The 142,685-nt window shown below is 42.0% G+C and overlaps 3 protein-coding genes and 2 long non-coding RNA genes across 7 annotated transcripts in view; 1 reads left to right on the top strand and 4 right to left on the bottom strand.

Moving 5' to 3' along the window:
* Nucleotides 1–1,147, bottom strand: part of LOC144457738 (uncharacterized) — a 1,958-nt gene extending 811 nt beyond the window's left edge. The window contains exon 1 of the long non-coding RNA XR_013487197.1: nt 862–1,147. This is a non-coding gene — a long non-coding RNA (uncharacterized LOC144457738). The remainder of the gene's footprint in view (nt 1–861) is intronic.
* Nucleotides 373–11,956, top strand: UBALD2 (UBA like domain containing 2). Its single transcript, XM_021002537.2, has 3 exons — nt 373–492; nt 1,552–1,614; nt 10,550–11,956. The coding sequence occupies exons 1-3, from the start codon at nt 373–375 to the stop codon at nt 10,865–10,867; spliced, it is 501 nt and encodes a 166-aa protein (XP_020858196.1). The 3' UTR covers nt 10,868–11,956.
* A 15,924-nt stretch (nt 11,957–27,880) lies between these two features.
* On the bottom strand, nt 27,881–58,216 carry QRICH2 (glutamine rich 2). Its single transcript, XM_078155744.1, has 18 exons — nt 57,255–58,216; nt 50,697–51,465; nt 50,218–50,582; nt 48,981–49,066; nt 48,543–48,640; nt 47,779–47,893; nt 46,459–46,713; nt 43,860–43,982; nt 43,441–43,515; nt 43,020–43,184; nt 42,309–42,430; nt 40,430–40,495; nt 39,597–39,698; nt 33,631–33,831; nt 32,610–32,760; nt 31,824–31,908; nt 30,021–30,122; nt 27,881–28,048 (listed from the first exon to the last, which is right to left on the bottom strand). The coding sequence occupies exons 1-18, from the start codon at nt 57,814–57,816 to the stop codon at nt 27,942–27,944; spliced, it is 3,549 nt and encodes a 1,182-aa protein (XP_078011870.1). The 5' UTR covers nt 57,817–58,216; the 3' UTR covers nt 27,881–27,941.
* LOC110219278 (uncharacterized) lies at nt 51,495–55,873 on the bottom strand. Its single transcript, XR_013487198.1, has 4 exons — nt 55,807–55,873; nt 52,830–52,919; nt 52,338–52,439; nt 51,495–51,959 (listed from the first exon to the last, which is right to left on the bottom strand). It is a non-coding gene; the product is annotated as an uncharacterized LOC110219278 (long non-coding RNA).
* An 898-nt stretch (nt 58,217–59,114) lies between the features above and the next one.
* Nucleotides 59,115–96,504, bottom strand: PRPSAP1 (phosphoribosyl pyrophosphate synthetase associated protein 1). Of its 3 annotated transcripts, XM_021002490.2 has the most exons (11): nt 95,688–95,779; nt 94,979–95,081; nt 83,994–84,046; nt 80,057–80,123; nt 72,517–72,689; nt 71,107–71,222; nt 70,553–70,608; nt 69,802–69,947; nt 63,728–63,798; nt 62,549–62,695; nt 59,115–61,598 (listed from the first exon to the last, which is right to left on the bottom strand). In XM_021002490.2, the coding sequence occupies exons 5-11, from the start codon at nt 72,668–72,670 to the stop codon at nt 61,440–61,442; spliced, it is 849 nt and encodes a 282-aa protein (XP_020858149.1). In that variant the 5' UTR covers nt 72,671–72,689; nt 80,057–80,123; nt 83,994–84,046; nt 94,979–95,081; nt 95,688–95,779; the 3' UTR covers nt 59,115–61,439. The 3 variants fall into 3 exon arrangements, with proteins under 3 accessions (XP_020858149.1, XP_020858148.1, XP_078012054.1); XM_021002489.2 differs by lacking the exon at nt 94,979–95,081 and having other exon boundaries at nt 95,688–96,504; XM_078155928.1 differs by lacking the exons at nt 80,057–80,123; nt 83,994–84,046; nt 94,979–95,081; nt 95,688–95,779 and adding an exon at nt 74,569–75,564.
* Nucleotides 96,505–142,685: the final 46,181 nt, after the last annotated feature.

A 142,685-nucleotide genomic window follows, 5' to 3' on the forward strand; every position in this document is an offset into this window, starting at 1 on the left:
CCAATCAGCGGCCGGGGAACGCGGGACCTCGAACGTTGGGACACTCCCAGGCCCCGCCCCGCGCTGTTGTTTGTGGTGTTCTCCCCGGGAGGAGGGAGAGCGGGCGAACCACAACATTCGTCCGGTCGGGGCCGATTGAAGCAGGCTGCTTGGGCCGAAGGGAGGGGAGGGAGCGCAGGCGGCGATTGCTGGGGGTTGGGAAGGAAGAGAAGGGCAGGCGGAGGAGGCAGGCGGGCGCAGGCCGGAGAAAAAGGCGAGAGAGAAGGAGGAAGCCAGCATCGGCGGACGCCTCCCCGCTCCCCCCAGCCCCCCGGACATCGGACTCTCTTCTTTCCCGCTGGGCGGCTGGTGCCGGCTTCGCTTCTTCTCGCCATGTCGGTGAATATGGAGGAGCTCAGGCACCAGGTCATGATCAACCAGTTCGTGCTGGCCGCGGGCTGCGCGGCCGACCAGGCGAAGCAGATGCTGCAGGCGGCCCACTGGCAGTTCGAGGTGCGTTCGTGCTTTTGCGGCCGCCGGGAGGACGGTCGGACGGACGGACAGACGGACACGGACAGGCGCCCGGGGCTTGGCTCAAGCTTCCCGTTATACCCCGGGCGGACACCCTCCTCCCATGCACGCCGCCGCCCCCCCTGCGCTTCCCCTCTTCTATTTCTATCCCTGCCGGACCCAATCCAAGAAGAGAGAGAGTGCGTGTGTGTGCGCGCGTATGTGTGTGTCTTTAAATAAACCACGGGGCCAGACCAGGCCACGAGTGGGAAGCAGCGAGTTCAGCTCCCACACACGCACATAACATACACACCTCTGATCCCCCCTCGCCTCTGCCCCAAGTTTATTTGGGGAAGGGGGAAAGGTACTGACCCGTGAGTTCTCAGACCCCCAGGAAAGAAGGGCGCGTGAATTTCTTCCCCCCTTCTCCTTTTCAGCTTCGAGGTGACTGGGGGGGGGGTTATTGATGTCAGGGCCTGAGGAAGGAGAGCCCGTGGCCACCCGAGGATCGCGGTGTCGCGTGGAGCTCCCGAGAGCTTAAGGCGCAGGGAGCTGGGCCTCGCTTTTCCTGCAGGGGGGTGGGCGGCGGCAGCAAAGGGACGTGGTTCCTCTCCTGGTGGTAGGGGGAGTGGTTCGAGGGAAAGCGGTTGTAAGGGAGATGCTTGGGGGATGGGGGGGTGCGGAAGTGTCTAGATTGTCCCCCACCTCGCTCCCCCCGTGGCCCCACTGCTTATTTCTCCACGTGGGAACCAGCGGCGACTTTTTAACTCGAGTGACACCGGCCTCGGTGCAGGATGGGTAGGGTGATTTGGCGATTGGAAGAAAAAGGGGGAGCAGCCCTAGCTTGGCCTTGCAAGGACGGGTTGTGTTTGGGGGGGGTACGGCATTGGAGGCAGTGCTAAGCTGATAACCGGCTCTTGGGTTTAGGCTGGGGCAGCAGTGCAGAGGCAGTGGTGGGAATCCTGGCCGGACGGGAGCTTGTGTTGGGGTTCTGCCCCCCCCACCCCTCCTCTCTCTTCCCACCCCGGATTTGGCTAACTGCCACTCTGTGTTTGCCCACAGACCGCCCTGAGCACGTTTTTCCAAGAAACAAACATTCCCAACAGCCACCCTCATCACCAGATGGTAAGTTATTGTGGGGGGTGGGAAGGTTGGTGGGGGGGGAGTCAGAGAGACCTAATCTTACACCTCCCCTCCACCCATCCCCAAAGATTTTAGACTTATGCAAGCAAGCCAGTGCGGAAGTGGGGCCCCTAGTGTGGCGGGAAGAGCCAGGGCCTCCCCACCCCCCGCAGACGGCCGCTTGGTGGGGGCTGCAGTCAGGTCCAGGTGCTAGTAGTGCCAGCAGGGCTGGAGGTGGGGGGCTTGCTGTCAGCCATCGAGGCCAGTGACAGCCATGTTGCCTTGGAGCGAGCGCCTCGCCTGCAAATGTAAACAAAGCCAAAATGTCTTCCAGGAAAGAGCTGCTCAGACAGGCCCAGAGCAAACTTTGTGACCCAGGACCCTGAGCTGCTTGACCATGACCTAGGGCATGACTTCTCCCTCCCCCCTCCCCTTGGCTGAGCTTCCAGTGAGGGAGGGGAGGTGGGAGATAGGGTGCAAGAGATTTTTAAGCCTTGCAAGTTAGAGAGACGGAGGTTTGAAGGTTTCTGAAAGTGGAAGAGACCTGAATCTCCCAAGTCTCTCGTTGGGGCTGCTCTGGGGGGCCATGAACGGGGGGGGGGGGGGAAAGAGGGGGGAGGGATGGGATAATCCACTCTTCTGACCCTTCAGCCAGAGGAAATGGGCATAGAAGGAAAGGGAAACATTTGTCTCTAGGCATGAATGGGAGAATTGAGTGACAACTTCAGTGTGTGAGCCCCTCTCACCTTGCCCTGTTAGGGTTGGGGACAGAGCAGGTTGGACCCTGATTTTGGGTAAGATGAGGCACAGAATCCCACTTAATCTTTCTGCAGCAGTGGGTGTGTTAGTATTTATAATGGACCTAGAATAACACATCCCCCTAAATCTTCCCTCTAGAGCCCCTGCCCCATTCTAGAATCTTCTGTTCTCTTGGTTAAGGGGTACCTCTATCCCATCCAGACAGAAAAATCTCTTGGAAGCCTAGTTTGACTGCCTTTTTTTGTTGGTAACTCTCTCTTTTTACATCAGATTCATTTCATTACTTGCTCTCTCTGCTCAGCTCTCCCCTTCCCAGTAAGCCTTCTCCTAAAACAAAGACTTTTAAGAGAAAAAATAATTTAGCATAACCAACCACATGTTGTCCTTGTCTGACAGCATATGCTGCATTCCACACCCATAGTCCACCCCTTGTGTGGTGAAAGGAAGGGGATTCGGTTTTTTTTTGTCGTTGTGGTTGTTCATTCTTACTCTGGAGCCCTGGTTGGTCGATAAGTGTCCCAGCACCAACTGCCTATTCTTTCCCTGTTTTTCTAGCTAGTTACCTATTAGCCAAGGGGGTATGTGTGTGTGTGTGTGTGTGTGTGTGTGTGTGTGTGTATATATGTATGTGAGTGTGAGAGAGTATGTGTGTGTATGTGTATGTATGTGAGAGAGAGAGTTGAAGTGGGGGTGGGTTGTTGGGAGAATGCCCTAGTGACCCCACCTTGTCAAATATTATTCTCCTGGATATCTACTCTGACTGCCTCCTGGAGTAAGTTTTTGACAAGTGTTTGTGTCCTTGGCCTTCCCTTCCCCCTACATTATCTACAGATGTTTGCTGGAAGAAATACTTTGTATGCAGTCTTCCTAATCTACTTTGCGCTCCCATTCCATCTAGTCATAAAGGAGAAAGAGGGGAATTTCTTTTAAATTGTACTTTACAAAATGGAAGTCCTCTCTTAGAATTGCCAAGACTTAATAATAATAACAATAATAATAATAATAAGGAATAAAATGGACAAGCTGCTGACAGCAACACCTGCCCCAGGTTTACAGACCAGGTGTTAAGTGTCTAAATTCGCAAGAGCAGTCTGTCTGCCTGTCTGCTTTCCTCCAAAGGAGAAACCTTCAGATAGGCCCCAGAAGGTGGGGAGATTAGGGCACTAAGGAGAAGTGGATAATGTTCCAGCCTTCCCAGGGTCTTAATTTTGTGCCCTGTGAACTTAAAAATACTTCTGAAAGTTTCCCGTAAAAGAGAAATGGATTCTTAAGCTGGGATCCATGAACATATTTTTAGAAATATTTTGACAACTTTTAGTGTAATTGGTTTCTTTTGTGATCTGATTAATGTTATTTATCCATTTAAAAACATTTTGAGAAAAGAGATCCTTAGGCATCACCAGACTTGTCAAAGGAGGCTGTGACAAAAATAAAAACGTTAAAAACAAAACCAACCCGTGCTTTAAAATGAGGCTTGTGTTTGAATGTTGGTATCTGGGAGATGGATGTTATCTCCTGCCTCCTTCCTCACCAGTTCCCTCCCTAGCCTGGGGACCTGCTGATGACCCATTTCTCAGAAACTCAACTTTGGTGTTTACTGTTGTGTGCTGTAATCTTTGGTGGAGTCCTCAGGAAAAGATAGCTTTGCATTCTTTCCCCTCCCCCACCCCCCAAGCAAGAGCTGGGCCAGAATGGGTTGGAGACCGCCTTCCTCTTTGATTCAGTGTGTCCATTCTGAGACTCCTTACATGGCTGTGTTAGTGTAGCTAGTGTGCTGGAATCAAATAAGGGAGGTGTGTCTTAAGAAAGGAACTGTAAATTGACCTGTTCCTGTTTTTGTCTTGCCCTTCTCTCTTAAACAGTGTCTAAGACAGCTAGGTGGTAATAACGGGTGTGGAGCTGACCTCAGAGTGAGAAAAGACTTGAATTCAAATCTCACCTCTGACATAGACTGACTGTGAGACCCTAGACTGACTGAGACCCTGTGTTAACCTCTTTTAGCCTCAGTTTCCTTAATAAAGAGACTAATAATACTTCTTAGGATTTTTGCTAGGGTCACATGAGATAAATATGCAAAGCACCTTGCAAATCTTAAAGTGGTATATAAATGCTAGCAAGTATTATTCTCCCAGGTGTAAGCCACCTGCTGCCAAAGCAGCCCCAGCTACTTTTTTTTTCCCTACTGTGCCCTGATGTTGGGAAGGACTAGAGTGTCCTAGTTGGGAAGGGAGGAGGGCAGGTCTATGTGAACTAGACTCTTTTATGTTAAGCTACTAGTAGCCTGCTTCCGTATCCCCCAAGGCAAGGTAGGACAGGCTAAGAGCTTGACCGTTGCTAAGTGTATATACCCTTTGGCATCATAAATACCATTTGCCAAGTTTTCCATAAGACACAAATTACTGAAATATATACATCATAACACCAGTCAGCTGATTTCAGTTTAGTGAACTAAGTGTAGTTGTACTAGCACCAAGGGATACAAAGTTTAGATGAAATGAGTCTTAGTATGTGCCAGGCACCGAGAATGAGAAGTGGTCCCTTTCCTCCTGGGCAGTTCCTTGTACTTATTCTGGGGGTTACCCTATCTAATCCATATTTAAATACCTTCTATATGCATGGCATACCTTCTATATGCATGGCATTGTTCTAACCCCCCCCACCCCCTTCAATCAGCTTACATTCTGTTGAGGGGTGAGGGGAAGGATAGATATTTACACAAGTATATTCAATATACTTTAAGGAAGGAGAGCAATGATATCTGGGAAGTGGGGGGGTCAACAGGTTTCCCATAGAAGGTGGCATGAACTTAGTTTTGAAAGGAGGCAGAGGATCTGGCAGAGATGAGGTGGCAGGGTGGTCCCAACAAAGGGACAGCCCATACAGAATCCACATAGACAAGCGTTTTTGTAGGAACATTGAACAAGCTAATATAAAACAGGATGAAGCACATTCCTCGTCCTTAAGGAGTTTAAAATGTTAAGGAAATAAAAACCAAATGGGAGAAGTAAGCTGGGAGTCCAAGAGATGAGACAGTACAGGAACAATGCGTTGACAATGGGGAAAGTGCTAGATTTGGAGTCAGAAGACTTGAGTTCAAAGTCTAGTACTGCTATTTAATACCCATTTGGCCTTGGGCTTCAGGTCCTGATTGGTAAAAATGACTTTGTTATTCAGTCGGTTTGTGACCCTATCTGGGGTTTTCTTAGAAGAGACATTGGAGTGGTTTGCCATTTCCTTCTGCAGCTCATTTTACAGATGAGGAAACTGAGGCCAGATTTGAAATCAGGTCTTTATAAAATAACTTACTTTTATTAACAGTACACAAAATCTTTTTGCTCATGCTAAAAATTATTAATGTGATAGAAGATACTTTTTAAAAATTTGGGTCTAATGTCTTATGATATAAGCAGTTTAAAGGTCTTGATTGAAATTTACTTTCTTCTGATGTTAAAGATTTTAACAGTTATCATGTCTGGAAATGATAGAAAGATGAATATGTCCAAATGGAAGAAGTACTTTAGTTGGCTGAGACTGCTGAATCATGATACACTCATTTTTTGGTCCTATCCACCAGTCATGACGAAAGTTTTTGTAGAAATTCGACTAGTAAATTTCCGTCATCTCTGATGCCAGTCATTTGTTCTTATATGCTAATCACAAGGTTTTAACATTAATAATAATAAAATTTGACATTTTGAACAAATGGGTTCAAAACCCACCGACACTGTTGTTTGGGAGAATTTTTTTAAAGCATTTTAGAAGAATTTCTCTTTCCAAGTTTTCGGTGAGGTGTATTAAGGGGTGTTTTTTTTTTAATAGATGATCCTTTTTTTAAGTGTCTGGCTAGCAGTGATGGCTTCATACTATCATTAGCTAATATCTCAAAGCAAGATATTTCTTTAAGATGAGGTTCTTTGTTAATGATGGTGGATATAAATCTGTATTTCAGACAATCTTGAAAGTACAAATTTTTTGGCCAGCTTGTCAGGTCTGATTAGCACCCTGTTTTTACCTTGTAGCATAGATGATGAAAGAGTGCCTAGTGGGAGTAGAACAGTCATTTCTGTCATTTTGTAATTCCCTTGTGCTGGAACTCTTAGTATTGCCCTTCATTCTGAGGTTTCTGCAAGGGACTCTCTCTACACCAGTTGTCCATTTGGGGCTGGTTAGTTTAATTCAGCCTAGTTTGAGGCGATCTGTAAAAATCTAATTAAGCAAGCATGTAGAATGACGGCCAGTTCCTCCATTTTAGGGAACTTGGGCTTTCTGCTCAGGACATTTCACCCTCTGCCTGTTAGTGAATGAAGACACCAGAGTCTATCTGTGTAGTCAGTATTATAACAAAGCTTACTTTTGTTTTTAAATGGGAAAAAAAAGAACATATGTACAACTCTTGATATCTTCCCTCTTGCCAGGGGATTGTCCTTTGCACCTCCAGACTATTTGGGAAACTACTGGCCCTAGGGATAAAATGAAAACTCCTCAGCCTTCCTATGGTGACCCGCCCTTCCAGTCTTGTTTCCCTTCACCCCCTTTCACCTATTTAAGGCACAATGGACTGCCAGCTGTTTCCCAGTTGAGTCCTGCTGCCCTTTGCTTTCTTTGTGTAAAACATACCCCCTTCACATGTCTCTGCCTGTGAAGAATCTTCAATCAAGGCCCATCTCAAATACCCCTTCCTCTGGGCAGTCTTCCTGGATCATTCTATCTGAAAAATGTCTGTGCTTTGGGAAATTTTCTTTGGTGTTTTATCTGGAGAACCAGTCCTTTGCCTTATCACAGTTTATGTTGCATTATGTTTATTTGTGTGCATTATATCCCCTGGCCCCATATTAGATTACAGGCCCTTTGAGGATAAAGATTGTTTTTCATTGTTATATTTTATATATATGTGCATGTGTGTGTGTATATATCTTGGTCACTTGATAATTGAGTGAATGGTATAAACCACAGGTTCTTAAAGTGGGGCCCAGTGACCCCTAGGGGTCCCAAGACCCTTAAGGTAAAACATTTTTCATAATAGTAACACATTTGTTTTCTAATAAGGCAAATATTGATGAATCTAGTCCACATAAACAAAAACTCTTTGGTGGTGGTGGTGGTGGCAGGGGGGGAGTCCTCCATAATTAAGAGTCTTGAGAACCATTAGTCTAGACAAATGCTGCAAGACTTCAGAGGAGAGGAAATTTGCTGGGTTGCAATAGTCGGGGGAGGATTCATGATTTGAAACACTGAAGGGATAGCTTGGGGTTGGATTGTCAAAGAAGAAAAGTGAAGAGGGCATGTGAGCAAGGAGGTGGAATTCAGCAAAGGAGAAAATGGGTTGAGGGATATTGAGGTATTGTGGTACAGCAGTACTTGAGTCAAAATGAGACTCTGGGCAGTTCTGGAAACTCTTGAGCCTCAGTTTTCTCACCTGTGAAATGGGCAACATAATACCCCTCCTTTTGTGAGCATCAGGTGAAAATAATTCCTGTAAAGTACAGACCTTAAAGGACTGTATTAAATGTCATCTCTTATTAATATGTTAGAGGGAATAGTGAGTAGACAAATTAAGATAATTGTAGATTGATATAAACTGTGTAAATATAGAGCCCTTCTGTTATTTCTCCTATTTCTCAGACTGTCAGAGCTTGAAGAGATCATCTCACCTAGTTCAACTCCCTCTTATTGCAGATGAGGAAACTGAATCCCCAAGTGGGGAAATAAGGGCATACACATTTACATAGCACCTACTGTGTGTCAGGCACCGTGCTAAGCACTTTAGAATTATTACCTCATTTGATCCTCACTACAACCCTAGGAGGCAGATACGTATCCCCAGTTTTATAGTTGAAGAAACTGAAGCAAACAAAGACCAAGTGACTTGCCCAGGGTCACACAGCTAGTAAAAGTCAGAGGCCACACTTGAACTCGGGTCTTCCAGACTCCAGGCCCTGAGCTCTGCACTGTGGTGCCACCCTTTAGTGGCTGAATAGGCTGCCCATTGATGGAATGATGGAATGCAGGGACCACTGTGCCTCAGCAGATAGCTGGTTTGTAGAAATGGCTTTTTTAACCAGATTACTTCTGAAGGAGCTAGGCTGGGACTACTTGCTTGAACTGGAGGGTTTGGTTTGATTCTTTGGCCCTGTCCTTCCTCCTAGTCCTCATTTCTTGCTGTGGGTAAAATGGGTCCTTGAAAATTGATGAGTTAGGGGTGGGGTGAGGAGAGTACTGAGGTGGGGAGGCCAATGATGTACCTTCAGCTGGGTAGAGGATGTGAGTGGGGGCAGTTCATAATTCCGGGAATGCTGATGTGAGAGTGTTCTTCAGATCATAGATTTAGAGATAGGAAGTACCTCTGAGGCCTTTGAATCCCACCCCTCCTTATTTATACAATTGAGGAAACAGGCCCAGGGAAGTTTAGTGCCTCGCTGCCCATCACACAGGTGGTAAGCCGCAGAGTCAGCATTTGAACCCAGATCTTTTGCCTCCCGATTCAGTTTTTTTTCTGCTGTCCTTGGGAAGGGGAGAGGAAGATTGTTGTTAGGCTAGGCCTCATTCCCACTAGAGGTTAGCTAGGGAATGATGAAAAGCTAAATCAGGAGTCATAGATTCCTAGAACCTTGTCTTCTTCCCCTCCCCCACCTTCCAGGGGTGAGTTCTAGGGAGGGACCACTTGCTGCAGCTAAAATTAGGAGACATTCAGAGAATGATATATGGCTTCAGGAGGAAAGAGAGAAGCGGCTAAGGTGCCCAAATTTCATTTGCCTGGCCTGGTTCTTGGTTTTGCTCCTACATTCCCATTGTGGAACCTCTTTATTTAGAATAGTGTCTGGCATACATAGAAATAGCCCTTGGGCAAGGAGCCATCCGTAGTGGGCTAAGCTTGACTGTTCTGCCTGGGTCTCAGAGTCATAGATCTGGAGCCTGAAGGGGACCTTTGGGGGAAGGGGTCATCTAATCTAACCTACTAATTAAACGACTAGCCCAATTTGGATTCAGTCAAAGGGCCTCACCTAAGTACCCAGAGGCTGCAGGTTCCCCACCCCTGAACTAGCCCAAGGTCACAAGTAGTAGTAAGTTAAGTGGCTGAATTTGAGCTTGGAGTCTAAATCCAGCATTCTCTCTACTAAACCCACCCCACTGAATCCAGGTTAGTAGAGATGGGTCTTCTGACCGAGTCCCCTCCTTGCAAGCTACTCTACATCCAAGTAGTTATATGACCCAGGGGAAAGTCACTTAACACAACACAGATCCTCAGTTTCCCTTTTCTATAAAATAGGGATTATAATTTCAATACCACATAGGGTCATTATGAGGATCTAGTAAGATTATATTTGTGAAAGCCAGCATTCTTACTGCTTGACCCTAGCCTAACCATCCCCCCTTTTCTCCTCTCCTCCTGAGGGCCAAGCTAGAGAAGGCCACCTAATTCCTTGAGAACTAAACTGAGGTTAGATGTTAGCACTGAGACATCTTTGATTGAAGAGCCTCTGGCCTACAGAGATGAGCTTATTAGCCTGTCCAGAGACTCCGGTAGCTAGCAAATAGAGCCTGTGCTCAAGACTGGTCTGAGAGTCTCCGTGTGGTTTTCCTTTTGTGCATCTGACAGTGGGTTTTTCTGGATTTTGCCTCAATCAGTCCCTTCCTTCTGAGATCCTTCCCAAGCCAAGGGGAGGAATTCTGTAAAGGAGAAGATGGGTTGAGGAACTTTGAGTTGATGTGGTACCACCGAGTCAGATGGGCAGTACCTGAATCACCTTGATCCTCCATTTTCTCACCTGTGAAATGGTCCTTATAAAGACCCATAGGGGTCTCCTGTTGTGAACATTGGGTGAAGAGAATTCCCTCCCAAGCAGTGCCCATGCTCTTCTGGAGTTCTGGTGAAATCAACTTGGATTTTGTCCTCATTTCTTCGGATTGTTTCAAGCCTGAGGGGATGGGGTGGGTGCTTATGTCCAGTTGCTGCTGCTTCAGGGCTGGAGAAGTTGGAAGAACCCTGGAGACAGGGAGTGATCCAAGGTTGGGAAAATGATCTGGGAAAGCTGACTCTTCAAAGCAGAGTGCTGCAGACTTTAGCAAGAAGGGAGGAGGTGGTTTGCAGAGCACGTGGGGGTATTCTGGGAGCTAATGTGGGTCCTGATTCTAGATCGGAGCTTGCTTGAACATCGCCCTGTGTTTCATCTCTTTACAGATGTGCACACCTAGCAACACGCCTGCTACGCCGCCCAATTTCCCGGACGCATTGGCCATGTTCTCCAAGCTACGGGCCTCGGAGACCCTGCAGAGCAGTAACAGTCCCATGACAGCCATGGCTTGCTCCCCCCCTGCAAACTTCAGCCCCTTTTGGGCCTCTTCTCCACCCAGCCACCAGGCAGCCTGGATCCCACCCTCTTCCCCCACAGCTCACAGCCTACACCACCTCCACCATCCTCAGCCCACGTGGCCCCCCGGGGCACAACAAGGGGGTTCCCAGCAGAAAGCTGTGGCTGCAATGGATGGGCAGAGATAAGACTTTGTGCTGCTGGGGCCCGGGCTGGGGGTGCAGGGGCTAGAAGTGCTTGGGGTAGGGGTGGGTGCAGAGGAGGACAGGTTAGGGAAGGGTGGGGTGGGATGGGGTGGGGTATTTCCTGAAGATTGCACTGGAAAATTTTATAATTTTTTTTTTTAAACTTCCTGAGCCACCCAAGGCCTTCAGGGAGGATTTCTCTTCAGGAAAGTCAGTAACTGGTCTTTTCTCTTTTTAATATATAACTATAATATATAAAAATATACAGATATATCTAATGTATGGGAGAATGGGGCCAGCCTTGGAGAGAGAAGGGGGAAGGAAGATGGAGAAAATTTCTTTCAGCCACCTCTCCCCCTACTTATGCCAGAGTGCAGTGCTTGGCTAATAACAGATAGATCTCTGGGTAATAAGTTCTAGTGACCTGAGAGGGGGTGGGTTGCCAATGTCTAGAGCAGCTGTGGTAATGGAGGATAGGATGAGGGGGGTGTACCTCCACGCTCTGCAGTGCTGAGGCTGTGAACCTGGATTGTGGCAGTGGCCAGAGAAGAAGCCAGGCTCTCTCCTTGGGACTCCCCAGGAATAGTGGCAACAGGAAAATGGATTTGAAGGGCGATAAGGACTTTGTGCCACCCCCCAATCTGGACTCTGCCTCTGAAATGCTGATCACAGCTCCCACTGTTCCTCTGACCTCAAACTGGATGGTATCTTCTCCCCCACCCCAAATCACTGCTGCTTAGACCCTGGAGGCAGTAACTGCTTTTTTTGCCGACTCTCCCAGGGTCTCCACCCTGATGGGGTAGAGAGGGGTGGGGTGGCCCACCTCCAGATAAGATTTATCTCTTCCCCATTCCAGGGCTGGGGCCCTGCACTGTTGTACCGAGGGATGGGGGTGGGTGGGGAGGACCTTAAGCCTCTCCCACCAGAGCCACAAATGGTGGGAATGGCATGCTTGGTTGAGCTGGACTGGACGAGTTTGCAACCAAGGACTTTTGGTTTAGTTCCCAAATCAGAATCTTGCTCATGCCAGGTTGAGTTTTTTTTTTAATTAATTTAAAATTTTTTTTAAAAAATGAATTTTCTAACCTCCTGTGTCTGTGGTATTGTTCTTTCCTGTTTGGAAACAAACCTGCCCTATTCTCCCATGTCCTCAGACACTAGGGTGGGGCTGGAAGGGGACTGAGTTGAATGAGGAAGAAGGGGAGTTGAGGTAAGAAAGGTGAGGGGCTTTGAATCATGGATTTGTAGAGCTGAGAAGGAAGCCTCTTGCTTGGGGGTCATAGTTAATCATCTAAGTGATTTGTTATCCCCCTTTCCTCTTAATTCAGTGACCTATTAGTCATTTTTTTTCCTGTTAGGTAGTAACTGAAGGGGGTGTGAGGGAATTGAGATTGAGGCCTGAGCTGTTTATCCTTCTCTTTCCTGCTGGTCCCATATTGCTCTTTGCCCCTTCAGATTACAGTCTTTTGGCTCAAGGGGGAGGCGGGAGCAAACTCCTGGTCAAATTGAGTGCTGGGGTGAGGAAATAGCCTTGAAAAAGTCACCTGATCTTAACACAAAGCCTAGCTCCTTAGTTACAGGTTTCCCTCCCTGGACCTTTCCAAGATCCCACCCCACCACATTCCCTGTCACTTAGCTTCAGTGTCAGTCAAACTCTGAACCAGCACCTTTCTTCTAGGGTCTAGCCAGGTTTTTCTGGTAGTCCTTGTCAGCAAAGTCAAGGCTTATTTTTCGTTCTCCCTAACCCAGCATCCCAGGAACAGTGAGCGTATGTGAGACCTGGGCTAAGACACTGGGTCTCTAAGAAGGGAGTGGGGGGGCGCTGTGTTGTATGTATCAGTGAGCAGAGGCAGAGCTACTGTTTATTAACAGTGAATTCTCTGAGTAAACGCCTGTTGACCTTAGGGGAGCTGAGCCCATCCTAACCTGTGTTTCCTAGAGAGGAGAGTAGTCCTGCCTAGTTTGTAAAGTGGATGAGGAGGAGCTTTAAATCATTCAGTCAGTGAACATTTATTAAGCACCTCCTGTGTGCCTGGGATAGAAGGGCTAGAAGCAAAGTAAATCCTGGATAATTCAAGGGTGGGGGTGGGAGGGGAAATCGAGAAAGGCTTTCTTGAGGAAGGAGATGGTTCCTGAGCTGAGCTTTGCAGAACTCTGTTCATCTTCATGGAGATGAGGAGGTAATATGTTCAGGTGTTGGGGACCAGAGATAAAATATGTGTGAGGACTTGCAAGAAGGCCTGGCCTGAATGGACCAGGATTTTGTACTGAACCAATTCAATTGCGTTAATAAAGTTTGTAGTAAGGAACCCCAGAAGGGAAATACATACACACACGTTTTGTTTAGTCATTTTCAGTCACGTCTGACTTCATCACTCTATTTGGGAGTTTCTTGGCAGAGATACTGGAGTGGTTTGTCATTTCTTTCTCCAGCTTATCTTACAAATGAGGAAACTGAGGCAAACAGGGTTAAGTGATTTGCCTGGGGTCGCACAGGTAGTAAGTATTTGAGGACGGATTTAAACTCGGGCACATGACTCTCCAACTCCAGACCCCGCACTTTATCCACTGTGCCACTTAGCTGCTATATACATACTAAACTGAGGGTCTTGAGAGCTGAGGAAGAGCTGGTGTAGATTAGTATATTATGTCTTCTACTCCATAACTCCTGTTCATCTCTCTTCTTTTGGAGTCTCTGGTATAATTTTGTGCCCCTCTCTCCTGTTCAAACCCAGTTCTGCTGAAGCACTATGCTAAATGTTGACAGGAATTTGAAATGAGCAAAACTTAATCCCTGGATCTTCAGAAGCTTCAGTTTGGTAGTGGAGATTTTGAAAGTCCACAGATAGCTAAAATAGGCAGAACGATAATAGCATTTGTGTAATGTTTTAAAGTTTGCAGAGTGCTTTGCAAAACATTTAATCCTCAAAACACAACCCTGAGGAGGCAGGTGCTGTTATTAGCCCCATTTTACAGATTAGGAAACTGAGGCAGACAAGCGACTGACTTGCTCAGGGTCATAGTTGCCTAGCAACTTGGGATTTGAGCTCAAAGTCCTCCTAACTCCAGGTCTAGCTAACACTACCCACTTTCGCCATCTAAGCTGCCTCTAAAATTAAATCATCCCCGGAATCAAAATTCTGGGCAAAAATGCTGCTGGAAAATGGCAGAGGGGCCTCAGTTAAGATCGGTGTGAAAAAGCTAAGCCAAGTTGGTGAGGTCTTCCTGGTTTCTTATTCTCAGCTTGGAGGTCATTCAAGTATTTTCCCCTGCCACAGGTTTTCTCCCCTGCGAGTATCCTCAGAGGTATTTACATGAGGGGTAACCCCATTCAAACTGGAGTAGAAAATGTGACTCCTCCTACACACGTTTCACAAGTCACACTCCCCTTTCAATTTTGTTTCCTGATGTCCCTGGATAGCCAGATATCTCATGAGGAGGCACTCAGTGGAACAACATTACCTCTGGAGTCAGAAAACCTGGGTTCAAATTCCAACTCTGACGTGTACAGCCTGTCTGACCTGAGTTAAATCACTTAATCTCTGACCTCATCTATAAAATGAAGAGATTGGGCCCTTTTGGATCTAAGAAATCAAACCCTGCTCCTCCTCCCACACATCTCTACTTTCCTTTCCCCCAGGTTGAAGGGAGAGTCCCTTTTGTGTGAGAAAGATTATATGTCCCTGAAGTGAAGACTAACCAGGTCAGATACATGAGTGGGATGGCTGAACCTCCTCCAGAGGACAATACCTGTTGGGGTAACTTGAAGCTTTGGTGTTTTTCTGGGTGCTGAAGATAGAAAGTAGCTGCCTGAATCCCTAGATTCTAGTGACTGGAAATCCACTTAACCTTGGGAGTGGCTATAACTGTGTATGTTCTCAAGAAAAAAAAAACCTGCTTAGCTTTGTTCAATCCTATTGAAACTTTGTGATCCCATTTAGGGTTTTCTTGGCAAAGATGCTGGAGTGATTTGCCGTTTCCTTCTCCAGCTCCATTTTATAGATGAGGCAGACAGGGTAAAGTGACTTGCCCAAGGTCAGTCAGCTAGTAAGTGGCTGAGGTCAGATTTGAACTCAGGAAGATGAGTCCTTCCTGACTTAGAGTCAGGAAAGACACTATCCACTTGGAATACCTAGTTGCATCCCTGTTTTCCCTTTGGAACTTCAATTTGGATTTCAGAAGAAGGAGAGCCTGACCTGGTTTGATCCTTTGACATATGGGCAGAAGGTGAGGGAAATGAGAGTGGAAGAAGGTGTGCTTGCTTTGACCCCTGGTCCTGTCATTGAGAACAGACCACAGCTGGCTGAGCAAGAGGGTGACCCTTGTAAGTGAACTCGGGACCTGGCCCATAAGACCTTGTCAGGTCCATCAGAGAGGAAGGGAAAGGACTCCCTCCACACCCTGGGACAACACACTTCTAGAAGACCCGCCATGATAAACATAACTAGACACTTCTATGTTGGCACCTATTGTGTTTCTGTTGTTCGGTTGTTTTAGTCAGGCCGACTCTTTGTTTCTTGGCAGAGCTACTGGAGTGGTTTTATCATTTCCATTTCAAGCTCATTTTACAGATAAAGGAAACTGAAGCAATTAGGGTTATGTGACTTCCCCAGGGTCACACAGCTAAGTAAGGGTCTTAGCCAGGTTTGAACTGGGGGCGATGAATCTTCTTGACTTAAGGCTCGGCACTCTATCCGCTGTGCCACCTGACTGCCCACCATGGTGGGCATAGTGTATCGCACCCCCATCCTTCCTAACCCCCACACTGGGTGGTAGAAGGGAGAAAAGGCTTCTAGTAACCACTGCCTTTTTCCTTTTAAGAACTCCACTATTGTGCCCAGGCCTCTTGCCCCACCAAGTATGGGGTAAGGTAGGCCCACCAGAACGTGTGGGACTGAGTTTAGAGTGGGTGGGGGACTCCCTGTCTTGGGTTCCAGGCACCTGTCTCAGAAAAGAGAATGGTGAGAATTAGATCAGAAAAACCCAGAGTTTTGATTTCCTTCACTGCTTCTTGACTGATGTGTTTCTTCCTCAAATAAAGGTCACCAAGGTTGTAGGGTCCATAAGCAGCTCCCGGGGGGGGGGGGGGAAATCACATGGCCCTCATTCACCTTCTCCTTTTCAGCCTTGAGAATCTCCATAGCAGGTCTCACTTTCCTCCCGGGTCCCTGTGGTTCACCAGGTCAACGATGCAAGGGCTTTCACCCTTGACTCCTGTTCAGTTCTCAATCCAACCTTATTACCCCACTGTGAACTCTTCTTGCTCCTAATTTGCTAAGCAGTATTGGAGAAATTAACCGTGTTAATTGCATCCATTATGAATTTTTGTTATCGATTCTCACTTGCTGCAACACATTCTCTCACCTATTCAGAGATTATTCCAAACTTTCCTCCTCAAATCCACAAGGCTGTTCTCACACACTGTGCAAATGATCATGATGATAGTGGACACATATAGCACTTTAAAGTTTGCAAAGTACTTTACACACATTAGCTCATTTTGCAAAGATCCTGGGAGGTAGGTGCTGTTATTTTTGTTGTTGTTTGTCCTTTGGTTGTTGGAGAGGACCAATGACATAATGGGGTGATGTCTTGACTTGCCAGAGAATTGGAGTTAAGTGAGGCAGCGTTGCACAAAGTTTGTATATAAGGAAATAGGTTAAGTGACTTGTCGAGGGTCACACAGCTAGTGTCTGAAGCAGAATTTGAACCCAGGTCTTCCTAACCCAAGTCTGCTGGGTCTGCTGCATCACCTTGCTACCTCAGAAGTCCATACCTTCAGCTCTTCTGAAAAAACCCAAGCCTGTACGTTCCCAGCTGATACTACCTTACTCCTTACTTCAAAATCCTTCATTTGTATCTTTGCTCTTCTTTGATCAAGTGATGGCCCTTCTTGCAAAGGTCAGTCTCTCTGTTTATTCTCCCAGCCCCGTTCTCTCCCCTTTCCTCTGAGATCTAGCCCTGTGATCATTCCTTTTCTCCTCTTCAATCTTTGTAGGCTGGTTGCTTCCCTGAGGCCTATAAATGCAGGAAGTTGGAACTATGGAAGGATCATTGCCAGATATAGCATCTGAGGGTATGGGTTTTGAATTCTGACTCTGCTAACCCACCTGTGAGATCTTAGTCAAGTTACTTATCTTTCTTTCTTTCTTTCTTTTTGCTTTTAGGCAATTGGGGTTAAGTGACTTGCCCAGGGTCACACAGCTAGTACGTGTCAAGTGTTTGGTCTGAGGTCGATTTTGAACTCAGGTCCTCCTGACTTCAGGGCTGGTGCTAAGTTACTTATCTTTCCTGGGCCTCAATTTTCTCATCTGCCAAAAGAGGAGGTTTGAATGAGTTGCCCTCTAAGGTTCCTTCCAGCCCTAAATCAATAATTATATGTTCAGGTCTACCCCCATCCTTTAAAACAAACAAACAAACAGACGAACAAAAAACACCCAACCCTCAATCCTGACATCCACTCAAGCTACTGTTCTATATCTTTCCCTTTCACTCTCTGATTCCTAGAAATCAATTGATCAGTAAGCATTTATTAATTTTTGGTGTGTTCTGGGCCCTAGGCTAGGTCATAGGAATGCAAAGACTAAAACAATAGAACTGTCTCTACTCAGTTTATCTTCCCTGAGTGAGACTATGCAAGTGTATAAATATATGCAGAATAAAAGCAAAATAAATTGTGGTTAAATGTAAGGTAGGGGCAGTTAGGTGGTGCAATGGATAGAGCACCAGGCCTGGAATCAGGAAGACCTGAATTCAAATCCAGCCACAGACACTAGCTGTGTGACTCTGGGCAAGTCACTTAACTTGTTTGCCTCAGTTTCCTTGTCTGTAAAATGACCTGGAGAAAGAAATGACAAACCACTCTGGGATCTTTGTCAAGAAAACCTCCAATGGGGTCACAAAGAGTTAGATATGACTGAAATGACTGACAATAACAACAAATGTAAGGTGGGGAGGATGCAGTTATTGGAAGGATGATTAAGGAAGGGTTCCTGGAAAAGGTGGTGTTTGAGCTGCATCTTAAAGGAAGGGAAGGATTTTATGAATCAGAGGTTAAAGGGGAGTGCTTGGGAGACAGCTAGTAAAAAGGCACCAACAGAGTTTGGAATGCCATATTTGAGAAATAGGAAAAGGTCATTTTGTCTGGATCATGCCTGGGGTGTTAGGAGGGGAGTAACATAGAAGGAGTTTGGAAAGAGGTTGGAGTCATGTTGTGAAAAATTTTTTTTTTAATTTTATTAATTTATTTTGATTTATCAACAGTCACTTCCATATGCTTTTGAGTTGAAAATTTTTCTCCCCTTTCCTCCCTCCCACCCTCCCCAAGACAGCACACAATCTGATATAGGCTATACATTAACATTCCTATTAAACATATTTTTGCATTAGTGAAGTTGTAAGTAAAAATTAAAACCAATAGGAGGAACCATCAGAAAGATGAAACAAAACTAAGCAGAAGGTAAAAATAAGCGATAGCAATTCGACTTCCATAGTTCTTTCTTTGGATGTGGACAGCATTTTCCATCCCGAGGCCTCTGGAGATGTCTTATATCCTTGTAATGCTGAGAAGGGTTCAGTTTAACAATATTAGTCATTGCATAATGTGGCTGTTATTGTGTACAAAGTCCTCTTGGTTCTGCTCACTTCACTCAGCATCAGACCAGGTTTTTCTGAAGTCAGCCTGTTCATCATTTCTTATAGCACAATAGTATTCCATTACATTCATATACCACAACTTGCTCAGCCATTCCCCAATTGATAGGCATCCTGTCAATTTCCAATTCTTTGCCACCACAAAAAGAGCTGCTATGAATATTTTATACATGTGGGTCCTTTTCTCATTTGTTTGATCTCTTTGGGATATAGCCCTAGAAGTGCTATTGCCGGGTCAAAGGGTATGCACATTTTTGTAGCTCTTTGGGCATAGTTCCAAATTGCTCTCCAAAATGGTTGGATCATTTCACAGCTCTACCAACAATGTATTAGTGTTCCAATTTTCCCACATCTTCTCCCATGTTGTGAAAATCTTTGAAAGCTAAAAAGAGGAATAGATATTTAATCCTGGAGGTGATAGAATTGGAATTTCTTGAATGTGTTGTGGAAAGGGAGGGGGGTGTCATAAGGTCAGACTCCTGCTTTAGGAGAATCGATTTGGCATCTGCATGAAGGCTAGATTGGAGTGGGGAAAGAATTGAGGCATTGGAGACCATCTGGGAGGCTATTGAAGTAGTCCAGGTGAGAGGTGTTGGGGACCTAGATTAAGGTGGTGGCTGTGTGAGTAGTGAGGAGATAGGTGCCAGAGATGGAAATAACAAGATTTGGCAACTGATTAGCTATGGGGGATGATTGGGTGAAAAGGTGAGAATTGCCCTACAGTTATGAACCTGGGAGACTGAAAGGATGATGGTACCCTTGACAGAAATAGCAAAGTTCAATAGAGGGACAGGTATGAGGGGAAAGATAATGAATCCTGTTTTAGACATGTTGAGATTGAGATGTCTATGGTATATCTAGTTTGAAAAATCTAAAATGACATGAGGTAATATAATGGGAAGCTAGCTAATTTAGGTGATGGCCATGATGCAGTGGACAGTGTACCAGGCCTGGAGTCAGGAAGACTCATCTTCCTGAGTTCAAATCTGGCCTCAGATTCCAGTTGTGTGACCCTGGGCAAGTCACTTAATCCTGTTTGTCTCAGTTTCCTCATCTGTAAAATGAGCTGGAGAAGGAAATGGTAAACCACTCACTCCAGTATCTTTGCCAAGAAAACCTCAAATGGGGTCATGAAGAGTCAGACATGACTGAAAACAACTAAACAACATTAAATGTAAGATTGGGAGCTCAGGAGAGAAACTGGCATTGGATGTATAGATTCGAGTGTTATCTGCAGAGAGATAATAATTAAACCTACATGAGTTGATGGGGTCATCAAATGAAATAAAACTAGAGTATTCAGGAAGAGAGGGTCAGGAAAAGACAGAGGTCAGGAAGAATGAGACTGAGAAAAGTTCATTTGATTTAGCAGTTAAGGGATTGTTAGTAGCTTTGGAGAGAGCTGTTTCAGAGGAGGGAAGAGGTGAGAAGCCAGAATACAAAGGGCTGAGAAGTGAATGAGGAGAGGGAGTAGGGGCAATGAAAGTAGTTATCCCTTCCACATCATTGGGGTTAGGAGTGCAGGGCCTCTGAGATCTAGAACATCCTCATAAAAATTTTTGGCCTTCCCTTCACACCAGAGAAGTCTGAATTTTTTCTCTTTCTTTTATGGGGTATTTACAATCCAGTAAAATTTGTGTTAAGTCATATGTGTTGTCTGCAGCTTCCACAAAACTCTCAAAAAGTTCCCATTTAATTTCTTATGTTTATCCACGATATATGGAAATCATGATGGGGAAAGTTGAGATGTGGAAGGGATAACTGTAAACAGCTTCTTTCTAGGAGTTTGGCTGAAAAAGAGACCAGAGACATGGGAAGAGAGCTTCCTCTAATGGGTCCAGTGAAGGTTTTTTTAAAGATGGGAAAGATTTGTTCCGTTCTTCGAGGCAGCTAACTGGCCCAGGGGATAAAGCAGCACTAAGCCTGAAGTCAGGAAGACCTGAGTTCAAATCCCTGAGTTGTAACACTTGGCTTGTGATCTTGAACAAGTCCCTTAACCTCATTTCCTTAACTGAAATGGGGGTGATAATAGTAAGTACCTACTAGAGTTGTTGTGATAATCAAATGAGATAATATTTGTAAAGAAAGCACTTAGCACCACCTGAGTTCAAATCCCTGAGTTGTAACACTTGGCTTGTGATCTTGAACAAGTCCCTTAACCTCATTTCCTTAACTGAAATGGGGGTGATAATAGTAAGTACCTACTAGAGTTGTTGTGATAATCAAATGAGATAATATTTGTAAAGAAAGCACTTAGCACCAGTGGCTGGTGCATAGCAGGTACTTAATAAATGCTTGTTTCCTGCCCTTGTAGGCAACAAGGAAGGAACTTGTAGACAGAATGAAGATTAGACAGGAAAAAGAATGATTAAGGATGCAGTTTCCCAGAGAGGATGAGGTCAAGGGCTAGGCAGAGAGGCGTTAGCTCTGGCAAGAAGAAGGGCCCCCTCATTGTCAGAGACTGAGGAAAAAAGAGGAGAGAGTGAGGATGATGTCATAGGGTTCGGGGGACATGCTGACTGGACAGTGGCCTCAGTTTTCTCAGTAAAGTATGAGGTAAGGTCCTCAGCTGAGGAGGCTGTGAGGAGGGGAAAGTGTGGGAGGCTCGAGGGACAGACAGAATCCTCTAGGCTTACTGGCTCCCCTTCATCAACCACTCACTTCTCCATCTCTTGCAATCTGGCTTCTGATCCAGCCCTCCACTGAGACTGCTCTCTCCAAGGCAACCAATGATCCCGCTAAATCCAATGACCTTTTCTCAGCGCTTGTCTTCCTTAGACTCTCTGCAGTTTTCAGTGCTGTTATTTACCTTCTCCTGGAAGATCTCTACCACCCTCCCTCCCTTGGCTTCCATGGCATTGCTCTCTCCTGGTCCTCCTCCCCATCTGTCCTCTGCTCTGTCTCATTCTCTTTATTAATCATCATCCATCCATCTGCCCTCCCTCACCCCAATCCCCTTAGTGTGGGTATTATAGGATCTCCTTTTCTCTACTTTTGCTTCCCCCATAGTAATCTCCTAAACTCCCATGGATTCAGTGATCAGTTCTGTGCAGATGACTCTCCCATCTATATGTCCCACCTTTGTTGTTCAGTTGTGTCCAACTCTTTGTGATTCAATCTGGGGTTTTCTTGGCAAAGATATTTAAAAGGAAAGGCAAGTTGTACATAAGATTTTCAGTTTCACGTGCAATCCTCTTTTTTTTTTCTCAACTCTACTTTATTGGAGCAGCTAGGTGGTACAGTGAATAGAGCCCTGGCCTTGGAGTCAGAAGGACCTGAATTCAAATCTGGCCTCAGACACTTAACACTTACTAGCTGTGTGACCCTGGGCAAGTCACTTAACCCCAATTGCCTCACCAGAAAGCAAAAAAAAAAAAAGGAATTGATCAATTCTACTTTATTATGGAAATTTGAGTTTTATTTCTTAACTTGAGGAAAAAAATAAACACTGAGGCCAAACTGAGGTTGCTCAAGGTAGCTAATAAATGTCTGAGACTGGATTTGAATTCATGAAGATGAGTCTTCCTGATTCCAAACATCTGCTGTGCCACCTAGCAGCCATCTTACCCTTAGCTTTCTCCTGTACTCTAGTCCTGCATTGTTCATTGCTGGTTGAACTGATCATTATTTCACTTTCTTCCTTTTGTACAGCATTAAGTGACTTGCCCAGGGTCACACAGCTAGTAAGTGTCTGAGGCTGAATTTGAACTCAGGTCCTCCTGACTCCAGGGCCAGCACTCCATCCATTGAGCCACCTAGCTGCCCTTGATTGTTACTTCTTATTTAAATTGTTTCTTTCTGGCTTCTTGCAGCACCTTCTCTTTCATCTGGTAATTTTGGAGTTTTGCTACTATATTCCTTGGCGTTGTCAATTTGGGATCTCTTTGAGGTGGTGACCGGTGTATTCTTTCTATGGTTATTTTACCTTCTGGTTCTAGGACTTCAGGGCAGTTTTCCTTTATGATTTCCTGAAATATACTATCCAGGCTCTTTTTTTCATCATGATTTTCAGGTAGTCCAATAATTTTTAAATTGTCTCTCCTAAATCGATTTTCCAGGTTGGTTGTTTTACCGATGAGGTATTTTAAGTTTTCATCTATTTTTTCATTTTTTATGTTTCTGTTTGACTGATTCTTGCTCTCTCATAGAGTCATTAGTTTCCATTTGTCCAATTCTAGTTTTTAACAGATTGTTTTCTTCTGTTAGTTTTTGTACTTCCTTCTCCAATTGGCCAATTGTATTTTTGAGGGATTTGTTTTCTTCAGTGTACTTTTTTTTTTTCAATTGGCCAATTGTATTTTTTAGGGACTCTTCTACCTCTCTCATTAGACTTTTAAAAGCCTTCTTGAGCTCTTCTAAGAAGGCTTTTTGGGCTTCATTACAGTTCATATTCCCTTTTGATGTTGCAGATGTGGGTTTGTTGCCAATGTTGTCCTGTTCAGAATTTCTGTCTTGATCTTTACTCTTCTCATACTATGAATCCATGGTACGTTTCTTTTTACTCATGGTGTTTCTTTATTCCCTGGCCTTTAAAGAGATTGAGCTCTCCTGCTGGGGAACAGAGGGCACTGACCCAAGCTTCTTGTGTTGGGAGCCTGGGTCTTGGTCACTGGCTTTGTGTGCTGGGGCCTCTTATGTTGGCAATTGGAGGCTGTATATAGTTCTGGCAGCTTACCTTGTGTTGGGCTGGAATCAGCAAGGCTGGAACTTTCAGGCAATTCTAGGTTGCCTGCTTTTCCTTTCCTTTAGCTTTCTTCAGCTCCTTTTAGATGGGTGCTGCCGGGTGTTTATCTGCCTGGGGCCCCTTGTAATGCTGCCTCCCTAGTTTCTGCTAATGCACTGGGAGATTCCTTTGCTGTAGAGTGCAGAGGTGCCTGGTGGTTTTCTGAGCTGGTTTCCACTGGTTCCCCTGCCCTCACTGAGGCACTCGGAGGTCCAGGTGTTGCTGTTTGCCTGCTCTACCACCTGGGCTTCAGGATCTCTTCCTGGGGTTCTGACAGCTGTCCTGGTGTTGGGTTGGAATCAGCAAGGCTGGGGCTTTAGGAAAGACTCTAGGTTGTTTTCTTCGGCTCCTTTCAGATGAATGCCACAGGGTGCTCATCCGCCTGGGGCCCTTTGTAGTGCTGCTTCCCTTGTTTTTGCTGAGGCACAGGGAGCCCCCTTTGCTGGGCTGCTGCACTGCTGCTCCCCGTCTTTCTTCTAGTTCAGCTGTTCCGGGGTTGGTTTTTTTTTCCTGGGGTGATATTTTCTGGGTTTTCAGAGGTTGGTAGTGGTAGACGGTGAGAACGACTACTTTTTTTACTCCGCCATCTTGGCTCCTGGAAGCGGAGCCCCTTTGATTGTTACTTCTTGTCAGCAATTCAAACTCAAAATGTTTCAAAAGGAATAATCAACCCACCTTCCTGCCCATTCTCCAAACTTCCCTATTTCTGTGAAGGCTCCACCATCCTTGCATTCACCCAGGTTCATAATCCCTGAGTCATCCTGTTCTTCATTCTCCCTCCCTTCCTCCACCCTCAATCAGCTGTCAAGTCTTTTTTTTTTTTTAGTGAGGCAGTTGGGGTTAAGTGACTTGCCCAGAGTCACACAGCTAGGAAGTATTATGTGTCTAAGGTCGGATTTGAACTCAGGTCCTCCTGAATCCAGGTCCGGTGCTCTATCGACTGTGCCACCTAGCTGCCCCTAACTGTCAAGCCTTGATGATGACACTTCCACATCTCTCCCATCTGTGCCATTGTCTCCACTTAACTGTGTTATTCTCTTAATTCAGATGCTCATGTCTCACCTGAAGCATTGCAGAAGTGTCCTAGTGGATCTCTCTGTATCCAATGTTTCCCCTTTCTAATCTAGCCTCCAAACAGCTGCCTAAGGAGCAGGTCTGACATGGCATTCTTCTGCTCAGAAGCCTTCAGTGGCTCCCAGTGTCTCTAGGATAAACGACAAACCCCTCAGCTGGGAATTTAAGGCCCTTAACTACCTGGCTTCTAACTGTCTTTCACAAACTCTGTGTTAACCAGACTGAACTACCAGCAGTTTCCTGGAGTGTACACCCTGTCTCCTACCACGCGTCTGTCTAGCATGTCTTTGTGGCTGGAATTCACATCTGCTTCTCCAGTCCTTGTCTTCTCTTAATGCTTAGTTCAGGGACCACTTCAGCTGAAAAGAAAAGCAATAGCTAGCATTAACATAGCTCTTTAAAGTTGGTTAAATGCTTACACGGGCTGCTTCATTACTTCAGAACAGTCCTGCGAGGTATTCTCACTTTACAGATGTGGAAACTGAGGCAGACAGAGGTTAAGTGACTTACCCAAGGTCACAAAGCTAGTAAAGCGTCTGAGTCTAGATTTGAATTCAGATCTTCCTGACTCCAAGTCCAGTACTCTTTCCACTCTACCACTCAGCTGCTCCTAGATCCCCATTTCTTATATGCATGAATAAATTAATTAATGGATGAAAAAGCATTTATTAAGCATTTATAGCAGGGGCACAGTGAATGGAGTGAATGGGCCTGAAGTCAAGAAGACCCGAGTTAAAATCTTGCCTCAGACACTTACTAGATATGTGACCCTGAGTAAGTTTGCCTCAGTTTCCTTATCTGTAAAAATGAGCTGGAGAAGGAAATGGCAACCCACTCCAGTATCTTTGCCAAGAAAATTCCAAGTGGAGTCACAAAGAGTCAGACACAACTGAAAGAACCAAACGACAACACAGCACCTGCTATGTTCTAAGCACTGGGATACAAATACAAAAGTGATCCTGTCTGCCTTCAGAGAGCTTACTTTCTACTAGGGGGAGACACCGTATAGAGGAATGGTGGCCAAGGAAGGGTGTTTCATTTCGGGGGTCCCAGAGATGGTGAGAGGAGCCGTGGTGAAGTTCACTGCCATATTGACATGACCTTCATAGAGACAAAGGCAGTAGTGTTGATTTGATTACGCCTCAGTACAACAGCTGGATAGGGTGGGCTGTGCTCTAGTCATGCTGGGGCAGGAAATAATTGGGGGTGAAATGGGGTCTATGGAGCCTTCCCTGATGTACCCAGCCATTAGTGCCCTTTCCTTCCTCAAATGACCCTGTGTTACCCATGGATGTGTTTTCTCCACACAGTAAATTCCTTGAGGGTATTTTGTTTTATTCTTGTACATCCCCAGCACCTAGCAAGGTACCTTGCACGGATAGTGGTTTGTCATACCTTGGGCCCTCAGCCCCCTGGCATGGAAACAACTTTTCTGGGAATCTTCTCTCCATTCAGTCTAATAGAACTCATGTTGACCCTTCGTCACGGCCCCCTAACCCAGGCAGTTCCTCAGCCCTGGTACAGAAGGTCTGCTAGGCAGCAGGCCCTGAGGGCTAGAGATGGCTCAAGGTAGCCGAGGAATGTGAACGTCAGACAGACTCCATGTACCTCTCCTTGCCACCGTCCCAGTGGAGGTGCTTTGGGGAGCAGGAGAGGGCAAAGGGAAGGTGTCTGAAGAGGAATGCTCACATCCCTAGTGTTCCCTTCTGACCCAGCACTGGGCTTTTGGGGTCAAGAAAATAAACAGTGAAGAGGGCAAGGGACTTCACGTTGGTGCCATTCCAGAGGAACTGAGACAAGTGGTTCTAAATGCCAATCCTCGCAAATCTCTGAATTTCCTCATTCTGAACATAGCTCTGCTCTGCTCAGGGGGAAAGCTAGCTTCATGCCTCAGGGAGAGGAGAATGGGCAGGTGAACACAGTAAGGGCAGGCTAAAAACGTAGGCCTAGGGCACCTCTGCTGGGGCTGTCAGGGAGGTAGACCTGGTACCCTTCTAGGTACCCTATCAGAGTAGGCTATACCTACGAGCAGAGTACTCGGGGGGGCAGAGAGTGAGAGTAACCTCCCGGGTGCTTTTGGAATTTAGAGATGGACATATGCCTTGAGTGGCACTAAGCTGATGGTCAGTAAAGCACCCGTAGCTGCCCTCCTTCCCCTGTCACTCAGGGCAGCACCCTCCCCACAGGCAGCACAAGACTGGGCCCACCCTGGTCCATCCCACTCAACCTGAGGAAGCCAGGAGCCACATTGGAAATGGAGGATTAGAACCAGAGCGGATAGCCCAGGGATGACAGATGGTTTCTGGGGTCCTTTCCAGCTCTGGAACTATGACTAGGACCCATAGATTCCCAGATAAGGAACCTTGAGCACATGGGAAGAATTTCTACACCACAGATCAGGCAATTTCCAGTAACAGCAGGTCAGTAGGCAATATGATTTAGGTCAACACAACATGGAAATGTGCAAAGTGGGTTGGGCACATGCCTTATCACTACCGTTTAGAGGAGCCTCACCCTGCATTTGGCTAGGGGTGTATCTTAGGGCTGGCTAGTCTATCTCAAAGAGAGACTATCAGTTGAGAACTTTAAGACTAGAGTAGCAGCAAGGAAGTGCCACTTTTTTGTATTTTTGGCAATGTAATGTGAGGTTTAATCCATGGTTGTTTCAACCCTCTTCCTCCATCATCACTTCTATTTAAAATACACTTTTAACCTTGCCTCCTTTGCATGTTTAGAAATAGGGGCAACTAGGTGGTGCAGTGGATAGAGCACCCAGCCCTGGAGTCAGGAGAACTTGAATTCAAATCCAGCTTCAGACACTTATAAGCTTTGTGACCCTGGGCAAGTCACCTAACCACATTGCCTCAAAAAAAAAGAAAATCTCTTAATGGTCCTTCTTTTGTTATTGTGGGGTTTTTTCTTTCTATTTTTCCCTCCTTTTTTCAGTTGTAATTTATTTTGCTACTTGTGTTTCCTTTGGTTGCTGCATTTGTTTGCTTTTTTTTTGTATTTCTGTTTTTGATGTGCTTGAAAAGCAAATAATCTACTCATTTCTGTGTTTTGTTTTGTTTTTTGCTTTTTGGTGAGGCAGTCGGGGTTAAGTGACTTGCCCAGGGTCACACAGCTAGTAAGTGTCAAGTGTCTGAGGCTGAATTTCAATGAACTCAGGCCCTCCTGACTTCAAGGCCAGAGCTCTATCCACTGCGCCACCTCGGGGCCCATCTGTGTTTTCTTTTGTAAGAATGCTTGAAACATTTCTTTTAATGAATGTCTATTTTTTTTTTATTGCTGATTGGACTCAGGTTTGCAGACTTGGTTTTTTTGGGTTGCCTCAAACTCCTGTGCTCATCAGAATACATTATTCCATTGTATTCTGTGGTTTCTGGCAGTTGCAGAATCGTTTTATGTTATTTGAATTAAGGAAGTGCCATCTTGACCTTTACCATGTATTCATCCCCCACCCTCTGTGGCTGAACATAAACACTCACCATCTTCTTTGCAAACATTTATTGGCAAGTTCTATGCATGAAGGTATGTTTCCTGAGGCCCAGGGTATCCTTGCCTGGTCTTCACCCAGAGTGGAGTAGAGGAGATCAGCATGCACCTCAGTAAACATCCTCTAATCTCTTAGGGGTTGTTACTGGGGTTAGCAGTTGTGGGACTTGGTGGATGTGTGGCATTAAGCTGTGTAAGGCGCCCTTGTGAGGAGACAGGTCTGCCCTTCGTTTGCAGGGCTAGAGAGACAAAAAAAACAACAGGGGTTAAGATTGCTGGCGCCTTCTCTATACTACCTAGTTAATCTCTGAGACGGGGCATAGTACGGGAGAATTACACTAGGAACACACACTAAGGAATTCTCCCTGCTTAGTAGTAGGCCCAACAAGGCAGGGACTTTGGCTTGTCTAGCCTCACCAGGGCCACACTGACTGCAGAAATAAGGACAGGTTTGTATGGCAAACCTCAAGGTTAGGGTACAAGTTTTATGTTTATGGTGGTACAAGTTTTAAGTTCCAGGCCCCCACACCTAACTTAAAAAAAAAGTCAAATGGGCTCTTTTATCCATTGTGAAGTACGAAATAAATGGGCCCCAACAATTCTTTTAGGGATCTCTTTTTAGACAAAATTTACACTAGTTGGTCTATGAATTTCTTCTGAGCCCTGCTTTCATATATTTTTACCCATCCCACTAAATGTTATTTAAAACTCCATCGGAGGAGCGGCTAGGTGGCAAAGTAGATGGAGCACCAGCGCTGGAGTCAGGAAGATCTGAGTTCCAATCTGGCCTCAGACACTTACTGGCTGTGTGACCCTGGGCAAGTCACTTAACCCTGATTGCCTCCCCAAAAGCTCAACAAAAAAACCCAAAAACTCCAGTGGACATGAAGATAACCAGGCTAAGACCTCCTTAAATATACCTTTGGTAGGGCTTTAGGGAGGATCAGAATAGCCTAAAACTGTGTTAGAGAGGCCTGGGAAATAGGAATATGACTGACCATCTGTCAGTTACTATTCCCTTTCTCAAGGAGTCCCAGGCTGTGCCCCTGAGTGGGCCAAAATGGCCCTGCTCAGTTCCTACCTTGTAGCCACAGGACATTTTCTCTCATCTAACCCAACATTCTCAGTTTACCTAGAAGGGAATTAACTTGTCCAAGGACACACAGCTAACTAGTATCAGAGCAGGTCCAGGGACCCTGTTCCCCAGTCCAGTATTCTTTTCACTCCTCTCCATATTTCTGGAAGAGCGTCCTTTTTTTCCCCCTTTATTTATTTATTTTTTTGGCTAGGCAATGAGGTTAAGTGACTTGCCCGGGGTCACACAGCTAGTAAGTGTTGTATGTTTGAGGTCAAATTTGAACTTAGGTCCTCCTGACTCGAGGGCCGTTGCTCTGTCCACTGCACCACCTAGCTGCCCCTGGAAGAGTGTTCTTTAAGGACCAGCTGGGCCCATTCCCTCTTCTAAGCCCGAGGCCCCAGGAGGCAGGTATCAGTCACAGAATCTCAGAAGCCTTGGAGCTCAAAGGGACCTCAGAAACCATCTCAGCCAGCCCATAACGGAGTAAGCATCTCCTTCATAACACATTACAGTTAACACTTCTAACCAGGGAAAGTCACCACCTCCCAAGGCATCTCATTCCACTTTGGTTATAGCCCAATCAGGAAGTTTTTCTTTACATCAAGCTTCAGTTTGTCTCTCTGTAATCCCCCCCCCACCCACCCATTACTCTTAGCTCTCTGGACAACACTGCTCCTGAAAGCTCTTGGGAAATCTGGGGAGGAAACCACTCTGTGGACAAGAAGGTGCCTAGTTGTTTCTGGGCCTGTAGAAGGAACCATAACCATTGTGTCTTCCTCCCCACCTCATATCCCATCCCCACACCTAAGCCACTACTTAAAGCTTATACCAACCCAACTCCCAGAAAAACCTGTCCTGAGGCAAAATCCAGCACATTGTCTGCAGAATCCCAAACCAAGAAGTGCCCCAGTCAAGCCCGGTCTTGACCCTCCACCCCATCCTCCCCCGCTCCCACCCTCCACCCCATCCTCCCCCGCTCCCGAACACTGTCTTTCTCCAGTGTTTGTACCTCTCCCTCCATCCTTTCCTCCCTCTCTGAGGTGCCAGAGTCCATGGGGAAGAGCCAGCCCCAAGCAGCCCAGGGCTGGGGATGAGAGGGAGGAGGAATCCGGGAAGATCAGCCAAATAATTACATGTCACAGAAGCCGCCGTCATCTGAGCGCTCTGCGGTCTTGAAGGGGATTGCCTGTTTTGCCCAGCAGAACCGAGATTCTTTGGTTTGTTCTTCATAGGACCTGGATATAGCAGGAAGGGCAAAAGGGGGTCAGCGCTAAGCAGAAAGGTAGGCACGGTAACCTGTAGGGACCCACAGGTAGACAGGACAGCTGTGAAGCTGATGAATGGGGACCTGCTATCTTGTTTCCTGATAGTAATTGTTTTTTTTCAGTCATTTTTCAGCTGTGTCCAAGTCTTCATGACCCCATTTGAGGTTTTCTTGGCAAAGATACTTGGGGTGGTTTGCCATTTCCTTCTCCAGCTCATTTTTCAGATGAGGAAACTGAGGAAAACAGGGCGAAGTGACTTGCCCAGAGTCACACAGCTAGTAAGTGTCTGAGGCTGGATTTGAACTCAGGAAGATGGGTCTTTTTGACTCCAGGCCCAGCATTCTATCTACGGTGCCACCTAGCTGCCCTATTAGACAGTAAACCCAAGGGCAAAGAGTGTGACTGTTCAGATCACAGATTTAGAGTTGGAAGGGCACTTAGAGAAGATCTAGTCCAGTTCTTTCCTTTTACAGAGAAGGAAACAGGCTGAGCAAGGAAGTGACTTGCCTAAGGTCACCCAGCTCACAGAACTGAGATTTGAACCCCCAGCTCAAAGTCTTAACTCTTCTACATAATCGTATCTGAACTTTGTGTGCTGGAAAAACAGTATATGGTCTTCCCTAGCACTAGCTGAGGGGCAGAGCTTGCATGATCTATCCCTATTAACTAATCTCTGTGCTTGGGCACATGGTCCATGGGAAATTTGTACTATTTGCATGTTGAGAGTGTGGGCGTGGGGTAGAGAGAGGTGATGCTGGGTAGTAGGAGAAATAAATGGGGCAGCTAGGTGGTGCAGTGGAAAGACCACCGGCCCTGAAGTCAGGAGGACCTGAGTTCAAATTTGATCAGACCAAACACTTGACACTTACTAGCTGTGTGACCCTGGGCAAGTCACTTAACCCCAATTGCCTAGCAAAAAAAAAAAAAGTGGGGGGGAGGGCAGCTAGGTGGTACAGTGGATAGAGCACCAGCCCTGGATTCAGGAGAACCTGAGTTCAAATCCGGCCTCAGACACTTGACACTTACTAGCTGTATGACCCTGGGCAAGTCACTTAATCCCATTGCCTAGCCAAAAAAAAAGAAATAAATTCCAGTGGCTCTCTATCATCTCCAGGATCAAATGCAAAATGCTCTGTTTGGCATTCAAAGCCTTTCATAAACCTTTCTACCTCTCCAGTCTTCTTACGCCTTACTCCCTTGACATGTATTCTTCTATCCAGTGGCACTGGCCTCCTGGCTGTTCCAGGAGAAGGACACTCCATTTCTCAGCTCTGGGCATTTTCTCTGGCTGTCCCCCATGCTGGGAACATTCTCCCTCCTTTGCTCCAGCTGTTGCTGTCGGCTTCTGTTAAGTCCCAATAAACTCCCACCCTCTATAGGAAGCCTTCCCTAACTCCTCAATTCCAGTGCCTGCTCTCTGTTACTTCCAATATATAATTTGTTTGCATGTTGTTTCCCCCATTAGATCGTAAGCTCCTTAAGGGCAGGGACTATCTTTTGCCTCTTTCTTGTATCCTCAGTGCCACAGTGCCTGACACACAGTAGGCGCTTAATAAATGTTTATTGATTGCCCAGAGATCGAGTGTTCTGCAGTGCTGCTTTGACCCAGTGACTGCTCACCCACTCAACAGTGTAGGGAGATGGGTGGTTCTGTGCTACCTGGATACTCACTTTCCTTGGTTGGGATTACAGGAAGCCTTGTCTCCAACCGTCCCTTGTAAATATGTCCATCCAGGCCCAAGATGTCCACCTCATGCTGTAAGGACATACTTTCGTCACCATGGCAGCGCCTAGGACTTCCCATCCTCAGGCTGCCAACTTGCATCAGCCACACATATCTACATAAGGAGTTTTTGACCTTTTTTTGTGTCATGGACAAAAAACTCTATGGACCCCTGTTCAGAATAATATTTCATATGCACAAACCAAAATATACAAAACTACAAAGGAATTCAATAACAGTGATATATAGTTATACAAAAATGTTTTTTAAGTAAGTTCATAGACCCTAGGTTAAGAACCCCTGAACTAGGGGTAGCTAGGTGGCACAGTGGATAGAGCTCTGGCCTTGGAGTCAGGAGGACCTAAGTTCAGATCCGGCCTCAGACACATGACACTAGCTGTGTGACCCTGAAAAGTCACTTAACTCCAATCGCCTCACCAAAAAGCAAAAAAAAAAAAAAGAGCTCCTGGGTTAGAGGAAGGGTAGGGGTGCGGTAGGGATCTCCCCTACAACTCTCTCCTCCCCCTTCCCACCCACTCCATGAACAAAGTCATCTGTATGGCTTCAGGAAGACATGGGTCAGAGTGACAAGGGAGATGAGAACTTCCTGTAAGTGAAGCCTAGGAGACACAAGAGCTTTGCATACCTTAAGGTCTATGGTTCTAAGGCAGGTAAGTCCTGTATACCCTTGCCCCTTTCCTGTGCAGTTCCGCCTAGTTTTAATGCCCCCATACCTTCAAGGAGGCCTGTATATCTTCTGCAGGGTAGATACAGTGAGCCAAGTGCTGTAAGCGGCCGTAGCGGCGGTAGGGGAAGGTGAGTGTATGGCTACCACCACAGCGACGTGACACTGACATGTAGGAGTAGTCTGGCATATCTTGAAGCCTGTGAGAGACGACACCCAAGGGGTCACAAGGGAACCCTAAGCAGGGTGATGGAGCAAGATGTACTGCTCGCCTCGCAGGGGCGGTAGATGAGCTGAACGGCTCTCTTTGGAGAGTCAGTGGCTGATGGCTACTCTATGCTCCCCTCCCAGTAGAAGGGAGCAGGGACAGCCCATAGATTGGCAGGAGGTATAAAAAGTATAGCATAAAAAGGGCCATGTCCCAGTTAGAAGAGCTGTGCTCAAGAAGCATGGTGAACTGGGGACACGCAAACTACTTATTTTTATATATATATATATATATATATATATTTTGCCTTTCTTTGTATCTTTAACAGTACAGTCTCTGGTGCTTAATGTTAACTGGTTGACTGACATACCACCTAAACAAAAAAAAATGCGGGATCAACATGAATCAACCACACACACACACACACACACACACACACACACACACACACACATATACACACACAGAGTATATGCGAAAAAGTGAGCAAAGAAAACTAACTACATCCCAACCCTCTCATTTTCCCTGTTATTCTGGACAGACACACAGACTTCAGTTTTTTCTTTCATTTTTTCCCCAGCAGTAGGGTAGGGAGTAGGGCTATGGGGTCTTGACTGGTGAAAGCCATAACAAGGCCATAGTGACCAGTGTAAGACCTTGTGTGTCTGGACATCTACCGAACAGACAAACGCCATGGGATCAGAGGCTGAATAAGAACCTTGAGGGGTCTGGAGCACTCCAGATACTCTATCAGAATGGCAAGGGTTATCCCAGGACTTTTGTCTCACCTCTAAGCACCTGCCTCCTCGGGGTACAGGGGTTGGGGTGGGGAGGGGCCCTGCCTTCCCATGGTCCATCCTACCGTTTGTAGTAAGAGGAACCAAGGCACTGGGCCTGGATCAGCTCCCTGATCATCTGGCTGCTGGCCTTGACTGAGCCTCCAAAATGAATCTGCACCTTCTCTATGTCCATCAGCATTTTGGAGTGCATGGAATGTAGGCGGCCCACGCTCCGCTCCAGCTGTCCCAGCTCCGAACGTTGGAAGGCAGTGCCCAACCTCATGCTGGGGGTGGTACGGTACAGAAGAGAGAAGGGCTGTCAGCCTCTGTCCTAAAGCAAGCTGTGGGAGGTGGTCTGATCCATTCACCCCATCCCTAACCAGACCAGCTATTGCTGAGCCCAGGTTAGGGCTGCATTTCTGGATATTCCATATTCCTAGTTCAGCTCCCTGAAATTTCACCCAAACCCCAGAATAAGGAGATATTTCCTCTAAACAATAGAGACCTCTGTCAGAAACCCTCTATTCAATTCTATTGCATTCTCTTTCTTTATTGGAGACCTACTGTGTGCCAGGCACTGTAGTTGGCAGTATGAGACAAAATAAATACAAATAGCACCCACCTTAAAAGTCAATATGGTAAAATGGAAAGAGCTTTGTATACAAGGGCAGAAGATTCTAGTCTCAGCCGTATGATCTTGGACACAGCCTTTTTTTTTCCTACCTTTTTTAAAAAAATTTATATAAATTTATTTATTTTAGTTTTTAACATTTACTTCCACAAGATTGAGTTCCAAATTTTTACCCCATCTCGCCCCTCCTCCCCAACCCAAGATGGCATGCATTCTGAATACCTTCCCCTAGTCCGCCTCTTTCTACTCTCCCCTTCTCTTATCCCCTTCCCCTTCTATTTTCCTGTAGGGTAGGATAGATTTCTGTACTCCATTTCCTGTATTTCTTATTTCCCAGTTACGTGTGAAAACATTTTTTTTAAAACATGTGTTTTTAAAACTTAGGGTTCCAAATTTTCTCCGTTCCTCCCTTCCCACCCACCCTTGGACAAAGCTTTTTAACTTACTTCTTCTGGGTTGACTTTTTTTATCCGTAAAGAGAGGCTAATAGCTCACATTTCTCCACTGTTTTAAGGTTCTCCTTCTCAAGTGTCCTTCCTACAACAACACACTACAGGAGGTAGTTCCTACTCTTTCAGGGCCTATGTTCCAGGGTGGTTGTGAGGATTAGATGAGCTAAGGCAGGAAAACAGTTTTGTTTTCTAAAATGCAAGGGAAATTGAGTTGTTGTGGTTTTTAGTCCACTATTCAAATATTCTCTGTTGGAGAAGGAAAGGCACAGAAGAAGTAACTGGATAGTGATACATATGGAAATATACATATTTACATATGATACATGGAAAGCTCCATTATTGGCTCAGTGATAGTCCTCCACTTCAGCCAGCAACCCCTGTGACTTCCTTGGGCATTTCTCGTCCTCATTCCCCCCATCAGCCCTCTGTAGAAGATCTACCTGTTGTCCTAGAAGTCTTTCTTGTTTTCTCTTCATTGTTTTTTTTTGGGGGGGGAGGAGTAATCAATTTTCCACTTTTATTGTCATCAAAAGAAAGAGGAGAGAACATAGCACAAGACAGGTTACCATAAGATGTTACATTTCATATAATTGGTCCAGAAGAGCAATGATGAACCACACCATCTACCTCCTACAGAGGTGACAGACTTAAGACACAAAGAAATATATTTTTTGGACATGGCCAGTGCAGGAATTTGTTTTGTTTGACTGTGTTTTTTGTTACATGTTTTTCTTTTCTTTCTTTTTTTTTTCCAATAAGGAAATGAGGTAGCAGGGAGGGAAAACAGATTTTTTGTTGTTGTTGTTCATTGAAAACCACTTAATTTAATTTAAAAAATAAATTTAATGTTGTGGGGTATCACAGCAGATAGGGAGTATTCTGTAAATGTTTGTGAATGAATAAACTGACTGAATGTACGATGATTTAGACAAGGTAAAAAGCATACACAGAAGCCCACTGTATATTCTGCATAAGAAAGCACTGGTCATAGTGCAACATCTTATACCCTACACCAAGATACAGTCAAAATGGGTACATGATTTAAATATAAAGACTGATACTATAAGCAAATTAGAAGAGCAAGGAATAGCTTACCTATCAGATCTATGGTGAAGGGAAGAATTTATGACTAAACAAGAGATAGAGAGCACTATGAAATGCAAAATGGACAATTTTGATTACATTAAATTGAAAAGTTTTTGCACAAACAAAGCCAATGCAACCAAGATTAGAAGGGAAGCAGAAAGCTGGGAAATAATTTTTTTACAGCCAGTGTCTCTGATAAAGGCTTCACTTCTAAAATATATAGAGAACTAAGTCAAATTTATAAAAATACAAGTCATCCCCCAATTAATAAATAGTCAAAGGATATGAACAGGCAGTTTTCAGAGGAAGAAATTAAAGCTATCTATAGTCATATGAAAAAATGCTCTAAATCACTATTGATTAGAGAATGCAAATTAAAACAACTCTGAGGAACCACATCACACCTATCAGATTGGCTAACACAACAAAACAGGAAAATGAGAATTGGTGGATATGGAAAAATTGGAACGTTAATGCATTGTTGGTAGAGTTTGGAACTGATCCAACCATTCTGGAGAGCAGTTTGGAACTATGCATGCCCACAGGGCTAAAAAACTGTGCATATCCTTTGATCCAGCAATAGCACTTCTAGGGCTGTATCCCGAAGAGATCATACAAATGGGAAAAGGACCCACATGTACAAAAATATGCATAGTAGCTCTTTTTGTGGTGGTAAAGAATTGGAAATCGAGGGAATGGTTGTGGTATATGAATGTAATGGAATGCTATTGTGCTATAACAAATGACAAGCAGGCAGACTTCAGGAAAACCTGGAAAGACTTGTATGAACTGATGCTGAGTGAAATGAGCATAACCAGGAGAACATTGTAACAGCCACATTGTGGGATGACTGACTTTGATAGACTTAGCTCTTCTCAGCAATGCAAGATCAAAGACATCTCCAAAAGGCTCACAATGGAAAACCCTATCCACCTCCAGAGAAAGAACTATGGATTCTGAATTCAGATGGAAGCATACTATTTGCTCTCCTTCTCTTTTATTGTTTTGTTTTGTTTCTTCTTTCTCATGGTTCCTCCCATTAGTTCTAATTCTTCTTTACATTATGACTAATGTGAAAACATGCTTAATATGAATGTGTAAGTAGAGCCTATATCAGATTGCATGCCATCTTGGGGAAGGGAGAGAAGAGAGAGGAGGAGGAAATTTAAAACTCAAAATCTTATGGAAGTGAATGTTGAAAACTAAAAATAAATAATTAATTTTAAAAAAGAGAAAAAAAAAACCAAAGCACTGGGTCATGGAGTCAGGAGACCTGGGTTCAAGTCCCAACTCAGCCACTTAACCATTTATGTAACCTTGAGATAGTCACTCTACCTTTGTGGGCCTCAGTTTTCTTTTTTTTTCTTTTTTTTTTGGCAACTGGGGTTAAGTGACTTGCCCAGGGTCACACAGCTAGTGAGTTCCAAGTGGTGTTTGGTCTGAGGCCAGATTTGACTCCCACTGAGCCACCTAGCTGCCCCTCCTCAGTTTTCTTATTTGTAAAGTGGGGATAATAATACCTGCTCTGCTTTCTTCACATAGCGTTCTTGTGGGGAATCAGATGAGCTAATGTACCGTCATCAATTGTTAGATCCGAAAGGGATTTCAGAGATCCCCTGGTCCAAATTCCACCCATCCCTCTCACCCATTTAACAGATGAAGTAAGGTATAATGATTCAATAATTAATGCTATGGGGAGTCTAGAGAGCGACAGATTGGTATTATGGGGATTTCCCAATGGCAACCTGGTGCTCCAGTTAGAACTGTCTCCTCATCATCCCTGAAACACTAGCTTCCTGACCTTTGCTTGTGCTATCTCACCTAAGTGTGCCTTCCCTCTTCAGTTCATCTAACTCCTTGAGGGACCCGATAAAGACTCACCTCTTCCATAAAGCCTTCCCTGATCACTGGCCAAGAGGGATGACCCCTCTATTCTCCAATACTCTTTGTACCACCCAACATCACACTTAATCAGGTCCTATCCAATATTATTATGTCAGTGTGTGTGTGTATGTGTGTGTGTGTGTGTGTGTGTCTGCCTTTGTTTTCCCAAGTTGATTAGAAATTGATTTGAAGGATGATGTCATTTACTTCCATAATATCTGAGAACACCTAGCACAATGCTAATGGAATAATTATATATAATGGAATAATTAATGTAGGAACTCAATACTTGTGTGAACTAAATTGAATCTTTTTTTTTTTTGAGGCACTTGGGGTTAAGTGATTTACCCAGGGTCCTACAGCTAATGAGTGTCAAGTGTCCAAGGGTGGATTTGAACTCAAGTCCTCCTGACTCCAGGGCTGATGCCCTAGCCATTATGCCATTTAGCTGCCCCTAAATTGAATTTTTTAATGCCTCCAGACTTAGTCATAGCTAGCAACCTTTTCCTCCTTGCTCCCCTTCTGTTCAGCCAACGACTATGGTCAAACTGCACATACCTCAGCATAGGCCTACCTCACCTTGTCAATGGCTAATTTAAGTGCGACTCTTCCTGTTAACCAGGATTTTAATTCTAAACTGTGAACTGAGCCCCAATCACTAGCCCTACTGATTTCCAAACCAGTTATATACTTACAGAGGTTGGGGGAACTAAGTCATAAGCATACCTAAGACTAGCATACCTTTCAGCAGAGCCCCAGAGGCCCTACACAAGGGATGGTAGCTCTCCATGACCTCCAAGATGAAATAGAAAATCTTCTGTTCAGCTTTTAAAGCCTTTCATAATCTGGCCCCTTCTTATCTCTCTAGCCTTCTCTCTCTTTAAGGACCTCTGTGACCCAGTAGGGTCAGCTAGGTGGTGTAACAGATAGAGCACTGGGCTCATCTTCCTGAGTTCAAACCCCACCTCAGACACGTATTAGCTGTGTGACCCTGGGCAAGTCACTTAACTCTTTTTTCTCAGTTTCTTCATCTGTAAAATGAGCTGGAGAAGGAAATGACAAACCGTTCAGTATCTCTGCCAAAAAAACCAAAACCAAAAAACAAAAACCCAAATGGGGTCACAAAGAGTTGGAAGTGACTGAAAAAAAAAAATGTGACCTAAGGGCAGCTAGGTGGTACAGTAGATAGAGCAACAGCCCTGGAGTCAGGAGGACCTGAGTTCAAATCTGACCTCAGACACTTGACACTTACTAGGTGTGTGAACCCCAATTGCCTTGCCAAAAAAAAAAAAGTAACCCAGTAACACTGGTAGGCATTTCACCTCCCAGTATGCTCTCTCCCCTCTCACCTGGTTCCCTGGCTTCCTTCAAGATTTGAGCTCAAATCCCATCTTCATGATTGGACTGCCCATGCCTTCCCTCTGAGATTACTTTGCATTTAAAATCTATATCTTGTATGTATGCAGTCATTTGCATGTTGTCTCCTCTATTAGAATGTGAGCTCCTTGAGGGCAGGGGATCATGTTTTGACTTTCTTTGTAAACCCACTTACCACAGTGCCTGGCATATAGTAAGTGTTTAATAAATGCTTGTTAATTGATCCCTATAAATGCTTGTTTATCTGCCCCCCCCATCCTCGGTTTCCCTTCTCCCCTCCCATAACTCTATCACCCTAAATGATGAGTTTAATTGTAACTCAAGGTGAGTTGTCTGAAGGGTATAAATGAGTATGGGGGTGGACTTAGCCTTAGCAGAGAATAGACCATAAAGAGAGGTCCTGTAGGACATATAGCTAGATCCCTGGGGGGGGGCTGGACTAGGGAAGGTTTCCACTTCTTTAATGATTCAATCATTTCCGGTTCTCCAGGCCTCATCCCCACAAAGCAACAAATCCTTTGACCCCAATTCCAAAGTACTTCACCCCAGGCCTCTAGAAAGGATTCTACCTTTGATATCCCCATCCAAAGCCCCTTCTTCAGGCAGAGCCGTCCCATACTTGCGGCTTTGCTGTCGGACTTGCTCCAATTCGTAGATGGTGTATGGACGGTTAGAACGATGTGCTGGCAGTCCTGGGCCACTAGGCACTGAGGGAATGATCCTGTCCATGGGGAGTGCGAACAACATATGAGAAATCCGGATGACCTAAAATCCACTCAGGGTTCCCACAACCCCTGCAAGTTCACTTGGCAGGAGGTGGGGGTAGGGGGAGGGGAGGGGGGAGTGAGCACTCTCCTCTACTATGTTATTCATCTATTCTTCTAGACAATTTGTGTCCTGTAATGATGGGTAAAGGCCCATGTCTTTTCTGACATGGGGTACTATCTCTGCTTCAAGAGCCACCTTGGATAGTGGCACAGTTGGCCTTTACCATTCTGGTCTTCTCTGTCCTGTCCATTTTATGGTGGTGAGAGTGGCTAAATAACTCACCCCAGAGATGTTACTTATGGCTTGGACTTTGCCTAAGAACTTGAACAAATATCCAATAAAGCTCCTATTTCATTAAAAAAAAAAGCCCCTGGTATCCCCTAGAAGATCATTCCTTCCCTATACCCTCATCCATCTGCTTAATGCACCTTCCCAGGTACAAGGAAGCAGATGGTCTTCACACCAGGTATAAATATGCACATAATAATGATAATAACTTATATAGTGCTTTAAGGTCTATAAAGCATTTTACATTTGTCTCAATATGGGAGCTGGAAGGAAAAACAGGAGACAGAAGAGAATGAAGAGAGGAGAGTAAGGGAGACTTAAGGAATTGGAAAGAGACTCCCTCCTTCCCACAAATGAGGTCTGTAACAGGGTGAAGTGGTGGTATATGGCACTCACTGTCCAGATATAGCTGTTTCCAAGGGCCGGTTGCATGAGAGACAATGGAAATGTGCCAAAACCTGCCTATTGGGATAGAAACTGAGGGTAAATCCTCTTGCACATCACATTATGTGAAAGACAAAAGACACTGGTGGAATTTCCTTATCCACACTCCAAGAACATTGCTCAATCCTGGGACAAGAAAGCAGAGAGCAGACAAGTTGGAAATTAAGACTATGTAAGAATAACCCTCTTCCCAGCCCTGGAGGACATGCTAGAGATCAGGGTGGGTGGCATCTGCTCATACACAAGATGGTCACATACACAAATGTGTACACACACATCTGTGGCATTTAAAAAATCTGAAAGGCATAGTTTCTGGGTAATTTAATCATTTTATTAATAAGGTGAGCTTGTTTATTAATAAAATGAGGACAGTGAAACTCTCGAATGCCAATGACACCTTCTGGCTGTGAGCTCACAGTTTATACGCCCTTGGAAGGGTGGGTGTTTCTGAGGGTGGCAATCAACTCTGATCGGTTAACAAGTGATAAGAAAATTAATATTACAATGGGAGGTAGGCTATATTGCAATGAGGATCTTGGGGTACATGACTTGGATCACCCAAATCTTGGTCAAAGAGACTTATCTATTTCCATATCACCTGTCTGACAAAAAGGACAATCCACATTTTCCCAGACCTGTCTGTGTAAATACAATGAGCAGGAAACTTCCCATTAGCCTAAACTTAGAATTTCTTTTGCTGTCTTTGAGAAGGATTTCCCACACTGGTTGATTTCTGGATGAGGAAGTAGAAAAGGAGAAAAACCTTGGTCTTGAATCAATAATTAGTTATTAATACAAGAAAGAAATAATCATTTCTCTCACATCCATAAACAACTGTGCACTCCAGCAAATTCACATTCATACATGTACACATCAGTCAGATTTCTCCCTACGGGTGCCACCTCTTCTTTCTGATATTCAGATCTCTTTCAGGTAGTGATCGGTGGATTCTTTCAATTTCCATTTTACCTTCCAGTTCCAGGACACTGGGGCAGTTTTCCTTTATAATTTCTTGGAATAGGATGTCTAGGCTCTTTCTTTGATCATGGCTTTCAGGTAATCGAATAATTTTTAAATTATTTCTCCTTGACACATCTTTTCTCTCAGAAGGAAAAGCGGACTGACAAAGAAGAGGTCTGCCATAGCTCATCCCAGCTGGACCCTAACGTGCTCTCTGCATATTTGGGAACTGTGCTTACCTAGGGTTATCTATAGATTCACAGGTGATTTGCTAGTGCCCTCTAGTGGCCCAACACAGAAGCTGGGACCTGGGCTCTGTTACCTTTCAGGTTTCCCAGGGCACCATATTTATGATTTTGAAGGAAAATAGTCTCTCACGCTAGGGTTCTCCACTTTAACCCCACTTATGCAGGGAGGTAGAGCCGTGCCCCAATATTACCAATTCTTTGGTGGTTCTGGATATCTAAATGTGCTCTCCTACTTTTTTTTTTGGCTAGGCAATGGGGTTAAGTGACTTTCCCTGGGTTACACAGCTAGTTCATGTTATGTGTCTGAGGCCGGATTTGAAGCTCTCCTACTCTTACCATACAGTTAAGTGCAGAGAGAGCCTGGGGAGCGAAACCCATACACATATCCAACTCTCTCCTGGGGTCTTATAGGGGTGGCAGGATTGGATTGCCTCCCTCCCCTCCCCCAGAGTAAGGGAGTCCACTGACTTCTTGAGGTTAGTTGCTCCATCACATGGTCTTGCCACTGACTGGTTGTTCTCCCTGGGCCTCTTTGCCTTCATCTGTGCCAGGCCATTCCAGCTCTCCTCCCCACCCCACCCCCACTCAAGTGTGATCTCACAGTGTCTGCCCACCCAGTTCACCTCCGCATGATGGCAGCTTCATCAGCCTGATAGAGAGGGGATTGATTCTTCAGCTGCTGTCGTAAGGCCTTCCACCTTTCCTCCAGCATCTTCTTCACGGGATCTAACTCTAGGCGATCCAGCTTACTCAGGAAGAAACAAGGATTCGTGTTTAGGAGAGTGTGGATGTCCAGGGAAACAGAGAAACAAGTAACTAGCCCTGAAGGAAAGGGGAAGGAGAGGGGGAGCAATAATGCCAAGCCAGGTCCCACCTCACCAGAACTGTAGAAGACCCTTGGCATGGAGAGGAAGACTACAACATATCTATCTGGGCACAATTTTTTTTTTCAGTTTGCTCTCCTCTCAAGCCATCTAAAGATGGACAGACTCAGGGCAGCTAGGTGGTGCAATGGATAGAACACTGGCCCTGAAGTCAGGAGGACCTGAGTTCAAATCTGACCTCAGACCAAACACTTGACACTTACTAGCTGTGTGACCCTGGGCAAGTCACTTAACCCCAATTGAAGAAAGAAAGAAAGAAAGAAAGAAAGAAAGAAAGAAAGAAAGAAAGAAAGAAAGAAAGAAAGAAAGAAAGAAAGAAAGAAAGAAAGAAAGAAAGAAAGAAAGAAAAAACAGATGGACAGACTCCTGAGGCCTCACCATCTTCATCTGCCCAAGTACCCTCAGGGAGTAGGTACCCAAGTATGCCAACCCCAAAGTAAGGTCCCTCACCTTGGTATCCATTTCTACCAAGAGCTTGTCCAAGATCTTCTTCCAGTCCTTCTCCTGTCCAGTCATCTTTGTCAGCAGATCCTGCATCATTTGGTTCAGCTGCTCTGTGGTGGCATCAAACTGGATTCGGCTTACTTTGGCAGCGAGGGCAGTCTTATCCGCTTTCTGTCTCAGGAGAGATGAAGGAGGCGGCCACACTGTCTCCACAATGGAGGCACCCCTCATTGAATTTGTCTCTCTGGGATATCTTCCATCCCAACTGCCCCCCCGATAGCCATCCTGGCACCAACCAATGTCTCTTTGATCTATATCTCTCCCATGTGTCCCCCTGCCACCCCTACCCCAAATGCATTTCATAGAACTAGCTGGTACAACAGGCCTGTTACACAAAAGTATCTTATGTGTGCATGGCCTCTCTCACCACATCAATCTCCATCTCCAAGTGTTCCCTGTTGGCTTTCTCCTTTTCTAGCTTCTCTAGGGACTGGTACAGGACCTGGGTAGGAGGTTGAGAGGGATAGAGACAGAAATAAAAGCATTGGATATAGTGGAATGAGTTGGGGAGGGGAGGTTATGTCAAGGGTAGAGATAATTTTGAGCCCAGGACAAAGACTTCCATTCCACTCTGAAGGAGGGTGGTGGGTGAAGGTAGAGGACCTCGGATGCCATTCTGAAGCTTCAGATGATACCTCCTAAGGTATCCTCCTTAAGGATCTACCTCCTCCTCCCACCTCACCAGGAACCAGCCAGGCCAGACTTGGGGTTTGCAGATATCACACACTTCTAGCCTCTTCCCTTTCTCATTCCTGCCCCTTCCTCCCAGCACAGCCCAAACCTCACCTCAATGTCTTTCTGCTTTTGCCTGTGGTCCTCAATGAGATTGCCTGTGGTGATGTTAAGTTTCTCACAGTCACCTTGCACCTGAAGGATAGTGGCCTGGATATGACCTAGTAGCTCTTCATCCTGAGGCAAGAGGAGGAAGAGAAGGAAAGGAAGGACAAAAGGAGGCCATTTTGAGGTTGATGGCATGACCCTTCCCCTTCCCACAAACTCATAGGCCTTTCTTCCAGGATATATCAAAGTCTCAAGCCAAGTCACATAAAACGGACAAGAGCCTAGTAAAGAACTGAGTGACCCCAGGGGATGGACTGAAGAAACACTGGGTAGTTGAACTTTCCTGGTGTAGTTTGAGGGATGAATCTTGCTCTTCCTCAGCATGCCCTCCCCCCAATCTAGTGTTACCCCAGGTAGGCAGAATCTCTACCTAATGAACTAGCACTCCAGAAATTGTGTTCTACAGGTGGGAGGGTAGGTCCCCACCAGCTCTGTTGATTGCATGGAATCTTGGGTTTCTGAATTAATCAGTGCAGATAATGTAACAGGGGAGGTGTGGGAAGTACCTGTTCACTCATTCATTCAACTCATTTATTCATTTAACAAGCATTCATTAAACTGTCCCTGCCCTCAGGATGCTTCTATTCTACTGTAAGTGGAAACATCGTGTTAGATAAGTATGTACAACATACCTTTAGGGGCAGCTAGGTGGCACAGTGGAGAGAGTACAGGCCCTGGAGTCAGGAGGACCATCCAACCTTATACACTTGACACTTACTAGCTGTGTGACCCTAGGTAAGTCACTTAACCCCAACTGTCTCACCAAACACAACAACAACTCACCAACATATTTGCAAAGTAATATTTGGGGGTGGGGAGTTCCTAACAACTGAGGGGATCAGTATAGGCCTCTTCTAGGATCTTTGAAGTGAGACAATGTGGATATATAATGGAAAGAGCACTAGCTTTTGAGGCACAGGACCCGAGTTCAAATCTCCCTTCTAATGTATATTATCTGTGTGACCTTAAGCAAGTCACAGAACCCAAATGGGTCTCAGTTTCCAAATCTATAAAATGAGATGATAGGAGTAGACGGCTTCTGAGGTCCCTTCCAGCTTTGTCTTTGGAGGCAGTGATTCTAAATTATCATTATTATTTTTAAAATTATTATTATTATTATTAGGCAATTGGAGTTCAGTGACTTGCCCAGGGTCACACAGCTAGTGAGTATCAAGTGTTTGGTCTGAGGCCGGATTTGAACTCAGGTCCTCCTGAATCCAGTGCCAGTGCTCTATCCACTGCACCACCTAGCTGCCCCCAGAAGCAGTGATTCTAAGAGGCATAGGTGAAGAAGAACTGAACTTCAGGCATGGGGGACAGCCCCAAGGCATGTTGAGGGGAGATGACATGTGTGAGGACCAGCAAGAAGGCCAGGTTAGCTGGACTATAGAGTGTATAAAAGGGAGTAATGTGTAATAAGCCTGGAAACAGTTGAGAACCAGAATATGAAGGGATTCAAGTGCCAAGCAGAAAAGTTTGTATTTTTATCCTAGAGGCAATAGGAAGCCCTTGGGTCTTCTTGAACCAAGGAGTGATGTGGTCAGACCTGTGCTTGAAAAATGTCAATTTAGGGGCAGCTAGGTTTCACAGCGGATAGAGCACTCCCCCTGAAGTCAGGAGGACCTGAGTTCATATGCGTCCTCAGACCAAACTCCTGACACTTACTAGCTGTGTGACCCTGGGCAAGGCACTTAACCCCAATTGCCTAAAAATACAAAAACAAAAAAACAAACAAAAAAAGAAAAATGTCAATTTGGCGTTTGTGTTGAGGATGCATCCCCAGGAGAGAGACTGGATACAGGGAGAACAATTGGGAAGCTGTGGCAGTAGTCCAGGGATAAATAAATACAATGAGGGTCTGAACTAGGGTGGTAGCCATGTGGATGGAGAGAAAGGTACGGACACAAGGAATACGGAGGCAGAATTGCTAGTGAAGAGCTGAGGCTACACTCCAGGTTTTGAACCTAGGTGATTAAAAGGAATGGTGGTGTTCGGGACAGATTATAGGCAATTTAGGAAGAGGATATTTTAGGGGAGGGGAACAATGAGTTCTGTTTCATTCATATTGAGTTGTGACTCTTTTTATTTATTTATTTTTTGGAGGGATTAAGTGACTTGTCCAGGGTCACATAACTAGTGTCTGAGGCAGGATTTGAATTCAAGTCTTCCTGACTCCAAGGCTGGTGCTCTATCTACTGCACCACATAACTACCCCCCATATTGAGTTTGAGATGCCTATTCCCATTGGTGTTGTCCAACAGGCAGTTGGTGATCTGGATCTTAGGGCTCCCTCCCAAACCCCTGCTAACCTTCCACTCTTCCCCAAAAAGCAGCAGTCCCTGTCCTCTGGGGAGTATCGGGGAAGGACAGTCGTTGGTGCCCAGGTGCAGTTACTCTTAGGTGATGCCTGCTTCTTGGATCCCTTCTAGAGGGTGAGGTGGAGGTTTGTGGAGTTTAGATGGGAGGCAGACTGAAATCTGGGGCCCTGGAACCTCATTCCCTAGCAGGCCTATCCTGGTACAGGAGATGGCCCAGTCAGACTTACCTGATTCTGGAGCTGATACTTCTTCGAGGGCCGAGATATCATCAGATTGTTGACCATATCCTGGAGCTGCTCATAACGCTGTACTAGCCTGCTGACTTGCTGGCTTAGGTCTAGGCTACAAGCTGGACAGGTAGCGTTTGGGTCAATTTTGTCTGGGTTCAAGGGTGCTGGCGTCTTAGGCGGTGCCATGCTCATGGACAGCAGGGTGGACGATGAGGTAAGCATGCTTTCTATGATCAACCTGAGCTTATCTAACTGTATATAAAAGAAAAGCAGGTTGGGGAGAGTTTTCAGGGTGGCGTGAAACAAACCAGTCGGTAGAGTTCTTTGCACAGGGGTGGCCTGAAGGCCTTCTCTGCTGGCTCATGGGATCCAATTTGAGGCTCTACTTCCCTCATTTAGGCTTTACGGCAGCCCTCCTGACACATGTCAATGTCCTGGGCCCAATCTGTGGCTCTAAAAGATCTCTAAATTCTGAATTAGACTATGAGAGGTGTCACATGATGCTGTTGGTGAATGAATGGCAGTTACAGACAGAGCTCCAGAGTCACATTGCCCTAGGGAATTTGGGAATAGAGCTGAAGGTCTGGGCTACAAGCCTCAGTGGAGGTGAGAGGTACTGGAGGGGCAGTCAAAATGGGACTGCCTCCTTTCACCCAGAAGTTTCCCCCAACAGTTCCAGAGACAGAGGGCTCCACAAGAGTTGCCCTTGCTCCACAGGGACAAATAGGTATTGGAGGAGAATGCATCCTCCATTTTATTTTATTTTTTTTAGGCAGTTGGGGTTAAGTGACTTGCCCAGGATCACACAGCTAGTAAGTGTCAAGTGTTTGGTCTGAGGACAGATTTGAACTCAGATCCTCCTGATTCCAGGGCCGATGCTCTATCCACTGTGCCACTGAGCTGCCCCTACATCCTCCATTTTAAAACAGGCCCTGAAGATCCATTCACATATCAGCCAGTCCCTATCTCACCCTAACCCATACATCTTACATGGCGGATGAAGGGACATTTGTACAGTCTCTCTTTATCTCAAACCTATACTTATGACAGCTTCTAGGTGGGGTGGACAGCTGGCACTGGGTAGATACTGTATGCTAGGCTGCTCAGTACAAGATGAACCTAGGGAGGGCCCTGTGGTCAGTAAGACGGCATAGGGGCATGATCAGAGATGGGTTTGCTTCTGTCTTGTGGTCTTGTAACTAGAAGCCAGAGAACCTTCAGATGTGACTTCCCCAGGAAGGATAGCAGAGAAATGGAGACTTGGTCTCTGGTACTTAGCAGGAGGGAGGCCTGTTCTCCCCTTCTCTGGTCCCTCACCTGTTCCTGTAGATAAAGTGTGGCTTCAGTCACTGACTGTTCCACGATGGCCTTGCCCTGCTCCTGCCGTTCCCTCAGCAGGGCCAGCTCCTTCTCTATGTCATTCACATTCGATCTGGGCCACAGAACCAAGAGGCTGGTTACTGACTGGCAGCCCCCAAGGGACTTGAGCACTAGGTGTCAACACTCAGCTTTACTCAAGGGGTGCAGAAACCAGTTAGGAGGAACTGAGGTTTGAGGAAGTTGTACATTTTCTCTCCCCTCTAAAAAATTCCAGCTCTAGTTCTGGCGTACTTGTAGGGAAAATCAAGCTCTCTCCTCAGCTGGTCATTGTGATGACTGGCACAGATGCCCACTCAGCCAGCTTGTGAAATCTCCAGCCTGCTAGGACTGGGAATGGAAGAGACAAGGAGTGTGGAGTCATGGACACCTCCTGGCTAGGATCTGAGAGGCTTTTCTCTCATATCCCCTGGGCACTGTCTTCTAGGGGATCCTGGTGGATGTCTGCCGGTTTGTTCTGAAGCCACCCGGCCTTATGGGTTAGCTATGACAACCTCCCAGGACGAGACAGAGCCCACAGCCCAGATCAAGATGGGAAGAGAAGGCCAGTCCAGGAATAGCTCCACTCATTCTTATCAACTCCTTCGCTCATAGCACAAGAGCCTAGAAGACTGGTCTTCTCTTCCCTACCTGCTCAATCTTGCCAGTTTCCTATATATCCAAACACCAAATGGTCTTGAGCTCCCGGAGGGCCCAGCTTTTACCTGAGAATATTTAGCTGCAGACTCAGATGGCCAGACCTTTCTCTCTCCTCTTCAGCCTCTTCCTCTTCTCCTTCCAGGATTCGCTGCATTAACTTCATCTGTAACCCCAATGGTTTGGTAGTTTCAGGCCTGAGTCTCCCCTCTCCGGGAAGTCTGGCCCAGGCTTCTCACTTAATAATGATAATAATAACTGGGAGGTTAAGGGTTAGTTTTACAGGTGGGGAAACTGAGGTTAAGTGATTTGACTGGGGTCATACAGCTAGTGAGTTTGTCTAAGCAGGATGGCTCTATCCACTGTGTCCCCTAGCTGCCTACCTCTCCTCCCTCCCTGTGAACCTAGCCCAGGGACTTTGTTCTGAAATGCTTTTGACTATCCCCTTAGAATGGTGGGTTCTCTATGGATTTCAGGACAAATTGGATAGCCCTTTACCCACTCACTTTTTCCCTCTCCTCTTGAATTTCTTTGGTTAAGGCTTTAAGACCACGCAGCTGTTCCAGCATGTCATCAGGGATGGTCTTATTGGCTATGGAAGAAGGTAAGTCAGAATTGTCAAGGTCTAAACATCTCTCTCTTCTCCTATCGGTAAGTTCCTCTCTGGGCCTCCATTCTGGGGAGGGTCCCAGGTTAGACATCCTTCATTCCCCTCTAGGATTCCCCAAACTTCCTGACTACACCCAAATGAGGCTCCCTTCCCCCAACCCTTTCAATCTCCCTTTGGTTTCTTATCTTCCCCATTTATAACCTAAATTCCTTGAAGGCAGGGACTGTCTGTTTATATTTATATCTCTGGCACTTAGCTCTACCACTGGCCAGAGCTTAATAAATTCTTCTTGCCAGCCTGTTTCCCAATCCCCTCCCTTAACCAATGTGAAAAACTCTACTTTCCCTGGTGGTGAGATGAGAACATTGTTCTAAGTCTCCAGAAACTCTTCCTAAATAGCTCTCATGAGAATTTTTCTGGTTTGCTTTGGGGAGGTGGCCATCCCACCCACCTCAAATCTTAGGACCCAAGACCCTAAAGCCGTGGATGAAGGAAGACTGAATTTAACCCTTTTGCTCTCCCTCACCCCAACTCCATACTATCTTTTTTTCTCTTCTCAATTTCCTTATCAAGCTTCTTAACCTGGGGGCTTGACACCTGCAAATAAATTTCTCAGTCCCCTCCTGGGTCATTGGCCCCAATCCTGAGATCAGATGCAAATCTTGCTGATTTTCCCGGTGTATCTACCTAATCAGTCATAAAGGCCCTATTGAGCTATAACTAGGGTAAGGTGATTGGGGCTATATCCCAGGATGCTGAAATTTAGAAGGCACTAAAAGCTCTTCCATTTCTTTGCCAGGTAGAAACTGAGCTTAGCACCTAGTTAGCAAGTATTGTTAAAACAGGAAACCACCAGAACAAACAAATTTTAAAATATGCTGGAAGTTACCAGAGGACAGGCCAGTTCCTCCCCCTGCCTAGAGCCTGCTACTTCCCCTGGTGGTTGCCTCCCCAGCCTTTCATGCCACCTCTCAGAACTGCAGATTACAATTGGAGAGCCCTGGAGGAAGATACGGAGAGGGGAAGACGGTTTGGTCAGGTGTATGTGAGTATGTGTATGAATGCAGAGGTTTGAGGCCTAGAAGCTGAGACAGCAAAGCAGAGGCAGAGAGGTTTGGGCAGACAATACTTACTTAATTTCCCTATCAGGAATTGTAACTTCTCCAGCTCTGAGTGGCCAGCATCTTCATCCAGTGCCCCCATCTGCTCCTTCAGAATCAGGTAGTAGTTGGTAAGCTCCCCCATCAAACGCAGGGTCTCTAAGGCAAAGGGGAAGCTGAAACCCTCTCCTTCTTTGCTTTTTTGGCTCGGTGTTCGATGTTGCTGGTATGGATGTAGAGAGTACATAAACGATGTGCTCGACCACGGTGGTTGTGGCCCCAAGGCAGGCTGTGGCAATGCGTAGGGAGGCTGGGGTGGCGTGTAGGGAAGATAGGGTGGCACAAAACTGACTGGGATTGGGAAGACAATACAGTTTGAACGCCAACTTGGCGCACAGGTTGTTCACTCGGTGTGGTGCCTGAGGCAACAAAGCCAGGCTGATCAGCACCTGAAATTACAGAAGCCCCCGAGGGTACACCTCCGAGCTGAAATAATAATCTTTGATTCACACCAGGAGCAGCTGTTGGGGCTACGGTAGCTGAAGAAACTGTTTCTGGGGCTATAGGATATGGCCAGGGACCTGGCTGATACGTGGGTGGGGGCACAGGACTTGCTGGATATTGGCCTGCGGCTCCAAGCCCCGGCAGAGATGTAGGGGGGGGTTCCATGGATCGGCTGATCAGTAGGAGTGGGCTGGTCTATGCCTGGGGCTACAAACGTTGGCTGACCAGTTACTGGATCAATAGGGACTGGCTGATCTGTAATTGGTGCTTCAGGACCTGGCAGATAAGTGGGTGGGGCTCCAGACTCTGGCTGAGTGGTGGGTGGGGTTCCAGAAACTTGTGGGTAGGTGGGTGGGGCTCTGGGTCCTGGATGAATGACTGGGGCTCTAGGGTAGGTGCCAGGGGCTCCAGGATAGGCGCCGGGGGCCCCAGGGTAGGCGCCGGGGGCTCCAACGAAGGCGACTGGGGCTCCGGCGTTGGCTCCCGGGGCTGCAGGGAAGGCGACTGGGGCTCCAGGGTAGGCGCCGGGGGCTCCAGCGTTGGCGCCGGGGACTCCAGCGTTGGCTCCGGGGGCTCCAGGGAAGGCGCCTGGGGCTCCAACGTTGGCTCCAGGGGCTCCAGGGAAGGCGCCGGGGGCTCCAGGGAAGGCGATTGGGGCTCCAGCGTTGGCTCCGGGGGCTTCAGCGTTGGCTCCGGGGGCGCCAGGCAAGGCGACTGGGGCTCCAGGGTAGGCGCCGGGGGCTCCAGGGTAGGCGCTGGGGGCTCCAGGGAAGGCTACTGGGGCGCCAGGATAGGGTACTGGGGCACTGAGTCCTGGCTGATAGTTGGGTGGGGTTCCAGGTACTAGAGGATGGGTGGGTGGGGTTCCAGGAACTGGTTGACCTAGGCCTACAGCTGTTGCTACTTGCTGATATGTTACTGGGGTTACAGCGTCTTGCTGATCTATTCCTGGAGCGAGAGATGGCTGACCTACCCCAGGGGCTAGCTGACCTATGCCTGGAGCAAATGGAGAAAACGGGGAAGTGACTAGGGATGTAGAAGGGAGTGTGCCGCTAACTAAGGTTAGAGGGGATTGCTGTGCAGTGCCAGAGGGCAGTAGGGAATGTTCTGTGCCAATCTGCCTTGGTCCAGCAGCTTCCCGAAGTGGGGGGTGGAATCTCTGTGCCAGGTGGCATCTTCTGTGAACTTATTTTTTTCGCGGCTGGAGAAGCCTTTTCAAGGGGCACAGGTATTGCAGTAATTAGAGAGGTCTCTGAAGTCTTGTCCACTGCCTAGTTAGAGGAGGAAGACAGAAGCATGTGGTCAAAGTCACCTATACTGATCCCAGGTTGTGTGTTGGGGGAGATCTAATCAGGTCAATTTAGGGCATTGGTCAAGAGAGAATCTCTGGGACCAAATCTCAGTGGGTCTCCGAAGCAGGAATGATAGAAATTTCCAGGGCAGAGTATAATATCTAATAAAACAAAAGAGTTAAACTCCGATCATATCAGGCCACTAGGTAAATTATCCAGGGGTTTAGAATAATACTGTAGATACACTTGCATCCCTTCAGAAATGGACACCCCCCCAAAAAAAAATTCGCAGGCACATGTTGTTCTACTCTCTTGGCTTTGAGGAGAGCCCACTCTAAATCCTTTCCCAATAATCACCGTAGAGCTTCTTTGACCAGAAACTAGTGCCTGCTCCAAGTCTTCCCAGGTAACTATCGAATTGTCTTCTGGATACAAACTCATCTTTCGAGTTAGAGCTTCCTGGTGGGGAAATAGTCACATTCATGTAATCTTGGGGATCCTGTTTTCCCACAAACTGCTCTTGCCTTAAACTACTCCCCCCCACCCCATTGTCAAGCAAGCTTCAGACAGCTCCCTTCTTTGTTTCACTGCAGAACTGACTTGTAGCAGGTATAGATCTTAACCCTCCATCTTGAATTAGAAGCAGGAAGTTGGTGTAAGGAGTGACACTTTAGAAAGCATTCCTTGGGGTCCCGGGATGAGGACCCAGCATGCAGAGGACACTGTTAGTCCTGTTGTGATGAGATTTCAGAGAAGAGCCTGAGTAGACATTAGAGGGAGGGCTGGATTATGGGTAATCTTGTCCCCAGTTCCAAGGGTCCCTTTTCCCTGTACTGGACAGAATGTTACCAGATTATTTTCTTGGTGATTGACTAGCTTCTCTAAATCTGTAATCCGTTCCTCTATATCTGTAATCACTGATCTGTAGTCTTTCAATGCCTGAAAAAACAAAACAAAACAAAACAAAACAAAACCTGATAAAAGGCATACCCTGAATCAAGATTCCACTCTCCTATCTCTAGGAAAGGGACAAAAAAAGGAGAGGAGTATGTTAAGATCCCTATACAGGAAAAGTAAGAGGGGACCAAGGGGGGAAGGGTCCTAGCTAACTGAAAAATAACAACCAAGTTCCTTCTCTCATAGCCTAGTAAAAGGGAAATTTATTTTAGAGACAGGTGTCTAGAGGAGAGCTTTCAGAGGCAAGGACAAATCCAGAACATCTTTTCAGTTTATTGCCTGCATCCTGGCCTTTGCTTCATTCAGCCCCCAAATCAATCAACCAATGAACCCTTTCAAAGCCTCTTGGAAAGAGGGGACCCTAATCTGTCCAGGAACTTGGGCAGAGCAATTAAGACCTTTAAGATACCAAATGTTCTTTCTAGTTGATAACTCAAGTATTTAAATGGATACATATCTCTATTAATCCAAAGAAAAAATGTTAACTCCTCCCATCAAATTTTGTTGATGTTCGTTCCTGCTCTACCCTTTGTGATCTCATTTGGGGTTTTCTTGGCAAAGATACTGGAGTGGTTTGCTGTTTCCTTCTCCAGAGTATTTTACAGATGAAGAAACTGAGGCAAACAGGGCAAAGTGACTTGTCCAGGGTCACACAGCCAGTAAGTATCTGAGGTCAGATTTGAACTTGGAAAGATGAGTCTTTCTGACTCCAGGCCCAGTACTCTATCCATTTTACTACCACCCAGCTACTTTCTATATATTGTGTGTTTACTGATCTGTGTAAATTGAGTTTCAGTTGTTTTCTGTCATTAGACTAAAACTTCCTTGAGGACAAGAGATTTTTGTTTTTGTCTTTTTTTTTTATCTCTAGTACCTAATACCTAGTGCCTGGCACATAATCGATGGTTAATAAATTTTTGTTGAAGTCCTTCCTTCACTCTCGAAACCTTCAGAATTCCTCAGAGAAAATAACATTTTATTTTAGATATGTACTTTGACGTTTAGAAATACAATACAGTGGATAGAGTCCCTCAGCCATTTGAGGCTTTTTTTTTCCCATTGCTAACTTTCCCCAACCCCCTCAGAAATGTGCTAATGTCTGGAATTGTATTTATTAGAAGTAAAAAGATTGTTGAAATTAATCTCGAGAATAGTTGGAGAATTTCTCAATATACCCTTGCTATAATTCAAAATCAGTAGATGTCTTAAACTCAGAAGGACCTGAGTTTTCATATCTATGTCTGTCTCTGACATTTTACTCTGTGGGTGACCGTGGGCAAGTTATAACTTCACTGAGTCTTAGGTAAACTGTCTAATAACTTAGTTTGAAATCCCAGTGAACAGTAAGATGTAAGGAGACATAGCCATCTCTTCTTTCTTTTTCTTAAAATAACCAAAGGTTTATCTATTTTTCCCCATCATAAAACAAACTTTTAATTTTACTTATTAGTTCAATTTTTTAAAAAACTTTCAGTTTTGTCAGTCTCTCCTTTGATTTCCAGGATTTCAATTTTGGTGATTAATTGGGGATTTTTAATTTGCTCTTTTTTTTAGTTTTTTTAAGTTTCAGACCCAATTCATCTCTCTCTCTCATTCTCTCTGTGTGTCTCTCTCTCTTTCTTTCTCTCTCATTGATGTAAGCATTTAAAGATATATAAAATTTCCCGTAAGTACTGCTTTGGCTACATGCCACAGATTTTGGCATGTTGTCTCATTGTTGTCATCATCTTTAATGAAATTATTGATGGTTTCTATGATTTGTTCTTTTACCCACTCATTCTTTAGGATTACATTATTTAGTTTCCTATTAAGTTTTAATCTATGCTTCCAAACTTTTTATTGAATATAATTTTTATTGCATTATGGTCCAGAAAGGGTCCGTTTAATATATATGCTTTTGGCATTTGTGAGGTTTTTATGCCCTAATACGTGGTCAGTTTTTGTGAAGGTGCCGGAGACATAGCCATCTCCCAGCCTCCCTATGCCTCTTTCTCCTACTGTCCTTGGATTTCTTTACCTACCTCTCCTCCTCTCTTTCTTTTTCTGTGCTTCTCTCTCCTTAATTTCATTTTCTTTGTCCCCTTATCCTGGTCACCCATGTCCCTTAGGCAAAAACATGCAACTGATGATTATTTTGAGTCCCTCTTCATTTAAAAAGTGGGTGACAGCAATATACACTTCTCTTTTTAAACAGAAAAAAAATCAAACAAATCCAAGCCAGATTAAAAACTGCTTTTCCTTTGTGGTTCGACACTGATTCTTTTTTTTTTAAAGTACAGTAGCTTTTGTTGAACAAGCCGAAGAAAGCCCCCCTAATTATTGCTCTAATTATTGCTCTCTACTGCCCCCTTGTGTTCCCAAAGGAGATGTGTCTGTAGTGGGGTATGGCAGAATGTGCCATTTTAAATGAATCCCATCTCAGGTCTTTGCTTCAAGTTATTTCAGATTTTTTTTTACTTGATTTTACCCTCCGCCCTGCAAAATGTGCTTATTCCTGGAATTTTATTTTAAAAGTAACTCTGTTAAAATTAATCTCCGTGAATTTCTCCATACTCCCTAGTAGTATGGAGTTTTCAAAACCAGCACAAATCTTGGGTTGTGTCTCTGAGGAGACTGCTGTGGTTGCCAACTTGGCAGTAGAGGAGGAGGAGTGGGAGAGTTCTGAAGGTCTAGAAATCTATTTGCCCCTGAGAGTAAGGGCCCAAGTGGTTCCCTGATTTTTGAGGAGTAGACCAGCCTGAGCTCTGCTTTCCACTGCTAAGATTTGGAAGTCTGTGTCAGCCTCAGCTGGAGTGTACTGGAGGGAGAAATCCTGGAGACACTTGGCCTGTTTGGGACCTGGAAGATGGCAAAGAAGGCTCCCTCTCACCTGGGGAAGCTCCTTCTGAAGATACCTCTTCTCTTGATCGGCCTTCAAGTCTTTGACTTCATTCATGACATCTTGGATCAGTCCCATAGCCTGCAGGAGGAAGCAACAGGAGCTAGGATGACATACCTGGCTAAGGGTGTGCTGGAGCCAGCTTGAACCCACCGAAATTAAATGTTAAATTTTCAGTGTTGTAAGCATTTACACCTTGGGAAATCAACAAATACTATAAAATAGGGTTTGTTGTATTGTTTTATTGATTGTCTAAATATAAGAAAGTGATGGGGAAATGTTAATAAAGGGTATGTCATGAGCATTTTTTTCCCTGGAGAGTCACTTGTTAAACATTTACCAATGGAATAGTTTCTCTATGCTGGAGGAAAACTGTTGTCTGGGTCTTGTTAGCCTTCTACCTGTACCTAGAAGAGTGAGTTGCTGTGTGGCCAATGAGGGATGCCTAAGTCCTAGCATCACCTCTTGTATGGATTCCTTCGGTCAGCCACAAAAAATGCTCTCAACAAGGGGCTGCTGTCTGGGACCTGAAAGTGCTCAGGGATCTCAGCACTGCCAGCTAGATGTTCCACTGTTCCACTTACCGTGTGTGTGTGTGTGTGGTGTGTGTGTGTGTGTGTGTGTGTGTGTGTGTGTGTGTCGCTTGCCTGATTGAAAGATATCAGACTGTTTTTACTATTGGAATGGTAATTGAATTAACAACTACCTAAAAGTTCATTTTAGTTATTGTGGCTATTGTTGCTTTTTTGAATGAAGTTTATGTTAGTATCTTGTTCAGAATACCATAATTTTAAAAAGGAAATGATATTGGAGATTTCTCTGGCAAGACTGTAACTCAGCATTGGAAAGAGCACTAGTCGAAGAATTGGGAGGTGAGGTTCTAGTTCCAACTATACCAGTAACTTTAGCTCTATGATTTGGGGCAAGTGACTTCGATTTTTTGTGCCTCAGTTTCCCTATCTGTATAAAGAGGTGGTTTGACTAATTGATCTCTAAGGTACTTTTCCAACGTCTCCTAGATTAGGACTGGGGAGGTGTGAAATTTGAGCCAGAGTGTTCCTAAACCTTGGAACGTCTAACACTATCCCCCTCCCCCCACCCCTCGCCGGCCATTCAGGGTCCTTATCCTTCTTTATTTTCCGGTTGTGGTTGCACCTCCTGCTTTTTCTAGGGTTTTAAGTTTCTAGTTGTTTGCCTGATGAACGCCGAGGTCTTCAAATGGAAACACAAAGCTCAGCTATGACCCCCGACTTAGAACTAAGGGATACACCTCCCACCGAGGACTGGCTCTTTCCTCTCTACAAACCTAGAACGTATGCTCGCTCAGAACTTGTCTGTTAACAGCAGAGACCTAACTTGACCAAACCTGAACAAGCATTCCATGGGGAAAGGGAACTCTTAAAGTCCTGGGGACGACAGTCAGACCCCCATCCCTCAGTAAAGCTGGCTCACCTTGGAAATGCCGTCCTCATTGGCCTCCACTTTCTTTTTCATCTGCATCATTTGCCACATGTCTGACACCCGGGAGCCACTCGGCGTCTTCTCTAACAGGTCGGTACCGGATGGCAGCTTGTCCAAAGCAGCTATTTGCTGCCCAAACACATCAACCTGGGAGCCAATGTTCTGTACCTGGCTCTCAATTCCTTGCACCTGACTCCCAATGGCTTGGACTTGTTTGCCTAAATCCTGTACCTGTCCCCCCAGGTCCTTCACCTGAGCCTCTATTACTTGGGGTGTAGGTCGCGCTGAAGAAGGCTGCTTACTGATGCTGACCTTTCTCTTTTCTTTGGTCGGGTACCCACTTATGGACGCCCGGAGAGACTCTGTGCTCCGGCTCTGCTCAGTGATGTGGGGAGGCAAGTCAATTTTGACTTCCTGCAGGTTTAGATGTTTGAGCATAGTTAAGAGCAAGGTGTGGAGGGCGTTGAAGTTGACAGCGCCAATCTCCGGGGTACCAATTGAAAGGTCCACCAGCTCCATCAGGGTGATTTTGGCAGGCATGACTAGCCCACTTAGGTCGGTTCAACATTCAAACCGGTCAGGCTCAGGATGGGCTCCCTCAATAGAAAGAATAGGCCAGTTCGTCGTCCCCCTTGTCAATCCAGAAGGGCGGCTTTGGCGAGCTCCTGCCAGTTGCTACCAGCTGTCTTGGTGCCCTTAGCCAGCCCTGCCAAATAACTATGCCTGAAGGATATATGTCCCACCTGTCGGGGGACAACGCTATCAGGAACCTTAAGGATACAGCCCAGGCTGGTGCGTGCCCAGGTAGCAAAGGACTCCTCGTCCTTCTCTTGGAAGCCCTGCCCCGTGCAGACCTCCCTCCCTCCCACCTCCCACCATCGATTCAGTGAATCTCAGCTTCTTCCTAGGTTGCAGGCTAGACCTCTGCGCAGTACCTACTCTGATCGAGTCTCCCAGCTCGGGCTCCACCCTCTCCCTCCCATTGGTTCTCCGCCAATTCGGCGCTTTTCTCGGACGTTCGAAATGCCCGGCGTGCCATTTGTTTCCTTCGAAGGGGGATTTTATTCTTTTAGTATTCGTGGTTGCTCGGTAACAGTCACAAAAGCAGTACCACGGCTCGCTATGGGTTCCAGGGGAGGAATGCGCCATTCAGATCGAACCCCTGGGGCCCCCCACCAATTTAGGGCGGAAAGGTTGATAGCGAGGTTCACTGGGGAAGCTAGCTGCTCGCTCTCCGAGCCAGCCCATGCAGTGAAAATATTTCCTATCGCTGCCCTCAACCCATTAGCCTAGCAGCCTAACAAGGAAAGCTCGACCTGTGATTGTCATCTCACTCCAAGAATGAGTCTTTTCCAAAGAACGGATCCGGAGGGCTGAAATCAATTCTTGATGGTCAGCATTAGAATTAGAAGTCTCCAGACTCCCAGGCCCCAGCCCACTTGTCCACTGCCAGACGGTTTTCTAGCAGCCTACGGGGGGGAGGAAGGGGAGTGCGCTTGCAGAGGTCCTTCCCTGGACAACCGGAGGTTCATTTACAAACATAAGTAGCCGAATGCGTTCATACAACTGGTGGCAACCTGTTTAACGTTAACATGCTCCTTATGAGCGTTGAACTTCTCACAATAACCTTCCATTCTGAGGGAGGTGCTTTAATTATTCTCATTTTATAGATGAGACTGAAGAAGGCGGCAGTAAATGGCTTGTTCAGGTCAAACAGCTAACCTATATAGGATCAGATTTCAACTCAGACCCAACTCCAGATCCAGCACTCTATACCCACCACAGCACCTACCTAGCATTTTTAACCTGAGGTACTTATTTAAAAAAATACTGACAACTGCATTTCATAATCGTTTTAATTTTTGTAATCCTGTTTTTATGAATTTAAAAACATCGTAAGGCTCCCCCCAACCCCTCCCCAACGTCATCAGTCTGCCAGAGGAGTCCGTGGCACAAAAACAGTTAAGGATTCCTGTTGTTTCAAAAAAAAAAAAAAGGTGAGGGAGTGTGGAGGGTGTTTCACTATGGAGGTAGAAAAGTGGTAAATATCTATAATCTTGAAAGTGCTCTACGTGGCAAGCTTTTCTCCTGCTACATGAACAGATTTCTCTAAAATCAAAGATAACTTTAGTGAAGTCTCAATTCTGCTGCTAATTAGAAAGATGAAGCTTGGCATTTAACCATTCCCTATGTTCAACCGGATCATAGCTGAAAAGGCTCTTAAAAATCCAGTCCAATCCCTTCCCTTTGCAAATGAGAACACTAAGACTCAAGGTAGAATTGTGACTTGATGGAAGGTCAAAAAGTTATTAAGTGGTAGATGGGATTAGAACCCAAGAGTTTTTTTGGGTTTTTTCAAACTCCAAATCCAGTTTTATACTATATATCACTAAACTCTGTTGCAGAAAGAAAAAAATTCAATCTACTTAAAATGCAGCTGGAACTAATTATTTAAAGGAACTTTGCACTACTTTGGTGAGTCTAAACATGTGAACTCAAAGATTAGTTCTTTTTATTCAAAATGGCACAAATGAGCTGTTCTTAAGTTACCCGACTTCATTAAAATTCAGGTAGTGATGATAAAAAAGGAATGTTAACTCAGCTAACTTTTGATAGACTTGAATTGAAAGCTCAATGAAAATCAAGCGCTCAGATGCTCCACTGCCATTTTATTCATTTAACTTAAAAAAACAAACCACCTCTCTACATCCTAGCAGATTCTGCATCACAAAACTCACTCATTCAGCTCAAGAGTTAACCCTTGGAGAACCATGGTTTGATTATTTTTCTCCAGAATTACTAAGACTAGCCTTCCAGACAAATTTTGACAAAAGTGGAGAATAATACATTTTGGCCACAAGGGAACTTTGTACTTCAATACAGAATGTTTACTACACAGTATCAGAATCAACTGCAAAAATCTGTAAGTGGTGAAGGGGCCAACAGATTAGATTCTAGAAGCTCAACTGATCCCAGGCCATACCTTCCTGTCTTACAGTGGAGGCATGATCTGTTCAGAGGGATAATGTTCTCAGTGTCACACAGCTAGTTGACTTCTAAAGACCTACAAGGCAGCTCTGGAAGAACGAAATTAAACTGGCCAAAAAGTTTTATCTGGAGACTTAGGAACTTACTGAAGAGAGAAGAAAACCTTCATGCTGGGAGAAAGAAATGCAACTGCACAGTAGTCCATTTGTGCTTCTTAACCCTCAAACAATGAATGAAATGGAATGAGTTCTAGGTCAGTGACATTCATTGCTTAGGAGGAAGGCTACACTCACCTCCCACTGATGATTGGCCCTTGGCTGGAAGGGATAAGATTAATTAGTACAGGCAAAAGCAGGAATCTATTCACACAGCACCCAGTACTGTGAGCTAATAAAGAGATTTTAATCTCATGTTGCTATGTAATTTATAATGCTGTAATTTATCAGTTCAGTCCCTAGTACTCATCATACACACCCCTCATTCATGTAGTAAGACAGGAAAGGACATTAGATGGGACAGGCAAATGTAAGGGGGGAAGGGGCAAGGCACATGCTTCTGCAATGTAATGGGGTTAGGTAAAGATCAAGTTATTTAATTTGCAATTTTGAAAAAACCCTGCATGTATCATAGGTTCTAGATTCATAGGCTAGACAGCCCAATCTTGATATTACTGTACTACTTCCTAACTGTATTTAGCCCCATGAAATCTCACATTCTTAAGTGACAGAATACTTACTCCTTTCTTAAGAGATAACTTGATTCATAATCGATACAGGGAAGTATTGTTTGTAGAAGCAATTTCAATGTAACAACCCATTTTCTAAGAAACAAACCAATTAGTTGGGTTATGAAACAGTTTCAGTTAAATCTTTGAAATGGATTCATTTTAAGCATAGGGCCTTAATAGCTTTTATAAAAAGAAATGGATTGGTAGGAGATCCTTCAGCCTGCTGACTCATTCAGCATTAAATCATCTCCGTCACAATGCTTCTCCACACGGCAAAAGAAAGTTTCTGGTAAAAACACTGCTCAATTTGATTTTCTTTTGCTTCTCTACCATCACTCCAAGAAACCTCCAGCACTCTCCTCCTCAAAAAAAAAAAACACCTCAATATACATAACTGATGGCCCTGCCTTTTTTCCTCAAAAGCCCCAGAACAAAGCAAGTCTGGATTCTAGTCATCTACAGTAATGTTTCTAAATAGGTAAGCCATGGATTCCCCATTGTGGATTCTCCGTATTGCTTCAGAAAGAATCAAGCTGATATCAACAGTCTTTATCTTGGGACACTGCAGCTTCTGTACTTCATGAGGAACAGTGTTGGTCACCACCACCTACAGCCGCACAGTAAGAGAAAAGAAATAGTGTTATCAGATTTTGGAATCACTCCCCACAGCCCCCTTCAAAAAAACTTCATTTTGAAAATTTTAGTTCCTACAACAGAAATGAGAACACTAAGCTGTATGGCAAGTAAAAACAAACAAACAAAAAAAGTTGGAGGAGAGGACATCACTTAAAGGGTATTCTGCTGTTTCTCATGTATTTAAGCCATTTCTAAATAACTATAAATTGTTGAGTCTGAGCACTGGAACGCTGACATGAACTGCCTAATTAAACATTCTTCTAGGTAAAGTTTTTGATCTACCCTGGAGAACTTGAATTGGGAAAATTACCTTCCCAACAATGTATAAGTAAACACCTGGTGGTGTTCATAAATATATAAAGCCAAGAGGATAAGGTTTTGTTTTGTGCTGGTGTTTCTGATGATCTTGATGCCCTAACTTTCCTGCCCTGTTAGTAAGAAAAAGCCACCTGTTTAGTGTCCTGGAAGGAATCACTTATTGTTTGACCTTAGGCAAACTGTTTCATGTCCACCTTCCCACTCCTCAGTTTCCCTCATCTTCAAAATGCAAAAAATCCACAATTTCATGCTTGCAAATCAACCTGCAGGGATCCTGTGAATGAAACATTTTGCACTGTACAACACTATATAAATATATCTACATAATTATAAACAGGCAACACTATACTCCAGGCCTTAAGACCTGGATTCTAGTCCGACTTTGTGACCTTAGGCAAATCACTTCACTTCTGTGGGATCCAGTTTCCTTACCAGTAAAATAAAGGAACTGAACCTGTAACTTTTTTCTAGCTCTAGTATTCTCTAATTCCATGTGCTTTTAAGTACTGAGTTTGTGAATCACTGAAAGAATAGCAATGAGCAATGACTTGAGCCAGCTCAGAAGAAAAGGAAGGTGCCCCTTCTCTTTCAGAACAGACATACTTCATCAATGGAAGATTCCTCAATTAGGCGAGGAGCATCTGCAGACAAGATGCCATGAGTGGCCATGACATAAATCTTGTAGGCACCGCGCTCTTTGAGTATCTCAGCAGCAGCAACAAAACTTTCCACATCATCAATGATGTCATCCTGGGGGGAGAACAGAACAGAATCAGAGAGCTGTTGCCCACTGTCTTAACCTACTCCTACGGCTCACCTTAAATACAGAATTAAAAGACAATTTAACCTTTCCCTTTTTTCTAGGGAATAAAATGTACTCCTTTTTTTTTCAATTTTCATCTGCAGGTGTTTCACAGTGTATGTTGTCTGAGTTTACAATTATTCTGGCTACTCCAGCTAAAGCCAACCCTAAGCCAAGGATGACCATGTAGAAACGGTCACAATGGCAATACTGGCATGTGGGACCAGCCCAAGCAGCAGTGGGATTTTGGTATATATAAATACCTGCAGCTAGGAATCTCTCATTCAAGCTCTTTATAAAGCAACTTCAGTGGAAAGACACCAGAAGAAATCCTCCAGCAAAGACATTCTAAGCAGAGCTGTGGGTGAATGCACAAGTAACATAAACACACTATCCAAAGGCTGAGAGGCATCTGAACTCTGGAGGACACTGGCTTGCTTACCTTGGTGATAAAACTAACATCTGTCATTAAGTACCATGCTGCCAGTATCTTTGGCCAGTTAATTCAGACAGTTAAGAGCAGTGACAAGCCATGGGTTTGAATACGTCATTGAGAATTCTATTATTTTTGTCTCATTTCTTGAGTACAGTTCATAGTCTGGCCCTGACAATTCTCTCAGAAATTGTTCTACTGGCCATCAGAGGTATCAGATGAAAGAATGGAGGCATTATTTCAAAAATATCAATCAGGGGCAGCTAGGTGGTGCAGTGGATAGAGCACAGGCCCTGGAGTCAGGGACTTGAGTTGAAATCCAGCTTCAGACACTCGATACTAGCTGTGTGACCCTAGGAAAATCACTTAACCCTGACTGCCTCACCCCCCCCCACCTCAACATGATATGAAAAAGATCAAAAGCATAAACCCTAACGATACATGTGCCTGCATGCATCTGTTCACTGGAGCAGTGTCATCTTGCAGAAATTACATTCTACATAAGTTCAAGTGTTTATGTTTTTTGCAGTGAATAAGGATACCATACCACTATGATGGCAATCCTCCCTCCAACATCTCCAACTACAGTGATTGGTGGTTTTTCTTTGGCCATCATCACTAGGAAAAAACAAAATTTGGTTAGCATTTATACATCATAAGAGGAATGTACATACATACACATATATTTTATTTACTTCATAAAATGGTTTTGTCGCTGACAGTAAGATTCTCAAAGCTTCTCCATCATCAAACCCAGTGTGGCCCCAGGTTGCCAAAAGCCAGAAAAACTTACAAGGACCTCCCTAGGATCAGAGGCTCTAGAACACTTCTCAGGATGAAAAAGAATCCTGTCTACACCTTTCAGGAGAGCTCAGCTTGTTCTGCCTAAGTTTTGTGGTACTGCACACAGGAGGCAGAGGGGCTTGGGTCAACACAGGAACGGATTACTAATGTGGACCAAAGGGCAAGAGGCAAGACAACAGGAGCAGATGGAACAGAGACCAGGTTCACCTGACTGTTGGTGAGTGAAGAATAATCAATATCCTTTTTCCTAGAGTTTAAATTTCTACCCCCTCCCCCCTTTCAAAAGCCCTGCCTCAGACCAGCTGGGAGGAGAGGAAAGCTCCAGGTCTCACTGTGGCCTTCTGTCCCTGGTGTGAATTTCTAAGTTACCTGATGTAGTTTACAAATTATTTTTAAAGACCCCGTGATTTCATGCATGTAATATAGGGAGCTCCTGGTAAGGAATTTCCCCTAACAGGACAGATGAGCGTGTTCTCTGCAACTCCCATTTGAGAGCTGTTGGGAGCGCTGGGAGATAAAGTGACTTGCGATGTATCAGAGGTAGTACTTGAACCTAGGTAAGACCAGCTATCTATTATGCCACCTTGTATCCCTCAATAATGAATCACATAGACATTAGCAGTGATTCTAAATACACCTGTAAACTCATGGTCTGAGACTGAGAAAGAAAAAACTGTACCCCATCCTCTTCAGGGTCAGGGAACCTACGGCCTTGAGGTCCTATGTGGCCCTTTAGGTCTTCAAGTGTGGCCCGATTCAGTCAAAGGTGGTGGTTCCCCACCACTATTCTAGGTTTTATTGCTGGGTGGAGGTTGAGCTCATTAGAGAAAATAAGAATTTCTGAAAATTTGGGAATTTACTGAGAATGTTCCCATATATACAAACTGCCATAGAACCCAAAGCCAGAAAATTAATGAGTCAAGCCAGAAGGATTGGTGTAGTTATCCCTAATTGCATCTGTGAGGCAATGACCATACTCCAAATCACACAGCCACACTCCACAAGAACTACACTAGAATACTTAAAAAAAAAATTCTCCTAAGGGTCAAGTAACAGAATTTGAAGTTCTCCCCAAGAAAGAATCCGTTCCACGTAGGCTAACAATATGTAGAATAGAAACTAAGAGTAGAAATTTAGAATTCTGACCGTGCATAAAACAAAGATTAAGACAGAAAAATCCTTTGATTTCAAAGTTAAGTGAAATATTTTGACTATTTTCCACAGAAACCACTGAACTTTAGGGGTTCTGCTCTTACTACCAAAGAGATTATAATAGTTGAATCCAAGCCCATTTTACTCTACAGCTCAGTGAACAGAAGTCTGTTGAACTCAGATTGTAAACGAGTCAAAAAGAAACAACTATTTTATTGGTGAATTTAAGATATTTCCTAACTCCCAATTCAAGAAAAAAAAATACCAATATTAATTTTATTTCCTGTATTCTAGGACAAGAAACCCCAAAGCTCCTATACATTAATGTTATTTTCAAAAGGGAAAAGCTATCAACGGAAGCAGTTAAACTGTCTTTCCTTTAATTCTGTGTTTAAGATAAACCACACAGGTAGGTGGTTATGCTGACCTACCCGCCTCCTAAAGAGATGTGATCCTTTTTCTTGATCATTTTTTCCTCTGCAAAAAAAGAAAGAAATTGCAAGCCAGTATCTACCCATAACCACATCAAATGCCAGCAGAAGTAAAACTTTGTTCTACTATGATACAGAAAACATATCAACTTCGTGGTCAGTTTCTGCCTAAAAAAATAATCTTTTCTACTCCCCTTCAATATACAGTTTTTGAAATTCAATAACAGCGTGGGAAGCAAAAGAAAAGGTCTGTGACCAAATGTTTTCCTCCCAAAAAGCTGAATTTATCTGTGTTTTAAAGGAACACTGGACAAAATTGGTTAAGACGATTCTAAAAACTATTTAAAATAAACTTTAGAAGTGGGTAGAATAAGTGTTATATATAAAAAAGCATCAACATAACCAAAAATAAAGAAAAAAGAGTGGAGGGAACCACTAGGCATTTCACATTAAAAAAAAAATTCTCCCTAATAACTGAAACAGATATTAATAGTTTTTTTAAATGATGTGGTAAAGGATTAAAGAAATGCCATGGGCAAAAAAATACTAAACCACCAGAAGCTTTTCTTTTAAAGCTTTCTTCTATCCTGCCATTTCATTAAGAAAAACACACCATTTAAAGAACAAAGCTAATTTTGGAGTTTAAGGTAGCACTTGTAAGCCAGCCTCCAGTAAAATGTGAGTCACAGTTGGGTCCTTAGTTACCCAGAGGATCAAGAACTCTAACAAACCCATCACAGCTCCTTCACTAGAGCCAAATAAATGCTTGTTGGATTAGACTGGACGATTAAAATACCAGCTTTGCTATGTATTAGAAGATGAAGAGGAAAAAGTTTTTTCATTTCATCAACGTGGTGTATTTATAGTTTAATAGAAAACTATACCCAACAAAAGTCTGATGCTAAATAAGATAGAGAAAACACAAGACAAGAACAGACCCCTAGTTAAAACTTAATTCAAAACAGGCCACAGCGTCAGAAAAAGGCAGAATAAAAATGAATGGGCCCCAATATCACCCCCTTCTGTAAACTCAAATTTACCACTATATATATAATGAACTAGACCAGTCCACAAAAGGTTTAGTCGTGTTTTGTTTTTTTTTAATTAGAAATGACCTCTAGCCATTACTCAATAAAAAAAACTTTTAAAGGCTGTCATGGAGAAAAAGTAAAGCTCCTGGGATAAGTGGAGGTGACATTTCTATAAACATGAACATACCATTACCTAAAAATTCATTCTTTCGGCAGGACTTGTTACTAGAATAGCAACTTTTCTGAACAAAGCAATGTTCTAAGGTTAAGCAATGCCTTTCCAATCAATGACTGCCATACCTGAGACAGATCCATATTAATGGTGAAAGGCTTACATTTCTTATTCTCTCTCTCTGATGGGAACTATCTTTACATATAAGTAAGTAGAGGTTGCACTGTTAAGACTGCTATGAAGTACAACATTCCAATCTAATTTTGTATCAAATATGTGCTGCATTCAAAACCGAGTCAACGTGGCTAGTGAGCACAATATCTGAGAAGCAGATTTTGGAACAACTCTTCTTTTTAGGATGAGAATAGCCTGCCATATAACCTATCTGAAGAACAGGAACATTAGCCTTTCTTTTCCAGTGACTGTATATACATCAAGTAAAAGAAAGATTGGAAGCCTTTTATTATAGCATAGTTTGGGGCAACTAACTCTTTAAAAGAATAAAAGATCACAGTGGGTTTATAACTTCAAAAAGCAAAAGAAGAATCTCTTAAATCCAATGATAAGAACCCAAAAGGGAGAGAAGAGGAGGAGAGAAGGAGAAGAGGGAGGGGGAAGAGAGAAAGATTCAGGTAAATTTATTTAACACTAAATCAAAAGCCTCTCTAGAGCCAAACTAATGGCTGATCACATTACCAACACAGATTTGTTAAGGACAGGAATATAGGAGGAAGAGAAAAGTTATCACAAAGCTCTCAGCTGAACTATCTTTCACATGTGATAATTCTGACTCAGTCAGAGTGTTTAATATTTCAATAATCCAAAATTATATGAAATGAGGTTTAAAATAAGGCTCTCAGAATTTGAATGCAGGTTCTAAATCCAAATAAAGTGCTCTTCTACAGTGATGTCTCACGCAGGTCTACACATGTAGAAAGAAATGACAAACTATTGCCTGGCAAGAACATTTTACTAAATTTACATATGCTATTTCAAACAACTGCCTTCTTGTAGGGAGCGCAGTATCATAATAAACACATTGGTTACTTAAGTGTGTACTCATCTCACCGAAACACACCAAATAACAACTGTACTGAAGCACACTTAATTTTTGGAAAACATAACTCCACATGTTGCAAAATTATACTTTTGGGAACTTTTCAACCTGTGCAAATGTGTCAAGACATATCATCTTTAAGCTATGCTATGCTCTGGAAAGCTGGTACCTGAGTCAAACCAGTCAAAACAGAATTCCATCATGTGTAATAACCCATGTCATGTTAAGGGGGAGAAAACTTATTACCATCACCACTATGAACTTTGCTTTCTGTAAATGAATTCATTTGTATTTCCATGAAAGATTTCTCCCAGGTTGAGAATGTGTGGAGACAAATCAACGTTTACATGGCAAAAATATCAGAATGGTGGGTATTCCTTATGTTCCTGTTTCTTCCTGATTACTAAACTATCTTAAGCAGACTTAACTAAAAAGTCTATACAGACAGTTCTTGATTTACACAAAATTGCATTAGGCAAATTTGACTTTCACATAGAAAACTGTGAAAGAAATTTTCACTCCAAAAGAAAACTAAAAACAAAACACCTATGGTAACTTGACTGTATAGTACTGTGTGCTCTGTCTGCTCTTGCACTCCTCTGCTTGGTGCTTTGCAGTCTCCCACCCCTTCTCCCAACCTCCCCCCCTGCCCCAAATCTCTTCAGATGAAAGCAGAAAAGTAGAGAGATGACTGTTGTTGAATTTGTATTGGGGTGTCTTCCTGAGAGACCCTGACCTTTGCTCTCTTCCACACACCTGCCCGTCCAGCCCTTCTACATCTGCTCGAACTGTCCTTGAATCGTGTACAGCCCAACCCCCTTTGCTGTGTGGCTCCCTTCCTATATCCCTCCATTTTTACACAGAGGTCTTCGGAACAGTCCACTTATGTAAAGTGAAAACTGTCCGTAGTGTGCAAAGACGAAAAGAACAGGAGCAATATGGAATTAAAACAAAACAAAACAAAACAAAACACTAAAGAGCCTCTGAAGAGATAACTTCGCTTTCAACAAGTATCGTGGAAAAGGAAAGTCTGCCAGGGTTGTTTTTTTTTCCGTCGGTTGTTTGGTTGGTTTTTTGTGGTTTGCAAAACAACTACAAGGACTGCAAGTATTCTAAGGACAAAATAGAGTCTTTCAGCTACAATTGAAGGTTGCAATAAAAAAATGCATTCCTCTTAGTGTAATCCTTCAGACAAATCTTCAAGTTTATTTAAATCAGTGAAAGAAAGTGGAAATGAAGTGCATGGTGAAGAAACTTTTACTATTAAGTTATGGTTGGTTCAAATGATTCAAAAACTGATTTTGTAAATTTCCACTGGGTTGAAACTGATGACCAAATCTAATATGTAAATAATTATAACTGTGAATAGTGTCAACTTAAATGATGCCCACTCCATGGGATTGCTTAGTCTTAGTAATCAGGACCTTGCTATGAAAACATAAAGGCATTACTTGCCGGCTGATGTTGGACACCATGAAACAGGCTATGCCTGTTCTATACTTGCCAGAGACTAAAATATGAGTAGGAAAAAGTCACCTTGTCACTAGGCTCCAGTTTTCATTTAATACAATTCCCCTTCTTTTAAAAACTGCCCATTTTACTAAAATAAAAAACTTAAGAGTTCTAATCTTCCATTATATTATTTCATTTTAAAGTTTTGAATATCTTATCCTTAAAGTACCAAATGTTGTCTCTATTGGCTCATGTCATACCTCTTCCAAATGTATATTAGATGGTGGTAAAACCAAGGCTGCATTTATGTTAACAACAGGTTTACTGTTTCCCACTATAGGGCTACTGACAGTGATAAAACCATACAACTGGAAAGGACCATAAAGATCTTAACTCTCTCAAATCACTGAAGAGGAAACTGAGGCCCAGCAAAGTAACAACTAAAGTCTCCTGATGTCTTGGTTCAGAGCCCTTTACATAAATAATGCCTTTCAAAAGACGTAAAAACAAAGATAATCTTACAAGGCAACTCAAGACCAGGGTGTACAGTGGCATTTTTGACCATTGGAGGAGAATGACGTCCATCATCCATGTCGAGCTCTGTACACTGAGCTTCTCCATGTATTACAGCTAAACCCAGGCGAAGTCTCTCAGCATATGATTGGGCCCTAGGAGAAAACCCAAGAATACTCATGAAGAACCCTGATAATCATTTCATCAATACTGACTTGTCACCAAGAAAAACATTCCAATGAATTTTAACACCACATTAAGTGCCAACATACTCAATATTTACAAAAAAGTATGGCCTGGCCTTCAATCTGATGATATCTTATGAAGATGGTGGAGTCTTTTGGTACTACATAGGAAAACCACATTAACAGTGTTGTGGGTTTATTAATAAGCTCCGCTTAAATTCCTTTTAATGTTGTACTTTGTTCAATATTATGACACAATGACCACCCCACCCTCCCCCATGGGAAAGAGGTGAGCAATCAGAAGCATTCTGAAAACAACAACAAGAGTTGGAAAAATGCTTCTTGTTTTAGCTGCTTTCCTTTTCCTCAGAATTTTGAAGAATGTAATGCTCTCTTCAAAAGAATATAAATAATAATGATTTAAAGGGTAGAAACAGCAGGTGCCAATTTGAAAAAAGCTTCCTTACATCAACAAAACCTGACTGACTAGGGTATGAGAGCCACAGGGTTCTACTGAAGTTAGATACCAATAAAGGGAGCAACAGAGATACCTCATACATTTCTGACTTATTTACCTTTTTGCAGCATCAGGGGACTTGGCTACAATGACCGCATTTCTGTAATTTGGAATCTGGATTGAGAAGGAAAAAAAGAATAAAAAAAATGTCATTGGATATTACTAGTCACGGAATTTGATAAAAAAAAAAATCAGATGTAAAAAATCACGTGATACAAAACAAAGCAACATACTGGGACAACTAAAGAACCTTTAAAACACATTGGCCATTTAAAATCAGCCCAAAAAACCAAAAACAAAAAACCCTCCACCTTATAGTTATATCACTTGAGATAAAAATAGTCAAATTCATGGAAAGAGTAAACAGATCACCAAAGGGAATGAAAAGGCAATCCTTTTTGTCTTATAAGTAACATGATGCTATGCACATGGCTTGTTGATGGGGAGGCTTATGCCTTACTCAAATAATTAGAAGAGACCTCTGTGCGAAACATTATCTGTTCTGCCTTTTAGATGCTCAACTCCTACATCAGAAAAAGAGCAAAGTAACACAATATTTTACAGAGGACTACTATGTTTTTGCTAGTTGGCGTAAGAGGAGAGTTTTCTCACTTCTTCTTGGATATACTGAAGTAGGAAAGGTGATGCTCTAAGGTTGTCCACGGGAAAGCTGAAAAAGCCTTGTATTTCCTTTTGATGAAGATCCATAGTTATAATGTGTGTTAAACCTGAAATTTTAAAACAAAAAATTAAAATGTTCTCACCTACAAATAGCGATACACTGGACAACATCCTGTGGTCTAACTAAGGATCCCTGAGAGAAAGAGTGGCGAGTGATGCTGGCAGCTCAACAAAGGTGGCTTCAACAAGTCAGTTACACCCAGGTCCTTTAAACATCACACCTCAATCAGAATTACTGACACAAAGGATGCACCAGGCCGAACTGAGAAGCAAAATAAGTTTGCTCCTACTTAGGGTTTGTTTGAACTTGTTCCTGAAAACTCAGCAAAGAACAGAGAAGATAAAAGAAGAAATTTAAATAATGAGTCAATATATACAGAAACACTAAGAGATGTAGATGACAACAGTTTGACTAAAAGATAATTAGAAAGAATGTGAAGCAGTGCTGGAATGAATAGCAAATTGGGAAAATAAAATAGCAGAATGAAAACATCAAAAACAAAGTGATTTATAGTTTAACCATAAATTCTGTTATTTCTGCCTGTCTTGACATAGAAGATGACTGATAAACATGAAAGCAAAATAATGCTGGGAAAACAAGCTACCTTGGTAAAAGAATCAGAAATACCAGAAATATGGAATATATGGAACGAAAGAGATTTGTTTGCTTTTTTAAAAGTTCAGTTATTAACTATTAAAAGAAAGAAAAACAATTTGGACAGGAACAGAATTAGCAAATTAAGAAATGCAAATATATAAAGCCAGGCCAAAATGTAAAAAGACTAGCAGAATGACAAGACTAATATCGAAAGACTAAAATTCAAGAGAAACATGTTGGTGGAGAGAAAAAAGAAGAGTCTGTGCCAAAATTACCACTAGAAACCTATGTAAATTCTACAGAAGCCAAGCAAGGGACTAATCCTATGCAAATAACCAGCAAAGCTCACTTTCCTTTATTCTCTTTATTCATTTATCTATTCGTTCCTTTATTTATTCATATATATACATATATATATGTGTGTGTGTGTGTGTATATGTATACCTACACATACACAAACACAAAGGAGGGGAAGGGTAATGAGGAAGGTCTCACATCTGAATACCTGGTTCTGATCCACCTTCAATAATGAGAGTGCCAAAGTGAAGGAACAGGGCAGCTAGGTGGCGCAGTGGATAGAATGGCTGGGGCTGGAGTCAGGAAGACCTGAGTTCAAATCCGGCCTCAGACCAAACATTTGACATTAGCTATGTGACCCTGGGCAAGTCACTCAACCCCAATTGCCTAAAAAACAAGAACAAAGTAAAGCAATATAAAATTCTTCTATTTTTGACTGTACTTACCTGCTTTGGCTAACATGGAAGCTAGGAGCTTGCACACAATGGAACCTCTCTTTCTCATTTTGCTTTGTTTGCTATAGGGAAAGTAAGGGATGACTCCAATAATATTTCTGGCACAGGCCGTCTTGAGTGCGTAGGCCATGATCAGTAACTCCATAACAGCCGTGTTCACATCTCTAAAACATTAAAATTTGACCATTAGAATTCTTTTCATTTTTTTAAACCTGCAAAACATTCTAATTCCTGACCAATCAAAACAGCCAGATGCTAAGCTATTACATGATAATTCTTCATCTGTTCATGTGGGCTCTAAGGAAGATTCACCAGCCCTACCTACTTAGCAGTTCATGCTAAGTATTTCTGAATCTTTAACTTTACAACACGGCCACCAACCTTTGGCCCTTGGACACTATGTTTAGTTTTTTAGGACTGCTAGCGTTATTTCTAACTGTGGGCATCATTTCAGACCCCACTAGTCACTGGATTCTCTGCAAGACACCAACAGCCACCTGCTTGTACAATCCTCAGGTCTTACAGCACCTGAACTATCTTTACCAAGAACAAAAAAATAATCACCAAAAAGAAAAACGAAAATACTATCACAATTGAGCTCAAAGATCTGTTCTTTCTAAGGGATAAGCTTTATTTTTTTATTTCTAACCCTCGGATGGTAAAAGTTTGAGCTGCTGGAAGAAAAGAGAAGTGGTAGGATGTAAGAAATGTGAAGGTAGAACAAAGATCTGGAGAAACTGACTGGACATATGGTTTTTGGAATAAGAGAAAGTAAGGAGTCAGAAACAAGGTTGTGAGAACCATGATGACTAGAAGCATGGTAGTACTCTCAACACTAACAGGGAAGCCTGAAAGTGGGGAGGGTTTTTTTTGGGGGGGGAATGTAATGACATCTGTGATTCAAGACCATAATCCATGTGATTCATTCTGTCCTACTTCAAATGAAAAGAGGAGAGCAGGGCCTTCAACCAACAGTCATTGTCCTCAAGTACAGAATCCACCCTCTGCAGCCACAAAGATTATAATAAGAGAGGACAAGAAGTAGGGATGAATTTTTCCCAATAATACCCGTACATATTCAGCTAAGAAGTGGGTACTGAGTGGAGAAGGATTGAGGATAAGGGTAGATATGGTTACGTTAGAGATAAGAACTATGATTGGTTATCAAAGCAATAGTCAACCTCTAACTGGATGATCACACATACCCTAGGGTCAAACCACAGCTCCTACTTTGAATAACACCAGCATCTCATTTTTCTTCTGAATCCAAGGGAAAATCTACTTATCTACTTATTTCTTTTCTTATACAGCTTTCACTTGATACACACTCCAACCTTTAACAAAAACAAACAAAAACCACTAAACCAGACAAAGCAGAGACCAAGCCAGACAGACAGCACCTACAATATTCTGTGCCCACAGTCCCCCACCTCTTTACTGAGAGGGAGATTTGATTTATCACTTGTTCTCCAGAACTAAGATTGAACATTGCAATGAACCAGAATTCAGTTGCCATAAGCTAATGCTTTCCTCTATGCCAGTGAGTTGTATATATTATTCTTCTGGTTTACCTTGCTTCATTCTATTATCAGCTCATACAGTTTTTCCTGCGTTTCTCTGAATGCCATTTGCTACTTCTTACACTGTATTCCCTACACGTGAATGTATTCCATTCACACACCACAATTTGTTTAGTCATTCTCCAAACCACATGGTTACTACTATTTAGTTGCCACCACCAGATCATCCACCAGGGGGAAACCAACCCCAATTATACTGTAGTCCTGAATGAGAAAGTTCTCAAATCTGCTGTTACCATTTCATATACATTTTGATCTGTTCTCAAAAGGAAAAAAGGACCAAAGATAACAAAGAAATTTATATCCTGTTAACAATGATTCTGGATTGCTACTCTCTGCATAAGCTCACCCCAACTTTAATTGGTTCCACATTCAAAGGGGAGAAACACAACAAGGACCTTTTAGCATATTCCTTTCTCTACTGGTAATGTATTTTTGCCTGTTCCTTCAGACACTGCCTTACCTTTTTAGTTGATATGAGACTCTCCCTCTCCAGAGAATTCAAATTCAACAAATATTTATTATCTGTTCTTCTTGTATGTCGATTACTAGAGAAGATGCTGGAGAAAATCTAAGTTTAGATGAGTCCTTGCACTCATGGAATTTACATAAGTAACAGGAGAGGGTAAGACCCAAACACAGACAATATTACAAGGACAGTGCATCAGGGATACTAATTTCTAAGTGCACTGGGGCAGCTAGGTGGCCCACTGGATAGAATGGCTGGGGCTGGAGTCAGGAAGACCTGAGTTCAAATCCAGCCTCAGACACTAACTGTGTAACCCTGGGCAAGTCATTTAATCTTTTGCCTCAGTTTCCTCATCTGTAAAATGAGTTGGGAGAAGGAAATGGCAAACCAGTCTAGTACCCAAGAAAACCCCAAATGGGGTTATGAAGAGTCAGACACAACTGAAGTGACTGAACAACAACAAGAAAATATGCCTCAGAGAGGTATAAACAAAGTGCTATGTAAAGCTCAAGTGGAGGGGGGGTTGTTACCACAGGCACAAGACCAGACACAGGAGGTCTTGTGTTGGGCTTTATCTCATGAATTCATGAGATAGAGAGGTAAAAAAAAAAAAATTTCTAAGGGAATAGTATGAACAAAGGAGGAAGGGAAAACATAGGTACTGGAGTTAAAAATACAAAGAATGAAACAATCCCTGCTAGAAAGTAACTTATATCCTCTCTCTTTTTTTTTGCTATTTGGTTGAGGCAATCAGGGTTAAGCCCAGGGTCACACAGCTAGTAAATGTCAAGTGTCTGATTCTGGATTTGAACTCAGCTCCTCCTGACTTCAAGACCAAGCTCTATCTACTGTGCCACCTAGCTGCCCCCCAAAAGGAACTTATATTCTAAAGAGAAGACAGGTACATATACAAATATATGCCAAAAAACCCCATAAAAATCATAAATACAAAATAGCTGTCAAACTCTGAGTGAGTCAGAGATTGTAGATGTAAAAGCATTTTGTAAACCTAAAAGTGCTATAAGAATGTTAACTATTATTTTCTACTTTGTATGATGAGGATTATACTATTTACACTGCTTCACAAGACTGATACAAATTTTTTGTAAATCTGACATTTGTCACATAAATTCGAAATGTTATTTTTCTCAATTTCCCAGGCTGAAGGGTGTCAGAAGCAACAATTAGAAGACCTATAGAAAGATTATGTTTCTACCAGAGGCAGCACAGCCACAGCATCCATTAAGAGAGGAAACAAAAGTATAATACATACAAGCCCCTAAGAAGCAAGGAATAAAAAAGAATGATCAGAAATAATTAAAATAATTATGCACCAGCAAAACACAAATCAAAGGAAAAGGATGAGTGTCTATAAAAGTTTAAAAACTCAAACTAAAAAAATCAAGAGAGATTTAGCTCAATCTGGGGTTGGGGGGTGTCAAGCTATAAAGAACTGCCAAAGGAAAAAAAAAATCCACGGGCAAATGAAGTTTTTCAACTATTTTCAGAGACAGAAGGCATTCTACCAAACTCTTTTGAGGCAAATATAGTCTTGTTACTCAAACCAAGGAGAAACAAAGTAGAGAAAAAGAATTATAGAATTCACTAATGAATACTGATGCAAAAAAAAAAATTAAAATCCTCCAGACTAGAGAAATATATCTAGAAAACAAGCAATTCAGCATAACAAAGTTGGGTTCATACCAAGCATGCAAGGACAGCTCAACATGAGGAAACAATCAATAAACATCTATCAACCACCCATGTGCTAGACCTGCAGAAACAAAGACAAAAGTAACAAAGTTCCTGGCCTCCACCCAGAGTCGACATTTTGTTGGCGAGGGACATCAGACAGTCTGTTTTAGATGTTGCTTATTTTGTTTTTCTCACAAGACAAGGTTCAACCTAAAATAGGAAATAACTGTGCTGTAAAGGTAAAAGACATCTCTAAACTACAAACAAAAACCCAGACTAAGAATTCAAAAACTATAGCAGTTTGGGACCATTTAGTATGTAAAAGGGAGCAGCCTTATGAATTTCACAGAATTTCAGAGGTAAAAGGGAGTATGAAATTATCAAGCCCACAATCCCGTATGGGTAAAGAAACTGAGTTAAATGAATCACCCAAGGTCATACTGCTAGTTACCGGCTGTACCACAACCCATTCTGTGCCTCACATGTAGTAAACATGCAAATGCTTGTTAAACGTAAATATATAATTCATGCTACCGACTTGGTTCATCAAGATTAAAACCAAAAATGACATAAGAAGGCATTAAAATACTGAAAACAAATTACAGCCCATCTTGAAGGACATTGATGGATTTTGTCTCCGACATTTAACTATCAAAGCTCTTCTTAGGTGCTCAATATGGAGGACTATCAAGAGACAGGAAGTATAGAGGGAATAAGCTTTAAATTAATGTCCTATGGTACTCACCCTTAAATATCACGATTGATGCTGTTCCAGTTTTACACTAAAGAGAAATTCAGCCTAGTTACCAGCTCTTGTTATTTTAAACTTAATGTCAAGATTACTACAAATACTAACTTGTAACGGCTACAGTTTCAAGAACTCACATAGGCACAGATCAATTGCAGCATAACTTATTCTTCTAACTGCCCAAAGCAGTTCAGGAATAGCAAAATATTACTGAAATTACAGTTAAATGATTCAGGGTCTTAGAAACCTTACAGGATTTATTTGTTGAGTCATGTCTGATTTTTCAGACCACATTAAGGGGTTTTCTAGGCAAAGAGTTCACTGAAATGGTTTTTAATGTCCTTCTCTAGCGGATTAAAGAAAATAAAGGTTAAGTGATTTGCCCAAGGTCATATAACTATGTAATGAGACTGCATTTGAACTCAGATGTTCCTGACTCCAGGCCCAGTGCTCTAGCCACTGAGCCACCTAACTGCCACTTTTAGTCCAGATAAAGAAACCTTGAGGGAGAGATAGCCTTTTGAGCCCTCTACAGCATCTGGTATACTTAGAGAAGTACTTTGTTGAACTGGATCTCAATGTCAGGTGCTAAAAGAAACAAGTAATTTATACAAAGATATTCACAGTAATCCTAACAGTGGAAAATTTGGAAACACCTCATACATAATTGAGTGGCTAAGCAAAGTAACATATGCTAACGTGACCTAATACCTCATGTAACTATTAAAAATCTTTCCTTGTGTCTTCTATTTCACAGGTACTCAATGAAGAGCACATGTTCTGTCTATCCATTATTTCATGTTCTCACTAAGGGTTCTCTATTTGCTGGTCATACATTTCTTTGATGACATCTTTTATTGGCTTACTTTTAGAAGAATGTCAAGATGGTTAAGTCGCTTTATCTCCTTGATGGTCACTGAATGAGAATCTCCTATTCAAAGTATAACAGCTAAGTGAATGTTTACAGACTCTAGAAACGGTGTGATTCTTGGCACACACCATCCCTTTTCCATCACTGTATCACTGTCACTGTGGGAATGGGAAGAAGGGGCGGGGAACAGGACTGTGGACATGTTTGGTTGTTTTCTGGGTTGTAGAGGCTCAAGAATTCATCACCAAATGGCCAGCCTACAGATGATGAGCTTCTCTTGTATTTAGGGAGGTTGGTCCTTGGATAGAAGTTCTGTAAGTTTGAACCCAGAAGCAAACATGCAATTAATGTAAATAGTACAGCTTTTGGGATGGGTGCATTAAAGTTGCTTAAATTTACTTAAATGAAACCAAAACAAAAAAGATAGATACTCTGAGTACCAAACAGCTGGGAGGTCAACTAGGTACAGAAACCTATTGCATTAATTCCATTTCACTTAAATTCAACTATCAGAGGAAAAGTAATCTGGTTAAAGAACATATGGAGGTACAGGCCTTTGCCATGTTGGTTTCAGTACTCAGAAGACAGGAGGAATTAAAATATTCCTGAAATGTATAACCTGATCAAGGCCATTTAGAGACAAAAGGTCTCTAGAGACTAAGATGTATGAGACTATTTATTTCATATTTCCACCAGGGCCTAGCACAATTTTACCAAGCACCTGTGTAAAATGTTGAATGAATACATTAATCGGAAGGTAACACAACCCCCAAATTATTGATTTGAATTTTATTCCCTGATAACTTAAATACGAAAATATTCACATCTGCTCTATGATATGGGAAAAAAGCAAAAACAAAACGCTGTAAAACAGCCAACTGGAGAACAGCTAAATAAATGGCAGTATAGCAGATAGAAGAGCACTGGGGCTGGAGTCAGAAAGACCTGAGTTCAGATCCACCCTCAGACACTGGCTATGTGACCCTGGGTAAGTCACTTAATCCCTATTTGCCTCAGTGTCCTCATCTGTAAAATGGGGGTGATAACAGCATTTACCTCCCAGGGTTGTTGTAAGGATCAAATGAGATAATATTTGTAAAGGACCCTGCACATAGTAAGCAACACAAATGTTAGCTACTATTATTATCATCATTATTATTACTAATATAACAAAAATAAATATGAAAGAAACGTGGAAAGACCTATATGAAGAGATACTCAGCAAAACCAGAACTATATGCATATTGATTACAACTACATAAAATGAAAAAGCTAGAGACAATCTTTGCATCACAGGATCAAAACGATCAGAGCACGAGGGGATGTTAGGTGATCTAGTCTGGCCTCCTAAATCACTATTTAAATGTCAGCTGCTATCTTGCCCATGGGTTCTTAACCTTTTTTTTGTTTCACTGGCCTCTCTGAATAATGTTTATAAATACCGAAAACAGGATTACAATGGAACCAAATGTGTTGAAATATAGATATCAAAATATTTTGAAAACAAGTTCACTGACTTCAGGTTAAGAACCCCTGCCTCAGGGAAGGTGCTCTTTCTCCTTTATTTTGTACTTGTACTCCTAGCCCCTAGCACATAAGAAGCACTTAATAAATGCTTCAGTCAAACTGGATTTCTTCTTATTAATGACTCTTGTTTGTAATTTAAAAACTCTTTTAAAATTTAAACAACTGGTGATATATTACTGAAAATGCTGCCTTCCAGGATAAATAAAAATTAAAATGTTTTATGAGGGAAAGCATTAGATGGTATGGAGACATGACCCTGAATGGGAACAGAAATGTTGTTATCCCCAGCATGTAAATTCACACGGTGGCACCTCGCACTTGTCCAATGTGCACAGAACATCAGTGATGGTTAGAAGAAGGGTGATCTGGAGTAAGAGAGGTGAAAGAGGTGTCATTGTTTTGCTAGTTCTGAGAAAACAGAGATCCACTGATAACAGCAGGACAGACAAATGGGCACAGTATCCAACAAAAAGCCCCACAGCAGAATTCCTATAACTGAAAGGAACTGTTCAGGGAAGCAGATTTTATACTAATAAGCACACACATTACTTGAACCTAAAAATTCTATTTTGGAAGAAGTATTTACATAATACTATACAGAAGTTCCTTGAAAGGAAAGAGACATATAAGTGAGCTCTAACCTTGGTATTGTCTGTATAATGAAGATATCTTGACCACGAACAGATTCTTTTATTTCAACTCTTGTTTCTGAAAATCAAGGGAAAACATTTTAAACTCAGATAGCTTATAATTCAAATAACACAGCTAAAAGTATATTGTAAAAAGTAGGTTTTTTTAAAATCAACAAACATTTATGAAATGCCTGATATGTGCCAGGCTCTGTGCTTAAGTAGCAGAAATATAAAAAGAGGCAAAAGACAATCCCTGCTCTCAAGGAAATTACAATCTAACGAGGAGACAACATGCAAACAAATACATAAAGAGCAAGCTATATACAGGATGAATAGGAAATAATTACAGAGGGAAGGCACTAGAATTAAAGGATCGGAAAAGGCTTTCTCTAGAAGATGAGGATTTTAGTCAGGACTTATAGGAAGCCAAAGAAGTCAGTAACTGGAGCAGAGGAGGGAGAGCATTCCAGGCACAGAAGACAGAGAGAGAAAATGCCCAGAGCTGAGAGATAGGTGTATTGTTCTTGGAACAGCCAGGAGACTAGTATCACTGGATTGAAGAATACATGTTGGGGAGTAAAGAGTGAAAAAGCTGGAAAGGCAGAAAGGGGCTAGGTTATAAAGAAAGGGCTTTGAATGCCATAGCATTTTTATTTGCTCTTGGAGACAACAGGAAGCCACCAAAATTTACTGAATAGGGTGGTGACATAATCAGACCTATGTTTTAGTCTTTTTGGGGGGCCAGGCAATGAGGTTAAATGACTTGCCCAGGATCACACAGCTAGTTAAGTGTCAAGTGTCTGGTCTGAGACCAGATTTGAACTCAGGTCCTCCTGACGCCAGGGCCGGTGCTCTATCCACTGAGCCATCTAGCTGGTTCTTGACCTATGTTTTAGGAAAATCACTTTAGGGATTGAATGGAGGATGGTTTGGGGCAGGGAAGAACTGAGGCAGGCACCCACAAGCAACCTATTATAATAATCTGGGTGTGAGGTGATGAGGGCCTGCACTAGAGTGGTAGCAGTGTCAAAGAAGAGAAGGGGATGTATTTGAGACAGGTTACAAAGGTGAAATTATCAGGCCTTAGCAACAGCTTGAATATGGGGTAAGAGACAGTGATGAATCCAGGATGACTCCTAGGTGGTGGACCTAAGGGACTGGGAGGATGGTGTTGCCTCTACAGCAGCTGGGGAAGGTAAATAGCTAGGTATCTATTCTTCTTCTTCTTTTTAATTTCTTCTTGGTTTTTGAATTTTTTTCTTTTTTACTGTGAACTTAACCATCAACAAATAAAAGCATTTCAATACACAAAGAACAAGAAAAGACTGAATAAAACATCGTGAACTTGTGCTACATGGTTTTAAAAACTATACATTAACATTAACAAGGTTCTCCCCCACCCCCCCCCCAAAATTAACAAGGTAGAAATAAAGTTGCTATTTATGATGCCTTCCACACTTTCCCTCTGTATTAAAAAAATGTTTCATTGATGCTTTTTTGTATTATCTATCACTATCTAACTAACCAATGATGCCCACTACTCTCCTGAATAGAAGCCCTCACTTGTAACAAGTTTGTTGAGTTCAGCAAAACAAATCAATTCATCGGCCACAGAGGACAAGGCATATTTCATTCTAAATTTCTAGCCTATAGTTTCTATCAAAGAAGTAGGAAGCGTATTTTACCAAGAGTCTTTTTTGAATTCAATATAGTTAGTTCAATGCTTTGATCAGAGTTCTGAAAATCTTTTAAAGTTCTCTTCCTTGACAATAGTACAGATGCCAATGCATGAACTAATCTCTGAGCCTGATCATTTCACTCTGCTGCAGTACAAACAAATCATAAAGGTTTTCTGAACCCACTCATAATTCTGAATGTAATTCTATTTGACAAAATCATAATACAATTTGTTCTGCTATTCTTCAAATGACTCAAACCTATTTTGTTTCCAACAAAAATTGCTACTCTCTTTTTGAACACAATCCGTTTTTCTGCCTGTCCTTGACCTACTTGGGACATATGGCTTATAGTAGTATCCCTAGTTCAAAGGGCACGTAGTGTTTACTCACATTGGGGCACAGTTCCAAACTTTTTTCCCGAATGATTAAATTTGGAGCTCCATCAATGATAGTGTATTTATGTACCTCTTCTCTCAAAACTCCTCACAAAATGGCTAGTTTCTTTAGAGCAACACTTTCTGTAATATCAAAGAACTAGAAATAAATTATATCCATCTCCCGAGAAATGGCTAAACAAATTGTGGTAGATGGATGTAATGGCTTATTACTATACTTTAAGAAACAACAAAGATGATGAATACAGAGAAGCATGGGAAGACTTCAATGAAGCAATCAAACCAGGAAAACAATATCCACAATAATTAAAACATCAATTTGAACAAGAAATTGAAACTGAATATTGTGAAATTACAATGACTCCAGGGATATGAAAAGGTACTTCCTCCCACTTCTCTGTCTGAGAGAAGAGGACACTATAGATCCATCAGGGCAGACCTTTTTGATGTGTTGGTTAGTTTTGTTCAACTATTTTTTCCCCTTGTTATCAGGGATTGCTCTCTGGGGGTAAAAGGATGGAATGTGTTAGGAAATGTGGGTGATGTAAAAATAAAAAGATAACAAATATAACTTCACTTCTGTATTCCTCTTGTCATCTGTGCCAATATGACAGGAGGTATAACCCTGAAGTATTAATTTGTACTTCATTTGTAATTAGAGATTTGGAGTATTTTTTATATGGTTGTTGATAGCTTGCTTTTCTTCTTCTACTGAAAAAAGGAAGAGAAGTTTTCTTACATTGGAAATACACAGTAACCAATAAAAATCAGTAACATCAAAACAACCTCCTTCCATGTGGTATGCATCATAAGGCAATATAAGGGACAGGTGAGCATGGAACCTAAATCCAGGCTCTGCCAACTTACCATGTCTATGGCCTTGGTTAAGAGCTGCCCCTTGAGGGGCAGCTAGGTGGTGCAGTGGATAGAGCACCGGCCCTGAAGTCAGGAGGACCTGAGTTCAAATCCAGCCTCAGACCAACCACTTGACACATTCACTAGCTGTGTGACCCTGGGCAAGTCACTTAACCCCAAATACCTAAATTTAAAAAAAAAAGAGCTTCACCTCTCTAGACCCAGTTTCCTTACTTGTAAAATGAGGGGGGACTGGTCTTAAAAGTCTCTTCCAGCCCTAAATCTATGATCTTATTTATCCCTACAGTCAAAGAAGAAACTCTCTGTGAGCAGAACCAATAGAACGTTGTACACAATTAACAGCTACGTTGTACAATGACTAATATTGATAAACTTAATGCTTCTCAGCAATACAAAGATCTAAGACATCTCCAGAGGCCTCATTATGGAAAATGCCATCCATATCCAAAGAAAGAACTATGGAAGTTGAATTGCTATCATTTTTTTCTCTTCTGTTAAGTTTTGTTTCCTCTTTCTGATGGTTCCTCCTACTGGTTTTAATTTTTTTTTGGGGGGGGGCTAGGCAATGGGGTTAAGTGACTTGCCCAGGGTCACACAGCTAGTAAGTGCTATGTGTCTGAGGCCACATTTGAACTCAGGTCCTCCTGAATCCAGGGCCGGTGTTCCATCCACTGCACCACCTCACTGCCCCCTATTGGTTTTAATTTTTACTTACAACTTCACTAATGTGAAAATATGTTTAATAGGAATGTAAATGTATAACCTATACAGATTGTGCACTGTCTTGGGGAGGGTGGCAGGGAGGAAGGGGGAGAAAAATTTTAAACTCAAAAGCATATGGAAGTCATTGTTGATAAATCAAAACAAATTAATAAAATTTTTTAAAAAAGAAGAAATTATCTGTATGCAAAAGATTCTAAGTGGCTTCTGAAAAATGTTGGATAACAAAACTTTACTAAACTAAGCTAAGTTAGTGAATAAAGGCAAAATTCTCACCTCCATTTGTCTCCTGGTATACAACAGACTTTCCCAACTCAGCACCAAGACGCCTGCAGGAGGAAAAAAACGGAGATTAATAATTTTTCTGGTTTTTTTTCCTTCTAGAGTTGTGTAGTCACCATAATTGTACAACATTCGTTTCTTTTTCTGTTCTTTCCATTTACATTGTTACTTATTGAGGGCATTATTTTCCTGGCTCTAATTACTATACATCATTTCATGTCTTCCTATGCTTCTTTGAATCTTTCCTAATTTATGGCTTAATATGGTACAATAATATTCCATTACATTTTTGTACCACCTTTCTTACATCATTCCCCAGTCGATAAGTATCTATTTGTATCTAGTTCTTTGCTATCACTAAAGAACTGCTATGAGTATTTTGGTGTATATGTGAGTTTTATTTCTATTTTTAACTTCCTTGGGGTATGTGCCTACAGCAGTATTTCTGAGTCAGAGTATAGACAATTTAGGCATTTATGCTACAGTCCAACAGTATGTCTATAATATTTGTATTTTCCCATCTGATGTATAGGAGGGTAGAATAAAATAAGCAAGCTACTTCCAGGTAAGACTTAGAATTAACACTGATTTTGTTGCTAGATGTACCCTAAGAACAAGTCCTGGAGAACAAAACTGCTTTTCCATTCAATATTTTGAACGGGAAACACAAGAACCAGACATGGATGAGCTTCGAGAATTTGGCCTCTAATTCCAGATAAGAGATGTAATGTAAAGGGTTATAGATGAACCAAATTATCTTACACACCTTACTAAGAAAGAGGTAAAAAGGACCCCAGATGAAGCAATGATTAAGAAAAAAAAAAGCCAACAGAAAAACCCAGAATAACAGACAAAACAGAAGCCAGTTTTTCCACCCAGTTCAGAACTTCAAAAAAAGGAGCCAGAAACTGGCAGAGGTTGGAACGGGGTAGGTACTAGAGAAGCCAGCGCAGTCTGATAAAACAGGCTTGAAGCCTGTAGGCTCTGGGAGGAGTTGCATCAGAGAAAGCAGTACACGCCCCAGCAAATAGGCCAAAAGTCACTAAGTGCTGAAAGGTAGAGTCTGCAAGGAAAACCTGCCTAAATTACAGTAAACACGCTTAGAGCCTGCAGGCAATGGGAGAATGATCCCAGAGAAGCCAGCACGAGCTCAGATAAAAAAGACTGATGCCAGCAGACAAACTGAATGAGGATGCCCCAGAAAGAGGTCTCAGATCAGCCTGAGCAATCTCCAGTAAAGGAGACATGATGCCAGATTTCAGTCCTGGCCTGTCAGAAAAGAGGAGGAAAGAGCCAGTCTCCACAGGTCACTAACAAGAGAGAAAGGGCAGAACGGCAGTGGTATCCAAAATATAGATTACAGATGGGACAGGGTCAAAAAGAGTGTACCCAACACATCCAACTAAAGTCCAAGAGGTAAAACCTGAAGAGAATAGATAAGATGTACAAGTAAAAGCTGAGTTTCAAAGAAAAAAAATTATTCATAAGGACTTTAAGAGTGCCAGGAAGGAACAAAGATACAAAAATGAAACGTTAGAGAAAAACTGGGAAGAGAATAAATAGATAAAAACTTATCCAAATAGTAGGCATTCTGAAAAATGGAGCACTCAAAACTCAAAAACTCCATGAAATAGCAAAAATATGAGAAAAAATTCACTTATCAGAGCACAGGATCCTGGCAATAGAAATCAAGTTCTTTTGGAAGAAGGATGAGGGTGGCCAAACTATCTAGAAGAGAAGATTTAAGAACCATCAAACTCCCTGAAAACTAAGGTCAAACAAAAACAAAACACAAATACCATATTTCAAGAACTACCGAATTTTCAAAACTGCCCAGATATTGGGCGAAGTTAAAACAGAAAGTATCTACCAAGCTATACATCTCACTAAGTTGTGCACTGTACCTTTATGAAAAGTGACCATGGGAGACAGAGCCAAGATGGCGGAGGGAAAGCAGTGACTTGCCTGAGCTCTCTCCCAAAACCCCTCCAAATATCTATGAAAAATATAAAAAATGGCTCTAAACAAATTCTAAACCAGCAGAACCCACAAAAAAGACAGCATGAGGCAAATTTCCAGCCCAAGACAACCTGGATGGTTGACCAGAAAGGTATATGGGGCTGGGCGGGAAGAGGAGCGAAGTTTGGTGTGGGCGCCCAGGCCTCAGCAAACCTTGAGCAGACCTCAGAGGACTGAATCTCAGGCAGCTGTGGTGGCTTCCAGACCTCTGAACCCACAAACACCAAAGACAACTTAGAATGTCAGTGGGAAAAGTCTGTTTCTGCTGTGAGAGAAGAGCTAGGTCAGAGCCAGCTCCAGAAAGCAGAGGACAGACTCCGGGGCAGTGGCTGCATCCTGAGCTTCCAGCCCACAGACTGAGTGGGAATTGAGTGGCTGATCAGGGGGATTGCAGGGATCTCTTTGCCAGTGCTAAGGCAGGAATCTCTTGCTTTGCCCGTGCTGCACTTGGGTCACAGTTCTAGGCTGGGTCCTGGGGCGACGACGAGTGCTGGTGTGGTGGAGCTTGTAGTGGCAGTGGAGAGGAAACCTTCACAGTTACAGGACAGAAAGGAGTGCTTGTGGTCACTAACAGACCAGAGCACAGGCCAGGAAAGGAGTTAAACACCTCACCCCTTATCAAACCACCTTGCAAGAACTGAAAATTTACAGGTCCCTACAAGTATCTCTGAAAACAGCTCGCAAAACCCCTGAAGCTTGGGACTGTACATTCTCCACACTGGAAGCAGATTCTTACCTTAACAAAGAGTTTAAAACTCAAGTAATTGGCCGGGATCATGAGCAAGCAGCACAAAAAGAGTCAGACCATAGAATCTTACTTTGGTGACAAAGAAGATCAAAACACACAACCAGAAGACAATAAAGTCAAAGCTCCTACATCCAAAGCCTCCAAGAAAAATATGAATCAGTCCCAGGCCATGGGAAGAGCCCAAAAGGGATTCTGAGAAGCAAGTAACAGAAGCAGAGGAAAAACTGGGAAGAGAAATGAGAGTGATACAAGAAAATCATGAAAAACAAGTCAACAGCTTGCTAAAGGAGACCCAAAAAAATACTGAAGAAAATAACACCTTAAAAAATAGCCTAACCCAAATGGCAAAAGAGGTCCAAAAAGCCAATGAGGAGAAGAACGCCCTAAAAAGAAAAATTGGCCAAATGGAAAAGGAAGTCCAAAAGATTACTGAAGAAAATACTTCCTTAAAAATCAGAATAGAGCAATTGAAAGCTAGTGACTTTATGAGAAATCAAGACACAGCAAAACAAATCCAAAAGAATGAAAAATTAGAAACAATGTGAAATATCTCATTGGAAAAACAACTGACCTGGAAAATAGATCCAGGAGAGAGAATTTAAAAATTATTGGACTATCTGAAAGCCATGATCAAAAAAAGAGCCTAGACATCATCTTTCAAGAAATTATCAAGGAAAACTGCCCTGATATTAGAACCAGAGGGCAAAATAGAAATTGAAAGAATCCACAGATCTCCTCCTGAAAGAGATCCCCAAAGGAAAACTCCTAGGAATATTGTAGCCAAATTCCAGAGTTCCCAGGTCAAGGAGAAAATATTACAAGCTGCCAAAGAAACAATTCAAGTACTGTGGAAACACAATCAGGATAACACAAGATTTAGCAGCTTCTACATTAAAGGACCGCAGGGCATGGAATATAATATTCCGGAGGCAAAGGAGATAGGATTACAACCAAGAATCACCTACCCAGCAAAACTGAGTATAATCCTTCAGGGAAAAAATGGTCATTCAGTGAAATAGAGGACTTTCAAGCATTCTTGATGAAAAGACCAGAGCTGAATAGAAAATTTGACTTTCAAATACAGACTCAAGTGGAACATGAAGAGGTAAACAGGAAAGAGAAATCAAGAGACTTATTAAGTTGAACTGTTCATATTCCTGCACAAAAAGATGATATTTATAACTCATGAGACTTTTGTCAGTATTAGGGTAGTTGGAGGGGGAAAATTATGTATGTAGATAGATAGATAGGTAGAAGGCACAGGGTGAGTTGAAGATTAAGGGGTCATATCTGGAGAATAAAATTAAGGGATGAGAGAGATATATACAGAGAAGAAGAAAGGGAGAGGTAGAAGGGTAAATTATCTCACAAAAAAACAGAAAAAGTCTCTTACAGTGGAGGGAAAAAGGGGAAGGTGAGAGGGAATGAGTGAATCTTATTCTCATAGGACTTGGCTTAAGGAGGGAATAACAAACACATTCAATTGGGTATGGAAATCTGTCTTACCCTACAGGAAAATGGGGGGAGGGGATGACAAGAGAGCAGGGGGATGATAGAGAGGAGGACAGACTGGGAAAGGGGTAATCAGAAGCAAATACTTCTGAGGAGGGACAGGGTCAAAAGAAAGAATAGAAAAAATGGGGGTGGGGGCCAGGATAGAATTAAGGGAAACAGTTTTGCACAACATGTCTACACATCAAACATAACTACAGAAAAGCAAAATATCAAATGCATACTTTACTAACCAAAACACCAAAAAGGGAATTAAGATGCAAAATCAAAGAATAATTTTGGGGAGGGAGGGGGAAGGGAGGAGAGGCAATTGAGGTTAAGCCCAGGGTCACACAGCTAGTAAGTGTCAAGTGTCTCAGGCAGGATGAATTTGAACTCAGGTCTTTCTGACTCAAAAGCTGGAGCTCTATCCACTGTGCCACCAAGCTGCCCCCAAAAATAAATAATTAATCCTAAAGAACGGATGGGAAGTAGATCTAAGATGTTAAAGCAGGAGGAAGTGAGTTCCTTGCCAACTCTTCTAAACAGATCTAAAAAACACACCAGACTGAATCCTGACTGGCAATCCAAAAAAAAAAAAAAGCCACAGGGAGTTATTTTCTGGTACAAGGAAGCAGAAATGCCTGTAGACACTGGGGAAAAGGGTCTGGTCAGGAGTGCTGAACATGCTACACAGAGAGCATTCCAGAGGAAGAGAGAGGTTGTATACCAGGGCAAGAGGAAGCCCCAGACCTATATAAGGGCACTGGGACCAACTGGCTGACTTTGAAAGTACTGAAATCTGGCACATCCCCAACCTATCCCTGAGATTCTCAAATACAACATTCAATGCCCCCAGCAAAAGCATCAGGACCAGGACAGACCTTCCTCCCAGAAATGTTCCAGTGTCCAGTCTTAGCATCAAGTCCAAAGATAGGAAATAGGAAGAAATTGAAAAAAAAATTCCATCATAGAAAACTATTACGATGACAAAGAGGTTCAGGACATAAATGCAAAAGAAGAGGAGGTAATAATGATTTTAAAACAGCTACACACAAAGCTTCAAAGAAAAACATGACTTGGGATAAATTCAATTAGAATTCCTGGACTGTTTACTTTAATATTTCCTGTTGCCTCATGGAGTAATTGGCTTCTATTTAGTTTCTTTTGACCACTGTGTTTTCATTTCAGAATTTCTACTTAGCTCTTATCATATCAAGAGTACTCTTTTATTAAAGGCCATTTTCTCTCTGTAGGGTTATGCTTAGTTTTGTAGGGTGCTTGGTTGTCAATCTTTATATTTTACATTTTGGACTATTGTATTCCAAGTTTTTCTCTCTTTTATAGCAATTACAGCATTATCTTGTGTGGTTTCTATTCAGTCCATTCAGATTTTTAGGAGTTTGTTGGCAAAAACAACTGACCTGTAAAACAGACTGAGGGAGAAAAATTCACAAATCACTAGGAGCAGAAAGAAAGCATTCAAGTATTAAGAAGGAAGTCAGGATTCACAAGATTTAGCAGCCACCTTGGAATGCAATCTTCCAGAAGGTAAAGGATATGGGTTTACAACCAAGAATAATTTACCCAGCAAAACTGAATATAATGTTACTGAAGGAAAAAAAAAACGGTTCTTTAATGAAATAGAGGCCTTCCAAGCATTCCTGATGAATAGATCAGAGCTGTGTAGGAGCTTTGAAGTTTAAACACAAATTTGAATACATAAAAAGCATTCATTCATTCAAAATGAATGAACAATGATTAAAAAACTAAACAAGGATACACTTCTTACATTCCAATATAGAAAGACAATACAGATGGTCCCTCTGATTAGAGCTCATAGAAGGAATCTAACTAGACAAGGCCTGGGAACAGTTTTTCTGTTATGTCTTGATGACCTTAAGAAAAGAATGGAAAGAAAGGGGAAGAATACATTGGGGGTGGAGAGTAGGGGGAAGAGAAAGTAAAGAAAGGCAATATTATCTCACATAATAGCAAGGAGTGGATAAGGACAGCAGCTGACATGTGAACTTCACTCTCACCTGAACTGGTCAAAAGGAATACAAATACACATATGTACAGATATACACTTCATTCAACAGGGAAATCAAGAGGAAAAGGGGGGAGGGAAGCTTAAAGGAGGGATTAAGTCCTAAGCAAAACAAATTTGAAAGATGTAAAAAAAATTTGTATTTCTCTCTGAAGTGGCAAAGAACAGGAATCCAAGATATCCATAAATTAAGGAATGGCTAAAAAAGTTACTGCACCCAGTAAATGTAATAGAATACTACTGAGTTGAACTCTTATCAACATAATGACTAAATGTGATTTTTATCAGATGACTAATGATGAAATATGCCACCCACCTTTGATAATGTTTTGATTGACCATACATGTTTGTAATGGGTTTTATTTTTCTTATCTTCTCAATCAAGGGAAGGATAAGGTAAAAAGGCAGGCCTTGGCTGATTAAAACAAAACACACAAACTCTGAGCAATACAATTACCAATCACAGTTCTTACGGGCTCATGTTGACCAATTCCTAACAGAGAGTTGATAGGATTCAGAATGCAGATGAAATTTTTTTAAGCTATCGCCAATGTAAAAACGTCTTTTGCTTGACTTGTTTGCAATGTGGGTTTTGTTTATCTTGCTTTCTAAAGGTGGGGTGGGGAGAAGGAGAGAAGACTGATCTTTGTTTGAAAATAAAATTTAATTTTGAAAAATTTAAGAAATAAAAATCAGGGTCAGTAGCAGAATGTATGGGCTGGAATCTACCTAGATATGACTTTGCTTCAGTTCCCTTTCTATAAAATGAAAGGACTGGGCTAGATTATTTCTAAGGTCCCTTTTAATTCTGATGTTCTATAAATCATTTAACTATTTCAATTCAATAATCAATCAACAAACATTTATTAAGTGTATATATATACATATATATATATATATATATGCCAGGCACAGGGCAATGCACTGAGATGAATACAGAAAGTGAACATCACTTACCTTAAGGAGCTTATATTTTAATGGAGAATACAACCAGTTTACATATAAATATATAAATAACATATATAAAATGAAATAAAATATGGTTATATGAGGGAGTTGGATAGAGAAAGGCTTCGTGTATAATGTGGAATTTGAGCTAATTCTTGAAAGAAACCTGGACCCTAAAAGGTGAGAAGGGAGTGCATTCCAGGTATGGAGAATGAACAATGCCAAGAGATGGGAAATACAGTGTCCTGTATGCCAAAGTGGCTGAATTACAAACTGGAAAGGTAAGAATGGACAAGGTTATAAAAGGATTTAAAAGTCAAACAGGAATTTGATTCTACAGACAAGAAAGAGCTACTGGAGTCAACTGAGGACAAGAGCGATCAGACCTTCACTTTTGGAAAATTACTTTGGCTGCCCTGTGGAGGATGGATTGGAGAGAGAGATTTGAAGCCCAGTTAGATTAATGTAATAGTACATATAAAAGGAGATGAGGGCCAGAATTAGGATGGTACCTGTAAGTGAAGAGAAGGGGACTTTTAAAGATGTTGTGGAGATACAAACAACAAGATTTGGGGCAAGGGATTGGATGTGTGATATGAGACAAGAGTTGAGGATTACACGAGGATTTTGAACCTCAGCAAGTAGTAGATGATGATGAGCTAGGCAGAAGCAGAGAAGCAGATTTTTGGGAAAAGCTGAATTTTCTTTATAAATATTTTAAATTAAATTTTAAGATATTTGTTTAAAAATATTTTGATCTGCTTTAAGATTTACTTCTCACCCTTTCCGTTCTACCACTTTCCTCCTCCTCCAACTGAGAACACAAGAAAAACAAAACTCATTACAAACTCCATGGTTAATCAAATTTCTACATTGGCCATATTTAAAAATTTTGTTGCACTCTGAGTCCTTAACCTCTGTCAGGTAGGTAGCATGTTTTATCATTAGTCCTCTGGAATCCTGGTTGGTCAACACACTGATAACATTTCAGTACAATAGGATTTCATCACATTTATATAATTTTCAGGGAGCTTGTTGCTTGAGGAAGGTTTTATACCTTTTGTGCCAAGCTATTAATTCCCCTTTCAATTCTTTCTCCCACAGCTCTCATTTATTTTCCAATTTTTTCCTCAAGTGCTCTCATTCCATTTATAAAAAACATTTTAAACCATTTTTTTTACTCTTCCTTAACTTCTTCTAGGAATTCTAAGTATGTACCTAAGCTGTGTTTGAGTCATTCTCTTCTGTGTCTTGAACTTCCCACCATAATAACAGCTTGGTGGTGTGATTTTTTTTTTTTTGCTCATTCTTGATGTCAAGGCTGGGTTCTGAGGTACTTCTGGATGGCAGACCTGGCCTGGTTCTGTTGCTTTTTTTTTTGGCTATAGAGTGTTGTGTTATTCCAGGATCGCAGGGACAGGCTGGGGACCTGCAAGCTTTCAGGGTTCCCAAAGTGGCCTGATCCAGGGCAAATTCTGATTCCTGGCCACTCTAGTCTAAGCCCTCCAAGTTCCTGCCCTGGATTTGGCCTTAAGTCCAAACAGCAGACTGTTCCTGGACTCCACTGCTATCAGCCAGTTCTACTGGTTCAGAGTTGAAAAATTATGGGCTCCCCTTTGGTGTGAGTTTTCTGCCCTGGTTACTCCTCTGCACACTAGACTAGGCGCTGCAAATAAGACCCTGCTCTGAGCTTGAGGTGTGAGCCAGACCACTGCTGCTTGCCAGCTTCTGAACTTCCTTTCTTCTCCATACAGCGCAGGGTCTTCTTCCCCAGGGATGCCACTCTCCTGCACAGGTCCCATTCTCAGTCTGCCCACCCTTGATTTGTGATTCAGAACTGAGCAGCAGGCAACAAAGCTTCTAACTCGTACATGTTCTGCTGCAGTGCCTCCCTCAGTATAGGGTTGGGATCTCCTCTAGGCTGGATGCACAGCTTCTCCTTAGACACTGGAGTGCTCCACAGGCCCCTGACTAGACTTGATCTCCCTATCTGTCTCTATATCTGGAGATAAGCTAAACAAATGACTCACTGACTTTTTCTAGATTTCCTCATCAAGATTCAGTCTCTGTCTGGAGTCTGTAGAGGGAAGCCTAACACACTGCTTCCTGTCACTCTACCATCATGGCTCCCACACTGATACCTGCGGCAGATGGGATATTCAGATGGAAGTGTCTTTCTGGCAGTTTGTTATGGGCAACTGGAGCTAAGGATAAAGACTAGGGCTAGATACATAGATTTGGGAGTCATTGGCACAGAGATGAGAGACCTGATGGAAGATGATGATCACCAAGTGAGGGAGTACATCTAAAGCAAAGAAGTAACCCTACAGATCCCTGGTACACACCCAACAGTTAGGGAGTGTGACATGGATGACAAATTATCAAAGGAGACTCAGGATTGGCTAGAGAGGGAAGTGAACCTGGAGAGAGTAGTGTTAACAAAAACACAAAGATGAGTACAAAAAGAACGCAGTCAACAATCTCAAATGTTGCAGAGATCATGGAGACTGAGGACTGAGAAAAAGTCAAGAGACAATGGACAATTTTGGAGAGAGTGGTCTCAGGTAAGTGATGGCATTGGAAGTCAGACTGCATGGGTTTAAGAGGAGACTGAGGAGATAAAGTGGAGTCACCAGACGGGATGACAGTTAGCACGGATGGTGGAATCTAAGAAAGACTTAGGTGTGTTCGTAAACAGCAGGAAAAAAACAAACTTTAAAAAAGGAGGCAGCTAGGTGGCACCATGAATAGAGCACTGGCCCTGGAGTCAGGAGGACCTGAGTTCAAATCTGACCTCAGATACATAACACTCACTAGCTGTGTGACCCTGGGCAAGTCACTTAACCCCAATGCCTAGCAAAAAAAAAAAAGGCAGGAGAGAAAACCAGTATATAGGTAGAGACCGAAGATTAGAGAAAGGATGACAGTGGGAGGCATCTGCATGAAAGTGGGGTGAGACCATGGATTCTTGGATAAGTCTCTTTATCAGAGACTACCAGATGGAGTTAAACATCTGGAACAGCCTAAGGAGGAATGGGAGAGAGAATTAATTTTGTTATTGTTCAGTTGTGTCTGACACTATGTAACCTCACAGGCTTTGTCCACAGGATTTTCTTGGAAAAGATAATAGAGTAGTTTGCATTTCCTTCCCCAATGTGTCCCCATTTTACAGATGAGGAACTAAGAGGAAGAGGGATTAAGTAACTTGTCCAGGGTCACATACCTAGTGTCAGAGACAGAATATGAACTCAGATTTCCTGACTCTAGGGTTAGTACTCCATCCTTGGCATCACCTAACAGCCCAGAGAATCAATTGGGGAGGGGACAGCTAGGTGGCGCATGGGATAGAGCACTGGCCCTGAATTCAAATCAGGCCTCAGATACTTGACACGTCCTAGCCCTGTGACCCTGGTCAAGTCACTTAACCCCACTGCCTAGCCAAAAAAAGAAAAGAAAAGAAAAAGAGAATCAATTAGGGAGGAATAAAAGAACTGTTGGGTAAATCATTTCTCTATTTCAGAGTTTCCTCAACTTTAAAATGAGGGTTGGTTAAATTACTGAAGTACAAACCAGCTTTAACTCCGTGATCCTATCACTCCAAAAGAATGTAAACTTGAGGACAGAAAGTTTCCTTTAAAAAAATTTTTTGTTCCCCCAGGGTCTTGCACATAGGGAAGATTAAAGAACTTCTCAAGGGAAATCACTTACTCACAAGTTTCCTACCTTTAAAATGAGAGAGCGTTGATTAGATTTAGGGTACAGACCAGCTTTAACTCCAAGATCCAATCATCCCAGTAGACTTGCAAGCTTGAGGGCACTGACGTCACTGAGAATTTAGGGGAGTAACATAGAAATTAAGGGAATAACAGAGCTGTCTATGAATCATAAGACACTGGTATCTGGATCAGCTTGATGAATTTGGATAGCACTAACCTCTAAGGAGAAGCAAAGCTCAGTACTGGTATCACTGGTGAATCTGTAAGTAGCAAGAGGGTACTGAAGGGGGCTCAAAGGGATACCCAGACTCCCATCTCCTATTTGTCCTGTTGGGTTTTGTTTGTTTTACCAACTAGGAAACAGCCGGAGTGGCTATAACTACTGTAGCTATAACTTTCGTTAAAGGTCATAACGCAAAACTGATAAAAAAGCAAAAGGCCAAACACTCTGCAGGAATTCCGTGCAAAGTAGGCCTTGCACCTGTTCCTCCTTCTGCGAACCTGCCTCCTCTCTCTCAAGCCCAAATGCAAAATAAGTTCGGGAATAAAAGCTAGAAAGTAACTCTTGATACCCTTTAGGATTCCCTCTCTCTGGGAAACTGAGGCCTACAGCCGGAGAAATAACTCACCCAAGATTCGAACCCCCGTCTCCAGATTCCAAAACCAGCCCCAGCCACCCCGCCGTCGCGCATGCGTGCGTGCCCCCTCCCGCTTACTCGGTGATGCGCTTGGCCAGCTCGGTGCAGGCAGCGGTGGAGTTGGCCGAGAAGACCCGGTATCCCGTACGGGCGGCGTTCATGGTGGGGAAGGCGGCGGGTCGGGCTCGAAGGGCGCGAAAGGTCGAGGATACGGACAGCGGGGGCAGCAGCAGCAGCTTCCTGGGCATCGTCCGGCCCAGCGCAGGCAGCGCGGGGAGGCGGGAAGAGCTACTGAGGCCGAGGTCGCGGCTGCATCCGCCAGGGGAGAAAACGCGGCGCGGGGGAAGGGGCGAGGTCCGGAACAGGAAGGGAGGAGTCCGGGAGGGTCTCCGAACCCCCAGCAGTCTCGGACCTCCCCCGCAGCCCTCCTGTGAACGCCCGCCCCGCGTGCTCCAACTACTGGGAAGGAGCTAGGCCCTGCCCCCTCGTAGAATCCGAGAGGCGAGGGCTAGAGCGTCGTTCCCCCTCGCCTCAGTCTCCTCCTCCGGCGCTCCCTCCGAGGCGGTTTTTCTATGCAAAGTGGCAAGGGACTCATCGTTTCCACTTCCGGCCACCAGGGGGATTCTTTCCTTCTCGCAGCCTCGGGCAGCGCCGTGCTGGGCGGTCCCATGTGTAACGCTTCTGCCCCGATCCAAGATGGCTGATGCCGAGCGCCACTGTATTTTAAAAACTGCAGTAGCGGAGTTCCAAAACGATAAAAGCTCTTAAGAGTCTAGCTTGAGACACTACTTGTTTAGAGAGAACTGGAGGGAGAGAGTAGATCCAGGAACTTTCTTCAAGACAGGGCATCTACGGTTAACATCTACAGTATTCCCCGCCGTAGCCTTAGAACGCTATGGTTCTTAGTGCATACGCGTTCCTGCGGTGGAGGGGGCGGGAAGGGGTAAGTCGATTGGCTGAGCAGCCTGTCGTTCACGCTGAACCTGCGGTAATAGACAAAAGTCCGTTGGGAAGGCTGGACGCTCCCATCCTTGACTGATAACATGAGAGTGTTATTATATGTGTAGTCATAGGAACATAGAGTTACAAGGGACCTTAGAGCAGAGGTATGCTGGTAAATGTTTAACATCCGGCTGGGAGAAGGGAGGAAATGTACGCAGGACACACTTTTAAATTTAATCTGCAGCGTTAGTATTTCCCCCATCCAGTCAACAAAACAATGAAACACGCCCTGATTTATAGGATTTCCAAAGTATAAATGCTCACAGTGGAAATTTAACATTTGGCTCCACTTTGTGCTGACTCCAGCATACCTCTGCAGTTGTCATGGAGACCAAACCTCCCCAGCCCCCCTCCCCCCATTTAATAGATGAGGAAACCAGGGCCGCAGGAGGTTAAGTGGTCTGCAAAAGGGCACAAAAGTGTCTGAGTACGATTTGACTCCAGGTGACATAAGTCCTTGGCCCTTTCCAACACAACCCCTTGCCGTGGTTTTCTACTCCTTTAAAGCCAATCCAAGAGTTCCCGGGGGGTGACGGCAGCTGTTCTTTCAAAAGCATTCTAAAAACTTCGGGGTTAAAAACCCTTGAGATTTAGAAACTGATTTCATCATGACAGCTAAATATTGTCCCAACTCCACAGATTAGGAAACTGACACAGAGAACTAAAGTGATTTGCCTGAGGTCACACAGCAATCTATATTGGAGCATAAAATTGCATCCATGTCTTCTGACTCTAAATCCATTGCACTTTTTTGTCCTGCTTATCTTTCATGCCTGGAATACACTTCTCTCCTAACCTGCAACTCCATTGTTGGGAAGGAAACCTTTCTCAACCCCTCTTAACTCTAGTGCCTCCTTCTCTTCTTTATTTCCTATGTAGCTTGTATATAGCTTGTTTGTACACATTTGTTTGTTACCTCCTTCATTAGATTGAGTTCTTTGAGGGTAGGGACTGTCTTTTGCCTCTTTTGTGCCAGCACACTACCTGAAACATAGTAGGCACTTAATAAATGTTGATTGATTGACAGACTCCAACTTTTAGAATTCCTGGTTTCCTTCAAAGCTCAGTTTAAGGGGCAGCTAGGTGAAACAGTAGATAGAGCACCAGTCCTGGAGTCAGGAGGAACTGAGTTCCAATATGATCTCAGACCAGACATTTAATACTTAGTAGCTCTGTGACCCTGGTTAAGTCACTTAACTCTAATTCCCTTGAGAGAAAAAAAAAAAACAAAACATCAGCTTAAGTGCCATCTTCTGCTTGGAGCCTTTTCTGACCTCCACAGCTGCTAGGGCACCCCCCCCCAAAAAAAAACTACTTTGTATTCATTTTGAATGTATTCTGTTCTTTAAGGTGATGGATTAGAGGCTACCCAACTGAACTCTCTCAACATTCTACTCTGAACAACTTTAACACCCCGAATCAAATTTTGGAGTGTCAGAGACAACAAAAGGTCAGAGTGAGACATTTTTCAGCCTAAGAAAGTTTAGGTCAGGTGGACAAGTTTGTCACCTGAGGTGGAAGCCTGTCCAGACACTACTTTCCCCCTCCTTCCCCCCCACAAAGCTGCAGCAACAATAGTCACAGCAAGAACGGTAAGGGGGTCATACAACTGGTCAGACAGAGATTACAGGGGCCTCTTTGCTGGCGCTGACAACTCTTGCCCATATGCAATTTTGGATCAAAGTTCCAGGGTGGAGAAGGGCTTTGGGAGCAGGGGCCCTGATTGTGGTTCCAAGGCAAGAGAGTTCTGCGGCTTGTGGCTGAAGGGTAGCATGAGCCCTTCCTGGATAAAGACTAGGTTCAGACCAGGAGAGCTGTGACCACAGCTCTCACAAGATAACACCATCTTAGAAGCACCAAAAACTTTCAGACACTCAGAACTAGCTCTGAAAACAGCAACTCAAAAATGCCTGATGCTTGAGACAATGTCTCCCTGCCTCCAAGTCAAAGCCCAACTTTAACATAAAGTTCAAAGTCAAGAAATAGACTGGAAAAATGAACAAATAACAACAAAAAAGAATTTGACCATAAAAGGCTACTATGGTGGCAAGTAAGAAAAGAACATAAACTCAGAAGAAGATAACAATGTGAAAATAGCTACAAACAAAGCCTCAAAGAAAAATGCTAATTGGACCTAAGTCCAAGAGTTAAAGAAAGAGATGAGTGGTAGACAAAAAAATTTGGAAAAGAAATGAGAGTAATGTGAATGAAAAGAAAATTAACAGCTTGGTAAAAGAGGCACACAAAAAATACTAAAGAAAATAACACTTTAAAAGACAGAATTGGCCTAATGGTAAAAGAGGTACAAAAATTCACTGAAGAAAAGAACTTTAAAAGCAGAATTGGCCAAATGGAAAAAGAGGTACAAAATCTCACAGAAGAAAATAATTCCTTAAAAATTAGAATTGGGCAAGTGGAAGCTAATTACTCCACAAGACATCAAGAAACAATAAAACTCTTGGGGAGGGAGGAGGGGAGAGAAGGAAGAAAATTGAAAACTCAAACTTATGGAAGTGAATGTTGAAAATGAAAAATAAATTAGAAATAAAAGGTGAGAAAAAACAGAAAAGAAACAAAAAGAATAAATAATAGAAGAAAATGTGAATATATTCTGCATATATTCATGTGTGTAGTTGTTGGTTCACACACACTTAAGCTCCTTCAAGGCAGTTCACTTCTGTATTTGTACTGTCAGGGCTTAGCATTGTTAGTATTAGCATATAGTTGGTGCTCAATGTGTGTTTCTTTACTATTAACTAAATGCTTTCTCATTCATTCATTACCCACCCTCTTCGACTTTGCCACTTTTTCTGAATAAATACCTAAAACCCAGTTCCCTCTTTCTTCCTCATCTTTATGTTCTCTGCACTCCAAAGAACAATAGCATAGTTTATTTCCTAAATGGGTTTATTTAAAAGATGATACAAATTAATAAATAATATAACAAGGTATGAGAAATAGAAGTGCCATGTTCAGTCCATTCTAGCTCCACTCTAGATAAATATGTTAATGTTTTTGTATTCTTTCTTTCCATTCCCACAGTAACTACATTAGTTTAGATCCTCATCTTTCCTCTTGACTATTGTTATAATTTCCTAGCCAGTCTTCTATTTCCCTTCCAATCTATTCTTTAGACTCCAACATAAATAATCATAGATTTAGATCTGGAAAGGATCTTAAAGGTAATCTAGTCCAACTCTCTCATTTACATATGAAGAAATAGGCCTGAAGAGTTGTAGTGACTTGCCCAAAATCACACAATAAGTGTCAGAAGCAGGCTTGAACCCAGGTCATTTGATTCCATTTCAATTCAACAAATAGTAAGGGCCTCCTATATGAACTTACCAAAAACCTTCAGTGGTTTATCTTTGCCTACCCATTCAAGTATAAAGTCTTGAGCCTGAGATTCAAGGCCTTCAGCAATCTGACTTCATATTCTTGGCTCTTCTCACTCCTTTCCCTATTCTTCCTTTAAATTGAACTACTATCCCTTCCTGGTTTTTAATCTTGGGTTGGTTGTTTGTTTTCATCCCTGCCTTTGCTTGAATGGAATTTCTCCCATTCCCCTATCAGTATGGAAGTCTCTCTTTCAAAGCCTAATTTAGATGACAGATCCTTCAGAAATTTCCCCAAAATACCTTCACTACTCTGATAAAGATGGAGTTTGGACCTCAAAAAGGCAAAACCCTGGACTTTCCCACATGGCTAAATCTCCGGCATTTGCCTGAGGCTATAATCCTATCAACTGGCCTTTCCTTATCCCCCATGCCCAATCTACCTCCAGATGGCCCCAGGCCACTTTCAACCCTTAATCCTCTCTAGACTCCATTCTCCCTTGGATCCCTAGATCTCTCCCACAGATTTTATATAAGGTCCATCTTGTCTCCATTAAGGTGCTGAGATTCTTAAGATCTGGCCCCCTTGCATTAGCTATACAAATACTTAGATTCCTTAAGAGTCTGTCCAATATGATGGATGTTCTAATAAACCTTGCCTTTGGCTGAAAGAAGGCTTGGGTTGAATTCATTTGGGCAGAACCTGTGTGTTGTGATTTCAGGGTCCAGGTGCCCCTAAACCTCTAAACCCAAAACCCCATAACTAAAAGTTAATCTCTTGTCAAATTTTTCATAGCACTTTAAATCTTTCTTTTGTCCTTATTACACCCTCCTGTGTTACACAGATATTTGTATATGTATTGTGACTCAGTACCCCCAAAACTGTGTACTCATGAGGTCTGGGGGCTAGCCCCCAAGTCAACTATACTTTGGCTCATATTATGCTGTTCAGAGTTTACTCTGAGAAAGTCTCCAAATATAACTGTGACTAGTATTCCATATATGTGAGTAAGAGGAGCCCTCAGTTCCCATACAACCACTTAAGGTAACAAATCAACAATTCAAGATACAGGACAGCTTTGAACTACTTAAGACAATAGCTTTGATGAGGATGGGATCTAGACCCCAGAAAGGAAAAAACCCTGGACTTTCCCACATGGCCAAATCTCTGGGTATGTGCCAAATCTTCGGGCAGGATCCACATTAAATGGGATGTCCCAGTGAAGACTTCTCAGTGTAATTAAGGTAATAAGTTCAGAAGGTAGTGTGAGAAATGAACTCTCAGAAGTGAAGGTTCCTCAAAGGGTCAAATAATTCTTGATTACTACTTTCAAAATCCTCCCCCACTCAGACCCTGTTTTTAAGCACTTAACAAAGAATAAGCCCTGCCCCACCGCAACCTGAGCCGTTTGTCCTTGGCTTTCAATTTTGCACCTGGAATGTAAGCCCCACCTCCTGGTTAAGGGGATAGGAAGAAACTTTCAAGCTTGGAATGTAAGCCCACCCCCAGTTAAGGGGGTAAGGGATAGTGGTGGGTGGAGACTTGTTTTCATGGTGGGTGGAGATTTGCTTTTATAAGGTGGCCCCTTTTAGGCGGTCTCTCCCTCTCTCCTATTGGAGGAGCAGACAGCCATCTTGCGAGATAGTAATAAAGGTAACCTTTGCTTTCCACTTTGAGAAGTCTCTGAGTTTAATTTGGGTTGGGGGTCGCTGTCCCACACAGCTTGTTGTGATTTTGGAGTCCCAGGACCCCTGAACCCCTAAACCAAGTCAGCTTCAGCAGAGTTGCAGGCTGCAAAATAAATCCTCAAAAACCAACAGAATTTTCTATAATAACCAAAAAAAGAATGGGAAATCTCGTTCCATATAACTACAAAATGAATGAAATACCTGGGGATCAACCTACCAAAGCACACAAAAGACTTGTATCGATTCAATTACAAAGTGCGTCTTAAATAAGAACAACTGAAATAGCTGGAGGAATATTCAGTGCTCCTGGCTAGGCTATAACAGCATAAAAAAAATGAGTATTGCCAAAATTAATTTTCACTTCTAATGCTCTACCACTGAAATTATCAAGGGGATACTTTATAGAACTTGCTGAAATAATAACAAAATTCATTTTGAAAAACAAAACATCTCAAATGTCAAATGTCAAAGAAAATGATGAAAAGATGAAGGGGGAATAGCACTTCCAGACCTCAAAATGACGGGGTATGGACTCTGGACCCCTCCGCCTTTGGACTTTCCCATTGAATTCCAGGAACCCAGCCTCTGAAATCAGATCCTTGGGCTTCACCTGAGGCATTGGCTAATAATCTTTGCAACTGTACTTTCATTGTGGCTCTGACCTTCAATTCTATTACCTCTAACCCAACCCAGCCCTTCATTACCTGTTACCACTGGATTACTGATACTCCTTAATTATTCTAGACCCCTTCTGTTACCTCCCAGTCACCTCGAGCTATTGGCCAACTATAGAAAGGTCAGTCTCATCTACCAAATTGCTCAGATTCTTAAAATCTGGCCAATAGGGCAGACTTACTGGGAATCTCATGCCACCCCCCCACCCCCACCCCAGCCCCCAAACCTGTGTTTTAATAAACCTTGTCTCTGGGCAGCTAGGTGGTGCTGTGGATAAAGCACTGACCCTAGAATCAGGAGGACCTGAGTTCAAATGCTGCCTCAGACCAAACATTTGACGCTTATTTGCTGTATGACCCTGGGTAAGTCACTTAACCCCAACTGCCTAAAATTTAAAAAAAAATAGTATAAATAAACCTTGTCTATGACTGAAAGAAGGCTTGAGTCAAATTCTTTCAAAGTAGATCTGGGCCTTTTCTTGAATTTTGGGGTTCCCAGCACCCTAAAGCACAACAAAACTATATCATAAAGAAGCACTCATCAAAACCATCCGGTATTGATTTAAAAAAAAAAGTTAGAAAGATAGGGGCAGCTAGGTGGTGCAGTGGATAGAGCACTGCCCCTGGATTCAGGAGGACCTGAGTTCAAATCCGGCCTCAGCCACATAACACTTACTAGCTGTGTGACCCTGGGCAAGTCACTTAACCCCATTGCCTAGCCAAAAAAAAAATAGAAAGATAGATTAATGAAATAAACCTGACAAGGGAGATTCAGAAACAATAGAATTCAATTACCCAGTACTTGATAAAGTAGAAAATATAAATTATCTAGAAAAACTCCTTACCTGCCAAAAACTACTAGAAAAACTGGAAAGTAGTCTGGTTAGAAATAAAGCTTAGGGGGTAGTTAGATGGCATAATGGGTAGAGCACCAGCCCTGGATTCAGGAGGCCCTGAGTTTGGGGAGCTGGCCTCAAGCACTTACTAGCTCTGTGACCCTAAGCAAGTCTTAAAAAAAAAAAGAAAGAAGGCTTACACTAATACCTTCTATCATATTTACCTTATACCATATTCCACAATGCAACAATATTAAAGAATATGTTATTTTTTTTAAATGGGGTGTATAGGTTGTTAAGGGAGGGCTACATCTCTGGTATGAGGGATTGCCAAGCCTTTTTTAGGACTTCTCTTCCTCTCACCTGCACAGGGGCTGTGCCTATAAAACCATCTCAGTGATGGGCTAAACCATATTGATGGTAACCATCAGGCCTGAAACCCATGGATAAGTTAAGGGGATGTCTGCCCCAAGCATGTGAAGACCCGTCCCCTTCCCCTTCCCCCCTTCTCCTCTTCCTCCCCTTCCCCCCCTCAGTGAGCAGATGAGAACAATTTGTTCCAAGGATCATGAAAGTGACTGAAGTAGGTAGTGTGGGGAGAGCTTCCGCCTTGGTCGGACATCAAAGATGCCAAGGTCATCCACCACATACCAGGCCATTGCCAGTCTTGCTGACTTGTCTTGCCCTGGACTCACTGGAAGAGAGAATAAGGATGACAACTTTGTGCAACTCTGCCTTACTTAAATCCAATTCATGCAGGAGTCAAGAAATCACACTATGATGTAATTGACCATCTTTGAAAAAAGACAAAGAACAACAACATTTAAAAAATTACAAGAGGAACAGATCATACACAACTCACAGCTATGGGTAGGAGACAGATTCTTAAACAAACAAGAGATAGAGGCAATTTTGAAAGATTTAAAAAAAATCACTGATTACTTGAATCTGAAAAGCTTCTGCTAGACAAAATTAATGCACCTAGGATAAGAAGGGAAATGGTCAAATGGGAAAAAAATCTTTGTATCATGTCTCTGATAAGGGTTTGGTATTTGAGATACATAAACAATTAATAAATAGACTAATAAGCCATTATTAATCCTAATAGCCATTTTCCAATAGATAAGTGGTCAAAGAATACGAACAAACATTTCTCAAAAGAATTGCAAAGTATTTACAGCCACCTGGAAACATATTCTAAATTACTAACAATAAAAGAAATATAAATCAAAACAATTCTGAAGTTTCATCTTACATCCTAAAAATTGGTGGAAACCCCCCCCCCCAAAATGGCAATAGTCAATGTTAGATGGGTTGTAGAATGATAGGCACACTAATATATTGCTAGTGGAGCTATGAAATGGTACAATCTTTTTGCAAAACAATTTGGAATTAGAGAAATAAAGTGACTAAAATGTCTATATCCTTTGAACCAGAGACTCTCAAGGAATCCATCAATAAGAAGAAAGTCCCCATATACTCCAAAATATTTGTAGCAGCACTTTTTGTAATAGCTAAAAATTGAAAACAAAGTAGATCAATTGGGGAATGGTTAAATAAATTATGGTATGCTGCAAGAAATTATATCCGTAATGAATCTAGAGAAGCATAGAAAGATACATATATATATCATATATATAAATATATATATATATATATGGACTAATGCAGAGTAAACATAGTCAAAAAAAAAAATATACACAACTACAACAATGTAAATGGAAAGAACAACTACACAGAAAAAAAGGCAAAAGCAAATATAACAAATGTATAATGATCCATCAGGACTTGAATGAGGAGATATGAGAGGACAACCCCAACTTACATCTAATTCGTGGTTGTAGGAGGTCCACAGGTTTTACACATTACACATATCTTCAGACTTTTTCAATGTATTGATTAGTTGTACTGATTTTTTTACACTAAAAATTACTGTTTGTTATATGAGATGGCTCTCTGGGAAAGGGAGGGGAAAGACACTTGGGATAACTGTGATGATGTAACAGAAAGTATCAATAAAAACTTATTTTAAAAAAGATGAGGAAACTGTCTATGAGATTTGATTGGTTCAAGGGCTAAGGCTCAAGCCATTGGCTTTCTGATCATCTAAGGTATAAATGAGGCCAGCTGTGAGGTATCAATGCCCCTTTCAGTTGACAAATGTGACACTGCTGTATTAATCACCATACCTAATACACCCTGCTGACTAGGTATTATTTCAGTATGGAGGCAAGAGGTCTACCAACCCCAGTGCTATATCATTGCTGAATAATATTCTTTCGTACTATGGCTAAGTCAGTCTCCTCATCTGTAAAATGAGCTAGAAGAGGAAACAGCAAACTTCTCTATTATCTTTGCCAAGAAAACTGCAAATGGGGTCACAAATAGTCTGGCACAACTGAAAAATGAGAAAACAGAAGATCGTATATGAAGCTGAGAATCACCATTATATAGAGCTTGCTTTTCTTTTTAAGTATATAAAAATTTTAGTGTATAGCTTTCAAAACTGTACTGTTTGTCCATGATTTCTTTTGGCATTTCTTCTGTTCTCTTCTATGATTAAAAAGATGTTTCAGTGACCTGCTTTTCTTTTTTCTTCTTCTTCTTCTTTTTTTTTTTTTGGTGAATCATACCTTCTTCTTATTATCACCACCTACCATCTGAAACTCTTTTGACAAATATATATTATCAAGCAAAACAAATTCCCACATTGGCCATGTCCAGAAACATGTCTTATTCTGCATCTTGAGAGCATCAACTTTATGCCAGGTGATACTCAGTCATCATTGGTGCTCTGGAATCATGGTTCATTCACTGCATTGACCAGAGTTCTGAAGTCTTTAAGTTCTCAAGTCTTTCAAAGTTGTTTTTCTTTTTACATTTTTGTTATTGTATAAATTGTTTTTCTGGTTCTGCTCACTTCATTCTTTATCAGTTATTGGTTGACTATCAATGGTAAACATATCAGTTGTGGCTCAGGAGCTGTGTTATTAGGAGTAGCCACCCATAGAGTTACCTAGAGAATTTAAGAGTAGTCAGCAACCTGACCCGACCTGAGACTATGAGTGAAAGTTTGAGAAGCAGCTCCAGGGGCTGTTATACCCTCACTTAGCTGCCAAGCCTCATTGACTGACCCAGAATCATATAACCTTATCATCTCTTAATTTTGTATCTCCCTCTTCCAGCTAACTTTATGCCACCCTCATTTGATTTTTAAAAATCTTCTCAAAGGTTATAAAAGTCCAGCCTTGCTGTAATTCTTTTTTTTTTTTTTGGTGAGGCAATTGGGGTTTAAGTGACTTGCCCAGAGTCACACAGCTAATGAGTATTATGTGTCTGAGGCCACCTTTGAACTCATGTCCTCCTGACTCCAGGGCCGGTGCTCTATCTACTGTGCCACCTAGCTGCCCTGCTCTAATTCAGAGGGAAGATTTCCCTTCTTCAAAAGTCTGTGTTTTAAATGCTTCCTTCCTTATAGCTGTAAGTATAAGACTGTCTTGATTAAGTTGCTAAAGCAAAGTATTGAGTTAAGGCTTCAATAAATTATTCAGATGGTACATGTCTGATGGGAAAAGGGTGGCTTCTTTGGCAACTAAAAGTCCATTTCTCTTCCAGGGGATTTTCGATCACAGGGTAATACTAGATCTCCTGCAGAAAGGGATATTTTACATGTTTATTGGACTCCTGTCAGTCCTTTGTAGGTTTTTTGGGGCTTTTTAAATGAGGAAGTGAAATAAAGGCTGTCTGACTGAGATATATATTATATATAAAATTCAAGAGCTCTCCTGGAGCCAAAACTGTAATATCAGTCAACAAGGATTTGACATTTTCAGCAGAAAACCTGGGTTGGAACAAAATGATATAAATTCTGAGGCTTCCAGAATTTGAGGTAGAGGCATGAACCAAGGATATGATTTGTTAAAAAACAACAACAAATTCAACCCAGTCAACATAAGACTCTATGCATGGATTACATATATGGTTGAATGTTCAATTTAAAAAATACTTTCTTAAAACCTAAAAATGTGAAATAAATGGGAGCTATTATTAATGCTCTGCAAATCATTTTGCACATCTACCTCAAAGTTCCTCCTTACCCCAACTCCACACAAGCAGCAGGGCAGAGAAGAACATTCCAAGGTGATGAGGAGGCTCTGCAGATGTACTGTTATTTCTCAGTGCAGCCAGAAGGGGAATCAGGTCCTCAGAGCAGATGTTAAATTTAGTTGCAGCATTTCTGTTTGGCATTGTGAATGCCTTAGTAGAGGCAGTGAAATCCACTGATGCGTACAGTCCCAAGGGCCTCATATTATAGCACCTGCAATAGCATTCTAGAATGTTAGAGTTAGAAAGTAGATAATATGATGGTCAAATAAGATAGTCATTTTGCAGAAAAGGAAAATGAAGTCAAGAGTGGTTAAATGATTTGCTGAAGGTGTCATAGCTTGTAAGTGACACAACCAGGACTAATAACCATATCTTCTTCCTTTTAGTTTAGGACTCTGGTCTCTCTGCCTCCCTGCTTCTTCCTTCCCTCCTTCTATTTCTCCACTGTTCTGTGAATCTTCCTCTGTGATTATTTCTCAGTTTATTCATCTTACTTTCCTCTCTTTTACCTTTGCCTGTCTATCTGGTTTCTAGAAAGAGAGAGAAAGACTGCTTTCTTTTTCCTCTTCTATCTCTCTCCTTTTCCCTCTTTTTTTCTAACTTTTTCTTCCCCCTAATCTAGTAAAAATATGGTATTGAAATATAATTTAACATATATGTTTAAAACGTTCCTTGTTCTTAATGGTTACATCAGGTGACTGTGTTCGCTCTCTCTTTTTCTCTTTTTTTTTCTCTTTCTCTCAAACAAAATACAAACTACCTAAATTTAAGTACTTTTAAATTAGCTGATTGATATTTTTTATAGGTAAGCCCTATAGAGAGTAAAGTCCACTTTTAGAGACAAAGTCCAACATAGAAAGTCCACTCAAAGACAGGCAGTTTTTTGTTAGTCATCACTTAATCTCATAATTGCCTCAATTTCGGGGATAAAAATGGCCTCCCAGGGAGGGTTGTGAAAATCAAGTAAGATAATGATTATAAAGCACTTAGCATAGTAAAATACACGCATTAGCTATTATTATTATTAGGCAGTTAAGTGGCACAGTGGATAGAGCACTAGGCTTAGAATCAGGAATCAGTCTCATCTTCATGAGTTCAAATCTGGCCTCAGATCCTTACTAGCTGTGTGACCCTGAGCAAGTCACTTAACCCTGTTTGCCTCAGTTTCCTTATCTGTAAAATGAGCTGGAGAAGGAAATGACAAATCACTCCAGGATCTCTGCCAAGAAAACCTCCCAAAAAGGGGTTATGAAGAATCTGACATGACTGAAATGACTAAACTATATCACCCACTATCATTATTATTATGGATCATAGAAGCATACATCTAGCGCTGGGAAGAGCTATAGAAGCCAGTAAGCCCAGCTTTCTCATTTTTTTGGATGAGAAAACTGAAGCCTACAGGTTAAATGATTTGCTCAATTCACCTAGCTAGGTAGTATCTGAGGAGAGACTTAGATCTTCCTGAGTCCAAGTTCAGAGCTCTAACCTACTACATCACTTAGCTGTCAATACATTTTTTTTTTAACGAGGGAATTGGGGTAAAGTGACTTGCCCAGGGTCACACAGCTAGTGTGTGTTATGGGTCTGAGGTCACATTTGAACTCAGGACCTCCTGACTCCAGGGCCAGTGCTCTATCCACTGCACCACCTAGCTGCCCCGTGCTGTCAATATGTTTAAGGAAACTGAGTCTCAGAGATGTTAAATTGCTTGCCCAGGGACACACAGCTAGTAAGTCTCAGAGGTAGGATTCGAATAAAGTCTTCTTGATACTAGGTCCTATACTTTAAACCATGTTGCCAAAGGGGAAAGAACCCAAAAACTGGCCTCACCTTGCATGGGGTAGATCCTACTGTGGTGGCAGTTCTCTTTGCAGAAGTAAATTTAGTACAACCGGCTACAAGGTGACATTTTAAATGTACCCTGTATATAACCTATTTCCAATGTTCACATTTTTAAAAATGACCCTGTTGCTAGCTGATCTGTAAGCTCAGCATGAATTATGGAAATACAATCTCCGTTGTTTGATAATCTAGAGAACAGAGGTTGGAGCAAATTCAGAAATCAAGTTAATCATCGCACAAATAGGGGAGGATCAGACAAAGGGAAGATGTATTAGGGAATTGCCATCTCTATATTCAAGCCAAGGTCAGTCTTGGCAACATGGAGAGAAGAGGTCGGGCAATGATTCAGGAACTGTACTTTCATTCAATGCTACTCCGGATTGGACTCAAGAAAAATGTGGTCTTTTGCCCCCTGATTTCATTCCCTAACAGGCTATGCAGCAAGCTGGGTTTGCATGATCTTTATTTCTAAAAATAACATTAACTTGGATGTTCAGATCCATTCTCCCTATAGGATACCAGAAACCATGCTGGGGAGAGGAGCAAAAACTGGGCAAACAGAACTAAAAACCCTAGGAGTGACCCTAACCCCAACACAGCAAGGAGACTGGTGGAGGAATGCTGCCGGCACATCTGAAAGAGCTTGACCCCCTAACACTTGCTATAAAATTCACAATGAGCTCTTTAGATGGCAAGGAGTTTGAATTAACTCATTAGGTTGCTGGTAGTTTCTAGGCTGAAGGACTCTGCTTGGCTTTTCAGGGTACCAGAGATGGCTCTGCTTTTTTCTGCTTTTTTGGCCTCGGGTATTTTTGACAGTCTGTAGCCAACCAGGATCTCAGCCTGTCCAATGCCCTGTGCCAGGTTGGTTTCAGCTATTTAATGGCGCATCCCACAAGTTTACTCAATAAAAAGCAAAATGCTCCTTCCCACTTACTGATAGGGTCAACTAAACTAAACTAAAATAGTATAATGTAATATAATATAATATAATGTGATATGATATGATATGATATGATATAATATAATGTCATATAATATAATATAACAATATAATATCAGCTCTTGGCCATCATCTTCAAATGGGGTCAGGTACTTTACTAGCAGTGAGATTCCCAGTGGTCAAACTGGGAAGTGGCTACTATCATTTTTGTCATTGAGAGTCCTGCCCTTCAGGAATTTACAATCTAGCTAGGAAAGACAATACACATATGAGATATATGCAAAATGTATGTAAAATAAGTACAATGTAACTTGGAGGAAGAGCATCTAAGGAGATTAATAAAGACATCTTCTAAAAGGTGAAGTTTTAGCTGAATTTTGAAGGTAACAAGGGATTATAAGAGGCTGAAGTGAGGAAAGAGTATATTCCAGGCAAGTGCAAAGGCAGAGAGATGAGAGATGGTGTGATATCTGAAAAACAGCAAGAAGGTCAGTACAGGAAGGAAATTAGTATATAATAAGGTTGGAAAATTAGGACAGAGCCAAGTTGGGAAGAATTTTAAAAGCCAAAAAGAGTTTATTTAAAAAAAATTTTTTTTAATCAGCCAAAATCTACCCTCTCTACTGCACAAATTTAGAACACACACACACACACACACCGCATTGCGAACATGTATAATCAATCAAAATAAATTTCTACAATGGCTATGTCCTAGAGAACATTTGTCTCATTCTGCATACTGAGTCCTTCACCTCCATATCGGAAGGTGGACAGCATATTTCATCATTAGTCCTCTGGAATTCTGGTTGGTTATTATGCTGGTAAGATTTATGCCATAACTTGTTCATCTGTTCCCTAATTTATGGGCATCCCCTCAGATTCCCATTCTTGGATGCCTCAAAATGAGCCATAAATTTTTTATTTTATGTCCTTAAAGTTTTGTTTTGTGTAGGGCTAATTCCTCCCTTAATCTACCCTCCCTCTAATTCCCCCGTCCTTCTTCTCCTCTTTCTCTATTTCCCTGTAGATTGAAAGGTAAACACAGAGTTCTCAATTCTGGATAGTATGTATTCTTCCTTCTTTTGACCAGCTCAGATAAGAGTGAAGTTCAAGTATCAGCTGCTTCCCTCACCCTCACCTCCTTGTTTGTGTATGTGTCTCTGATTATGTGTGATCATTTTCCCTAACCTTCATTGCACCCAATCTGCCCCCATCTTTGCTGGATATTCCTCTTCCCTTCTCTTTAAATCCTTTTTTTTTTCTTTTTTTAAAAATTTTTTCTTTTTTCTTTTTCTTTTTTAATATAAATTTATTTATTTTTAGCTTTCAACATTCACTCCTACAAGTTTTTGAATTCTAAATTTATACCCCATCTCCCCCCTCCTTCCACCCCAAGATGGCATGCATTCTGAATATCCCTTCCCCTAGTCTGTCCTCTCTTCTATCTCTCTCCCCTTCTCTTATCCCCTTCCCCTTCTATTTTCCTATAGGGCAGGATAGACTTCTGTACCCCATTTCCTGTATTTCTTATTTCCCAGTAGCATGTGAAAACATTTTTTTAAACATACATTTTTAAAACTTTAGGTTTCAAATTTTCTCTCTTCCTCCCTCCCCACCCACCCTCATTGAAAAGGCAAGCAACTCAATATAGGTTGTACATGTGCAGTTATGCAAAACACGTCCATAGTAGACATGTTGTGAAAAACTAACTCTATTTCCCTTAATCCTATCCTGCCCTCCCATTTATTCTATTCTTTCTTTTGACCCTGTCCCTCCTTAGAAGTATTTACTTCTGATTACTCCCTTTCCCAGTCTGCCCTCCTCTCTATCATCCCCCTGCTGTCTTGTCCCCTTCTCCCCCTATTTTCCTGTAGGGTAAGACAGATTTCCATACCCAATTGAATGTGTTTGTTATTCCCTCCTCAAGCCAAATCCTATGAGAATAAGATTCACTCATTCTCTCTCACCTTCTCCATTTCCCCTCCACTGTAAGAGACTTTTCTTTTCTGTTTTTTTTTCTGAGATAGTTTACCCCATTCTACCTCTCCCTTTCTTCTTCTCTGAGTATAATCCTCTCTCATCCCTTAATTTTATTCTCCAGATATGACCCCTTAATCTTCAACTCACCCTGTGCCCTCTATCTATCTACATATACATACATATAATTTTTTTCCTCCAACTACCCTAATACTGACAAAGGTCTCATGAGTTATAAATATCATCTTTCCATGCAGGAATATAAACAGTTCAGGTCTTAATAAGTCTCTTATGATTTCTCTTTCCTGTTTACCTTTTCCATTCTTTTCTTAAGGTCATCAAGACATAACAGATCTATTCTCAGACCCTGTCTAGTTGGACTCCTAATAGGAATGAACCTTGAAGATGATAGGATTCAGAGGGAGCATACTTATCACCTCTCTATATTTAATGTAAGCATTTTATCCTCGTTTAATCCTTTATCGTTGTTTATTCATGATCAACTTTTTATTTTTCTCTTCATTCTTGTGTTTGAACTTCAAAGTCTCTCTGCAGTTCTAATCTTTTCATTAGGAATGCTTAGAAGTCCTCTATTTCTTCAAAAATCCATTCCCCCCACCCCCACCCCAGTAGCATTATACTCAGTTTTGTTGGGTAAATTATTCTCAGCAATTCTTTACCTTCTAGAACATTGAATTCTAAGTTTTCCGCTCCTTTATAGTGGTAGCTGCTAAACTGAGTGTGTTCCTGACTGTGGCTCCTTAGTACTTGGAGCTCTTTCTTTCTGGCTGCTCGCAATATTTTTTGCTTTGAACTGGAAACCATAGATTTTGGCTATGATGTTCCCGGGGAATTTTCATTTGGGTGTTTCTTTCAGGAGGTGACAGGTGGGTTCTTTCCATTTCCATTTTACCCTCTGGTTCTAAGACATCTAGGTAGTTTCCTTCAAAGATCTCTTGAAATAGGATGTCTATGTTTTCTTTTTGTTCATAATATTCAGATAATCCAATGATTCTTAAATTTTTTTCTCCTTGATTTGTTTTCCAGCTCAGTTGTTTTTGATATAAGATAGCTTATATTTTCTATTTTTTTTTTTAGTCTTTTGACATTGTTTTAATATTTCTTGTTGCTTTATGGAGTGAGTCATTGGCTTCTATTCAATCAATCTGAATTTTCAGGGAGTTTGTTGCTTGGGCAAGGTTTTGTACCTCTTTCACCAAGCTGTTAATTCTCCTTCTAATTCTTTCTTCTATAACTCTCATTTTTTTCATTAAGTGCTGTCATTTCATGTATAAAAACACTTTTAAGCTCTTAAAAAAACGAACAACTTTTGCTTCATCTCTCCCAATCATTCTAGCTGAATTTGCGCCCAAGCTATGTTTTTCGCTGAGACATTGTTTATAGACAGTTTGCAATCATTCTTTTCTTCTGGGTTTGTATCTTGTGCTTCCCTGCTACCATAATAGATCTTTGTGGTAGTATTCTTTTTTGTTTACTCCTTCTTCCTGCCTACTTCCTGACTTTGGATTTGATGTTAATCCTGGGCTCTGAGGCACTTCTGGACAGAACGTCTAGCATTCCTACGGCTACCTTCTTGGGGTATTGAGTGTTGCGTTATTCCAGGATCTCAGGGACAGACTGGGGACCTGTAAGCTTTTAGTGCTCCCAAAGTGGTCTAGTCCAGAACAAAGTCCGATGGCTGCACTCCTGCCTGAGCTCTGCAAATTTCTGACCTGGGTTTGGGCCTTAGCAACAATAGACTGCTCCTGGACTCAGCCCCTGTCAGCTGGCTGGAAAGCTCTGTTGGTTCAGAGTTGCAGAATTGTGGGCTGTCCTTTGGTCTGAGATTCCTGCCCTGGTCATTCCTCTGCAGGCTGGGCTAGGTGTTAGAAATGAGACCCTGTTCTATGCCCGAGGTATGACTACACCGCTTTTGCTTCTGGCTTCTGAACTTTCTCTTTTTCTGGTATATCTCCCAAGACTTCCCTATTTGGGAACACTGACTCCATACACAGATGTATCTCCTTCTCAATCCACCTTGAATCTGTAATCTGGAACTGGGCAGTGGGCAATAAAGCTGCCAGTGAGCACCTGTCCTTGTCACAGTGCCCCAGTATGGGTCTGGTGCTGCCTTGATATCGATCTGGGACCTCCTCAGCCCCTGACGCCATGTCTCTCTCTGGGCCTAGGAGCATTTGCAGGGAACACGTTAGTTCCTGGCCTGACTCCATCCCCAGAGTTCACAGGCCTACTGGATGTGGGCTAGACAAATGACTCACTGTAACTCCCCCCCCCGATTTCCTTTTTTCTTTTCTTTTTTTTTCTTTTTTTTGCTTTTAGGAAATTGGGGTTAAGTGACTTGCCCAGGGTCACACAGCTAGTAAGTGTCAAGTGTTTGGCTTTGAGGTCAGATTTGAACTCAGGTCCTCCTGACTTCAGGGCAGGTGCTCTATCCACTGTGCCACCTAGCTGCCCCTCCCCCCCTGGATTTCTTCATCAGGATTTGATCTGGAACATTTTCTTTCTTCCTTTCTTCTTTAAAGCATTTGGTTGATATTTATTGAATCAAATTGGTGTAAATTTATTTTTCAATATTCACTTTTACAAGCTTTTGAATTCCAAGGGCTTTTTTCTCCTTCCCTCCTCTTCCCCCTCCCCAATAGCAAGCGGTCTGAGATACACACACACACACACACACACACACACACAGAGTTATAGTTATACATGTAGAATCATATTAAACATATTGATCTGGAACATTTTCTAGATCTGTTTGGAGGACGTTTCTGAGGAGTTTTGCTCCCTACAACTCTGCCAACATCTCTAATGTCCTTTTTAGGAGTTTATATTTAGTGTTAAAGGCAATCCAGAATCATTGGAATTTGTCCAGTAAGTGAATACATTATATATTCCCTGGCTTGTCTTGCTCTAGTAGCAAGTAGCCAACATCCTCAGCAGTACAGCTAGGGCAGCTAGGTGGCGCCCTAGTGCACAGAGCAGTGGGCCTGGATTCAGGGAGACCAGCCTCAGCCGTTTGAAGTCATTTAGCCTGTTTACCTCATTTTCTTCACCTGTAAAATGAGGATAATAGTACCAACCTCCCAGGGTTGTTATGAGGATCAGATGAGGCACTTAGCACTATGCCTGGCACATAGTAAGCGCTATATAAATGTTAGTTTCCAAAAAACCCAAAAAACAAGAAGAAAGAGAGAATTAGCCTTGCAGGTTTCCCCATTTTGGATTTTCAAAGAATTTTCAAACCATTTATCCACAAACATACTTCAGATTTATATGGTAAAGGACATAAATCCCTTTTTTAAGGTTAGACTTGCTGCAGAAATTTTCATTTCCTTCAGCTTTTATACAGTAAATATGCACAAACAATGGCATTGAAAGTCCTTTCAAAACATCCACAAAGGTTTTTTGAAAATTTTTTTTAATTTACCTGAACTTTTATAGAATTATAGATGTGTCCTGGGAAGTAAGCCAATGGTGGTTTTCAGAATCACAGAATGTTAGAGATTATCTAGTCCTATCCCTTTATCTTACAGATAGGACACTGAGCAAGTTTTTTGTCCAAGGTCCAAATCCAGGGCTGTTTTCATGGTACACATTTCTCCCTGCAAAGGGTGAGAGTACATCCAGGGTTATCTACAAGTCTCCATGACTGATAAACTGGAGGTGGTTATAGAAGATTTGGATATTGAAATTATTTTTATTTTATTTATTGTTATTATTTAAAGTCTTTTTGTTTTAAACAACAAATACTCCGTGTGTGTGTGTGTGTGTGTGTGTGTGTGTGTGTGTGTGTGTGTACTGCCATTGTATAACAGAGAGATTTTTTAACTCCAGACTGATGATTCACACCATAAATATTCAAATAAGCTTGAGATCTTCTTGTGATATGTGACTCAGGGACTTCCCTCCTACAAATGGCTTTGACTCTGGACTCACACAGACCCAGATTCATCCTAGTGGGCAGGAAATGATGGCAATTTCTGTTCCCCAAGAGGTAGAGAGATAGGGGCAGGCTTCTCTCCATCTCTGTCTGACACATTGCCTCAGTCCAAGATTAACTCTTGGGAAATCTCTGAAAGAAAATTCAGGAAGGGCTCATGCCTCGGTAATTGAATGTAGGTAATAGAAATAGATAATAGAATGTCTAGAATAGAATGTCTAGATAAATATATAGGTAATAGAAAAGTACCCAATGTATATGGAGATGAAATATAAAGCAGCAAATTATTTCCTCTGCCTTTAAAAATGCTTACAACACAAAAAAGTTCGAAGCATGTGTATTGTACTACCTTCCATCTAACTTGTTAGGTTACTTCCTTTAAGAAATAACTATCTCAGGTTGAAGGTACTTGGTGGGTCAGCACTACTAACACTATAGTGAATGAACCCCAATTAGTGTGTTCACCTTGTCTCTGGCAAAGCCACAATTAACTCAATTAAAATCATTTACTGAAATGACACAGTAAGCACAGTAGCAAAAAAAATTTCCCTTGACTTACTCTTAACCCTGTCCTATCACAAATTCACCACAGGGAGACCATTCCATATGTTAGTAAGGGTACTAGGGTAGTATTCAGGCTATCTACCTGTCATGCCTCCCTCTCACCATCCTCTTTTCCTACCATGTAAGTGTTGGATGGCATCTTTTACTCTTGTTTTTCTTCGGTGTTCCTTACTGATTACATGGTATTGTCTGTGTGACATTTGTTTTGAATTTTCTGGAGAGGGTTGGATTGTATGTTTCATTATCATTTAGTACCACTAGCAGAATGTCAATGATTAAAAAGATGAAGCTTTGTTTTCATGAGAAGTTTGGGGTCAGTTAAAGAGCTTTGTAGTTTCCTGAAGACAACAGCCTACTCTCCTTGTTCAAATTTGGGCCCAACTTATTGTCCCTCTATAATACCATCTATTCCGGATATATATACTAATGAACCAGTTGTATAGGTTGTCCATCCAAACACGTATTGAAATATGGGTAAGAGACATTATTCATCTACTTTGTCTTTGCTGCATGGTCAGGGAAAATTTCTTTGAATAATTACAGATTTCTTCTGGGAGACAGTGGTTTGGGGCTTGCTATATATTACAATCAGCACAATATCATCCCCAAACAGAAAACATCTGGAAAATCTCACCATCCACAGAGAATCTCTTTTCAAATTAGACTCTGTGATGTATCACAGTGCAGAATAGTTTTGGTGAGCCCATATCTTCCTGTGTTCTGTCTCACCCAATGTTTATGATCAGAGGGCCATGGAACAGGGTTATTTCTGTTGTTATATCTTTCTGTTTTTTATTTTTATTTTTTGGTGAAGCAGTTGGGTTTAAGTGACTTGCTCAAAGTCACACAGCTAGTGAGTGTTATGTATCTGAGGCCACATTTGAACTCAGGTCCTCCTGACTCTAGGGCCAGTGCTCTATCCACTGCACCACCTAGCTGCCCCTGTTGTTATATCTTTCAAGGAAATTTGAATAATTTTGATGGGAGAGGTATGGATGGGAAATATCTTTTTGTAAAGGAAGGTTTATGAAGGTAGGGTTTTGTCAAACCAAATCAAGAGCTTTTTTGTAATCAACAAATAATAAGTACAACCAGATCTTATGTTCTCTATACTTACCTGTGAGCTGTTGAATATCACTTACAAAAGTTTACTTGTTCCCTACTAATACCCTCATTGAGGATATCCATGTTGAATGCATAGGTAATTCTTATAAAAATTTCAAGTAGGGGCAGCTAGGTGGTGCAGTGGGTAGAGCACTAGCCCTGAAGTCAGGAAGACCTGAGTTCAAATCCAGTCTCAGACATATAAGGCTCACTAGCTGTGTGACCCTGGGCAAGTCACTTAACTCCAATTGTGTCACTTAAAAAAAAATTGAGTAGATGGGAGAAGCAGCATGTGGGTCAGTAGTTACTGCTGTTCTCCCCATTGCCTTTTTTCATCATTAAGGTCCTTGCTTTTTTGCCATACCTTTAGTATCTTGCTTTCTTTTAGATACCTTATATATAAAGGCCTTCAATGCCCCCACAACTGTGTTACCCACCAGCATGTATCTTCTCTCTGTATATTTGGTCTAATATCATTGCTTTTTCCAGAAAGCAAGGTAGCATAGTAGATAGAGTGCTGGGCCTAGACGCAGGAAAACTCATCTTCCTCAGCCTCAAACACTTATTAACTATAGGATCCTGGGCAAATCACTTAATTCTGTTTGCCTCAGTTTCCTCATCTGTAAAATGAGCTGGAGAAGGAAACAGTAAACCGCTCCAGTATCTCTGCCAAGAAAACTCCAAATGAGATCATGAGGAGCTGGACATAACTGAAAAATGATGAACAACAATCATTGCTTTGTTCTCTTTTGTACCATTTCTACCTCCTGCATAAGCACATCTATAAGGATTTTAATATTAGGGTCCAAAAACTCCTTGTTCTTATTAGAGAAAGTTTGTGATAAGGATTTTTGCAAATCTTTTCTCTTTTTGTGCTGTTTTTTGTTCTCTTTCCATTTTTGTCTTTAACTGACCTTGGGATGATTTTAGATAGTTGGATATCTTATGAAGCTTTCCTTTAAAAAAAAACAAAAAACAAAAAACTTTTAGTTTTCTTTGAACTTGACAATCATAAAATAAAGAGAACATTTTCCTATAAAGAGGAATAGAAAAATTATATGTGTAATAGAAATATGTGTGCTGTGTAAACAGATAAAGACGGCTAGCTCCCACACGACGTTGATAAAGATCTGATCTGAAAGCTGGCCCATGCCTCTTCAAGGATGACTGTGATTTCTTCCTTTTAGGGGAACAGAAGAATAATAATACCTGCTTGCTCTTTCTCTTGCCTATCTCCAAGGTGAGGCTGCTAGAATTTCGTTACAATTAGATCTATCCACTAAATCTCAATCTCTGTAAATCTAGAGGTGTGATTCTGGGGGGAGGGGAGTATCCAGGATTTATGCCATTTTCCCTGATCACTCTCAAAAGAAAGATGCTAGTTAACTTGTTAGTTGCTAGTTGCAACCTTAGCTCCTTTTTCACCAAAGCTGGCTATACAAAAAAAAAAAGAGTCATGAATAGCAAATAATGACTAAATTCATTTATCCAAGCAAAATTACAAACAGAAGTCAGAGAAGTTAGACAGGTTAGAATAGACCAAAGAATACACAATGGTAAAGGAACCTTTTCACTGGGAGCAAAATAAAACATTAGCTCAACCAAGGAAGATAGGAAACAATCTCATCTAGGGAGTCTGCTACTAGCAGCGTCTAGGGTAACAAGCAATGGAAGTCAAGAGACAGAATGAGGGCTTGCTTCCCCATATATATGCAGCACTGGAGCTTCCTGTTAGCCAGGCAAAAATTTACTCCTTGCCTCTCTCTCATCTTTTTTTTTTTTCCAAGTGAATCAGCCGGGATTAAGTGACTTGCCTAGAGTCACACAGCCAGGAAGCATTATGTGTCTAAGACAAGATTTGAACTCAGATCCTCCTGAGTCCAGGGCCATGGTCTATCTACTGAGCCACCTAGCTGCCCCTCTACCTGCCTTTTCTTCAAGTTCCCTGTCCTCTAACAATATCCAATAACATACCTACTCCAGGTTGTGCTCAGCATTCTCTCAGCCAATCAAGCGTCTCAATTCCCTTAGTGCAGGGCTGTCCCAGTGTCCCAGCACCTACCTCACCTGGGTGGGAGTCAATGTTACATATGTGAAAATATAAACCACTGTTACATACAGCTTGCTTTTTTTAAAAAAAAAGTATATAAGAAATTCAACATGTCATTTTCAAAGATGTCCTGCTTGTCTGTTTCCTTCTGAATTTCTCTTTGTTTCTTCTGGGCATTTAAAAAAAATGTTTCAATGCCCCTCTCTTCTTTTCTTTTTAGTTTTGGTAATACTACCATTAGCTCCCTTCTCCCCAAGTCTCCCCTCCATCACTGTTCATGCTGAAAATTTTAGAAACAAAACCCTTGTAACAAGTAAGCATTGTCACACAAAACAAATCCACACATTAGCCACATCTGAAAGTATTGTCCCATTTTGCACTTTTGAGTCCATCACTATTGTGTCAGGGGACAGATAACAAGCTTTCTCTAAACTGATTTTATCCTTTCCTCATCTTGTTTTGTGGGATGATATTGCTCCCAGCCATCTATCATCTTCTTTGCAAGATTTTCATAGGGGCAGCTAGGTGGCGCAGAGGATAGAGCCCCAGCCCTGAAGTCAGCAGGGCCTGAGTTCAAATCCAGCCTCAGACAAAACACTTGATACTTACTAGCTGTGTGACCCGGGCTCACTTAACCCCAATTGCCTTAAAAAAAAAAGAGAGAGAGAGATTGTATAAACAAGTTTATGTTCTAGCCACAGTGCAAGTAAATAAGAGGCTTGCTGAGTAAGGTACTTTCTGAACTCTTTGATTTCCTTGTTGTAGCAATTAACTTCCATTGATTAAACTTCAGGAAAAAATTATTTTAGTTGACATTAATGTAATTTTTGTTGTGCATTTTCCATTTTGATGATAAATTACTTGTTTAAATAGTTTAGGATTAAATTGTTTAAATTGTATACTGTGTCTTTTTTCTCGATATTATTCTTCCTTCTTGGACTTTTTAAAAAACACTGCTTCTGTTCTTGTCTTTGATGAGTTAATGAGTGACTGTGGCTGAGGTGGAGATAACTCCCACCTCAATAACAAGTCTGTTAAAATATAATTGATTTCATTTTTATGTTGTTATCTTGCATTAATATCATTACCTACCAATTCTTTTCTCAAAGTAAGTGTTTGTGATATGAAAGCATGAAGCTTCTGTGCCATACTTTCCCCTGTATTTTTCCTCATCCTTGCCTTTTCCCATCCAATGGTAATTAACTAAATTTTCATTTAAAATTATAAAACTAATTTTTAAAAGGAGCACCTCAACATTATAATTTAAGATTCTAATCTAAATATGTACTTGACCATAAAGCACATCTGAAAATGAGGTAGAAAGAATTTCCCTGAAAATCTTCGATTATCTTGTAACCCAAGTAATATAATAACCATGTTTCCTCCAGTTTCCTAAATACTAAATCACTTTTGCAGGCATTTTGTTGACTAGAATCTTAAAAAATAACCAACTGACAATTTCCATGATGATGAGCCCTCTGTTACAGTGGCATGAGTCTTGGGTATTAAGCGTAATTACATAACTGGAGAAATTTAAAATTTCCCAAGTAATGCTTGGCTTGTGAAAAGTCCACAAACCAGGTAAACCAAGAGTAACTAAGATGCCCAAGCTAAACGAGTTAGATATTATAGTCAGCCTCAATGTCACAATTCCAACAACCTACAAATAAGAGGCAAATTTAAAAGTGTGGAAAAATTAAATGATGTTCAAAGAGCCAACATTTTTCAGTTCAGTTACCCAGAGTGGGGAAAACATCTGTGAGACTCATACATACGAAAACAAAAAGAAAGTCACTGAAACCAGTTCTTTTCCCCAAGGGAGATATAAAATCTGCATTTGATACTATATGTCAAGAAACTTTTCAGGCATTCTAGAACCTACCAGTGCTTTGTTATCCCCTGGCATGGGCTTCAGGAAACCAGGATCACCTCTGTGCTGTCGTATGCTGGAGTAGGACTACGTAGAAAGGAACTCAGATTCACTTCCATACCACTTCCATATTTCAAGCAATATGGGGGGGGGAAGTATTGGGAGGAAGTGGGGGAAATCTCTGGTCCCACACTCACCCTGCCCCTCACCCCAGCTCAGCTGATGTAATCATAGAAAATAAGACACAAGGTACTGATGTGTTAGTGAGTTATGTACCTATGCCCTATTATCCTTTTGCAAAGTGGGGAAAAAAGTTTCTCTGATTGCATGGGAACTTGGTTAGCTAACAATTAGCCATGCCCATGGAGTTGGTTTGTTTTTGGGGTTTTTTTGGTGAGGCAGTTGGGGTTAAGTGACTTGCCCAGAGTCACACAGCTAGAAAGAGCAATATGTCTGAGGTCGATTTGAACTCAGGTCCTCCTGACTCCAAAGCCAGTACTCTACTGCGCCACCTAGCTGCCCCTGGAGTTTTTTTAAAAAAAGGTAAACCTGCAAAGTGATGGGACAATATGGCAGTCAAGGTTTGAGGCAGGGACCAGCTTGGAGGGTTGGGATTCTATCACAGCATGGGTTTGGGAGGGGATATTTTTCTCTTTCCCTCCTTCCCGTCAGCAGTAGTGTCCTTAAAGCAGAGCTTCCTACCCAGAGTAAGATATCATATCCAGCAGGGATCTCACAACCTGAAGGGGACACAGTCACAGAGAATTGAGGTCAGGAAGTAGCTTTAAGGAGCATGGCCTCTGGCAGCAGAGAAGAGCACCAAGGATGGATTTGAGGGATAATTAGCCCTGGCAGTTGAGAACTGACCTCCAGGGTAGAGCAGACCCAAGGAGCCTGGAAGAATGACCTGCCCAACAGAGATGCTAACAGCATAAGTGTTCCAGGAGAAAAGACAGGACATCAGAGGCCCTGTAGTATCAAAAATGTGATTTGCTTTGGATACAGATGTTCCCTACACATGTGCTTCAAAATCAGGATATAGGTTTGTAGAAAAGGTATATCAACCTTTATGGAGGAAGAGGGGATGTTTTATGGGTACTGTTCTTACTATTTTGTTTTAGTAGATATCTTTGCTTTTAGTTCATTGTTAGCTGACTATTAAAGGTAAGCTCCCCAGCCCAGGGGACCTTCAAAGTTATAGTTTTAGAAGTGCAGACCCACAGAGTATCCTTTGAATCCTAAACCTGGGAAAAGCCAACTCCCTGGGGACCCAAACTGTAATTTTTAAAAATTAATTTTTTTTTTTGCAAGGCAGTTGGGGTTAAGTGACTTGCCCGTAGTCATATAGTTAATGAGTGTTATGCGTCTGAGGCTGGATTTAAACTCAGGTCCTCCTGACTCCAAGGCCAGTACTCTATCCACTGCACCACCTAGCTGCCACCCAAACTGCAATTTTTTGAGTGACAAGTTGGAGGAATTGTAAAATCCCTCATAGGGAATTCTACACGAAAATAGAATTCAAGTGTTTCATTAATAACAATAATAATGCAACAATAATATGTCTTGGGGCAGGTAGGTGGCACAGTGGATAGAATACTGGCCTTGGAGTCAGGAGGACCTGAGTTCAAATCCAGCCTCCGACATATAACACTTACTAGCTGTGTGACTCTGGGCAAGTCACTTAACCCCAATTGCCTCACCAAAAAAAAAAAAAAAAGAGTGGGGAAAATGAGTCCCTGACATAACAGTGACTTTTCCAATATCATACAGAAAAACAGAAAACTTAAATCCAAAATGTTAACCTCCCTTGCTAAACAGCCATCAATCGGGCATCTCTGAAATTGGTCGGTAGTTGTGATTTAATTTACCGAAGTTGGCATCACACTTTTTGAGAACCAGACTATGGCTTACAATCAGGTCTGCCCGGTGCTCTCTGAGGTGGAGGCCATGTGCTGGGGTTTATGTGGAAGAAATCCAGCCAAGGTTTCAGGCAGAGTGTCACGAGTTCTACCGTTCCCTCGTGTCTTAAAGAGAATGTGGTGGTGAGGGACTGGATGTCAATAATATCTGTCACTGCTTGCTAAGTCGGTCTGATTTACTTCCAAAAAAGCCTTTGGGACAATTACACTGCAGTGATGTGCATATTTGATGCTATTTAAAGAAAATGAGCCTTTTATAGCCTAAAGACTTTCCTCATTTGTAGCCTGCCTAGAAAACAGGAAACAGATCCTCCTCTGGTGTGGAGCAATAATTGGTCCTAGAATCAAACTGGATCCTTTAAAGACACACTTAATATGCTCTTGCCACTTATTACCTCATCCAAGCTAGAGTTCTTGTCTCTCTAAGGAGATACCTAGAGGCCAGCCCCAAAATGCTTTTTGCTCTTTGCATCTCTGACTCCCAATCATTTTATAAACTCCAAGGGTGAATTTTTAATACCTCCAAATATAGCATCACTTTCTTAGACAAGCAAGAAACTTCTCCCCTACCCAGTTTTCCCCTCAGGTAATTAATTCCCTTAAATCACTCCTTGTAACAGAGCCTCTAGCATTTCCAGAATAATGTGAGTTTCTTGAAAGCAGGGACTGTTTTTCAGTCATCTTTGTATCCCTATCCCCTACCACAATGCCTTACAAACTACAGGTGCTTTATCAATGCTTCCTGGATGGAATTACATAGTAATTTTTGCATCTAAGGCAAAGAGCATAAAATATACCCTGGGCAAGTGGTATAAAACTCCCTGGTGTTTTACCTGAGGGCAGCTCCTATACCTTCCTATTTTAACTAATTATCCTTACTAAGTAGGTGCTAAATTCTTCCTAGGCTGCTGGAGGATTCTTGTAAGTATCCTTTAAATTTCCGTACCCTAGGACAAAGTCTCAATCACCCAGTCTTATTTACAGCTCTATACTGCACCCAGCTCTGGTACTGGCTCTTTAAGAGGATATCCTTGAGGGATAGTGTCCCTGAATGTGCTGCACAGGGCCTTGACTCTTAGACATTTGACTCAATGTTAATTTGAGAGTCTTGATTATGTGACAGTCTAATATGTAGGCTGAGTCCACTGTCTTTTCTTACACAAATCAGAATTTCAACTCCTCCTCCTCCAGGGCTAGAGATTATGGTCACACCAAAGTGGTCTGAACCTGTTATTGCTGAATTCTTCTTTGACACATCAGATTTCTTTTAATTCCTCAAGGATATAGATGCTTTCCCCTAGGGCCAAGTTGCCTTGCTTTGTGCTTCTTCTCCTTTTAATTATGGTTTTTATTTCAATAATAAATAATAAAGAAATTTGCTACTATTTAATTTTTTTGTATTATTATTCTATTAACCAACAAGGTGCTAGCTTCTGGACAAGACCTAGAACTGGACACTCTTGCTGCCCTTGGGACTTCCCATAATATTAATATGCTGGAGAATAGGACGTGCGCACAAGAGAAGATGTGTGCGCTCTATGGTTTGCTACTGCTACAAGTATTCACATATAGGACACTGGAAGCCCCTGCTCAGCTTTCCAGAGTCAGACTGGCTCCTGCACTGATAATGGCTGCAAATAGGAATTACTTACAGAGCTGTGAAGATTCAATATTGAGATCATCTTTGCACTGACACTTATGCCTGCCAAAAGATAAGAAGGAGCCCAGAGAACATGTTGCTAAACACATTTTACATTTGTTGAGGGATTTTTCCTCCTAAAAGCTTAAAGTTCTGTCTCTTAGAATTGAATAGTAAGTAATTCAGAGAGTTGTGGATATTGGCATATGGTAGAGCAGTGACTATAATTTTTTTTTTTTACCTAGGGCAAAAACAATTGACTGGGGATAGCAGCAGGGCAAAGGGTAGTGTAACCATGGAAATAGTCCAGTTGGGAGAGGAGAGCCTGACCCTCAATCCCTTAGGGTTGGGGGTGGGGAAAAGGGTACAAGGTATGGGGATGGGGAACAACTTAAGGAAGAAACTCACCCTCCCATGAAGTAACTGCGGGTATTTGAAAGTCAACTTATTCCTTTCAATGCACAAGTGAAGGAGGCATCTGTCTTTCTCAACCTTGTAGCTTGCAAAAGCAAAGCCAGAAATCTTTTTGAAAAGAATGCTGTCCCAATTTTACACTCTCTGGCACAGATGTGATTGTCGCCAAGACAGATTATGAAGGACAAGCCAAGATGCTGCTGCTAGAATTAATGGAGTGCTTCCTCAGATATCATGCCCTGAGGATCAAAGTCCTGACCCGCCCCCCCTCCCACTCTGTCGTCTGGTAACCCTCACTTAGTCAGAAGTGCTAGAATCTGCTTAGTTTCTCAAATACGTAATTCTAGTGGTAGCAATTTTTCTAAGTTGTACTAAAAATAACAAATATAATTGTAATGATTAATAGCTGACATTTCTGTATAGTATTTTAAGGTGTGCAAAGTGCTTTATATACCTTTCATTTGAGCCTTCCAACAACCCCTTGGAGGTGTTATTTCCATTTTTCAGATGAGGAAACCGAGGTTCAGAGAGATTAATTGATTTTTTTTTTCCATATAATTAGTGTCAAGGATCTCTTCTGATTCTGTCTACCACTCTCAACTGTGGTATGAGGCTTCTCCATTGCTCCCATCTCTATAAGCCCTTTAAGATCAGCAAAGAACTTTTGTCCAAACAACTCTTAGGTAGGTAATTCTAGTATTAGTTTCATTTTACATTTGGGGAAACTGAGTTAAGTACTTTGCTCTTAATCACAGTGCTTGTAGTTGGCAGAGCAAGAACTTGAAACTACAAAAAGTTGCCCCCACTCTCTTCCTGTTATGTTAAAAAAAAATAGCATTAGTGCTTTCGTTTTGATCTTATCCACCATTTTGTGAAGCTCAGTTTTAGCTTCTTGTAAGTCACTTCATTTTGGAGAAGTCACAAGATTACTACCCCTCCCAAAGATCACCCAACTTAAGGAAAATCACAATACTACCCCCTCTCCCTCTCACCTCAGTGTCTCCTTATTCCCCCCAGCAATGAAAAACCAGAGTCTTCTGCTTTTTACTCTCTTCAAATTTCATATTAACTGTGTAGAATCCATGCTTTGCAGTCCTTAGCTACCAAGAGCCTTGGACCCAGTTTGTTGTGCAACCACATGCGTTGCTAAATAGATCATTGTGTGGAGGTAACTACTTGGTTTCTTTTTCCATCTTAACATGGCCATATTTGCTCTCCTCTCACTCCATAATCTGGCTTTCAACCATATCACTTAGTTGAAATGTCTCTTTCCAGAGTTATCAATGAATTCTTTTTGAAGAGGTTTGAGAGATCATAGGGATTGGAGAAAACATCTAGTGTGCCATCTTGTTGCTCGTGACCTGAAATCCTCAATTAACTTTTAATTGCCAAATTCAATGTTCTTTTCTCAATTCTCACCTTTCTTGATTTTTTTTTTTTTGCTACATTTGACCATCATCTGTTTCTGGATCTTTCCTTCCTCTCAGTTTTTGTGACACTGCTCTCTTTTGATTCTCCTTCTACCCTGACCACTCCTTGGTCTCCTTTTTCCCTCTCTTGGCTGCATTTCTGGCTTTCTGAACTTCACCACCACAACTCTCACCAAGGCTTTTGACCTTTGAACTTTCCTCACAATCTGGGACCTTCTCACCCTGGAATATATTTCCACTATGTTGGCCCTCTTTTTCCATTGGTGAATACCTCTATTTTGAGGATGGGTTCAAGGTGGCCTCTCCTATTTATGCTTCTGACTCTTCTGGGTTAAGCACTGTACTCCCTGCAGTACCTTCTCCCTTCCTTCCTCCCTTTTCAGTGCCCTTTTATATGTTGTCTTTCTCCCATTAGAATGTAAGTTCCTTGAGTCCAGGAACTGTTCTTTTTGCTTGCATTTGTATCCTCTGTACTTGGCACATAGTAAGAACTTGATAAATGCTTGTTGCCTGGATCCTCTCCATATCCTGTATCCTAACTATGGGCATATGCCAAGGATCTTTTCTACTTAGCTCTGTTCTCTCTCTCCTGTGTCTCTCTGTATCTATCTCTGTCTGTTTCTCTGTGACCTCGCCAGCTCTTATATCTTCAATTACCATCTTGAGGTGTATGATTCTCAGATCCATATATCTAGTCCTAGCTTTTCTCCTAAGCTCTAAGTTTTTTTTTTTAATTAAATTTCTTCCCCCTAAGCTCCAGTTTTTCATCACCAACTGCCTGTGGGATATTTCAAACTGAATATCCAACTGGCATCTCAAACTCAATATGACTTACAGACTCTATCTTTTCACCCCAAACCCACTTCTCTTTTGAACTTCCCAGTTTCTGTCAAGGGTACCACTCATCTTTCTAGTCATCCAAGCCGGCCACCTTGCATCCATTCTTGATTTCCTCAGCCAGTATATCCAATCAATTAAGTCTTTCCAGTTCTGCCACCACTGCCTCTCTCACATCTGTCTCTTTCTCTCCACTCCCATGGCCACCCACCTCATTCAGGCCCTCCTCCTCACTGGCCTGGCCTACCGCAGTAGACTCCTGATAAGGTTCCCTACCTCAAAATCTCTCTCTTCTCCAATCCATGCTCTCTCAAACATGCCTGTGCAACACTTCTGAGTGAGTAACCTGTCCCCGGGTTAAAACCAATTTAAAATGTAATTGGGCAATATTTAACAGAATAAAAACACAAGAAAAATATAGTGAACATCATATTTTAAAACTAAGTCAACATGTAGCTGACATCTATGGATTAATGGCCCTTGTTTCTATTTGAGTTTGATACCATTGCTCTAGGCAGCTGTCAAAGTGATATTCCCTAAAGCACAGGTTTAATCCTATCATTTCCCTACTCAATAAATTCCAGTGGCTCCCTTTTGCCTCTAAGCTCAAAAATAAACTCCTCTTTGTCACGCCAAGCCCTTCATGACCTGGCCCCATCTGACCTTCCCAACCTTGCTACTCCTTACTCCTTTTCACATAAGCTACAATCCATCCAAAGTGTCCTTGTTGTTGCTGTTCTTCGGTCATTTTTCGGTCGTGTCTGACTGTTTGCAAGTTTTCTTTGGTGAAGATACTGGAGTGGTTTGCCACTTCTTTCTCCAGCTCATTTTACAGATGAAGAAACTGAGGGAAACAGAGTTAAGTTCAAGTTAAGTTAAGGTTAAGTTCAAGGTCACACAGCTAGTAAGAATCTGAGGCATTTGAACTCAAGTCTTCCTGACTCCAGGCCTGGTACTTTATCTACTGCAACACCTAGCTGCCTGTTCATCATATTCCACTTGATAATCATTTAAGATCAACTGAGTCCCAATAAGGGCCAAAAACCTGAATTAATCTTTTTCTCTCCGAGTGAACTAAAAACACCCCTTCCTGTGTCAGCAAATTTCAGGACCAGATGGAACTGACCAGCATTCTTCCTGTTTGTCATCCTGAGCCCAGGATGTCTGGGACCAGACACTCTCTTGAATAATGGGACTCTTCTTATCTTGGTCTATAATTTCAATTGACACTTTTACATGCTCCTATTTTATTGTATTTACAATCTATGCAATTAAGAAACTTCCTTTTTTTATGCTGTATGTTAAGAAACATATGGAGGCTATACCTTTTTTTTTTTGTAATACAGACATCCTGAGTCTGATCACTCTAAACTGTATAAAACCTCTCTCATTTTGCTTAATCTTGGAGTCAAAATCACATTCTGGCTTCCATGTTGACATGATTCGCTAGCTAAAAGGGAATAAACTATATAATCATGTATCACCTAACTTGTTTGCCTTCTTTAACCAAACTTTCAGGTCGACACACTCTATCTTCTGTCTCTCTGTCTTTACATTGTGCTGTCTTTGCCCAGACTGCTCTTGCTCTCAGTTTTGGCCTTTTAGATTCCCTAGTTTCCTTCAAGATTCAACTCCAGTATTCCCTTCTGATGCCAGCTCTTCTTCTCCCCCATTATCTTGTATCTATTTGCATCTGTTTTGTATATGCATAAATATGTACACATTGTCTCCCCCAGCTAGATTGTAAGCTCCTTGAGGGCAGGGACTATTTCACATCTGTCTTCATATGCAAAGTCTGTCAGCCAGTCAACAAGTAATTCATTATGTGCTTACAAAGTGCCAGGCACTATTTTAAATCCTGGGTCTACAAAGAAAAGGCAAACAAACAATAATAGCAACAGCAGGAACAAAAACTAGTCTCTGCCCTCCAGGAGGATACACTCTAATGGAGGAAATAATATGTAAATAACTAGGTACATAGAAGATAAATAAAGTAAACATTGTGGTTTGTCCTTCATTTTCAAGAGGACCGATGACATCAAGGGGTGATGTCTTGACTTGCTAGTGAATTGGATTTAAGTGAGGCAGTTGCACAAAGTTGACAGCCTCACTCTCTCTTCCAAAGTGATTGAAGTCCAGTGGTAAGACAAGTCGGGATGACTATCTGTGGCCTGGGATGCAGTGGATGACCTTGGCATCTTTTATGTCTGACCAAGCTCTAAGCCTTCCATAGTGCCTTCATGGCTGTTGAACAAACTGTACTCCTCTGTCCAGTCCAGTGGGGGAAGTCTTCATATGCTTGGTGTGTGGGGTGTTCAAGAAAGATTAGCAACTCCAGTGTGAGGGCTTGCCTAGGCCTTTTCAGGGCTGCTCATTCACCTTTGGTATCTACCTGGCACTTAACTCTCACCTGGGGCTCCAAGAAGGTGTAGTATGTGCAGCAACCACACTCTGGTAAAACTAGGTTGAGGGTAACCAACAGACCTCAAACCCATCGGTGAGTTGAGGAGTATCTACAGAGTAGATAAAGGTAATCTGAAAGAGGAAGGCATTGGCAGATGGGGAGGCCAGAAAAGACCACCTGAAGAAGATGGGATTTGAGCCGATGCTTGAAGGAATCCAGGGAAACTAAATAGAAGTGAGGTGACAGGTCATTCCAGCCAGTACCAAGGCAAAGGGGGAGCTGAAAGATGGAGAGACATGTTCAAGGGACATATAGCTGGATCCTAGAGTACATGGAAAAGAGTAAGGTATGGGAAGATTAGAAAGAAGGTCAGAAGGCGCAGGTGATGAAAAGCTTTAAATGCCAAACACAGGATTTAGATAGTTCATCCTGGAGATAATAGGGAGCCACTGGAGCTTACTAAGCTGGGGTTTGGGGAGGGGAGAGGTGACATGGTCAGACCTACCCTTTTGAAAAATCAGTTTTTCAGACTTGTATGGACTGATGCTGAGTGAAGTGAGCAGAACCAGGAGAACGTTGTATTGTACACAGTAAAGCCACATTGTGCAATGACTAACTTTGATAGACTTAGCCCTTCTCAGCAATGCAAGGATCTAAGACATCTCCAAAGGCCTCATGATGGAAAATGCTATCCACATTCCAAGAAAGAACTATGGAGTTTGAATGCAGATCAAAGCATACTATTTGCTCTTTTTTTGTTTCTGTTTTGTTTTGTTTCTTCTTTCTTGTGGTTCCTTCTATTGGTTCTAATTTTTCCTTACAACACAACTAATGTTTAATATGTTTAACAGGAATGTATATGTAGAATCTATATCAGATTGTGTGCTGTCTTGGGGAAGGAGGTTGGGAGGGGGCAGGGAGAAAAATGTAAAACTCAAAAGCTTATGGAAGTGATTGTTGATAAATCAGAATAAATTAATAAAAATTTAAAAAAAGAAAAATCAATTTTTCAGCTGAATGATGGATGAATTGGAATGGAGAGGGAGGAAAGGAAAAAGGGTGACTAATTAGAAGCCTATTGTAATAGTACAGGTGAAATTTAATGAGGGCATGTTGTGGCTGTATAAGTAGAGAAAAGGGTATATGTAGAGATATCCCAGTACAATGCCTGACGTATAATAAGCTCTTAATAAATGCTTGATGATGGCTGCATCTTGTTTTCAATAGTTCTTTCTCTAACCCTCTTCCCAGGACCCTAAGCATTGGAAACCCACCACACTTCCCATGAGTCCTTTGTTAATGGGCTTGTTTTAGCTAAAGACATCAAATCTATTGAAGTCAGAGCCCTGAGCATACACAGGACAGGCAGATCCCCGACAACTGCTATAAGAGGGCAGCAAGGCACCTTTGACAGGCATTCCAGAAACTGCTTGGGGGAGTTTCTGATGTCTGTGATGAGAATGGACTTAATTACACTCTAGAAAGCAGGCTGAAATCCAGTGTCAGGTGGGTGTAGCATATCCATAGACCATTATATAATTTTCCAATTGCTAGCGGATGGGAGCTGCAGCAGCATTTCTGGACTTCTGGTTATTTCCATTCCAGCTGTTTGTTTTGGGTACAGCCCAAGGACACATTTTAGCTTTTGAGTGATGTGAAAGTGGAAACATTGCAAAAAAAAAAAAGCCTTAGGAAAATTGTGTACACACCCAACCCTATAGCCTATTTATTTTGGCTATTTTAAGGATAAAAGCAGTCCAGTTTTCTTTCCCCTGGACTCCAGGGGTACCAAATTCCCCTTCCAGATTCCCAGAAGGAAGGCTTCTGGGAATTTCATTAGTCTGTTTGGCACGTGGCTATCTGTCCTCTCTTCCTTTTTCCCCCTCTGGCTAAGAACATTTATGAGCTAAGGAGGCATTTGAGAAACCGCTCAGGATCTCAGGTCTGGATGGAGCTCCTGATAAGGGAACTCCCACTACCAAGGCAGATTGGCAGCTATTCTGCAAGTTGTAGTCTTAGAGGATTGCCTGGGGCACCCAGAGTTTTAGTGATTTACCTATGATCACACAGCTGATATGAGTCTTGTACCCAGGCTTCATCCCTTAGGATGCTCCTACAACTTATACTGACATTTGAGGGTTAGGTCACCAGAGGATGGCTGTTGCTTTGGATCCTAGGAGTAACCTTTTAGGTCTGTATGACTAATATTATAGCTGAGTCCCCACCAATGTGCTTTGTATTAACAGTCAGCAAGACATAGTAAACACAACAGTTACAAAATATTCCTTTCATGAAACTAGGATATACTCTCTCAAAAATACATACATCACCCATGAAAAGACTGAGCTCAAACTGGCAGTCAGGCACACATATAGGATTCATAGGTGGCGATGACAACTCACAACTTCTGATATTACAGGCCCTGGAAGTCCTTTTATTTCTTGTGTTGAGTCCACATGCAGTTCCTCTTGGGTATGGTGTTTCTGCTGTCAGAGATACTGTATCAAATCACTCAAAACTGATTTCTTACTAGACTTGTTCCCTCTGTGTATCCATGTCTGTTCAGAGAATGTGTCTTTGCTCCCTGATGGAAGAAACTACAAGTTGAATGGTTTTGCTTTAAAGCAACATGGTGGGAAGGAGACAGTTTCCCCCTCCTCCTTTACTAAAAGTGATTCCTAAGGCAGCTAGGTGGTGCAGGGGATAGAGCACAGGCCCTGGAGTCAAGAGGACTTGAGTTCAAATCCAGCCTTGGACACTTGATACTCACTAGCTATGTGACCCTGGGCAAGTCATTTAACCCCATTGCCTAACCAAAAAAACAAACAAACAGAAGTGATTCGTTCTTGAGGTCTGTTTCATCTTCCACTTCTGGCTCAGCTTAGACCGGCCTGTAGAGCTAGCAATTCAGCCTCTTAATGGCTTTCAGAGTTCTGCCATTCTTGTTTTCAACCAATCACTTTGCCCTTTTTGAGTCAGTGGAAGGAATTGTTCTTATCTCATAAAGGCATGGCTTCAATTTGACAATTAGTTTAACATCTTATTGTTGCATTAAAACCTCATTATCTATGACTAAATTCATCTACTGAGTTGGAGGGTAGGGAGAATTTCCTATTTCCCTTACACTCTTCCCCTAGTTAAACATTTACTGTTCCTAGAAAATCAGCTACAGTGCTTTTGTCAGAAGTTCAAAGTTTCAAAATCTGAACATCTCTCTAGTACCTTGGGGTGGCTCAAACACTATTGTTGTGAGTATTTTCCTTGCTGTCATATACCGAAGAGTTTCCAGAGAAATTCATGTTCACTAAAAAATCCAGAAAATAATATTCTTCCATAAGAATATAGGCCTACATTTAGTTTTGGAGACTACCCTCATTTCCAAATTCATGGTTATGCAATTTAAATAAGGAGGCATCATTTTACAAAATTCTCATAGGTACTCCCTGTCTTGGTGCTTGCAAAGGTCTTCTCCAAACCAAAAACAACAAAGAAAGGAAAAGGAAAAAAGGAATCAAGCTTACCCTCTGGTCCCCACAGAGCTCCCAGAATACAGGGGCTCTGCTCGTAGGTATTAGAGACTTGGGGTCAACTGGAATTCATGCTATCACCCTTTATGTTGTGACAAAAATAGTTTTGTCTTGATACTTGCATAACAACACAGATCTGCTGAGTCCAGGGAGGGGGAGGAGTGTTTTCCCTTCCCCTCTCCCACTAAAGGGCCTTTGTGCTCTGCATTCCATGTAGGAAGACTGAGTTAATCCTGAGCAAGGTGAAACTTCTTTTGGATTCCTTCAGTACATAGGGCTCCTAACATGTGTCTTTAGGATTCTGACAAGGAGAGTTTCAGATGGAGAACCTCTCCAGTAGGTCCCCGTTCCTACATAGTGCATGCTAATGTATCCTGGACAAAACTCTCACTGTGTAAATGGACTGCCACATATTAACAATGAAGAACTGCATAGCATACAAGAACCCATATAAAGGGTAGCACCACAGAACTATAAAACTGAATAAGGAGGTGGCCCAGTCATGCTGCAAGAGTAAGGGAGATCAGTAGACTACCTATGGGCTCAGTTGACCCCTGCATAGTATTTGAGAGATCTAGAGGAAGATACTCAACATGTTGTTTGCCTCCCTCCCCTGTACTCTATGGAGGATTTTTGTTTTATTGTTTCTTGATGTCTCATGGAGTCCTTAGTGTCTACTTGCCCAATTCTAATTGTTAAGGAATTATTTTCTTCCTAAAGAAATTTTTTTTTAGTAATTACAGGGTTTTTCTTTTCCTTCCTTCCTTCCTTCCTTCCTTCCTTCCTTCCTTCCTTCCTTCTTTCTTTCTTTCTTTCTTTCTTTCTTTCTTTCTTTCTTTCTTTCTTTCTTTCTTTCTTTCATTTCTTTTCTGTGAGGCAATTGGGGTTAAGTGACTTGCCCAGAGTTATACAGCTAATAAGTGTTGTGTCTCTGAGGCCGGATTTGAACTCAGGTCCTCCTGACTGCAGGGCCAGTGCTCTATCCATTATGCCACCTAACTGCCCCGTTTTTGTTTTTGTTTTATTGTTTCTTGATGTCTCATGGAGTCATTAGCTTCCACTTGCAAAATTCTAATTTTTAAGGAATTATTTTCTTTTTTGAGGACTTTTTAAAAGGAAATACTTTAAGGAATTCTTTTCTAATAATTAAAGAATTATAGCTCTTTCCATTTGGCCAATTCTATTTTTTTAAGGAGATCTTTACATTGAGTTTTTGTACATCTTTTTCTATTTGGCCAATTTTACTTTGTGAGGAGTTCTTCTCTTCAGTGGATTTTTGTGCCTCTTTTACCATTTGGCCTATTCCATTTTCTAATGTGTCTTAAGTATTTTTTCTGCCTTTTTTAAAACCAAGATATTGATTCTTTTTATGATTTTCTGGAATCACTCTCATTTACCAATTTTTCCTCTACATTTCTTATTTGATTTTTAAAAATCCTTTTTGAGTTCTTCTAGGAATTCTTTTTTTGGGGCCTGAGACCAATTTACATTTTCCTTTGAGGCTTTGATGCTGTTTTGACATTATTGTCTCCTTCTGAGTTTATGTTTTGATCGTCTCTGTCACCTTAGTAACTTTCTGTGGTCAGGTTCTTTTTCTGTTGTTTGCTCATTTTTTCCATCCTGTTTCTTGACCTTTAACTTTATGTTTAAGTTGGGCTCTGTTCCTGTGGTGGAGGAGGCACCGTACCAAACTTTAGATTTTTTTTCATGCTGCTATTTTCAGGGCTAGTTCTGGGAGTCTGTAAGTTTTCTGTTCTTCCAAGGTGGTATGATCTAAGGAGAGGTGTGGTCACTGCTCTCTTGGCCTGTGCTCTGGTCTGTGAGCAACCACAAGCACTCTTTTCTGCCCTGGAACTATGACCAGGGTCCCCATTCCTCCTCACTCTGGGACTGAGACCCAGAGCCACATATGAGCAATGCAACAGAGTCCTGTTCCCAGTACCAGTAAAGGGTCCCCTGTAATCTCTTCTTCTTCTTCTTCTTCTTCTTCTTCTTCTTCTTCTTCTTCTTCTTCTTCTTCTGGCAATTGGGGTTAAGTGACTTGCCCAGGGTCACACAGCTAGTAAGTGTCAAGTGTTCTGAGGCTGGATTTGAACTCAGGTCCTCCTGACTTCAGGGCCAGTGGTCTATCCACTGCACCACCTAGCTGCCCCTGTAATCTCCTTCTGACCAGTTGTCCGTCCCCCTTACTGTCTGTAAGTTGAGAGCTCTGGAAGCCTTTGCCACCTTCCCCAAGGCCTGCGGCTGGCTTGCCTGGCCTCAGCTTACACTGGACTTCGCTCTACTCTCACCAAAGTGAAACAGACCTTTCCTGCCAAACTTCTAAGAGGTCTTGGGCTGGAAGATTGTTGCGCTCTGTCTTTTTGTTGGTTCTAACACTCCAGAATCCATTTTGAATCATTATTTTAATGCTTTTTAGAGGGGAAATTGGGAGAACTCAAGCAAGGCAGGGAGAACTCCCTGCCTTTGCCCCCAACTGAATAATGTCTAGAGGTATAGTATAAGAAAGCATGGATTGGTTTTTACTGCTAGTGAGTATACCCCCATTGATGAGATTGTAGATACATTGAAGAAATCAAAGAAACACACACATATAGATAGAATGTAAGATCTTTGAGGTTGGGGACTTTTGAATTTTTGCCTTTGTGTGCCTGGTGCCCTCATCCCTCCTTCTGGATGAAAGATGCAGCCTGGCAACTGCTCCTCCAGGTGCTACAGCCACAGTGACTATAGACCCAAAAGAGAAACTTCTTTCTATCAAAGTCCTTGGTATTATCATATAATTCAGTATCAGAATCTAATATTTTATCAGTGCAAATGACACCAGATGCGTTACCATCTGCTTTACTGCTGTGCCCTAAGGACCACAGGACCTTTCTGACTTATGACTGAACTTCCCATATGTATTATCTCCCTCATCAGAATGTCAGTCAGTCAACCAGTGTTTATTAATGCCAACTATGTGCCAGGCATTATGCTAAGTGCGGGGGATGTAAAGAAAGGCAAAAAACAAAACCAAAAAATCCTTGCTTTCAAGGATCTCAGAGTCTAATACAAACAACTACATACAAACAAGATGTATACAGGATAAATTGGGGGTAGTCTCAGAGGGACTAAGACAGGCTTCTTGCAGAAGGTAGGGCTATAACTGAGACTTGAAGGAAACCAGGAAAGCCAGGAGGCAGAAAAGAGAAGGAAGAAAGTTTCAGGCATGGGGGATAGGCAGTGAAAATGCCCTAAGTCTGAAGAAGATATGTTCATTCAAAGAACACTAGTAAGGAAGCCAGTGTCACCGGATCACAGAGTAGGTAGAGGGTCATATGGTGTTAGAAGATTAGAAAAGTAGAAAGGGGCCAGGTTATGATGAACTTGAAAAATCAAACAGGATTTTATATTTAATCCTGGAAGTAATAAGTAGCCACTAAAGTTTGTTGAATAGGGAGTGATATGGTTAAATTTGCATTTAGGAAGATCAATTTGACAGCTACAGAAGATGGACTGAAATGAGGAGAGACTGAGGCTAGAAGACTTTCAGTAGGATACTGCAATAGGCCAGATGTGAAGTTATGAGAGTCTTTATCAGGTTGGTGGCAGTGTCAGAAGAGAGAATGGAAAAATGCCACAAAGGGGAAATGACAGGGCACTGATTGGAGTTCGAGAGAGTGAGGAGTTGAGGAAGACACCAAAGTTGCAAGACTGCAAAACTGGAGATTGGGAGTGATATTAGTATGAATAAGTAGATCTAAAAGTCATCTGTGTAGAAATAGAACCCTGAGAGCTGATGAGATTACTAAGTGAAATAGTATAGAGGGAGGAGAGAAAGCACCCAGGATAATGCTTTGGGGGACCCCAACTATTAGTGGGCATAAGGTGGATAAAGATCCCTTAGAGTAGACAGAGAAGAAAAGGTCACATAGGTAGGGGGAGAACCATGAGAGAGTGGTGTCCCAAAAACTAGAGAGTGGAAAATGTCAGAAGGCGAGGGTGATTGCTACAGAGAGGCCAGAAAGGATGGGGGTTGAAAAAAGGGTGGTTTTGGCAATTAAGAGATGATTGGTAACTTTGGAGGGAGTAGTTTCAGAATGTAAGCACGGACTATCATTGCTAAAGTATTTTTATTCTCAGTTCTTAATATAGTGCTTTGCACATAGTGAGTTCTTAAATAAGTAAGCACTTTACATGATCATTTATGTACAGGGCATCATATATTGTAGGCTCTTAATGTATTTTTGGTGAAGTGAATGTATTCTAGATCTGAGCAACTGGACTTTGAGTAAGAATTTGGCTATGACCTTGTCAAGGAGAGAAATACTTTTGCTATCTTGACTATGCATTTTGAAGACCTGGACTCAATCTGACTGTTGGGCCTCTGATGAATGTACATCTTTCATAGATATCCACAGCCCTACCTAACCTATTTTTGTTGGTGACTAAGCTGTGAGAAAGGTTAGCTCAGCTGATATTCTCTGCCACAGAAAAATACAAAGCGACTGTGCTTCGGTTAAATGCTATGTGTTACAGCTTTACACGGAAAGAGTTGGGCAAGTCAGGAGGACACTCGGTATCGGTAGTCATGTGATTGTGGGTACTTCAGCAAAAAGTATTTTTTAAAAATCTAAGATCAGAGCATTTTCAATCAAGGACTCCAAAAAATTCTTTGTGAAGGACTTCCAAGAACCACTTTTCTGTCCTCTTCCTCCCAGTACTAAGTGGTGAGACTAACTAGCAATGAGATGAAATGATCCTTCTCTAACTGCAAAGAACTTTCTTGTCAATTATCTTCCAACCAAATAGAGACAAAGTTGACAAAACCCATTGCTGGGTGGACAGCCAGATACTACCTCGTCCAAGAGGGTGGCTATTGATGCCTCACAGTACATAATAACAATAGGTAGCATTTACTATATCATCTCATTTTTTATGACCACAACAACCCTGAGAGTTGGTGCTATTATTATTATTCCTATTTTACAATTGAGGAAACTGAAGCAGATAGAGCTGAACTAGACTTGCTAAAAGCCACACAGATATTGTCTGTGCCACATATGAACTCAAGTCTTCCTGACTACAACCCTCTAGTCACAGTACCACCTAGCTGCCTCCAGCCCATAGCAGATGCAGATGCAGATGTACTCCCAGGTACACATACATTTTAGCAGTTTCCAGGCCCAAACAAGTTTGATGTCTGTTTTAAAGAATGATGTGGAGAGAAGACCTATGAATGTTCAGAATATAGGAAAACATACAAAGAGCTTTAAAGAAAGTCTGACTACATGTGAAAGAATGCATATAGGACACAAATAGGGTAATGAAGAGTTGGACATGACTGAAAAATGATGGAAAAACAACAAAAATCTCCCTGTTTATGCTACTTTTTGGTGTGTTTCTAGGATATATACCAATTTAAACATAAAAAAGCCAAGATTGGAAGGAACCACAAATTCTCTTAACTGCCTAGGGAACCAGGATTATGTTGCAAACCTTTTTCCTACAAAACAGAAATATTCATTTTCACCAATCCTGAAATCTTCTAATGAGTTTGTCTTTTTTGCCCATTTCCCCCATTGCTCAGGTAAACAGGACATTGATGAGCTGGAAAAGAAGGTGAAAAGGATGGTAGAGAGCCTTTGACAGGTCTTATGAGGATTACTTGAAGCAACTAGGTATCTTTAGCGTGGATAAAAGAAGGTAGTGAGCCTGTGAGAAGGGTAATGAATTTAATTCTTTTTTCAAGTTATAGGGAAGTTATAAAAGACAGGAAAGGGGAGGTGAAGCAGGGCTTTCCACTTCTGACTCCTGCCCTACTCCCTCTAGCAAACACCCTGTGAAGTAGCCAGGGGCTGCCTGACTCACAGGCTGCTCCCATCTATCTGACTCACTGTCTGTACTCTAATCTCACTGGTCAAGATGGAGATGTGAATGTCGAAGAGGAACTAAACCCTCCCACGTACACCACAGCACAAGAAAACCACAGAGAAACAGAAATAAGCTCTTCAACCCTGTGAAGAATTGTACAATAAGATGACCAGAACATAGCTGAGGATGGGAATTTGTATCATGGAACTTGCACAAGTCCCAGAGCTTAAAAAAAAATGCAATGCAAGGGAAAACGTGTGTTAACAGAAAAACCCCTCACCAAACACAATCAAGAAATAAATAGGTTAAGAGAAACCTAAGAGGTTATTCCAGACTAGAAGAGTAAGTACACAAGTATAGTCAGAGCTGCAGAGGGGGAAAAATTCCTTGGCCATAAGAGCCATAAGAATAGCTAAATAGGGGTAGATAGGTGGCACGTAGATAAAGCACCGGCCCTGAAGTGAGGAGGACCTGAGTTCAAATCCAGCCTCAGACCAAACACTTGACACTTACTAGCTGTGTGACCCTGGGCAAGTCACTTAACCCCAATTGCCTAAAATAAAAAATTAAAGCTAAAGATAAATTAAGAATAGCTAAACAAAGAAATAAAGCAAAAAGTAAAAATTTGAAATTAGAATTTAAATAACAGCTCTGGAGGAAAAAAATTAGAAGGATAATAAATAAATGAGATTAGAAGATGGGATATTTTATCCAAGTAGTAGATACTCTGAAAAATAATATAAATCAAAGAGAATTTAAAGACTCGGAGACAATAAGAAATATCAGAACAAAGTCAAATGATTAAAAAAAACAGAAGGCATCTACTATCAAAAACAACTGACTAAAATGGATTAAGGACAAATAATACTAAGAATTACTCTTCTTCTGGAAAACCATGAAGAAACAAAGAACTCATATATCATATTTCAATAAATGATTCAAGAAAATTGCCCAGATCTACTAAAACCAAAAGATAAAGTGTAAATGGAAAGAATCCACTAATCACTTTCTAAAAGAAACTCCAGACTAAAAATACATAGGAATGTCAGTCAAAATTCAGAGCTTCCAAATCAAATCAAATTTAAAAAATATTCTGAAAGCAGCCAGGAAAAAAAAAAGAGTTAAATTACCACCATGATCATACAAAATTATTCTGCAATTATGACAAAGTAAAAAACAAAGCAAAACTTAGAGTATGGTACTCCAAAGGGCAAAAGATGAAGACTTACAACCAAAAATAATTTACTCTACAAAACTGAGTATAATCCCATGGGTGAGGGGGAAATGGATTTTTAATAGACTAGAAGGCTTTCAAGAATTACTGATGAAAAGAACAGAAATGAGTAGAAATATTGAAATGCAAACCTAGAAGTCAAGAGGAACCTGAAAAGATAAATAAATACCTTTGGACAATTGAAAAGTGTTCTAATTCGGGGAGAAGAGTTGTGTCCTTTCACAATTCCACTGTTTTCAATGATCATAGAGGGAGTCAAGAAAAATAGTAACACGGGGATGGGGTGGAATTTTGTTCTGTTTTTGCTGGTTTTAGAGGAGAAAGAAAAAGGGAGAAGAAAAGGAAAACATTATATGGGAAATGAAGGAAAAGGGTAGAAATTTACTATTTCACATAAAAATGGGGGTGGGCATCCTCCATCCATACAAATATGGTCAGAGGATTAAGAAAGTTGATTTCTAAATGATTCTTGCTCTTACCTGAACCTCACAAAGTGTGGGGGGTTACATACACAGTCAGAGTTTGGTGCTGTAATATATTAAACACTAAGGAAGCACATATGGACAGGGAAAGGGGAGAAGGATGCAAAAGGAAGGACAAATTTAGGGAGGATATTGTCAGAAGTAAAATAAATGCCAATTTTGGAGGGTAAGTCATAAAAGATGAGACTCAGAGGGCAGAAGATTTAAGAACCATATGTCAGCATCTAAACTCGATCAAAAAAAGAGGTGAAGAGGAATATAAATGATTGCTTCAATTGCAGATTACTACCGTGAATCAGATTCTTTTTTGACCTCCTTCTTCTTTGAAAACAGTAAGGCAGGGAGAAAAATGAGGAAAAAAAACTATACGCATATGAAGGAGAGAAATATACCATTAACAATCCTAAACTGGAAAGTGAAAGGTATGAACTCATGTGTAAAATGAAGGAGGGAAGCAGAAGTGATTAGAAAGTAAATGTCAACAAATGGTGTTTATAAGAAGGATACATAAAGATTCATGCAGAATTGAAATGAAGGCCTAGAGTAGAAATTTTTTACTCTTCAGGAAAAATTTTAAAAGCAGGGTATGGTAGGAGCAATGTCACAGGGCCCTGCCATGTAAGTTTGGTTATTTTTTTTTTCCTTAAAAGGCAAGGAGCTGTAGTAGAGACTTAATTGGTTTAGTGGGCTGAGGCTCACACAATTGATATGATTTTCTGGTTGCCTAACAGCATAAAAATGGTTGGTTCATGAAGAATCAATGCTCCGCAGACTTGCCAGATGTTTCACTGACATGCAAGCCAGTATATCCTGACTTGCTGACTACATGTTTTTTTCAGTATGGAGAAAAGGGAGTACTGTGTTGATCCACACCTTTATTCTTCTCAGGTATCCTTTCCATGTTATGGTTAAGTAAACCTCATTTTGTTCACTGTTAGATGATTATTGTGTCTCATCCCTTCCTATCTTGAACCTAAACTACCATTTGGCCTGAGTCAAATCTGATTACAATGTAGAGGGTAGCAATTATAATCTCAGACAAGGCAACAGTAAAAAATAAAAATGGTTAAAAGAGATAAGTAGGGAAATTATATTATACTTAAAAACATCATGTACATGAATCAATATCAATATTGAACATATGAGCACCAAATTATATAGCATCTAAGTATTTAAAGAAAAGCTTAGCAAAATTATAGGGACAAATAGACTGAAAAAACTACGATGGCTGGGTTATCAACATACCTCTTTCAGAACCAGAGAAATCTAACAAAAGACAAAAAAGAAGTAAATCAAAGGCATGAACAAGCTTGGTATGATAAATTTTTGGCAATTACAGAATGTGAATGAAAAGGAATGTACATACTTCTCAGTGGTGTG

The sequence above is a fragment of the Phascolarctos cinereus genome, unplaced genomic scaffold (assembly GCF_003287225.1).
Source record: "Phascolarctos cinereus isolate Bilbo 61053 unplaced genomic scaffold, phaCin_HiC Scaffold_5;HRSCAF=322, whole genome shotgun sequence".
In the NCBI taxonomy this organism is placed as follows: Eukaryota; Metazoa; Chordata; class Mammalia; order Diprotodontia; family Phascolarctidae; genus Phascolarctos; species Phascolarctos cinereus.

Coding starts and splice junctions, on each gene's coding strand:
- UBALD2 (XM_021002537.2), top strand. CDS start 373: ATGTCGGTGAATATGGAGGAGCTCAGGCACCAGGTCATGATCAACCAG. Junction 493..1,551: donor CGGCCCACTGGCAGTTCGAG/GTGCGTTCGTGC, acceptor GTTTGCCCACAG/ACCGCCCTGAGCACGTTTTT. Junction 1,615..10,549: donor GCCACCCTCATCACCAGATG/GTAAGTTATTGT, acceptor ATCTCTTTACAG/ATGTGCACACCTAGCAACAC.
- QRICH2 (XM_078155744.1), bottom strand. CDS start 57,816: ATGCCTGCCAAAATCACCCTGATGGAGCTGGTGGACCTTTCAATTGGT. Junction 50,583..50,696: donor AGCCCCAACAGCTGCTCCTG/GTGTGAATCAAA, acceptor CGAGTGAACAAC/CTGTGCGCCAAGTTGGCGTT. Junction 47,894..48,542: donor CTGCAGCTAAATATTCTCAG/GTAAAAGCTGGG, acceptor TCTGTGGCCCAG/ATCGAATGTGAATGACATAG.
- PRPSAP1 (XM_021002489.2), bottom strand. CDS start 95,857: ATGCCCAGGAAGCTGCTGCTGCTGCCCCCGCTGTCCGTATCCTCGACC. Junction 71,223..72,516: donor TTCCATGTTAGCCAAAGCAG/GTAAGTACAGTC, acceptor TTAAAATTTCAG/GTTTAACACACATTATAACT. Junction 70,609..71,106: donor TTCAGTATATCCAAGAAGAA/GTGAGAAAACTC, acceptor TTCTCAATCCAG/ATTCCAAATTACAGAAATGC.